The sequence below is a fragment of the Quercus lobata genome, chromosome 5 (assembly GCF_001633185.2).
Source record: "Quercus lobata isolate SW786 chromosome 5, ValleyOak3.0 Primary Assembly, whole genome shotgun sequence".
NCBI classification, from domain to species: Eukaryota; Viridiplantae; Streptophyta; class Magnoliopsida; order Fagales; family Fagaceae; genus Quercus; species Quercus lobata.
In genome coordinates, this window is record NC_044908.1 from 8,849,345 (window position 1) to 8,993,523 (window position 144,179).

The window sequence follows — 144,179 nt, forward strand, 5'->3', positions numbered from 1 at the left end:
TATTATTATATATTAGCTTATAACCTCATGCATATGCATGGATACACTTAAAGATAAATAATAAGATGCATAATATAATTCCTATATATATAATTTAGATACACTTACGATTCATTTATTCTAGACTTTTTGTACTTAATAACTCACTTAGATGAATATTTATGATGATGTGGTCCCACATTTGATTTTAAAATTAAGAAATAAAATTCTTTAAGAATAAATAATTTAGGACTCATGACGCAAAACTAGAACTCTAATTTGAGTTTCTTTTAGTTTTACCTATTATTATTATTATATATATATATATATATATATATATATAAATTATCTATGATATTGTTGTGTGGATATGAGTTGTTTTTATTTATTTATTAGGAATGTCGTTGCTTATAGTTACAAATATAGTTTCACAGGAAAGTAAATATTAGAAAGGCAAGAATGCACCCTTAGGCATTAGCGATTTGGTTAGTCTGTAAGTACAAGTTTTTGTGGGGATGTTAGGTGAGAGTAGAGATACGAGGTCAAAGGATGAGGTTTAAGTCAGATTTAGATTATGAAGAAAAATGATTTCTATCTTTAAAAAAGAATAAAAAAGAAAGACAGATCTATATAGTTTGGTTTGGAAGCAAGTCCACATAACTATGTAGCAAGCAAAAGGCCAAAAATAATAATAATAATAAAGGATTTACCGAAAAATAAATAAAATTAAAGGGGACTCCCGATTGCATAAGCAAAATGCTTCTAAAATTGTATAAAAATGTTTTGAAATTGTAAAATGGTAATTATTATTTTTTTAAAGAAAAAATATAGTGAGGTTTTGCATTTTTTCCTCCCACCTGTAAGAAGCCGCAAAATATAGATCAAATAAAAATCGAAATCAATTGAAACTATATACAAATTATTTAACAATGAAAAAAATTTATTATTATTATAAGTGTGCTGAATATTCCTTAACAATATTTTCCTAACAACAGGTGAAAGAAAGGTAAATAAAACTCAAATACAAAAATTTAATTAGCAATTTTAAATCTTAAAATACAAAAAACAATTTTAATACATAAATATGATTCATTGAAAATTCAACTGGCACTTTGACGTGTGAAAAGATTTTCAAAGGACACGCGGAAGCTAGTGATTTGTGAAGGGATGTTTAGTGCTTTTTTATTTGCTGCACCAAAAAATGAATAGTGGTCTGGCTCTCATATGTTTCCCATTTTTGAGTTTTGGTGAACGACCACGGGATGGCTGCTTTGCAAGCAATAGATGAGCATTTCAGCGAAAGTGAAAGGCATGTGAGGCGTGCAAATTACAACTCTTTGGGATGAGAAAAGTTCTGCCACTTTGGGATGAGAAAAAAGTCAGAAAAGAAAATTCAAGCAAGCTTTGGATACAACCGTGCATGATTAGCCATGAAGGTTGACAGCGGATGAACCATGGCTGCATCTGGTGCGACATTGCCGTCTATGGGAAATGGAGTCGCAGGTCTCCAGAAGCACGACCTGGACAGAAAGTGGCGTGAGCCTAGGACTAGGAGTGGGTTTGAATTTGATGGCCACGGTGAAGGTTCAATGGTGGACTTTTGAGTTTTGAATGGAGATATGTCGAAGGCAGTGGATTGAGGCCAAAGTAAAGTAGTTCTGATATCATGTTAAATAAATTGAAGTAATAGATGCAGAAGGAGAAGAAGCTAGAACACAAAGAAATATATGGTTTGGCTTGATGCTTAGTTTAATTTATGAGGCAAGTAGGCAACTTCCTAAGTTACCAAAATTTTTACCAATAGAGATAATCTTTGTATTAATTGGAGTATTAATTAAGTTTCAAGTATTCACCAATAAATAAAAAGTAATTATTTTATCAAAGAAATATTAGAATTTTTTTTTCAATTGTATGCGACAATAATTGTTCATTTTTCTCAAATTTAGAATGTAAAACTAAGGTCAGCTCAAGAAGTTGTGGGGCCTAAGACGACTATTTTAAATGGGGTCCATATTCTTATATTTTAAATATTAATAAAATATTTATTTCACTTTCGGTATTTTTTTTTCATTTAAAATCTACTTTTTTAGATGAAAAATTACAAATAAAAATGAATCAATTGTATTACTCAATGACTATACAAATAAAATATATACTATCTATTTAGTGAAGCAACCAAATACTAAAAAATTATCATTCCCAAAAATTATGATTGAAAATTTTAATAAAATTATATATTTGATATCTCCAAATAAAATTTGAATATAAATTTATTTACTAGTGGGAGATTAATGATTTCTTTTTGCATTTTTGTATGGGAGATTAATGAGTTCTAATGTAGATATATCTCTAGTTTATTGACAATAGTAGAGGTTGAGCCTCTTCAAACCTTTGCACTTTATAGTTCAAGCTTCTTGGAAATTTTCATATAGTAAAAGCGAGGGAAAAAGTCATGATGGGTTGTGCACTTGATATTCAAATTCAATCGCATGTATCAGAGAGAGAGAGAGAGAGAGAGAGAGAGAGAGAGAGAGAGAGAGAGAGAGAGAGAGAGAGAGAGAGAGAGAGAGAGAGAGAGAGAGAGAGAGATGCAAAATCCGAGTTAATAACTAATAAGTGAACGCCATGTTCAGAGCTTTCACATTGGGTGATGCAAAATCCTTCAGAATGAGAAATGCATAACAGTATTGACACAAATGCACAAAAAATCACCTCCATTTAATGATACATTTTGCATATAATTTCCATGTGTGCTGCAATATTATTTTTGTTTGCATAATTGTAATATCATTCTTTACCTAATTTATTGTTTTTATATTCTCTCTTCTCTCTTTGTCGTTCTCTTTATTGGATCATCGTCATCTATGCACACTTACACTTAAAAATAGTTTTAGTGATGAATTTTTTTCGTCACTATATGTACTCGAACATAGTTTTAGTGACAAAATTATTCGTCACTAAATATGATTTAGTAAACTAAAGTGTTTTTAGTGAGGAAAACATTTAGTGACGAAACGTTTTCGTCACTAAAAGTTTTTTTTTTTTTTTTTTAAATCAAATCGGACTTTTAGTGACGAAATTTTTCGTCACCAAGACTTTTAGTGATGGGGCTACAGTGACGAAATGGGTTTCGTCACTAAAAGTCCAATTTCGTCACTAAAGGTCCTTAGTGACGAAAAACTGGACTTTTAGTGACGAATTTTTTCATCACTGAAAATACATTTTGTTGTAATGAATAAAAGTTGAGGGGGTGCATGTAATGGCCACTATATTAAAATTCAAGGGGTGTATGAGTATTTTTTCCTATCTTTGTGGGTAGTCCAATTTTTATTTATATTTTACAGGTCTAGCTCCCATCCCATTCAATACCCTCGTGTTTTCTCCATTTTTTAGATGAAAGACATGTGCAAGTGAAGCAATCCAAAGGCTAAAAAAAACCACAAAAGCAACTTGTCTTTCATTCTCTCTCCATTACTCTCTCTCTCTTTTCTCTCTCTAGAACTCCAGAATTGAGTATTTCTTAGTAAATTGTCTTGCACCTTCCTTCATCTTCTATGCAAAGACTGTAAAAATCCATAAAGCAGTCACAAATCTCCATTACTGTAGCAACTACTAAACCCTCCACCACTCAATCATAAATGGTTATGGGTCTATCTCAAAAAATATTTAATTGGTTCCACAAGAACACTAAAACTGGAAAACCCTAGTCTATAGTTGTTTTGGGTTTCAAGAAATTACAAAAATTTGGCTTAAACTCATCTAAAAATAAATAAATAAATAAATAAATAAAAGAACAACAACAACTTACAAATGAAGGGGTTCCATTGTAAGTAATAATGCTCAAAAGCCCAAAAAACTGAATATAAGACTCAAACAAAAGGGAATTTGTCTTTGTGTAGAAGATGATGGAAGGAAGGAAGGAAGAAGACACAACTTACTGAAAAAGAGAAACAATTTTGATGCTCAGTTTTGGAGTTCTAGAGAGAGAGAAATGAAGAGAGATTGATGGAGAGAGAAAGAAAAGTTTTTTTTTTTTTTTTTTGGATTGCTTCACTTACACGTGTCCTTCATCTATTTATTTATTTATTTTTGAGAAGAGTCCTTTATCTATTTAAAAAATGGAGAAAACATGAGGGTATATATTGAACGGGAGGTGACCCAGTCCCATATTTTACATATAGTAGGTGTACTTGGTCAAGTTGATAACATGATATTGTCTATTTTTTGTTCTTTTGTTGTGATGATAAGATTAATGACAACTTTGGACTGAAAAATCTGCAGTGTAAAAGTAAAAAAAGAGGGGGGTGGGGGGAACACGCTCAACTAGTGTTGATGCCCTTCAAGAGAATCAAGACCACACAACCTATGTTTTATAAGAATAAGAATAAGAATAATAGTAATAAAAACCACACTGCCTATCTTGTCACTTTTAAAATAAAATTAAAAGTTCAAATTGTTTTGCCTAATTTTATACACAACCTAAAAAATAACTTAAATTGTGATTTGAAATCACGATCTTCAAGTGCAACAAATATTACCCTTACTTATAATTACAAATTGTACTACCAATGTTAGATCCGTGTTAGTCATCCGATGCCCTTTTACCAACTTTTTATAACCTTTACACAGGTAGGGATGAAATTTTTTACCTTTCTTACTAGCCAAGTGAGAAAGCAGACTGTGTGAATCTGAAAAATCAAAGAAACTATAGTATTCACAGAAACACCAGGTAATTTAATTCGGAACCGGCCATTCCGGCCTATTTGATTGTATTAATTCTGGGTAGATAAGATGGATTCATTAATGCCCCTATTAGGATTTTTTTTTTTTTTTTTTTTTTTTGCAATGAGAGTTTTGAAAACATAATACATTAAAAGATAATAAAATGAATGCAAATAGAATCAAAAACTAAATTGAGGAACTTAAATACTTGCATTAATAAAAGAACATGCAAAAAGCATCGAAAAATTGAAATACTTATTTTCTTTTTGTGGTACGAACACCCTCCTCTACCAACTATATTAGACTTTCCAAATTAATCACAGCCACCAAGAAAACAATTTTTGTTGAGATTTTTTTTTTTTTGGGGGCAAAAGTGGAGCACAAAATAGAAATGTTAGATATACACTTGTGAGTATAGTCTTACATTGAATAATAATAAAAAGAGTGAATGATTGTTTTTTAGTTAGTATATAAAAAATAAATAAATAAATGATCAAATAATGAAAATATCTTTTGAGAAACCAAAGCAAAATGATCTAGGAGATCAAGTTAATTTTTTTTTTTTTAATTCTTGGGTTAGAAACCAATCTCAATTATAAAATTAATATTAGTACAATTATAAAATTGATGAGTTATGATATCAGTAGGCCGTATGCTCCAAACACGAGGGTGAATCAACAACCTGAAAAAGAGAAGAAAAGAGTATCAGAGTGAACCGACACTACAACAAAATGTATTTTTAGTGACGAAAATTAGTGAGGAAATATTTTTCGTCGTTAAAAATACAGCTTTAGCGACGAAATATGAATTTCGTCACTAAAAATGAAAAAAAATATAACATTTAGTGACGAAAAATAAATTTCGTCGCTATTATGATCTAAAAAATGGGCGCCAATGGAGGGAAACTTTGGCGCGAGTTTAATTAATCTATAGCGACGAAATATTTCTCCGCTAAAAGTTGAAATCATTAGTGACAAAATATTTCGTCACTATAGGTCTTGCTGTGGATAATATTAGTGACGAAAATCATTTTGTCGCTATAAGGAAGAATTAGCGATAAAAAATATTCATCACTAAAAATAATAATAGTTTTGCACTTCCATGTTTTTAGCGACAATTCGTCACTAAAAGTATGCTTCAACGACGAAATATGAATTTCGTCTCTAAAAATATAGCGACGAAATCACAATTCATCACTAAAAGTATGCTTCAGCGATGAAATATGAATTTCGTCTCTAAAAATCTTAACAAAGCCTAGGTCTTTAGTGACGAAACTAAAATTAGTCGCTAAAAGCTTACTACCTTTTGCGATGAAGAGGTAGCAATAGCGACGGGCCAGTTCGTCGCTAAAGACCACTATAAATACCCATGTGTGTGTTGTTTTATTTTCTTCCTATTAATATATTGCCTTCACCTTCGTTCCCAAAAGAACGCAACCCACCTCGATCCCAAAAGAAACCAAGCCTATAAGAACCCAATCTGTCGCTGATAACCGTCGCCGATAAACCCCTGAACCATCGCCGATAAACCACCTGAACTGTCACTGATAAGAACGATTCGCAATGATTTGCAATGGTCTAAGCACAAACCTAAACGATTTGCAACCGTCGCCGATTGAGCACACCGCCGATCTGAGCACAACCCCAGCGAACCATTCGCAACGATTTGCAACCGATGTCGGTACGAACCATTCGCAATGATTCCTAAAGTTTTTACCGCCATAGACTTCGATTTCTCTACATCGGCGATGCTTCGATTTCTTCGCATCAGCGACGCTTCACCTTCCTCCGCGCTAGCAACGCTTCGCCTCCCCTTTGCACCGACAACCGTTCGCCTCCCCTTCGCGCCAGCGAGGCTTCGCCTCTTTCTCGACCTACTGATCTGTACGTCTCATTTCTCATCCCAACCTTATCAGACATTTCTCTCTCTCTTTTTTTTTTTTTTTAATGATAATTATTGATGTACTATCTGTTTTTGTGTTCTTGGAATTATTGTTTGCTTGTAAATCATGGGTGACATCTTACCTTAGCTTATTTTCTGGTTAAATTTGATTAGATTGTTAAAGCTATTTTCACTACAACAAAATGTATTTTTACAGACGAAAATTAGTGAGGAAATATTTTTCGTTGCTAAAAATACAGCTTTAGTGACTAAATATGAATTTCGTCACTAATAATGAAAAAAATTATAACATTCAGCGACGAAAAATAAATTTCGTCACTATTGTGATTTGAAAAATGGGCGCCAATGGAGGGAAACTCTGGCGCGTGTTTAATTAATCTATAGCGATGAAATATTTTGTCACTAAAAGTTAAAATTTTTAGTGACGAAATATTTCGTCACTATAGGTACTGCTGTGGATAGTATTAGTGACGAAAATCCTTTTGTCGCTATAAGGAAGAATTAGCGACGAAAAAAATTCGTCACTAAAAATAATAAGAGTTTTGCACTTATATGTTTTAAGTGACGGAATCACAATTCGTCACTAAAAGTATGATTTAGTGACGAAATATAAATTTAGTCTCTAAAAATCTTAACAAAATATGGTTTCTTTAGTGACGAAATTTGAATTTCGTCACTAAAAATCTTAACAAAATAGGGTTTTTTAACAAATTCTGGCTCCTTTTATGACGAAATTGAAATTCGTTGCTAGAAGTGGGCAATAGCGACGAAAACGTTTAGTCACTAAAGACCACTATAAATACCCCCAAACCCATTTCAATCTCTATCAGCCCCATTTCAGTACTCTAAAGACCACTATTAGCCTCATTTCAATACCTATCATCTCTCCCATAAAAAAAAATACCTATCACCATCGCCATTGAGCTCATCGGCAACGGTGGAGACGAAGCGTCGCTGTTGAGCTCATCGGCGATGCTGGGAGACGAAGCGTTGCCGATGAGCTCAACGGCGATGGTGGGATCGGCGACACTTCGTCTCCCAGCGTCGTCGTTGAGCTCAACGACGACGGTGGGATCGGTGACGCTTCGTCTCCCAGCGTCGCCGATGAGCTCAACGGCGACGCTTCGTCTCCACCATCGCCGATGAGCTCAACGATGATGCTACTGCTCGCCGATCGTTGGCGACGCTTCATCCGGCGACGACGACTGTGAGTTTCTTTGGTCTCTCTCTCTATCTGGTCTCTCTCTCTTTTGCTTTTTCATTATTGCCATGGCTGGATTTGTTATGATTTTTGTGTTTTCATTCATTTAATGGAAATGGATTTTTCTTTTCTGGTCTCTAATCCTTTTATGTTGTCCAAATTTATCTGCTTGATGTTTGACAAAATGCCTCAGAGTTGAGTTTGTTACATGTTGTGCTATATAGTTGACTAATTGAGTTTATGTTAAACAGAACCTAAGTCCTGCATTGCTCCTCGGACCACAAGCTTAGGGAAAATTAATTACTTTTGACATCTGTTCAAGTATTAAACAGAACCTAAGTCCTGCATGGCTCTTCGGACCACTAGCTTAGGGGAAATTAATTACTTTTGACATCTATTCAAGTATTAAACAGAACATAAGTCCTGCATAGCTCCTCGGATCACAGGCTTAGGGAAAATTAACTACTTTTGACATCTGTTCAAATATTAAACAAATCCTAAGATATGTCAGGTCTCTCGGACCACATATTTGGGTGAAATTAATACTCAAGGTCATGTACATAAGTGTTCAAATAGAACCTAAGGTCAAAACAGATCTAAGGCAAATTTAAACTTATATTTATTTACATAAGTGATGAGCAATATACAGATTATCTGCCTCTTTTATTTTCCTTCACATGATATAAATCTATCAATATCAATCTTTATTACATAAAATTCAATTCACAATACACACTCTTAATTTAGAACTTTGCTCCTGACACTTAATCAGATTACTTATATTATTAAGCAGCGTATTATTGTTGGCTTTTACTGAAGGCACAGTAACAACAGTTCAATGCTATGTATAAAAATAATAAAATTCAAATTACAAAAGGCAAAAGAACAAAGGATGAAATGAAGAGCATTCTCATTGAGTGATAAGAAAGTACATTGAACGCATTGACATAGTGTCATTTAAAAAAAATATATATATATATATATATATATATATATTAAATTACTACAAAAGGAATTAGAAAAGGAATCCTAAGGGCTAAGCTTTAGCAGGAGGATCTTCCTTTTGGCTTGGCTGAGAAGTAGGAGCATCCTTGGCCTTGGGGTCAACTTCCTGAGCCTCGGCCTCTGCTTCCTTCACCTTAGCAGCATCTTTGGCCTTGGCAGAGGGCTTTTTCCCCTTGTCTTTGCCTTTGCCTTTGCCTTTCTCCCCTTCAGCCCCCTGGCCTTGGTCACCAGCTTGGCTAGATCCCTTTAAAATTTCAGGAAGAGGGAGGGCATCTAGGATAGCCAAAGGCTGCTCGGAAGATTCTAGGGCTGGGGCAGGAGGAGAGGAGATAGCAGCCGGGACTTTGCAGATCTCCGAATGATAGTAGACACTTTCAGGCAGCCTCCAAACAGAGTCTGCAGGGACTCCTACAACGGTCAAGGCCCTATTCCATGTCATGTTGCAATAATCCCTGCACATCTCTAAAAGCTCCTCGGCAAGCCTTACCTGCGTCTCCTCCACACCAAGCTGATACAAGCCATCTTCTTAGCCTCGGCTGCTTCCTTAGCCAATTGAACTTCTTCTTGGCCTTCTGCAACTCAACCTTAAGATCTATGACCAATTGCTTTTGTGTGGCCAAATTTATTTCGGTCAAATGCAATTTTTGGTGCTGATCCTCAACCTGCATTTTAGCAATTTTCAAGCCGGCCTCAGCACTTGAACGAGCTTGGTCCGCCACTTTGAGTTTCTCGGACAGCTCAATTTGCTCTTACCTAGCAGCCCCTAATGATTTCTCAACATCGGCACAAGTGAGGGCCTCAGCATCGGCCTGTTTTCGAGCGTCACGATACCACTCCTCGGCCACAAAAACTTGTTGAGTAATCTGCCCAAAGACCACAAAAAATAATATGAGTTAAAAACAAAAATATGATTTAGCATTTAAGTTCATAAATGAATAAATTGTTTACCATAGCCAGGTCCCTCTTCAGGGATAGAAAGAGGTCATTCTGTGTAAAGTGCTTATAAGCATCCATATCCTTGGGAAGGAGTAGAGGCTACTCCAGAGCTTCAGCTATATATCTAGCTTGACCCCTTTGAAATTCCCAGACCGAGGCATTCCAAGGAATGGGAGCCCCGTCCACTTCCAACTGAGGACTCCATGTGCATTGCGTCATACGCACATCAGCTCTATTTCGTTCTTCTCAGCTATCCACGGATTGGGATCTCCTGTCCCGAGCATCTGGGATCACCTTTTGTTGTTTCGTCCCCTTCCGAGGACCCATCTCGCCTTCCTCAAGCGTCTCGAGTGGCCTTTTCTTCTTCAAGTCAGGATTAGACTTTAAGTCGAGGTCGATGGGGATCTGTGGAGGAGGAGGGGGAAGATTGGAGGGAACTTGGGACTTAGAGACTCCTTTTGATGTTGATTCCTTGACCCTGGAAGCCATGAGCTGCCTTAAACTCTTATTGCCCTTGTTCAGCGCCATATTGTCTTCCTCTTTTTGGGAGGAATTGTCTGGGTGGGCGATCACTAGAATGAGAGTATGAACACCAGAATTCCTATCTGATTCACCCTCGGCGTCCGAGATGTTGATTAGAGGAGCCCTCGGATTATTTCCTTCCTCACAATGAAATTTATCTATCTCCTCCTCTAGTGATAAACGAGATGAGGCAATCTCCTCTTCAGGTATTGCCGCTACTTCAGGAAGAATTTGTGGAAGTGGCAGTGCAACTGGTGGAAGGTTCTGTGGAACTGGTAACACAACCGGGGGAAGGTCCCTCCAAGCCAAAAATCCTGGCTTGGAGACATCAATCCAGGCCAATCTAAAACTTCTAGCCCTTATTGCTTGGCCTACCTCCTGGAAGATGCGAGACAGTGGCTCGTAGTCCAAGATTAGATGAGCGGCCCGCAGTTGTCCTTCTTCACTCACAAAAATCTTTGACCTCAGAAGATAGTTGAAAGCTTGAACGTTAGTAAAACTGATCCTTGGAGCAACGTGGTTTTTATCTGCAAAAACATCCGAGAAGAAGATCATGGTCAAATCGACAAAAATTATCACGAAACAAAGATGAAATGTCAAAAGTAAAAAGAATAAAGCTAAAGAGGCTAAATCCCCTTCCAAAGAGACTGATCCTAAAGGTACCCTACCTGGATCTCCTGCCCGAGTTGTACAATGAAGACCGTCGCTCCACTCCCCTGAGACAATTAGGTAGTCATCTTTCATACTCTTATTAGACTTGGGGAGACAGGATATCAGCCTGACGACCTCGGATCGGGACTTGAGGTAATATCCCGCACCGGCAAGCTTGTGGCACTCGTACATGTGAACCACATCGTGCCACGTGAGCCCTAAACCCTGCTGCTCGTTGAGAGTGTCTACACAGCCTAAGACCCTAGATAGGTTAGGGGCGCATTGGTAAGGGGTCAATCTGTGGTTAATCAAATAGTTCCTGGTTATCCTACCCATGGGAAGCGTCATTCCTTCCTCTATGAAAGCAATCATGGGAATGACAACTTGACCCACATCCCTGTCAGTCAGTACTCGGTCTGGGGGACAATATTCTAAAACTACCCCCTGTGGGATATGGTACTTAGCCCTAAAACCCTCCATACCGGCCAGTGAGTCTACTAAGTGCTTGGGCCTACCCATCTAAATAAACAGAAAAGTCGAGAAGAAAAAGGAGAATATAAAGAAATAAAGACTTACGGGAACACATATATTAATCTCTGAAACTTTCAAAAAATTTTCAAAGGCTTCTTACAAGAAATAGCTATGGAGACTCAAGAGTTTAAAGTGTTTTGTGAGACGAGGCACTGGAATTCTCTGAAGCTCTTGAAGATTTGTGAAGAAAAGAGGAAAATGGGTTCCCTCAAGGCTTTATATAGAGGGAGAAGATGAGTGGCAATATTCCCGCTCAAAATACTAGGAAAAATGTCAGCCATTGGATTGGCATCTCACCGTTGGATGCGGGGGACATAAAGCCGCCTGGAGTAATTAATAACTCCTCGTGGACTACGAAGTGTCAGTTACAATTATGAGGCATGTAAAACCGTATTCTCGCACGTGTAAATCAAAAAATCAGTTGATCTTATCTCTTAAAAATCAAAACTCCACTTTTTCTCTTCGGATGGGATGGAAAAACTGGAATTTTGAGAGGTTATTGTAGGGACGGGGGCCCAAAATAGTATATTGGGCATTGGGTCTTATCCGAGAACATTGATAGGTTCGAGAAGGAGCAAATAGTTGTTAATTGTTCCCAATTAAAGTCTCAAAGGTGGGGGAACAAGTGAAAGGTTGTCTGAGGAGGAATTTCTCCTCGGATATGATGAATATAGTTCACAATATGTACTCCATTAGTTAGCGTAATCCTCCAAGAAGCTCCAATGATAGAGACATGCCTTATGAACATACAAGAAGGAAGGAAACCTAAAAATATCTAAGGGAAAGCTGCCACCATTGCATTAAATGCACTGCAACTATTTTTCTGGCCGCATTTATGTGGAGAAGACCTCTGAACAATACTACCTTGGCTACCACAACTCACAGAAAATCAGAGGGGGTGTTTGACGGGACAGGTACTTAAGTAAGGGCTTGGATAATCAACAGGTGTATGGTGAAGATGGTCTAAAGGAGGATATATACGGGTGAAAGACTCTTCATGTAAGGGGGCGGAAAAAGAGAAAGAGAACACTATAGCAATCCAAATTGTCTTTGTATCTAACTGTGATCAATATATATAAGTGTGACCTTCTCGGACTGAAAGTCCATTGATATCAATATCTCTTATTTGTGCTTGATTGTCATTTAATTCAATACTTGCCGTTGTTCGACTCATTAGGACCTAATTCTTTGACCCACTCTCTACAAATTTATTGTATTGGGCTCATTGGGTCGAGATCCCATACACTTTGGGTTTGGGCCACAAATCGGGACCCTACATAGATAATTAATGTATGCCAAAAAAAAAAATAAGACTCCAAATATTTGTACTTTTTGTGAGTAAATTATTTTTTTGTCATATAAGTAATTAATTTTTCAAATACATTTTTTAATATAATTTTTTATTTTTTTCCATCTCATTTAAATACTATTTGTTTATTCTGTCTTTATTTATTTTTTATTCATTCTTAACAATTATATTTTTCAAATTTTCAATCACTATATTTTTTAAATCTAACAATTATAACATTTTTAAATTTCTTGAAGGTATGTTTTTTTAACAAATCTCGTAAAGTACTTGTAACAATGATATAGTAATATAGTAAGTAGTAAGATCATCCAATTTTAAATCATATATCGCATTATTTTTTACGTTAGTGTTTTTTATAATTTGAAATTTATCAATTGTAAGTGGTTATGGACAAGTCTTTTAAAAATTCTATATAATTGAAATTTAACCCTTTTTTTCTCTCTCTTTATTTTATCTTTGAGAAGTGTTATGTTTATAACATTTTCACAACAAGTAAGTTATTAATAGTTTTAATTTGAACCAATCACTTAAATTACTTTTTTTCCCACATATAACAACTAATAACAATCTACCACTTAAAATTTGTTTTGAAAATGTTGTAAAATATTATAAACATAATATTGCTCTTTATTTTTTTTTAATCCCTAAATTTCATTTCTAGAATCATCTCTATTTTCTTTTTTTCCCTTTTGTTTTTCTCCTTAATACAGGTACCCTACTCCTCTTCTCCTCCCTATAACTATCTTCCTTTTTGTTTAATACTAGTTTTGAAGCACGTGCAAGAGCACATGTTAGCCAGTAAAAAGATTACAATTAAGGTTAGAAATAGAATTTATTTATAATTATTTAATTATTAGATTGCTTAGAAATTATACTATTAAACGTTTCAAAATATTCAGATATATTATCAAATCTATGATTACTTTCAACATAGACACCAATACTTCAGCCTGTCTCCATCACTTTTCTCCCAAATGCTATTTTTAATATTTTACTGTGAAAGATCACGTACATAAAAAATTTGTTATTTGTTATATTAAGTAGATAATATAATTTTTTATGCTATATTTTTTGTCAAAATCTAAGTACGGGACCCTTTTTTATATATAAATTAACTATAATAATAATGTAGATCATATTAGAGTTTATACAAAAAGAGCTTCATTATGACAAGCGTAGTTTATAAAGATGAATATATATTGTGTACAAAAAGAGGACTAAAAGAACGAATTTCACGTAATTTACATTAATAGAACAGTTTTTTTCCTCAGCTCACATATATCAAAAAAAAAAAAAGGGAATGGGAAACCTCTAGAATTGATGACGAATATACCAAAAAGGGGTACACTTCTTTTTAGCAGCAACACAGTAATTTCAACATGACTACATATAACTTTACCAAAAAAAAGTGACTACATATAACAAATTAAAACAAATTAGCAAAACTTTCTCCCAAAAAAAAAAAAACAGCAAGAAAGAAAATAATAATCCACATGCAAGATGAATCCATATGGAGAAGCTACATCTAAATAAAATAAATATAATTTCATCAAATAAAAAAAAAAAAAGATGAAATGAATAAGCTAAACCAAAACAAAATCTTCATCTTTGTTAAAACAAACCACCAAGACTTTTTCAAAAAAATAAAAAAATAAAAAAAAAAGCAAGCAAGAAAGTAATAATTTACATGCAAGATGAACCCATGTGCAAAAACTACATCTAAATAGGATAAATATACTTTTATCAAATTAAAAAAAAAAATTAATGAGCTAAACTAAAACAAAATCTCCAACTTTCTTTCTCTCCAACTTTCTTCTTTTTCTTGTTTGGTCTCATTCTCTCTCTTGTGATGGAAGCAGTTGACACATGCGTCATGGCGAACCCCCCCTTTTTTTTTCTTTTTTCTTGTCTCTCCGTGACTCACTATTTCTCTCCCTTACCGTGTTGCTTCACTTTGTATCTATCAGTAAAGTAGTTGAGTGTCAAACACCTCAAGCAAAGGGATAAGATAAAAAATGTAGAGGGAAAATGATGAAACTATCCACGCTTGTTTACTCATCTAATTTAAAGTTTTAAAAAATAAAAAGGTTAAGGTACCTGTACATATCTGGCAGCCAGCACTATAAACATGACACAATAAGAAGACTAAAATAAAGGCTCATTTTTATTTAGCTCACAAACGAAGGTAGTGGCAATCAAATAAATTTAATCAAATGTTGATGTTTTTAGAGTTCCAAAAAATCTGCTGGCTTCAAACTTGGCTTGCCGTTTTAACAAAAGGTCACTTGAGAAGTCGTCTCAACTCACCTTTTTTATATATAGGTATAGAAATTTCTCTACCTCTTCGTCTAAAACTCATCTCCAGTTCTCACTTCACACACACACACACACGCGCGCGCATAGAGAGAGACACGGAAGAGAGATCATCCTCACTTCTCACTTCCTCTGCTCCACTGCAGCTGGTCCTCTCCACCTCCAAGGATATATGGCCTAGTCGCCAAGATGGTCAGATCGGAGTTCTTTATTTATTTTTTTCCTAATTAATTTGATTAGTTTTATATGAAAGATTGTGTTTTGTCTTTGTTTTGATTGTGTCTCCCTCTTCAATTTGGAGACGTTTGAGAGCGAAATGAGTACTTGGTTTGATTTGTAACCGGGTAAAATTTGAATATTTTAATGTGATGTGTTAATTTTTTATCTTCGGCCAAAGAGGTGTGGGTGTTCATTAGCGAAAAAAACTTTTTGAAATTTGGAGATACTGCTGGAGCATCATTTTGTGTTTAGACTCTAAATACAGAGAATTTTGTGTTTGCCTATACTGTTAGAGATACTGCTGGAGCATCATTTTCTGATCATTCTAGCCGGAATGGAACAGAATTAATAACTTTGCTACATTCATCTATTTATATGCTTCTTTCCTGTAATCACAGTTCACAAACACTGGAGAGAGGATGGAAATGACTCAAATGAGACGTGAAGGTGATGATGTGATAGATCTCTACAAGGCAACCGGAAGTGGATGTAGAGATGATACAACAATGGAAATAACAAATGAAGGAGGAGATGATATTGTTCATCTCTACAACGCATCAGCGAGTGGTTGTACAACCACATTGAAAAGCCTGATTGATAAAGACCCACGAATCCTCTATAAAATTTCTTTGACCTCTTTCAGTGAAACCCCATTACACATATCAGCTCTGCTTGGCCATCTTGATTTCACTAGAATTCTTTTAGCTCAAAATCCTCACCTTGCTGTTGAGTTGGACTCCCATAAACGTTGCTCTCTTCACTTGGCTTCTGCTGAGGGCCACATAGAGATTGTCAAAGAATTGTTACATGCAAATGAAGATACATGCTCGATTTATGATGAAGATGGCAAAATTCCTCTCCATTATGCAGCCATGAGAGGACGGATTGAGGTTGTGAAGGCGTTAATTGCAGTGCGGCCTGACTCAACTCGGGTTATGCTCAATTGGAAAGAGACTACTTTGCACTTATGTGTTAAATATAACCAATTGGAGGCTCTTAAACTATTGGTTGACTCTGTAAGTGATGAAGGAGAATTTCTCAATTTCAAAGATCATGAAGGCGGCAACACCATCTTGCATTTAGCTGTGATGCTAAGGCAAATTGAGGTACATTTAGTTTATATCTTGCATTATCTATATAAAATATATTTTATGTCAAGTAGCATAAATTGGAAGTCAAGTAGATTGCTCCATATACACTATTTTATATTTTTGGATCTCAGATGATTTTACAATATTTATGTGTGATATTGGAATGTATATGTGATTGGTTAATTTAATTGGTTGAGTTTCACATTAATTAGATATTGATATACGATTATTAGACGCATACCTATTAGCTTAAAATTTTTAGATTAAAGGTAGTGTCTGAATACTTTGTACTAGTGTAGATGCTAACTTTGGAGTTTTAAAACTCAAGATCCAAATAAGTAAAAAGAGTACAAAATGGAAATTCTAATAAATAAGGTAAAAATAAAATAGTGAAAATATTCTCTTTTTCCTTAAGAATAAATATAAGCCTTAAGGTCCATGTTCACTAATATATTGTGAGTTACATTTAGACTCTGACACAACTTAATTACCAATTTTAACTAATTGATCCAATTAATGATCAGGTAGTTAATTAAGCATAGTATTCAACAATACCACTGATAAAAGATAACAACAACCACAGCATGAACACAATTATACAAGAGATGAGAAAATTTTCAAGAAGTCAAATCACTTCAAGGCCTATTCCAGTCTTCTCAAGTCCACTATGAAATTGTTGCCATATAATCAAACTTATTAGACCTCCAATGCAAGTAATTTCCTTGTATCTAAGCTTCTAGCTATTACTGCAACCGCTTCTTCAACTCTTCCTTGTATCTAAGCTTCATAGTGATTTGATTTTGATAGCCAAATTGATCTCTCATTTACATATCTCATGACATCTAGTAATATAAGATAAGAAAGAAGAAAACCTAGTATTTTTATATAATTGTATAGACAAGAAAAATTAAAATTGATGGTATGATTTTATAATTATATTAATTGTACTTTTATAATTGAGATTGGTTTCTAATTGAAGATGTTTTTTTTTATACACATGATCTCGTAGTTCATTCTGCTTTGCTTTCGCCTACAATACCAACATTATAAAATCAGCTTTCTATGTCGCGCCCCTATATATTTTGCCAAAAAATCTTCACAAATTCTATTCTGTCTCTGATTAATTTGGAAATTCTATTTTTGGTTGTGGAGGAACTTGCAATAAAGTATAATATCATACAAATGATGAGATTCTAATCTAAAACGCCACATTTGGCTTTGATTCAGAAGTTGGACTAAAAATATTGTATCCGGTTTAATAACCATTTTCTTCATTTGTTGAATATCTTGCAACATCTACTTTTTGGCTAATAGATAAAATTTCTGGATACGATCATCTCCTATTAAATCCTCCATTTTGCTCTGTCTATTTAGCATTAATCATTTTAGCTTATGCTTCTCAAAAAACAAAAAATTTCAATATATATGTAACACTTGAGGTTTTTGCAGACAGTAAAATATTTGCTTTCAGTGTCTAAAGTGGGAGAAGAAGTAGATTCCCTAAACTACATGGGTTTTACAGCCTTACAAATGTTGGAGCAGAACTGTCCAAAAGATTTCAAAAGCTTCACCATTAGAAATATTTTAATGGATGTAGGTGCTAGAGTTGAAAGAGTGAATAATCTCTCACCATTATCGGCAGTTGCTGTTGGTCATCATGAATCAGTAGAACCAATACCGTTAAGGAAGAATTGGTTAAAGTATTTGAAATACCAGGGTGATTGGGTAGAAGATAATCGTGGCGCAATAATGGTGGTGGCTACTGTGATTACAACTATCGCTTTCCAAAATATAGCTAAACCCCCAGGCGGTGTTTGGCAAGCAAACACTACCGATTTTACTGATAGTAAAGGGAATCCTGTATGCACCCCACGTAATCCATGTTATGCTGGAAACTCAGTGTTTGCCTATGGGGGTACTACGAATATGAGATACCTTTATTTCTCAATTAGCAATACTATCTCTTTCGTTGCATCTCTCAGTGTCACCTTCTTGCTTATTAGTGGATTCCCAATCAAGAATAAAGTTTGTGTCCCTCCTGACATTTGCTCTATGTACAACTCTCATATCACTGGCTGTATCCTATTTAGTTGCATTCTACATGGTGACCCCGGACACACTGTTTGAAGAAGAGATGTCGACCTTTTTCGTACAAAGATGTGTTATGGGTAGTCTGATTGCTGTGATTTCTATGGTGATTCTGACTCATGCAATCCGTTTTCTCTCTTGGTTGGTTAAGCGATAAAAGTAAGGAAAACATCATTGGCCCAACATGGCATGAAGAAATTTGTGAACACAATTTTCGTTCTAAGATTTTTGTCAAAATTCTGATATGATAGACAGTCATTCACAATTTGTTACATAGTGTAAGTTTGGATCCAGAGTTATGCGTTTTGCGTTATGCGTTTTGCTTTCTTTTTTTTTTCTACACGCGTTTCAGGGGACAAGCGGAACAGTAGAGTACTGTTCAGTACTGTTTGGCCCCTTTTTTTTGACTTTTCTGTCAATCAGTGGGTCCGTGCACTGTTCATGGACCCACAAATTTCATTTTTTATCAATTTTTTCATTAAATATGGGTCTTACAGTACTATTTACACATTTAAAAATTATTTTGCTGCAGTGTTTTAAGTTTTCAGTTTCAGCAAAATAAGTTCTATCCAAACAGACCCATAGAATGGTAACAAAAATAATGGTGCTAGAAGAACTCATTCGCAATAGTGGTTGGAACACAAAGAAAAGTGACATATATAGCAGGTTGTGTCCTCTTCAATAAGCATCAATGCTGGATAAGTATAACTAGTTTTTTCTTTATTTATTTTTTTAATTTGCGTTTACTACTTTCTTTTTTGCGTCTTTTTGGGAGTCTTTTGGCACAATATTGTAAAAATTATAGTTTATTAGGTTTATGTATACTGTGCAAAGTTTTTTAGCTAAATGAGGAGAGATGCAATTTTCGGTATTGGTGATGCCGAAATACAAATAAAAGAAGAAAGAGAAACTGACAAATCTGATATAATTTTGGTATTTCGGTATCCATGTTGCCGAAATTCAAGAAAAATGTGGAGAGAGAAACTGACATGAATTTCGTCAGTTGGATTGCCGAAATTCAATTTCCGTTAGATTCTTTTTTTCGTTAGTTTTCCGTTAGGTTAGTTTATTTTTATTTTTAAAAAATGAGAAGCGCAGCCCAGGAGGATCGAACCCTTGCGCAAGGGTTGTTCCACATAAGAAGCAACCAGCAGACTACCGCGCAACTTGTATGGGAACTAAATTAATTTATTCTAAACCTGGTAGGTATTTCAAGTTTTCAAAAACACAAAAAAACACACATTTTTTTATATACTTTCCAAAAATTGATAGTTATGATAACAAGAATGGTAAATTAAAATTATAGTTCATCCACGATGATGTCAAAATTAATTAATATTAACTAAATAAAAATAACAATTGAAATTTTTTTTTTTGTCTGAAGGTTAATGATTTACATTCATCATAATTCGGAATTTCTACATTTTTCAATTACAAAAATACCCAGGATATGATGAGATTCAGGCATTTATGGGTGAAATAATTTTTTTCACATAATTCTCATCACACCCTAGTTATTTTTGTGATTGAAAAATGTAGAAATTCCAAATTATAATGAATGTAAATCATTAGCCTTTAGGAAAAAAAATAAAAGGGTTTCTAAGTACGCGCATGATAAGTATTAATAATCCCAACCATACAAAACTTGAGGATAGAACTGTAAAAATACCTAGAGTTGTGATAAAAAAAAAAATTATTTCACCCACAAACACACAATATTCATCATATGTATTTTATGATTACAAAATGTAGTAATCTCTTAAAAAAACAGAAAGCTTCTAAGAAGCGCATGATAATTACGGAATACTAGCCTTTGAGCACGCACTCGTACGTGTGCTTAGAGACTTTTTTTTTTTTTTTGGGTAAATATTAATAATTTACATCCATTGTAATTTAGAATTACTATATATTTCGATCACAAAAATACCTAGGGTTGTGATAAAAACATTATTTCAACCACAAACGCATAACACTCATCATACCCCTAGGTATTTTTTGTGATTAGAAAATGTAGTAATTCCAAATTATAATAGATGTAAATTAATACATATTAAAAATTTTTTTTTTTTAATTTTTACTCTTGAAATAAAATATTATTTTCCAAAAATTTAAACTATATTACCAATTTTAATCTATTTATAACGAGCCATACGAATTTTCAAAAGAAAAAAAAAAGTCATGGAAAAATTATGCTATACAACTCAAGCCACATCATGCAAGTATGACTTGTATTGCCAACTTTGATTACTAAAAAAATTATTATGATATACTATTAAAATAATATTGTAAGGACACGATTCGGGGCGGACCGTAACAGTGTCGGGTTCGCACGTGAAAAGGCCCTAACAATATCATTTGTAGAGCGTGGGTTTGGAAGGCTAGGCCTTGATCGACAGGCGGTGGGTTTTTCGCGGTGTTCATACAAGGTTAAGTTTTCCTTCACCCCTGGAGTCTTTCTCCTGGAGGTGGGCTGGGAGGCTCTGGTTTTTGGCCATTTTTCCCAACCCCCCTCCCTAGGTTCCTTACCTTTCCTTTTATACTCGCCTGCGTCCACTATCCTTCATCCACGTATAGGATCAACATTTCCAAGGCTGATACTTGTCCCGTCAGTCCATACCCAAAGTCGTTTGGGATGGTTGTAAAAGCCAAAGAATGCGGCTCTGTCAGGTTCAGAGCATTAAATGGCAGTAACAGCAGCTTTCCCTGGATATTTTAGATCTTTCTTCCAAGTTTCAGTCCTATACCGTTTTTACCCTTCTTTCTGGGGGTACTTTGGGTCTGCCGAGGACTGAACTGCCCTCGGCGGTATCCAAAGGCTATCTTGTCGAGTTTGGACCATAGCCCTCCTCGGCTTGGGCCTTTGGATTCTTCCCGGGTAGATGGGCCTGGCCCATAAATCATTTGGGCCCCACAAATATAAAATAAATAACAAAATTTATCTTAAATTTAAAAATATTAACAATATCATCTTCTTTTTTAATTCATTTAATATGTTTGTAAAATATTCAAATTTTTTTCAATAATTTTTTAATTAGACAAAATTTAGTTACAAAATTGGTTGTAGCCTTACTCAATAAAATAAAATATTACTGCATATTTTGATAATTTAACCGTTGAATTGTATGTCATTTATGCTTTTAATGCACATGTCAAATTTTGTGTCAATCGAATATTATTTACTATATGATTTATAAGCTTATATTTTATGCATAATTTTAAACTACAATAGTTTTCAATTTTAAACAATTTATTGATGATATAGTTATTGATCTTTAATTTTCTAAAATTTTTGCAAGTATAAAGGATATAAAAAGAAGATGTAATCTATTACTGAATTTGTCAAAATTCACCTCCAATAAAAATTTATTGAGTAAGGTTATAACCATAGGCTACAACCTATTTTATAACTAAATTTTGTCCTTTTTAATTAAGGTTACTACTTTTTACAAAATTGTTATTTTTATTTAGTTAATATTAATTAATTTTGACATCATCGTGGATGAACTATAATTTCAATTTACCATTTTTTTTTATCATAATTATCAATTTTTGGAAAGTATATAAAAAAATGTGTGTTTTTTTTGTGTTTTTGAAATACCAGGTTTAGAATAAATTAATTTAGTTCCCATATATGTTGAACAAGTTGCGCGGTAGTCTGCTGGTTGCTTCTAATGTGGAACAACCCTTGCGCAAGGGTTCAATCCTCTTGGGCTGCGCTTATCAATTTTTTTAAAATAAAAATAAACTAACCAAACGGAAAACTAACGAAAAGAAGAATCTAACGGAAATTGAATTTCGGCAATCCAACTGACGAAATTCATGTCAGTTTCTCTCTCCACATTTTTCTTGAATTTCGGCAACATGGATACCGAAATACCAAAATTATATCAGATTTGTCAGTTTCTCCCTCTTCTTTTACTTGTATTTCGGCATCACCAATACCGAAAATTGCATCTCTCCTCATTTAGCTATAAAACTTTGCACAGTATACATAAACCTAATAAACTCTAATTTTTATAATATTGTGCCAAAAGACTCTCTTTTTGGAGTGAAAATTCAAATAACATCATATGTATCTGGATGTAGTTTACAACAGGTATACGTGATGAAGTATATAATGATATTATATTGTCGTTAATGGATGTCTGATAGCATTCCTCTCTCTCTCTCTCTCTCTCTCAAATAATTACATCTTTATTCGCTTGTAAGCCAAATAAAAGTCATCTCTAAAATCATGCACCATTGTCTTTGGCATCAGATCGCGGTACCATGAACGACCTCCAAGCTGGCTTGTTGCATACTTGCACCTCTGTATGGCTTCATAAAATTTGGCAAACTAACTCAAAATTGTCCCAGCAAGATTCATACTCAGTCCGAAGAGATCACTCCTTTCTCAGAGAGATTAACTTTTGTTGGAATAATCCCCCGACATGCTCTCCATAAGGATGCGCTCCAAAAAGCATTAGTATTTTTTTATCAAATAAGAAAAAAAAAAGTGAAAAATGTTATGTTCACAACATCTTTTAAATACTTCTACACTAGATTCTAAGTGATAGCTTGTTATTAGCAATTCTTGTTGGGAAAAAAAATAATTGAGTAAAATGATCTACGATTCTTTAGAATATGTTTGGCTTGAAAGAGGAGAGGGGAGTAGAGTGTCTAATTAACTTTGTTTAGATGTTTTTATTTTTTTATTTTTTTAATAGGGGGCGGAAGAGTTTTGAAGAGACTTTGGAGGGTAAGATAAATCACATAACCCTTATTTATTTATTTTTAAAAAATGAATGGATTTGCAGGGAAAAGGGAGGGAAGAAGTTCCACTTATACTAAAAAAAATCTCCAAATGCTTATTGCAAGCTTGGTACAGGAAGTCATACCTTTAGGCTCATCGAATGGACCCCTATTGATAGATGGCAATTTATGTGCGGGTCCGGGGTCCACTCAATCGAAAAATAGTGAATGGGCTGTTCTTGGGTTGAACTGATCCATGAATCTTTACAAATAATTATTAATTTCAAATATGTAATTAAATATTTTTAGGTTTGGTATCACATTAGCTAATATGTTAGAAATTTGTATTGGGCTAAATCATTAAATTAATATGAGAAAAAATGGGTCTTATCTTGGTATTGGTCATTTTCCCCATGTAAAAACACTGTTATTTTTAATTTTCATAGCAACATAAAGAAAGATTTCTGCAACAATAAGCTTAGGAAACATTTTTTTCACAATTACTAATGTAACAAAATAATAGTGTGATGATGCATAATCAAAGTGGTGATAGATTCCACAACAATAATGTTTTCTAGTATCGTTGCCTAGGTTGTTTTAAATTTATTTAATGCTTAAAAAAAGTGAAGAGGTTTTTCCAAAAAAAAAAAAAAAAAAAAAAAAACCCAAAAGGAGTGAATAGGTGTAAATTATAATCCAAGGTCGTCTTCATGAGTGAGAACCTCGCCTAGGCCCAGCTTCACTTTGGGAAGTCCAACCTACTAGATTAACCAAGATTGCCTCTCGATTGCTAGTGAAGCGGTGCAGTCAAGTACATGTTTTGACGCACCTCAACTCTTCAAGTATGAGAGGCCTGAATTCAAGCTCAAGTGAAGTGGCTTTCCAAGATTGTCCCTAAAAAAATATAAAAAATAAGTGGCTTTCCAAGACTACCTAACAATTAAGTTAAGTTGGACTCCCATTACATTGGATCCGGATCCTCTCCATTTCCCTCTGAAATGGAGAGGCTCCAGTACACGGTGAGGATTTCCCATGGAGAGCATCAATGGTAAAAATCGTGCCACGTCATTTAAAACCCAAACCACACACTTAACTGGGGTTAGACACTTAACCCATCTGAATATTTCAAACTTAACCCATCTGAGATCAAACCCATCTCAATATTTCAAACTCTCTTTCTCACTCTCTTCTCAATATTTCAAACCCATTTCTCTCTCGCCTCGCCGTCATGGTTCGAAACACAAACAAAAGAAACCCACTTCTCTCTCGCCTCGCCGTCACGGTGAGGATATCTACGATTTGATCAAGCTTTTAACTCAGCTCCTCGCTCAGTTCCTCGCTCACCACACAGATTGAAATCCCTAACCCACGAACTCAGCTCCTTGCTCTCATGGATTCAAGCTCGTGGGTCATGACTCATGAGGCATACAGGATTCAAGCACGATCCCTTACCCACGAACGCAGCTCCTCGCTCACCTCAGACTATGGGTTTCCAAATTTCTAGGTAAGTTTCTGGGTTTTTAAATTTCTTTGTAAACTGCCAATCTTCTTTTCTCGCCTCAAATTCGTTTTTAGGGTTAGGGTTTCAAATGGGTCTATTTAATTTTTATAAAGGTTTTTCATTATTTTCTTGTTCTTAATTTTTGTCGGAATCAAAAGCCTCTGTTCTGTTTTAAAAGAAATGAGAGACAGTTTGTATGTCTCTGCGTTGAATCCCTCTGCGTTGTGGAGAACACCGAGGTAGAACAAAATCAACGGCCGAGATATTGTTTCAGTCGTCATTTTTTGGATTGGTGGTCTGATTCTTGCTCGTCCACATTTATTTATTTATATTTTTATCTATCAAAAAAAAAAAATTTCTTTGTAAAGTTTTTAAATTTCTTTTCAGTTTCTGGGTACTTTTGTTCTTCACTTGAAAGCTTATCAAGTTTACTAAAATTGTCTCCTACAATTGCTGGGTTACTCTGCTTTCTCTTGGCAATGGTGCTTCTTTTGTAATGTGTGTTGTGGTTGGAATCATAAGCATTTCAAGGGGCCGAAGAGTGGTTCGAGTACACAAGTCTGCCTTTATTAGAGATGTTTGTTTTTTACTTTTGGTTCTTGTGTTTTTGCTTGTTATATTGATTCAAGAGGAAATTGATCCGTGGAGTGCAATTGGTTTTTCTTCAGTGTATGTTGTTTATGTGATAGCACAAGGGTGCAAATGCTTTTTAGTTTTGGAAGATCAAGAGCACAAGGGTTTTTATTTTATAGCTATTTTCTTTAGTGGGTCTTTTTTAGTTTCAAGGATTTTAGTATTTTGCTAATACAAGTGTTGGATTGGCTGTAACCAGATTTTGCTAATACTATTTGTTGTTGTTTTTCATGATTTTGGTTGAAGAGGAAACGGAGCAGAGGCTACAGGAAGAGAGAGAAGATGTTGCTCATTTGCCTGGGGCAGTCTCTGGTGATAAGTGGGATGCTACTCTGCTTGATGCTTCTTTTGTTGGCTAAATAGGTGGGGGGAAAATGGGTCATTAGGTGGGTAGGAATTAGTGGGAAAATGCCATAATTTTGGTGTATGTTGGTAGGTTTTGGCAGAATGCTTGTGTTGGTATGTGTTGGCTTGAATTTGTGTTGGTATGTATTAGTGGGAAAAGGCCTGAATTTTGGTGTAATTCTCACTGTAATCTGAGACTTCAGCAATAGAACATGGTCTTTTTAATTAATCTATGACTTGTATACCAATTTATTGCATTGTTGTGAAGTGTTTGTGCCTTGTGTGCACTCAACATCAAAGCAGTTTGAATAGCACCTTAAAAGGCTTGTTTGTGATATTATTGGGAACCATAAGAAAGAAGCAGATTAACTCCTCAGCTGAATATGCAGGTTGACTATATAATAACTAATGCACCAAGATGCAATCATGACAACCATTCACCATTATTATTTGTCACATTCACAGCAGCAGTTCTTAAAAATTAAAAGTTATTAACAACCGTTCACCAATGCACCAGTTTTTAAAGTTAACAACCATTCACCAAGATGCAATCATAACAACCATTCACCAATGCACCAGTTTTTAAATAGTGTAGAAACACAAACACAAGCAATGCAGAACACAAACAGTGCAGAAACAGAAACAGTAATTATGCAGAAACAGAAACACAAACGGTGCAGAAACACAAACACAAGCAGTGCAGAAACACAAACAGGTAATTATGCAGAAACACAAACAGTGCAGAAACACAACTATGCAGAAACACAAACAGTGCAGAAAACAACTATTGGCCTTGAAGTTCAATGTATCTTGCCAGAAAAATGTTTTGAAGCATTCCATGAAGCATTGAAGCCATGTATCTTGCTGTCAATAGGCTAATTTTCAGTATAAATGAAACACTGAATGAATTCTTTAGTTTTGACACTTAGTTTTCATGTTCATTTACAAAAATGTTCATTTACAAAAACTTTTACATAGATTTAGAGTACAAACCAAGAAGAATGTAATAAAATATAGTTATTCTTTTATTGATATTGGTTTGAGAATGTAATAAAATGTAATTGATTGTGTGCCTTTTATTTCTAATTTCTTGTAATGCTTCAAATTGAACAATTTTGATGATGCCTGTATGGTCATAAATTGATGGAAGAGTTTGATCCAAAAATAAACAAAGCTTTGTTAAAATATACACTTTGATTACAAGGCTATTATTTCACTCAAAAAGAACCTAAAAATATGCACATTCATGGAACCTAAAAATTACATTCACAAATTCTACAAGGATGCAAGTTGAAGCCGAAGTGTAATGAATAAGATTATGCCTAAGCAAAATACTTCCATTCAAAACAATTTTTGAATCATACAAGTGGCTACTAAAGGTAAAGTGTTGAAGTTTGTTAAGAGCTTGATTGTTCAAGAAAGTAATGGCAAGAATTGGAGAATGGAAAGAATGAGATGTTGGTTACTTTGAGGGTAACCACCTCCAACAGAGTAAGAACAAGAAAGAGAAAGGAGAGTAACTGAATTGATTCCAAACTTGTTTATTATCATCCCAAAATTGGGGGCTATATACAATTACAATCTCAGTAATACCAAATGTAACTACCACTAACAACTGCCTAACTAACTCTCACTATTTGATCACTTACTAAGCTTCACATCATGCACCTGCACCGCACATGCCTCAATATAGCCAAGTACACACACCCTTTATCACCCCAACAGGCACACCTCATCACACTACTAGGCACCACCCACACACTACCAAGCACAGCACACAGTACCTTAACAAAGTTTCTACATATATCCAAAACATATATTTTTCTACAAGATTTCACCAGAATGGTAGAACTTGTATAAAGAACTTATACAAGAGTGAGAACATGTGGTCTACACTAACAAACAATCTAAAATTTAGCACTAATCCCCCTCCACCTCCAGCAGCTGCCTTTTCTCGCTCTTGGTGGTAGAACAATTAGCTCATAAGGACCACCATTGTATAACCATTCATCAACGGCAGCAGCTTCCCATATTGGGTATAGCATCCATTTAATCATGCCATTCAACCTAACAAAATAACAAAGAGTGATTTTAATGATAAGCTGATAAACATATATCAAAATTTCAAACTAACAGCAGGCACAGGTGAAGCTATAAGATCACTATGACTACTAAATATGTAAATTTGTTGAGGGTTTAGCTTAGGAACTTCCATATTAAGAACTCAGCTAAAGGACCAAAATTAAAAGTGAAACTGTGAAATACAAAGCAGATCATATAGTCTGAATGTTCAAGAGATACTTTTAATTTCTTTGTAATCAATGACAAAATATAATAGCTGCATAGCCCAAATTTGATGGGGGCAATCAGACAATGCCAAATGCATTTTGCATTAAGGAGAAGCAAAGATAAGATATTCACCTACTAAAAAAAAAAAAGGTGCTGAAGCAAAATTACACCCCAATAACTGAAAAGGGGACCAAGGCAAGCTCCAAGGTATTTAGTGGCAAATGCAGGTGAAATTTTTTTGGCACGATTTTGATTTCAAGACAAGCCAATTAAATTCACAGTATGCTTAACTATTTAAAGCTTCTGTGCTGGACAAAAACAAGAAATCAAGGAAAGAAAAAAATTCAAAAAATTACACAAGAAATTATTTATAGCAAAAAACGAAAAAAAAATTAAAGGAGGAAATCTTTGACAAAGAAATCAAGAAAGGAGGGAAAAAAACTTTTTGATAAGCAAATAAGAGTGTGAGTAGCAATATAGCTTAGAAAACCAGTTGTGCATAACAAATCAAGAATTCTAAGCTCACAAACACTGTACCTCATTACCTATCAAGAGCCACAGTTTATATCTTTAAAATGGACAACAAGAAACAAAATATATTATCCACTGGCAAAATACCCATCTGCATAGTCAATCCAAATTTAGAAAAGGAACAGATACCTAAAAAAATTTGGAAAAAAAAGGAGAAATTTCATAATGATTTTTAGCATACATCATGCCCTAATTTTTCAAACCCAAAGCAGATCATCAAGCTTTGTACTCAAAAGGAAACCAGTCACTAAACAAAACTCTAAGGGATTCAGTCACTTCTAAAAGGCAAATAAAAAGAGAAACAAAAAGAAAAATAAAAGAGAAAAGACAATAGAGAGAAAGAGAGGAGGACCCGGCGGCCACCAGTGGTGGTGGCACCGACGATAGCACCTCCAGCGGCCGAAGGAGAGAGATAGGAACGTACCGGAACTCCGCCGGTAGTGGAGGTGTGGGACGCAGTGGCTGCTAGCTGTAGCCATGGGGAGATTGAGCAATGGTGTGAGAGAGTTTTTGAATTTTGGGTGGAGAAAGATCTGAAGAGGGAGTTTTTTGTTTTTTTGGGTAGCTGAAGGATCCGGTTGAGTTAAAAGAGCCTCTAGTTCAAGTGTAGTTAAGTGTGGTTTGGGATAAATGGGTTAAGGTATGACGTGGCATGTTTTTGAGCGTGGATCATTTAAAATAAAATCCCTACCGTGAACTGGAGTCTCTCCATTTCAAAGGAAAATGGAGAGGATCCAGATCCCATTACATTACCCTCTTCACGCTGCTACATTTGGTCCTTCACTTGGTATTTTTGTGTTTGATTTATTTATTTTCTTATTGGTTTGAGATATTGATTATTTAATTATAATAGGAATTTTTTTTTTGAAGTGATATATATATATATATTTACATATATAATAGCAGAAGCTGAGAGAAAGTAGATTAGGAGATATTGACAAATACGATAATTGTCTATCTTAAATTCAGACATATGTGCAATTTAAAGTTACAAAACAGCGTATGTTGCACCGTTTGAGCGCCTTAAATTTTACCCATTTACCGTGCACACAGTTTAAAAACAGAAACACCATTAAATTGAAAGAGACTGAGAGAGACTCTGATAAACAGAGAGCGAGAGCCCATAGTTTCCGATCAAAAAAAAAAAAAAAAAAAAACCCGCTTCCCAGTTCCTTTCAAAAACACTTTGTTTCCAGTTACGCTAAAACGATCTTTTTGCTTTTCGATTTTTCCAGAAAAAGAAGCAGAAGAAGAAGGAAGATGAAAAACAAAATCCAAAACTTAGATGAGAAAGAAGTAAGCGATCAGAGGTGCCATCTCCGATTCTCTCACACATTGGCCACCGATTCATTAGACCAACTCAATCTCAACCCTACTACTACTACAGACGAAAACCCTAAACAAACCCTAGACGATGACACTACTACTGCTGTCACGCCCATCAGAGCGCCTCGAAGAAGAAGAAAAGGAAGAACCAACCGATGAGGCTTCCGATCAGCCTTCTGTAACCACTGTCGATTCCGATGCGAAGTACGGCGAGGATTCAAAGAGCACTATAGCCGCTGCCTATAGCAGGGGATGTTGTTGATGTGGATCTGGCTTCCAATCGTTTCACTCCGCACTCCAAGTACAAATTTAGGTTTTTGTTTTAACTCTCTCTTGGATTCAGTTGTAGATTTCATTTGTCATTGATTGATTTCAATTCCGATCTGTGTAATAAAAAAGTAATGGGTTTTTCTTTAGCTTTTCTTTTTTTGGGTTTGTAGATGGAAAGGCAAATCATTGGAAATTCTGTTCTTAATTTTAATTTCTTGGGTTTTGTTTTGTTGATTATTGTTTTTTGATTAGAACTTTTTTTCCCCTGTTTGGTAGATTTTTGTTAGGTTTAGTTCTTGTTTGCACCTGAAATTTGAATTCATTAAATTGTAGCATAACAAAGGTTAAGAGTTATGCACCAATTTCTTTTCTTCATACCCTTTTCTTATTTACTTAATTTTCTGTTTTATTTCAGATTATGAGAGATTTAATTTTTCTGTATATAGGTTATGGTTTTATAATCTCTGAGCATCCTAAGACTCTTATATCAACATGAATTGCAAGTGTTGTAATATATGTGATTCTAAATTTGAACTCGATTGTAAATGTAGATTGCAATTCATTTGCCTTAGATTGCCGTTCTGTTCAGTGCAGCCTTATTTTGGGAATACAAGATTGATGAAAATTGAGAATGCTATGAGTGTAATATCTGTTGAATTCTATTTACAGGGGACTGAGTGTAATATTTGTTGCTGTTTCTGTGATGTATGTCCATGGGCTGTATTTTTGTTGCTACATATTTTGTTTTCTGCAGAACAGGTTTAGGATTTTCTGCATAATCTGTGCTTACAGGGGGTAATTCTAATATCTATTGCTGTTTTTGTATTGTATGTCCATGGACTGTATTTATTTTGTTGCATATTTTGTTTTCTGCAGAATAGGTCTTTGTTCCCCTGTATTTATGCTTACAAGGTTGTTATGTGTTTTTACATGGATTTCCCTTTTATCAAAAAAAATTTCTATCTTTATCTTAAAAAAAAAAAAAAAACTTTGTAAATACTGCAGACTGCAATTCGTTGGCATCGTTTGGTTTTGTTGAACGCCTCATGGGTAGTTAGCATATCTTCTCAAACTTTCAAATGTCATTTATCTAAATCACTAATTTAAATTTTTTTCCCTGCCAGAAAAGTTACTGGATTCTCTAATAGGAGAATTACTGTTGGGTTCTCTACAATAAAATGAAAGGTATGATAGCCTAAATTTTCCACCTTATTTCATTGTTCAATGAAATCTCTTTTCCGTTTGCAATTGCTTTGATTTAGGACAAAGATTTCCTTAACAGCAACACAAATAAGACTATAAGTGCAAATGTTTTCTGGGAAAAGAAAATCTTAGAAGAGGAGATTTTAAGAACTTAATTGGAACTTAAAATAGATGGGTACATTTAAGGTTTTTATGTTAAGGTAGAAAACGTTGGAGGAACTATTGTCAGGAGAAAGGAAGGAATTGATCAAATGGGAAGTAAAACAAAACATCAAAACATAGATTTATGACAAAGAACAAAAAATTCAAAAACAAAAACAAAATAAAGATTATCAAATTAACACAGGTCAGACTATTATTTTCAAATTAAGCATATGGGCCAACATCCAAATGAAGATTATTTATTATGTGACTAATTAGTTAAGGTGAGGGAAGAGTACAAAAAATTAAAATGAAAACTTACTAGGAAATGAAAGAGCAGCCAGTTGTTGGCATGATAGCCCTTTTCTTTTTCTTATGTTTTTTGCACATATTTTCTTTCTGTATTTCTTGCTTACTTTTCCCTTATTTCTTATAGGTGTTTTTATTTTTTTTTTATTTTTTTTTTATTTTTAATTTTTAATTTTATTTATTTATTTATAGGATCTAACAATAGATTGGTCATGAATAAATGTGCCATATTATTGGGTTTGGGATGGTATATAATCTGTTAGAAATTGACATGTCACATATATGTCTATTTTATAGAAAGGATTTAATAATCAATATATTGCTTGGCTTTAGGTTTGCTATTTATAAATAATGTCATGTTACATTATTGGATGACATTTTCCAAAAAAAAGTAGGTGAAGTATATTGAGCTAAGTGTAAATTTCTTTGAAAATATTTAAAAGACAAACAACTATATAAGTTTTGATTGTCGTCTAATATGTGAATGACCAATAATGTTATATAGTCTCAACCTTTAGATGAATCAAAGGACTTTTTTAGAGAGTGAAGACAAATAAATGTACCAAATATTATGTAAAGGTTGCTTTAGTCATCTGGCTTAAATAGTAGAATTATTATTAAAAAAAAAATTCAGATAGTAAGGCAATGTGCGAACTTTGGCAATCATGCGTTGTCAAAGATTGGTTTGAAAATGTTGCTGATAAAAGGGGTTGGTATGTTACTAGGGATAGAGTTTAAAATTTCATTGATAGTATTCATCCTCCCCCCTAGTACTAAGTCCATTTTTTAAGGCTTTTGCCACTGGAATAAGCATTAAGTTATGTTTTTATATTAAGGTATATTTTTATACTTTTTGGTATCATTTTGTTATTTAGCATTGGAGTATTTTTTGTTAAGATAGAAATGGGATTACTTTATGATTGTGTACGAAATTTGTGAGGACTTTCTTAGTGACTTCTCCTCCACTATAGAGTTATGTACATTTTTTGTATGTACCCTTGGTCTGTCTGATTGGAAGCCTTTTATTCTGGTTTTTCTTGGGTTTGAAAGGTGATTTGGTTAGGTAACAGACACATTGTTAATTGGCTTATAGTATGCATCTTAGAGTTTGATAGGTTTCGTATTTTGGATGATGTATGTTAGATTGTTGGGCTCTTCTACTTTAATGAAGATTTGGAATTTTCTTGAGGAGAATACTAAAAAAAATTAAGTATCTGCAATATTTCATTATGTAGCACTGATGCTTGATGTGGTAGATAATTTGCAGTTGGTTCATTATGATAACTTTTTTTTCTCTCTCCAATCTTTCTCTTATCTATATATTTTTTTTCTTCCTCAGGTCAAAGCTGATTGGTTGTGTTATGTGAAATCTACAACTGTATAGGAACCTTGCTCTTTTATAGTTTTAGAGTTAAGATAAGGACAAGAGTCATGTGCTTTTCCATCTTGCAAGTTCCTAGATGTAGAATTCCCATCTTAGCTACTGTTTGGAGGGAAAGCTTCCACAGTTTGAGTAGGACTGACAAAAATAGTTTAGCTTTAGGCTACTTGGTTCTAATATCTATGGGCTTGAGAGAGGTTACAATAGAAAATGGACACGAAGTCCTGTATTTACAAAAAGTGATACATTTAGTGTAAATAAGACAGAGATTAGTCAATTCCACAATAATGAATATTGTGAATCATAAGATTCACTTCCTATAGATTATTGAAATAAAACAAAAAATATATGTGGCTACCTTCAAAAGAATAATCTACGGTATGATTGTTTTTATTGTGTATGTCTTAGTGTTTTGGATTTGAGTACTTATAGATGATTTACTTTTATTTATTTATTTTATGAATAGATGATTACATAATAATGGGTGAAAAGTTTCATGAATTCCATAACTTGGGTGTGTGTATAATCTAATATATCTATTTTGTTTATCACTACGAGGTTTGTTGTTAACAAATTTTCTCTGTATCATTGCAGCTTTTTCGGGATTGTGATTTTTTATTTATTTATTTATTTTTTTTTTTTGCAATTGAAATTTAGGGTCAAGATTATGATTCAATGTTGTTTTTATGGGTTATGACTTATGAATTGGTTTGGTTTTAGAATTTGAGATTCCCATCTACTATTGATTATGCATTTTATTTGTTGTAGGTGGAATTTTGTTTTGTTTATATATTGTGGCTTGATTATGCACTACAACTTTTTTTTTCTTTTGCAATGTCCCTTTTAAGGGTTATATATTGGTTTGGTTTTAGAATTTGATATTCCAATGTATTATTGATTATGCATTATTATTTGACTAATATTTTTCTGACTTTTTGTTTCACAAACCAGTAGCCATTTTTCTCTTTTAAACTTTTTGGTTGTAAAATTCTCTAACCTCATGGTTTATTTCATTGTGGTTCCTAGGAATAGCAGACTTGCTATTTGAAATTTTCATGTAAGTTTTAATTGCTTATAATCAGATTCTTTTTTTTTTTTTAATCTCTCATAACAGGGAAGTACACACGAGTGATTTGAAGAAACTAATTTCTAAAAATTTAGGGGATATTGGATACTATATGCTTAAATATACTACGTTATTTAATATGTAAAAAAATCCTGCGCATTGCGCGGGTTAAACACTAGTATATATAATGTTGAAAACTGAGATTTTTTCTAACTATTGGATTTTTTTTTCCTGAATCAGTACCCTCTGTTGGTCTGTTTGTGCATGTTCCTATTGTTGCAATCAAACAAATGAACATTATTTTATATTATTTTTTACAGCCCCTACTCTTTGGATATAATATAACTTTACTCACAGCAAATAAAATTTTCAGTCTCTGAGAAACAGATTCACAAACACAATCACACCACGAGATAGATCACATACTCAAACCACAACCCACCATTGTACCAAACCCAGCAACCAATGCAACCACGAGACACCGATCTGCCATATCTCCACCACCCCACGCAGGTCGATCTCAACACCATGATCTACCAAACGCCCACATCCCACACCGGTAGACCCACTCTGGTGAAGAGTTCTGAAAATTGAGAGGGAGTTTGACTGAGAAGAGGAAAGAAAGAATGAGATAAAAAGTTTGTGTTAAGGATACAGCTGTAGCTATAGCTGTAATTGCCGAGGATAGTAGCTGATGTATATTTGAATTTGTAAATCATATTTTGAATAAGATATGATAAGATAGAATTAGGCTTGTGATGAGATAGGATTAGGATACGGTAGAATCACTTTTGAATTTGTATCTTAGTGATGAGCTAGAAGTATATCCATCCGGATTGGTATATTTGATTGTATTTAAAATTTGAATTGTAACAAACTCTTATATATATGAAAATGCCTTGAACCGTGAAGGTAAGGCTTGGAAATCAATTTCAATTATTTGTTTTTACATGGTATTAGAGCTATTGTGACGTACATCTTTTTTTTTTAATGGCTTCCTCGTCTTCATCAACTTCTGCTATCACCACTACCACTTCTCCTTCTCCCACTTCACTTACTGCAATACACCATCTCATTACCATCAAACTTACCCGTGACAACTACCTACTGTGGAAAGCTCAAATTGTTCCTTATCTTAAGGGACAACATCTCTATGGATATCTTGATGGAAGTACTCCTGCTGCACTTCAATCTCTCACTGTTGAAGTCAATGGAGACGTACAAGTCATCCAAAATTCGGACTTCGGTCACTGGTATTTACAAGACCAGATGATTCTCAGTTCCATAATATCCTTCCTCTCTGAGCGTATTCTTGCTCATGTAGTCAAATTCAACACATCAAGGGATGTGTGGCAAGCCTTAGAGAGGATGTTTACCTCAGTCAAGGGCTCGAACAATACAAATCCACTATTAGCTCGCCACTTTGAAGAAAGGCAATTCCTCAATTGCTGATTATTTTCACCAGTTTACAACGTTGGTTGATACACTTGCTGCTACTACTCATGCCTTGAATGATTTTGAAATCATCTCATTTCTTCTAGCTGGTCTGGGATCTGAATATGATTCCTTTGTTACATTTGTGACCACGAGAGTTGATCCTCTCTCTATTGATGACTTAAATAGGCATTTGTTAGCTCATGAATTGCGGCTTGAGCACCAACAACCAACCGTGGACCTCTCACTTGCAGGGACCAATTTTGCGGGGAGAGGGCCTTCACGTGGTGGTAGCTCCTCTCCTTCAATAGGCCGTGACTCTTCCTCTAAGAATCAATAGAATTTTCGAGGACAGGGGCGTGGTCATTCTTCCTCCCAAAACCGTCCCATTTGTCAGGTCTACCACAAGACAGGACACACGGCCTTGAAGTGCTATCACAGGTTTGATAATTCCTTCTTTGGTTGTGCATGTTGGCCTAATTTACGGCCTTATAATTCCCACAAACTTCAACTATGCTCCACTCAATGTGTCTTCCTTGGTTACAACTTACTTCATAAGGGATATAAATGTTTACATCTTTCTTCAGGTCGTGTCTATTTCTCCAGAGATGTGCTCTTCAATGAAGATATTTTTCCCTTTGTTAGGCCTTGTTTCCCAAATTCCGAGTCATGTTTACACTCTTCTCAGGTACAGTCCTCCACTGGGCTTCACACAATAGCCCCTCTCTCAGTTGGACCGACTTCTGCCATATTATCTTCTTCAGCCCAAACTGTTTCACACCAAGCCCATTATGACACTCTTCCTAGCCCACCCATGTTGAGTCGTACCCCATCTTATTTTTCCTAGTCTAACCTCATACCCTCAGATACATCACCATCTCCCTCAAATCTCCATCTCCCTTCCTTTAACGTCGCTCACCCTACGAACCATCAACCCACACACATCGGCCCTCAACCCACACCCACTGGACCTCAATCCACACCCTCCGCCTCTCAACCCACTCACACCGACCCACAACCCATACACATCGACACTCACCTCCCACCCACACACACCAACACTCACCTCCCATCCACTGACCCTCAACTCCCAACCACCGATCCTCCCCTCCAGTCCACTGACCCTCAACCCACCCATCCCATGATCACCTGCTCCAAAAACTCCATCACCAAACCCAAAACCTTCACCGACGGTACTGTGCAATATCCGGTTCCCAGTGCGCTCCTTACCGATGGTAATCCTTCCATCGTTGAACCCACATGCTTCACCAATGCTGTGAAAGACTCTAATTGGTGTGCTGCCATGAATGTTGAGTTCGATGCCTTACTCAAGAATCAGACGTGGGTCCTTGTTCCTTCTCATACTGCTCGTAATGTCATTGGATGAAAATGGGTGTTTCGGGTTAAGCATCATGCCGATGGTTCCATTGAATGCTATAAAGCTCGCTTGGTGGCCAAAGGATTTCATCAACTGCCTGGCATTGATTTCGGAGAAACCTTCAGTCCTGTAATCAAATCCACCACTATTAGAAAAGTTCTCTCTATTGCTGTTTCAAGAGGCTGGGTTCATCGCCAATTCAATGTTTAGAATGCCTTCTTACATGGCCATCTATTTGAAGATGTTTATATGTCTTAGCCCCCTGGGTTTGTTCACCCCCAATTTCCCAATCATGTGTGCAAGTTGAAGAAAGCTCTGTGTGGATTGAAGCAGTCCCTTTAAGCTTGGTTCTCAAGGCTTTCTTCTTACTTACTTGCTTTGGGCTTCAGAGGATCAAGGTCTGATTCTTCTTTATTTATTTATCATAGTGCCACTGTTACTATATATTTTCTCATTTATGTGGATGATCTTATTGTTATTGCCTCCAAACCTTCTGCAATTTAAAGACTCATTTTGCTATTAAGGATTTGGGTAATCTCAATTTTTTCCTTGGCATTGAAGTTCTGCCAAACTCCTCGGGTCTTGTCTTGTCTTAGAAACGTTACATCATTGATCTTTTAAGGAAGACAAATATGCTTGAGGCAAAACCAGTTTGCTTTCCCATGGCTCAATCGACAAGTTTATCTACTTTTGAGGGGGATCTGATTTTTGATGTCACTCTGTATAGGAGTACCGTTACGGCTTTGCAATATCTCTCCATCACCCGTCGTGACATTTCTTTCACAGTCAAACCTCCCTCATCCGGAATTGCAAAAGTAAAGAATTGTAAATTTTTTTACAATCTTGCTACAGTGCCATTCTACATGTAGAATGACACTGTAGCACTATTGTAAAAAAAATATTAATATTTTATTCTACTTTTTAATTCCCGAAATTTCTCTCTCCTCTCTCTCATTATTTCTCTTCTCTCTTTCTCATCTGCTCTCTCCTCTCTTTAGACCCAAACACCATCCTCCTCCCAAATCCAAATTCACACATCAATGATCAAACCTAAACAAAACCACATCAGAGACACCATCCTTCTCCTCTCTCGTGTTTTTTGTTTTGGGTTTTGGAGTTCCGGGTTCTGGGTCCTATGTTTTTTTTTTTTTTTCCTCTGTTGTGACCATTGCCTATAGAAGAGGTGAGTATGACTGAGATTGGTTCATTTTTTCTGGTGGGTTACAATTCGCTCTCATTTTTTTTTTTTTTTTTTTTTTTTTTCCTTTCTGTTGTGACCGATGTCTATAGAAGAGGTGGGTATGGCTGAGATTGGTTCATTTTTCTGTTGGGTTGCGATCCGGGTCGTGTTTTGGGTTTTGGAGTTCTGGGTGCTTCTTGGTTCTTGGTTCTTTTTTTCTTTTCTTTTTTCCCTATTATGACCGACTCCTAAAGGAAGAGGTGGGTATGGCTAAGATTGGTGGGTTTGGATCGGTGGAAATTGGTGGGTTTCTCGGTGGAGATTGGTGGGTTTCTAGGTTTGATCAGTGCTGTGTTGGGGTTTCTGGGTTTGATCGATGCTGTATGTTGAATTGTTTTGGTTTTATTTGTTGTGGTTGGTGCTAGAGGTTGAGGGAGAAAGAAAGGAAAAGGAAGAGAAAAAGAGAAATAGTATAAAAAGAATAAAATAGAAAATTTAAATAAAATGGGAAAATAAATAAAGTTTTGGGATGTTGGCTGAATTGTAAAATGGTATGATATAATTGATAAAGTAACTTTTTGGGATGGTAAAATAGGATAGAGTAGCATTCCCGGATGTGAATGCTCTAATGCATCATTTTTACACCTCGTAATATTTGTATGTCATGCATAGCTATTTAAATCAAAGTATATTCAAGGTATATTTTTCAACCAACACTAATCAACAAAAAAGGCAAAAGCACAGTACAATCCTTTTTAAAAATTGATCATCTCACTTTCAAATGAAATGGAGATGATCCAATTTTATGGTTGTTAGGCTATGAGCAGGGCAAAGAACAATACAATCCTCATTCAAAAAGGATCATCATACTTTCAAATGAAACATAGAAGATCCAATTTTATGGTTGTTAGGCTACGAGAAATCTATAGTTTTTTATAGTATGTCAGATTCTCACATTACCAACTTTATTTGGGCCTCAAACTTTATTTGGGCCTCAAACTTTATTTGGGCCTCAAGTAGAGGTTTTACCCATTTTTTCAAGTGTAATGAAATAATTTCCACTAAACATAATTATATTAATTAAAAAGATAATGATTATCACACACTTGTTATTGTACACTCACTGCACAACCACATGGGTTGAAATCATGTGTTTTGAAAACGCAATTTCAAAGAAAGTGTGTATGGAGTGTGTGAGAACAAGTGTGTAACAAAAGCCAACTATTTAGCTTCAAGCTTTCATTGATATTTCAACAAGTGAACTACATACAGGTATGCTAACAACTACTTCAACATCTTTATGATTTGCAATATCTAGCTAGCTCATCCCATGTAAATGAAGTTGTTATCCAACAATATTATATTGTTTAATTAAATTCACCAAAAAAGAGTTGCTTTCAAAAAAAAAAAAAAGTAGCCAAACAATTGGACACAACAAGCCATTACGTAGGACAAAATTGGCCTTTGCCCCTTTTCTATCAAACAATCCAGCATTTTGCCCCCTTTCCCAAACTAATTAGGGAAATACCCTTCTTTTGAAACTCGATTTTCTCAAAATTGAGTTAAGTCCTATAGTGGCGTTTTAAGAAGCCTATAGTGACGTTTTAGGAAGCCTATAGTGGTATTTTGGAACTCGAGCTCCATGAACTCGAGTTATAGGTAGAAAAAAAAAAAAAAATTGCATGGAACTCGAGTTCATGGAGCTTGAGTTCCAAAATACCACTATAGGTCCTTAAAACGTCATTATAGGCTCCTTAAAACGCCACTATAGGGCTCTAGATTTTTTTTTTTTTTAAACTCGATTTTGAGAAAATCGAGTTTCAAAAGATGAGCATTTCCGTAATTAGTTTGGGAAAGGAGGCAAAATGTTGGATTGTTTGATAGAAAGGGGTAAAGGCCAATTTTGTCCCCATTACGTATGATAACGTAATTTTGTTATATATTATTTGAGATACAAACAACTGTACTTACCATCTAAACTTATAGGAAGTTGCGAACTACATAGATGAAATCAATTATATATATATATATATATATATTTATAATTTAAAGCATAATATTTATTAGAACAAAGTTTGGCTACAAACTTAGTTGTAGCCTATGGCTTTACCAAAAAAAAAAAAAAAAAAAAATTATAGCCTAATACTACAACTTCACTCAATATCTTTCTATTGGATGTAAATTTTGAAAAATTTACAATTTGATTACATTTACTTCTTATATCTTTCATGCTTGCAAAATTCTTAGAAGATTAAAAATTAATAGCTATATCATCAATTAATTGTTGAAATTGCAAATTAATTTTTGTAGTCTAAAATTATTCATAAAAAATAAGTTTATAGATCATATAGTAAATAATATCCGATTAACACAAAATTTGACCTATATGTTAAGAGCTTAAAAAAAATGCAATCTAATAATTAGATTTTCAATATATGTAGTCATGTTAAAATTTTTAAAGATTCATATTTTTTTAGAAACAAATGTATTTTTTACTCGATGTTTTTAATAAAATAAAACACAAAATAAGCTACATCAAATAATTTTTTAGAAATACCTCACACTAATTATAACATCTACTTCATAGAAGCATTAAATTAATAATTGAGGTCGAAGACATATCAGGTCGTGTTGAAATTCAGGTTAATCTTGATAGGCCTAAGGCACTAAGGGCATTACCTTTTCATGCTGTAAAATTTCCAAGCAAAAGCATGAAAGGCTATAGTTCCGTTCAATCAATAAAATTCCTAGGAAGTGTTCGTGGCATGCCACCATTAGTCATAACTTGAAATTTTTTACTTAAAAAACCATATTTTAAAATTTTAAAAATATCGAAAGTATTTAAAAAAAAAAAAACTAAAAAGAATGAAATTTTGTTTTTTCAAAAAGGTTTAAGATAAAATGAATAATTTTTTAAAATTTATTAGGGAAATTTTGTATAAATTTGAAGTCTTATTGAGAGAGAGAGGGAATTTGAAAGAAAAATTGTAATTGTGAAGGAATTTTATTTTCATTTCATGTCATCAAATTTGTGTAAAAAGAAATGCTCATTATGTATCGATTGAATATAAACCTTTGATTTGGATATGAGATGAAGAAATATTACTCATTTGAGGGGTCCATCTACCATGGAAATGACATTAAAAATCATCCCCTAATCTATTTCATTTCTTTACCAAAAATAAGGATGAATGATTGAGGTCCTTTATAAACCAATTTAAGCAAGCAGAGGAGGCCATCCGTAATGCCTCACTTTGACAAAACAGGGTGGATCATCCAAGAGAGGAGGATTGTGGACATCAGAGGATTGGCTTCGGCTTACATGGGGAACCATCCTATGTTGAAGTTGATTGAGATTCTAGTCCCGATCAAGAGATGCGATCTATTGATTTGTTGCAAAGAGGATACAATGGGGATTCTCAAGTATTTGATGATATGGAAGCCAGAGTGGAATTCATCCAAGGATCTTCTGAGGAGACTCGGTTGGTCCATGATGGATGTTGCAATGATGAATCCTAATCCGGTGGAAGTTCCGTTGGGTCAGTTTGCACAAATGAATATCCTTATGTGGAATTGTAGGGGTGCATTAAACCGTGATTTTGAAAGACGGATTTTTGAAATGACCATTAACCATGATCTTGCAATTATGGTGATTACGGAAACTAGAGTGGGTGGAGACAGGGTTGACAGGATTATAGCTGACCTTCCGTTTGATGGTTATGCTGGGGGCCTTTGGGTGCTTTGGAAAAAGGATGAAGTAGATATTGATCTTGCAACTACGAAACAGGAAATTCATGCTACTGTTAAGGTACGTTGTTCTAATTTGACTTGGTTTATTTTGACTATTTATGCTAGTCCTCGTCTGGCTGAGAGAAGACTTGTATGGTCTAACCTTTCAGAAATAGCTAAGCTCCACAATCAACCCTGGTTGATGCTTGGTGATTTTAATGAAGTTCTGAGCAGTGAGGATAAATATGGAGGGAACCAAATAAATTTAAATAGGGCTATGGAGTTTAAGGATTGTTTAAATAACTGTAACTTTTTGGATTTGGGCTTTGGTGGCCCAAAGTTTACTTAGACTAATAGGGCCATGATAAATTTTAGTTGTACCGAAATAAATTAGAAAAATATAACGAATAATAACAACAGCTAGAAGAATATGGACTACTTCAAAAAAGAATAACATAAATCAAAAACACTAAAATTGATAAAATTATATATTTGTAGAAATAGAGAGATAGAAATTGATTGTATATGAGTTTGACTACTAATTTATAATATTGGCTTAATAAACTAATTAACTCTATATAATCTTCACACTTATTTATGGGAGGAACAAGTGAAAGTCAGGTGCTGTTGTACAAAAATACCAAGAACTCCAGTAATATCGTGGTTTGATTGAGAAAGAAAATCGTTGATTCGATCCTCTCTCTCCTAGGTTTCTCTCTTTCTCTCAAAATTGAAGATAGAGATTTTCTCTCTCTATGACAGTAGGTTGCAATTGGAATTTGGAAAATTTTTGTCTATACTCTTGTGAGTAGGAGCGCAGGATATTAATCCATTTAAGTTTAGATTTAATTAAAGTAGGAAGTTGGCACCTATGAAGTTTAGGTACTATACTGGCTAAAATGGGTTGTAATTGTCGCTACCCTAAAGTTTGAGGAGTGTCTAGACATTTTTCCCTCAAAATTGTGGTAACAAAATTCCTAGAAGATTTCTTAATAGAACTCAAGGTGAAATTTTAGCCTATCAATTCCATTGTTTAGATTTAAGTAGATGTCACCTAAACTATGAAAAACACAGAAGTTTGATTGAGATGATCATGGTGTTTAAGCTTTAAGGGCTATCCTATGGCAGGCTCTCGTGTGGGTTCTTTCAAAGACTAAAACCCAAAAAATTGGTATTAAGTTTTCTGTTCTCGAACCACAGTGATTTGGGGCTTATTTATTTGTCATAAATTTCGGCCTTTCGACGTTGGTAGAACAATTTTGTAGATTTGGATTGGACTAAACATTTGGGTTTGTGTAGAGGCCGAAAGCCCAATTGAGATGGCCTGATGTTTAAGGGAACAAAAGGATGGATGTGGGCTTCTCATGCTATGATTTAGTTTATTGGGCTGAGCCGAAAGGGTTAGGCTTACACGAAGTAGAGCTTCTGGTCGACTCTTAGGTTACTCGAATTAGACCTTTACAAATGTTGTATATTAGGCATATAATTTATTTTTTTATTTTATCACCATACCAAAATACTAATCGATTTTTGGTGTTGGCAAGAATTGATCCCTAGATCTCTTATTCAACAATCAGAGACTGTTTGTTTTTAGACCCCTTAAAACACAACTGAATTAACATAGTAAATTAGCAAAGTGATTACTTAGTCCAAATTTCAGATCTAGGTTAACACAATCATATAATCATATCAGTGTAAAATGCGGAATATAAAGAACACAAAGATATGATGACCTAAGAAACCACACTGGTAAAAACCTAGGGAGGATTTAATCTCGCTATCCTCAAGGTAAACCTGAATCCACTATGAAATAATCGAAATTTTACAATAGCGACTTAGATCACTAACATCCTATTGCTACCCATTAGTAGAAACTTACTGACACGACCACGTGCAAGTTTCGAGATCACAAACTCCTTCTTTCTTGGATTCTCCAGCAGATACAAGTACACCCGCTTGTGTATCTTTAAACTCTTTAGTGCAACAACTGAATGATCATCAAGCTCTCAATAAAATCTCCTTCTTGATAATCCTAAACATGTGTAAAGACAATCACCACTAGATCTCACAAAAGATTCACACACAGCAAATAGAGCAACCACAAAAACGTGGCTAGGGTTTCCCTTTTATACCTAGGGCAAAACATAAAACCCTACATGTCATATGGGCTTAGGGCTGAGTTGGAAAATTCTGCAGAAAAATATTCTGCCCGACTTTCGATCGATCGAGTCTAATTCTTGATCGATCGAGCCAGACCAAATTGCACAATGAATTCTACAACAGCTTGATTCTAACTTTAAACAAAAGACCTATACTTTGAGCAAGTCTAAATAAGACTAAAAACCTGTTTTGATCATGATTTGCCAACAATACAAATTAGAGTTCTAATACATAAGTTCCTAAGTACTTAAAACCTAACAGAGACTTTAAAGCAAGATTAAATTATGGGCAACCCTTGACCATTGATGCATATTTTAAAAGGAAAAGTATTTGAAAATTTGGACCTCAATAACTTCCTTGGGTATGAGTTTGTCCAAGCGTTAAATCTCTTAAAAGGACTCTTAAGATTTGAAATTGTTCTCAACTTACTACAACCAAATACGTATGATGATAGCTTTCATTTTCACTCCAAAATGATGCACAGAGGAAAGAAATAGTAAACGAAAAGAAAATGAAGAAATAACTTGAAGAGTAGACAATACATTATTATTATAAACATTATCTGGGATTGTTTGTAACGTCCTACTCAGTCAACAACAACGAAAAAAAAATGAAAGTCAGTTTTTTTTAATGGACCACACGTGCCCCCCACCTAACACCCTTCCCCACCACTCATTTTCACTCCTCTCCTTATCTCTTTGACCGGTCCTCACTTCTCCTCACTTCTCTTTTCTTTCTTTTTCTTCTTTTTCATTTCTGTCTAGCACTTCTCTTCACTCCCTCATCCTCTCCCACGGTACTCACTCCAAATCAACATCTCCACCACCATTTTTCTGGCAAGATCACCGGAAAATTCTTGTGAACCCATAAACACCTTCACATCTTTTTTTTGAGGTAAAAATTTCTAATATTTTTTGTGGGTTTTATACTTTTGCTTGAGGTTATTTTTATCTAAACTTTAATAATGATACCCATGTGATTTATGAGCATTGGAAGTGATATTTATTTGTTTTTATGAATGGGTTTTGTATTGGTGGAATTATTTGTTGAGTGGGTATATAATTTGTGCTAATGATGACTACTTAAGGTTTATGTATGGTGGGAAATTTAGGGGTTTTAAGTTATAACATATGATGATTGGTAAATCTAATTTTTCATTGTCATTGGGTTTATTTGGAGTTAGTTGAAGTTCTAAATTTCTTGTCTTAGAGAATATTTTGATTTTGCTTTCATGAGTCTCTTAATGATATAGTATAAATTTTATGGAAGCTAGTCATGATGTTGGAGATGATATTGAATGGGTTAAATTTATAAATTGGAGTCTATGCCTTGTGAATTAATTTGTTGAGAAACTTTGGAAGAGGAATGTGTTATTGATGAGGTTAAATATCAGGCTTTCCTAATTAAGTGCTTATTTGACAATTCCTAAATTGTAGCTAGATACAATTTTAAGCTTTATGCTTATTGTGTTAGGTTTGCTTGATGTTGTTGAGGTTCTAGCTAATCTCCTTTGGAGCTTGGAGAATTAGGTTTTTGCGTTTGCGAGGTAAGTAGCTTTTTAATGGGATTTTTGGAAAAATAAACATGTTGCATAAATGATGTTTTTGGGTTAGACACACTTTTGGAAACTACCTATGGAAATTATATTTTCCTAAAAACTATTGTGTCGTAACCTTAATATATATATGATTATATATGAAAGTGCATCATATTTGATATTACATTTGGGGAAATGCATGAATTTGTTGATATGGATAAATGAGCATCTTTTATTTAATCTTTGATAAGGAAATCTTGGATTTTATGGTATATTAGAAAATTTAAAGATGTTTATTTTGTCTTGTTATGTGGGAAATTGATAGAAAATATTTTTGACAAGAATGAAGTTGAAAATCTTACAAACTTTGTGGAAGTTAGATTATTTAAAGTTTTTCTGAAACTACCTAGATATGAACTATGTGTTTCAAAATAATGTAACCTGTGAGTTTATGTGGTTTTAACACCATGCCATGTGTGATTTCCCGGTGATCACCCAATTTGGTTTCCGTAGTCTTTGTGACAATGGAATTAAATCCAGGTCAGTGCTCTTTCACTTTGGATGACGCATTCTTCCCTGCTGCCTATGGAGGGAAGAGGTTTCTTAATTGTGTGTGGGTAAGGCTACTGCCCATGGGGCCAAGAGACCACATGCAAGAGAGGTCCTGTTTGACGCGCTCTCTCTGCTGCCCATGGGGGGAGAGAAAAACCTTAAGGGTATGGGTGAGGCTGCTGTCCATGGGGCCAAGAGTCTGCATACTAGAGAGGACAATATCATGCCAGTTGTGAATGGTGGATCCCTTGACCGGTTTATGTGATAGTGTGGTATATTTATGATAATTTACCCTATGTTAGATATTATGGCTTTGGAAATTATTTTGTTGGTACTGACAGATTATAGTATATAGTTTCAAGGTATTTACTTTGAGAAACTTTGTGTTTTATTATTCAATCATTCTTGTCATTTCATATTATTATTATTGAAGATAAACTTGCATTTCCCCCACCTCATTAATTATGCTACTTACTGGGTTTTAGCTCATCCCAATCTTTCATAGTCTTACAAATTAATTAGCTATATCATGGGAATGGAGCTTGCCTTATTAGTAGTGATTGAAGTTTTATGCTGAATAGGAAGACTTACATTACTAATGGTTGGTGATTCGATCTAGCTGTTTTTAAGGGTGCTTGCAGTAGTTAATTTTATTAGAAGTTGGGCTCTTAAGGCTTGTTAGCCCAAGAGTTTTGTTGGGATTGCATATTTTGGAGAGCTTTGGGACTTTCCGTTTAAATCATCAGAGTTTTGTAATATATTCATGTATTATGTGGAGACACATGATTTTTAGTTATTGTTCGTAAATGTGTTATAGAGCTCTGACTTACTTTGAGAGTATATTCAATGAAATTATTATGATAATTCTTAATGTTGGCATTTGATATGATTTATGTGGATTGGATTGTCAAAAATGAAAAATCTACAGGTACTTTGAGACGTCTTTCTCATGTTTTGGACCCTTTGGGGTTTGGGGTGTGACATTGTTGCTCATTGAAAAGTCCACACAACCTGCCATGCATGTCTATTTTCATTGAAAGAAAATTAAAAGTTCCAACTGCTAACAAATTGCACCGCCAATCTTAGATACGAGATGGTCCAGAGCCTTTTTTCAGATTTTTTATCACTCTTACCAACCAAGCGAGAAAGCGAATTAAGTGAACAAGAAGAACCATAGAAACCACAATAATCACACTACCCAGAACGCAAACGTCCATGAAAAATGTATGCTTAGGCGAATCATTCATCAGGAATCCTGGGGTCACCATGTAGAATGCGATTAAATAGGTAGCGGCCAGGAATGTGAGAGTCGAGCATAGAGAAATTGTCAAGAGGCACATAGAAACTCTATGCTTGATTGGGAATCCACTGATGAGCAAGAAGGTGACACCGAGTGATGCAACAAAAGAGTGTGTTGCAAATCATGAAATTCAAGTAGCTACGGTAATCAACAGCATCGGCTAACACCACCTTTCCAGCTAGACATGGTGTGTTTGAGCTGCATCTAAAACCTTGCATAGTATCAATTACATTTTCTTGCCAAAGACCTCCTGGGGGGCTGATTGTCTGTTGGAAAGTGATAGTTGTAATAACAGTAGACACCACCATTATTGAACCATGATTTTCTTCGACCCAATCACCCTTGTATTTCAAGTACTCTAACCAATTCTTCCTCCCTTTCTTGCTTGACTGTTCTAGTTCCACTGATTCACTGTGACCAACAGCAATTCCCAATGGTGGTGAGGGATTATTCACTCTTTTAATACTAGCACCAGCATCCATTAAAATGTTTCGAATGGTGAAACTTTTGAAATCTTTTGGACAGTTCTCCAACATTTCTAAGGCTGTAAAACCCATGTTGTTCAGGATATCCACTGCTTCTTTAACTGTAGGCACCAAAAGCAAGTATTTTATTGTCTGCAAAAACCTAAAGCGTTTTAGTTTTGATAATTAATTTATATTTAGAGGCATTAGCCAAAAAGATCGATGCTACATAGACTGATAGACGTAAAATCTATGCCTTATTAACAAGAAATGGATATTAGACCAGATGCAGCATTTGTAGGTTAATTTCTGACTCAAAAGTCATTGTGCGGTTTTAGAATCTAGCCGACACCCAAAAAAAAAAAAAAAAAGTCAAATATGAACTTCACTCTTAAATCGCAACTATCACTTTTCAATCCCAGAAAAAAGGTTGGTAAGTGATAGTTGTGATCACAATAGCCACCACCATTAACGAACCATGTGTCTCTTCAAACCAATCACCTTTATATCTCAAGTACTTTTTAAGTCTTTAACTATTTGGTCAACCTACTCTAACTTGACTGTGTTGGTGTTGCTAATTCATGGTGACCAATCGTGATTGCTGATGGTGGTGGAAGAATACTTTGGTTCTTTGCTCTCTCAACACCGGCATCCATTAAAATGTTTTGAATGGTGAAACTTTTGAATTCTTTTGGATAGTGATCAAATACTTCTAAGGCTGTAAAACCCATATGATTCAAGACATCTGCTTTTTCTTTCACTTTAGACATTGAAGGCAAGAATTTTACTGTCTGCAAAAACTTATAGCATTATAATTTTGAACAATTTGTTTATGAGAAGCACAACTAAAATGATGCCCAAATTTTTTTTTCCCCAATATCGTATAAACTCGCTATATAAATACTAAGATATCGTTGATGAAAACTAGTAATGTTATGAAATATACCATAGTGTAATTAGACTATAAAAACTAGACTTTGTTAACATAATTTTTCCCTAACAAGAAAGTCTCGTGTCTATTGACATTATCCCACGTTTTTAAGGAGAGAGTTGGCAGAGTACTAGTTTGGGGTGGGCTTGGCTCTTATATATTGAGAAAATCTTTTTTTTTTTTTTTTCACAAAGTAAACTCAAACATTGAGTGCTTTTTTTTTCCCGCGCCTCTCACTCCAGGTATTTAAATTTCCATTTTGTATTCTTCTTATTTGTCGGGATCTTAAATTTGAAAGAGATTACTTTAGTTATTTAACACCATGACTTGGCACATCTCATGTTAGACACTAACTGAAAAGTTAAAAAAACATAGTAGCGTTGCATCAAATAATGTTACACCTCGACGTTGTCTTTATTGAATGAAATTCCACCAGTTAACTAGCAACATGAATATTCTAAAACCATTAGTAATCTAGAAAGAAATAAGATTCATAAGGAACAATCTACTCAGATATGCAGTGAAAAAAAAAAAATCAACTCAAATATATGCAGGAAATAAACTAAAACATACCTCAACTTGCTTTAGCATCACAGCTAATTGCAAGATTGTGTTGCCAGCATCATGGTCTTTTGAATTGAGAAAGCCCCCTTCATCACTCACAGATTTTACCAACAGTTTCAAAGCCTCCAATTGGTTGTGTTTGACACATAAGTGTAAAACAGTCTATCCCCCATCAAGCATAACTTATGTTGAATCAGGCCGTGTAATAATTAACTCCTTCACAGCCTCAACCCGCCCTCTTATGACTGCGTAGTGGAGAGGAATTCTCCCATCTTGATCACGAATTAGGCATGCATTGCTATTTGCATGTAATAGTGCTCGAACGATGTCTACATGGCCCTCAGCAGAAGCCAAGTGGAGGGGGCATCGTTTGTGAGAGTCCAACTCGACAGCGAGCTGGGGTTTTTGAAGTAAAAGAGCTTTACTAAAATCAAGCTGCCCAACTAAAGCTGATATGTGTAATGGAGTTTCACTGAAAGAAGTCAGTGAAATTTTACTAAGCAAGTGTGGGTCGTTATGGATCAACCTATACAACGTGGTTGTAGACCCACTCATTGATGCATTGTAAAGTTCTATTATATCATCTTCTTCGCGCCTTACTTCCATTTCTCTCACACTTTCTCTCTCTGTCTCTTGCTCTTGCTCTCTATGTGTGTGTGGTTTGTGATTCCGAAAATTAGCATATAAATAGATGGATGCGGTCCACATACCAATATTAACCATTGCTTGAGCAATCCACTATGACAGGAAAAAAGTTGAGAGTGACAATCGGTACTGTAGGTGTTGGACGAATCAGAAATTTCATGCTCAATCACACACACTCACAGGCCAGTTCGAAATATCATGAATATTATTTTACGTGATTATATTATAGTTATTGCATGGTCTCTTGAGGGCCAGTTTTAATTTCTTGTTGCAACCTAACCTGAACTTTTGTTTCAAGTGGTTTACAAAATAATATATCCCATGTAAAATTGGAAAGAGGCTTTAGGCTCAATCTCTGGCCTACAAAAGGAAATTATAGTTAGAAGATATTGTTCTCGATTAGTTTGGCTTTTTATTTAATTATTTATGTTATTTGTTCATGCATAGTTTTTCTTTTTTAAAGCTTCAACTTTTTTAAAGATACAACTGTATTTTATTTGATTTTTTAATAAAATAAAACATCTACTTTCATAGGAGCATTAAATTAATAATTCAAGTCGAAGACATATTAGGTTGTTGATGATGCCGTAAAATCACCAGTGAGCTACACGATTCTCGTACGCTTGAACTAATAACCTGCAAGAAGAAAGAAGTGATCTAACAGAGGGCACCGATGTGATGCCGGCCAAATACCCTCCAAATGTCAAATTAGAACTATTCTCAACTCTAGAGTGCTAGAGAGGGGTATATTATGCGTACCTTGATTTGTGAGGGTATTGGAGTTTTTATTGTAGCAGAAGGTTGATCTCTCTTCCTTGATGTAGAAGTCTTTTCCTTATAGGAATCCTCTTGAGTAATCCCAAACGTGATGGACAAGACATTTCCTTGTAGAGAGGGTCTTTCATTAACGCGCGTATCTTCCAGAATGCTTCTTGCACTAGGTTTCTGATTTCCTTTGGGATTCTACCAGATTTCAAACGTGTGTAACAAGTATTTTAAATCATGCTAGGCCTTGGGCTCACCTATTGCCGGCCCATGGGCTAGGATCCGTCAGGCCCAACATGGTGAAGGTTCGTCATGCTAATTTTTGCCCCTTCAGTTGCCCCTTTCACTCTATGGTCCGACATGATTTAGATGGACGGACTCGTAGGGTGATGGTTCAATATTATTTAGGGTTGACGGTCCAAGATTATTTAGGTCTGCTGGTTTAAGATTCCTGAAGTTGACGGTTCTCCAAGAGGACACGAATTGCGACCATTTGTTGACAGGTTGTCAAGTATTTATGAGGCATGCCACGTGTCACTTTTTGATTGGATTTTGTATCGGCTCGAAGCGTTGCTTCGTTTTCCGTGCATTTCAGGTATATATAACACACTTCTCCACCCTCATTTCTACACTTTTCAGCTAGAACATATTGTCAGAGCGCCATTGTCAACCTTGTCAGAGCACTTCGTCGTACATCCGTACCCGTCAGCTATACAACCGTCGACCTTCAGTTACTTAGAGAGCAGTGAGTATTGTTATTATTATTTTTTATAAGTCTTGCATTTGTGCTTAGATTTAGCTAGACCTACACACCCATCAACACTCTTAGATCCGTCAATCTTAGGTTTTATCGTCAATTGTAGGCAATGCCTAGTGCGTCAAGTAATCAGTCAGTAGTTCGTGACGAGGCGGAATACGAGGAAGTATACCCGTCTGGTCATAAAGACCCAGAGAGTCCCGGTGAAGAGAAGAGTCTGTCTGCCTCTTCCTCGTCCTCAACAAATGAGGATATGGAAATGGTTGAGCTAGAAGATACTTCTGATGATGGTGAGGATCAAGCATTGGGATCCGTCATCGGTGCTGATGGACTTAGGGAGTTCATCATGCTACCAGAGTGGATGTTGCATAAATTCACATCCGTCATCAAGGAGAAACATTTCAGCACTTTTAGGGCTAATTTTCAAATTCTAGGCTACATTCCAATCCGTCTACCCTACGTATCAAAGAAATGTTATTATGAGGGGGTAGAAGGTGTCGGAGTGTACGAGCAGATGCTGAAGGCGGGACTTAGGTTTCCGCTAAGTACCCTACATAGAGAACTTTTAAAATATTTGGGTCTGTCCGTCACCCAGATATCCCCAAACGCCTGGAGGGTCTTCATAGCAATGGAGATTCTCTATGGTGCTATGACAGACAGCGCTAGGAGGATGACGGTGCGTGAATTCCTTCATTGCTACCGTCTAGACGAAATAGACAGGTCAAGAGGAATGTATAGTTTTGCCAGTAGGAGCCCCTTGTTGAAGGTCATTTTTGAAACACCTGACTCAAATAGAGACTGGAAGAGTCGTTACTTCTTCCTAGAGGGTGACGAATGGATGAACCGTCCAGGGGAGACGGAGTATATGCCCATAGACACAACTTGGGGAGTATTACATTCATCTCATATGCATTTGTCCTAATTTGTAATTCTTTTCATATTTGTCAGTTATGATTCTTTCTTCTAACCGTCCATTGCCTCTGTAGGTAGACGGCGCCCACAAGTTAGTATTGAGGAGTTTAGTTTCCTCGAGAAGATTTTTCAAAAGACCAAGCTGGAAGAAAGGACTTGGGCGAAGTTGGTAAATCCAAACACCATCCACTGGTATTATGACAGTCCTGAACCTACTCCTGAAGCCGTCAGATACGATGAAAGAATTCACAGATGTAAGTCCGTCAACCTTTACTTTGCATAAATTGTTTCAACTATATGTAAATAACTTCATCCGTCCGTCTTTACAGAGATGGACGACGCTAAGAGGAGGGCGCTGATAAAATCACAGGTCGTCAAGAAAAAAGAGTTTGGCGAGGTGGTTCCTAAGGGGACAGCTCCGTCGACAAAAAGGATACCTTCGTCCAAATCTGACCGTCCACATAAGCAGCAAAAAGTCTCTCTGGAACCCGTCACAGGGTTGATGGCTGAGGGTGTGAAGACCGTCACCCCAGTAAAGTATGGGTCCGGCAAGGGCTTAATGAAGGCCCCATCCACAAGCCAAGAGAAGCCTCCTCCTCTCCTCCGTGACGACTCCAAATTTGCCTTGGAGAAGCTTTCATCTATTATCTCATCAGAGGACTACAAGGATTTGGGCAATCACTTGACGAAGGCACTTGGGGAGACAGGTCTCTTTGCTGTTGCACAGGTAATTTTTGTCCGTCGATTTAAGCCCGTCCACTCTACTAAGTTTTGTCTAACACTGTTTAACTTGTTTGTTCCAGTCCTTGGTCATGATGAAGGGCCTAATGGATCGGTGTCTTAACCGTGAGGCGGCTCTTAAATGTGTGCGGGCAAAGGTAGAGCAGACGGAGGATAAGCTAGTTCAACTTCACAAGTGGAAGTCCACTATGGAGAAGAAGTTTGACCTTTTAGAGCAGGCAAGGAAGGAGCTTGAGTAGAAGACGGATGAGGCGGGGAAGGCCTTGGAGGTCAAAGAAAAGGAAATCCAAGACTTGAAGGAAAAGCTTCGTCAGGCTAAGGAGGTAGCGGTCCGAGAATACCGTGATTCCGACGCTTTATTGGGCGAGCTGGCAGATTCATTCCTCCAAGGTTTTGATGACGCGCTCCATCAAATTAAGAGAGCCTACCCTGAACTGGACGTGTCAATGATAAAAGTTGATGACCAAGGCCAGACGTCTGTTTTGCCCGCCGCTTCTGAGAACACAAACGACCTCTTTGCTGAGGAGGCAGTTCAGGGTGATGGAGAATCAGCTCCAGCAAAAAATGTTCAAGATGCCGACCCAAAAATGTAGATTGTTTTTTTTTCTATCTTTTTGTTTTTTTTTTTTTTTTTTTTTTTTTTTTTTTTTTTTTTTTGTTGGTTGAGAACGATCTATTCTTAAGTTTGTGTATTAAACAATTAACCTCTAAGGGTTTTATTCGTCATTATTGCATAATTTTACAATTTTATGCTTGCTATATCAATCTTTATTATTTGGAATTTGCATAAATATCCATCCTCTTAAGCTAGAAAGGAGAACTAGCCATCTTTATGGACTTGCATAGTTTTAGTTTTTTGGACGAACCGTCCATGTAATTTTCACGTAGCGAGGTGATTCGTGCAGTTGACGGTCTGGTATCCGTCCATTTCGAACTAGTTGTTACCCGTCCGTTTTATGGGCTGATCGTCACCCGTGTATTTATGGACTTTATTTTTCTTTCGTCTATTTTGTGGACTACAAATATTTCCAGCCTATGCGTGATCCGTCCAGTTTGTGGAGTTTGTAAACATTTTCACCATGAGAGTGATCCGTCCACTTTGTGGACTTTGAAAATATTCTCACCCTGTGGGTGATCCGTCCACTTTGTGGACTTTGAAATTATTCTCACCCTTTCGGTGATCCATCCACTTTGTGGATTTTGTAAATATTCTCACCTTACGGGTGATCCGTCCACTTTGTGGACTAAATATTCTCACCTTGTGGGTGATCCGTTCACTTTGTGGACTTTGTAAATATTCTCACCCTGTAGGTGATCCGTCCACTTTGTGGACTTTGTAAATATTCTCTCCATGTGGGTTATCCGTCCACTTTGTGGACTTTGAAATTGTTCTCACCCTTTCGGTGATCTGTCCACTTTGTGGATTTTGTAAATATTCTCACCCTATGGGTGATCCGTCCACTTTGTGGATTTTGTAAATATTCTCACCCTGTGGGTGATCCGTCCACTTTGTGGATGTTGAAATTATTCTCACCTTTTCGGTGATCCATCCACCTTGTGGACTGTAAATATTCTCACCCTGTGGGTGATCCGTCCACTTTGTGGACTTTGGTAGTCATTTGCACCTACGGTTATCCGTCCTTTTTTGAGAATTTAAGTATAAAAACACAGTTGTGTCTGAATAATTTTTTTAAAAAAAAAGAAAATGCGTTTGTAGGAAAAGTACTTGCCCCCTTGGGCTTAAAAAGACACAAAATATTGTAGCAAAAATTATTAAAGGAAAACTAGTAACTATAGCTAAAATTAAATAAACTGGGAAATTGGGGATCATCGCTGTTTTTCATATTATCTTTACTGGTAGTATTTCCGTAGATGCTCCGTGTTCCATGGGTGCTGCAGCTTTTGTCCATCCATTGTCTCGAGGTGATAGGTGCCCTTCCTCTGCCATGATACGATTCTTTAAGGTCCTTCCCAGTTGGGGCCGAGCTTTCCTTGCGAAGGATCTCTAGCGGTACCCATTACTTTCCGCAGTACAAGATCACCGACCTGAAAGTCCCTACGCCTCACTTTGGTGTTGTAGTGTTTTGCCATGAGTTTCTGATAACACGCCAATGTCTGCTTTGTTGCCGCTCTGACTTCATCCACTAGGTCAAGCTGGAGGCGCATGGCCTCTTCATTCTTGTCTTTGTTGTAGCTCTCCACCCGGTAGCTCGTGAGCCCCACTTCTGCGGGAATGACAGCTTCAGTTCCATATGCAAGTCGAAATGGTGTTTCTCCAGTGGGTGTTCTTGCCGTGGTCCGGTATGCCCATAGGACGCTTGGTAGTTCGTCCGGCCAGACACCCTTTTCCCCCTCGAGCCGGGTCTTGATTATCTTGAGTAAGGACCGGTTCGTGACTTCGACTTGCCCATTTACCTGTGGGTGTACGGGCGACGAGTAGTGGTTCTTGATCCCTAGCTCCGAGCAGAAGTCTCTGAACGCGATGTTGTCGAATTGCTTACCATTGTCAGAGACCAGTACTCTGGGTATCCCGTACCTGCATATGATATTCCTCCAGACAAAATTTCGGATGTTCTTCTCCGTGATGGTAGCTAAGGCTTCCGCTTCTACCCACATAGTGAAGTAGTCTATGCCAACTATCAGGAATTTTAGCTGCCTAATCGTCGTTGGGAATGGGCCCATGATATCAAGTCCCCATTGTGCGAACGGCCAGGGTGCCGTCATAGGGGTCAGTTCTTCGGAGGGTTGTCTGATGAAATTGTTGAACCTTTGGCACTTGTCGCAGGACTGGACATAAGCTTGCATGTCCTTCAGCGTTGTAGGCTAGTAGTATCCTGCTCGGATCAACTTGTGTACTAACGATCGCGCGCCTGAGTGGTTTCCGCAGATACCCTCGTGCACTTTTCTCATTACGTAATTTGCTTCCTCTTGGCCTAAACACCTCAGGTACAGTCGAGAGAACCCTTTTTTATATAAGACGTCCTTTATTATCACAAACAGTGATGCCTGTACTTTCAACTTTCTTGCGGTGCCCTTCTCATCTGACAATACGCCGGTTTTTAGGTAGGATATCAATGGCGTAGTCCAATTGCATTCAGAGTCTACTTCCTGCATACTTATTCCGTCATCGATAAGTGAGAAGGGTTGGACGAATAATAATACATGTTCAGGGACAAGCATAAACTCGGCTGATGCAACTTTTGCTAGATGGTCGGCACATTCGTTTTCTTCCCTTGGGATCTGAATGAATTTGAGTTCGAGGTCGCTAATTCAGTGTTTCACTTCCTCTAAATACCTCTTCATCCTATCGTTCTTGCACTCGTAGTCGCCTTTGATCTGACTCGTTACCACCTGTGAATTGCAGTGTACAACTATGTTTTCTGCACCCGCAGCTTTTACAAGGTCTATCCTTGCCACCAAGGCTTCATATTTTACCTCGTTGTTAGTTGTGGGGAAGTCCAGTCGGATCATACATTGGATCTTATCTTCCTCCGGAGTTTGGATTACTACGCCAGCTCCTCAGGCTAGTTTATTCGAAGATCCGTCTGTATAGATATTCCATTGTCCTTTCTCCTCCATCACCTGGCCACCTCCGAGAGTAAACTAGGCGATGAAGTTAGCTACTACCTGCCTTTTTACGGCCATCCGCGAGTGGTATTGGATGTCAAACTCGCTCAGCTCTACTGCCCACAAAGCCATTCTTCCTGCTACTTCTGGACTACTCATAACTTTTCTCAACGGCTTGTTAGTTAAGACAACGATGGTATACGCTTGGAAGTATGGCTTAAGTCTTTACACTGCGATTATCAACGCGAAAGCCAACTTCTCCATCTGAGGGTACCTCTCTTCTGCCCTTCGGAGTGCTCGGCTAGTAAAATAGACTGGCTTTTGTGATCTATCCTCCTCTCATACCAAAGTTGCGCTTACAGCAGTTTGTGAAACAACTAAATATAGGTAAAGCTCTTCTCCCGGCATGGATGGACTAAGCAACAGTGGAGATGAGAGATATGCCTTTAGGTCATTGAATGCCATCTGGCATTCATCGTCCACTCAAATGACTTCCTTAGAGTGCGGAAGAAGGGTAGACACCTGTCCGTCGCTCTTGAGACAAACCTGTTTAGGACTGCAATCTTTCCGTTCAAACTTTGGACCTCCTTAACCGTCCTTGGTGGCTCCAACTCCATTATGGCCCGTACCTTTTCTGGGTTGACCTCTATTTCTCTTTGGGACACCATGAAACCCAAGAATTTCCCGGCTGTCACTCCAAACGCGCACTTATTTGGATTTAGCTTCATGTTGAATGATTGGAGTGTGTCAAATGTCTCCCTGAGGTCGTCTAGGTGGTCAACTTCATGCAGGCTTTTTACCAACATGTCGTCAACATAAACCTGTACGTTTCTGCCAATCTGGTGCACAAACATCTTGTTCATTAGCCTTTGGTAGGTTGCCCCAGCATTTTTGAGTCCGAAAGGCATCACCTTGTAGCAGAATAATCCCTGACTTGTAATGAAGGAGGTCTTCTCTTGGTCAGATTCGTCCATCCTGATTTGGTTGTAGCCTGAGAAAGCGTCCATAAAACTTAGGAGCTAGTGTCTCGCAGTCGAATCTACCAAGGTATATATACGTGGGAGCGGGTAGCTATCTTTAGGCTAAGCCTTGTTGAGGTCCGTGAAATCTACGCACATCCTCTAGTTTCCGTTGGCCTTTTTAACCATGACGACATTTGCCAACCAGTCGGGGTAATATACTTCCCGAATGAAACCTGCCTCTAGTAACTTTCGAACTTCCTCAGCTATGGCCTTGTCCCGCTCCTGGGCGAAGACTCGTTTCTTTTGTCGGATTGGAGGGAATGAGGGCGACACATTTAACTTGTGGACCATGACTAAGGGGTCAATCCCTGGCATGTCTTCATAACTCCAGGCGAACACGTCTTGGTTATTTCTGAGGAAAGTCGTCAGCGTTTGGCGCACCGGCCAACTAGCTAGTGTGCCAATTCTGGTCGTCTGCTCTGGTCGTGTGTCATCAAGTCTCACCTTTTCCAGCTCTTCAACAGGATCCGCTAGTGTTCGTTGCTATCCGATACACATCGCTTGCTGTTGATCCTCCATTTCTAACATGGCAATATAGCATTCCCATGCTGTTATTTGATTTCCTCGCAGTTCTCCCACCCCATACTCCGCCGGGAATTTAATCATCAAGTGATATGTTGAAGTTACTGCCTTCCAGGAATTGAGAGTGGGCCGTCCGAGAATGGCATTGTAGGCGGACGAGCAGTCGACTACGAGAAACGTGACTTCCTTAGTGATCTGCTGAGGATAGTTACCTGCTTTCACAGATAGTGTTATTGCACCCAAGGGGAACACCTTCGTTCCCCCAAATCCCACGAGTGGGGCATTCATTGGGGTTAACCATTCCCTGTCAATCCTCATTTGCTGGAATGCTGGGTAGTACAGGATGTCCGCTGAGCTGCCGTTGTCGACGAGGACCCGATGCAAATTATAATCCCCTATTTGCAAGCCGACCACAAGTGCGTCGTCATGAGGATGGTGAAGTCTCCGAGCATCATCCTCTGAAAATCTGATAACGGGTTATCTATTCGCGGCATCTTGGGTACGGATCCTGTAAGTTGGATGCTATGGACCATTCTAAGGTAGGTTTTGCTGGCTTTCTTGGAAGATCCAACTGCAGTTGTGCCCCCTATGATCATTCTTATGTCCCCTATAGATGGTCTAGGGCGCTCATTCTTCCGTCGTGGGGTCTGTTCCTGGGGCGAATCGGTTCTTTCCTTATTGACGAACCTCTGTAGCTTCCCTTGTCTAATAAGGGCCTTAACCTGCTGTTTCAGATCGTAGCAGTTGGCTGTGTCGTGCCCGTGGTCTCGGTGAAAGCGACAATACTTGTCCCTTGACCTCTTGTTGGGATCTCCCTTTAGTTTACCAAGGAACGTCAGTGCTCCTTCATCTTTGATCTGCATCAAGGCTTGATCTATCAGGGTGGTTAATGGGGTGAAATTGGTGAACTTTCCAGGGGGGGGTCTAGGGCGCCTTTCATCTCATTGATCCCCGGTTCTAGCAACCTTTCACCCCCTATCTTGTCGTGTGTCCTCCTGTTTCTCCCTCTTCCTGGGCTTCTCTTCGTGGGCTAGCAATGCATCTTCTGCGTTCATGTATTTGGTGGCTCTGTAGAGTACGTCCGTCATGGTCTTTGGGTCATTCTTGTATAAGGAAAACAAAAACTTACCCTTTCGCAGCCCATTAGTGAATGCAGCTACAAGTATCTTATCATCAACTTCGTCAATTGAAAAGGCCTCCTTGTTGAAACGAGTTATGTAGGACAGTAGTGTCTCGTCTTCTCGCTACTTGATGCTCATTAAGCATGCGTGGACCTTTTAAAGTGCGAGGTGAACTGGGCGCTCAACTCCTTGAAAGTATTGATGGAGCTTGGTGTCAATCTACTGAACCAAACCCTTACAGGGCCTTTCAGCGTCGTCGGAAATGCCCTACACATAATCTCGTCTGGTACCCCTTGAAGGTGCATTAGGGTCTTGAAAGTCTCTAGATGATGACCCCGTCATAGCTTTCGATCTGGGGCATGCGGAATTTCGGTGGCAAGGGGAATGAGTTGACGGAGGTAGTGAATGGTAAGTCAGTTCTATTTACTAGGTCATCAAGATCAGTGGACACCCGTCCCTTGAGGGCATTCATCATGACCTCCATCTACTCCTTCATCGCCTACATCTCTGCGGTAATAGGTGGAGGGGCCAAATCCATGAGAGATGGAAGGCTCATGTTTTGCCGTTTTGGTCTGCTTGTGGCGTTGCTGCCCTCTGGCTTCTCTTGGTCCATTCGTTCGGCACTGTTACCATCTTGATTTTCCTCCTGAACGTTAGGTCCTGCATCCCTTTGGCGTAGCTGCTTCTCCAGATCATGGTTCTGTTTTATGAGTCGTTCTACTGCTGCCATGAGAGTCTGGACCTGTCTCTCTAATGCAGTAGATCTTGGTGACTCGTCTTCTTGAACATTGTTGGTGGTAGCCATCGAGCGAGTGAGTACCATGCGACTCTTATATCCGGGAGGCGATAGTCTGGCTAAACTCTTCGTTTCCCACAGACGGCGCCAACTGATGATGCCGTAAAATCACCAGTGAGCTACACGATTCTCGCACGCTTGAACTAATAACCTGCAAGAAGAAAGAAGTGATCTAACAGAGGGCACCGGTGTGGTACCGGCCGAATACCCTCCGAAGGTCAAGTTAGAACTATTCTCAACTCTAGAGTGCTAGAGAGGGGTAAATTATGCGTACCTTGATTTGTGTGGGTATTGGGGCTTTTATAGTAGCAGAAGGTTGGCCTCTCTTCCTTAATGTAGAAGTCTTTTCCTTATAGGAATCCTCTTGAGTAATCCCAAACGTGATGGACAAGACATTTCCTTGTAGAGAGGGTCTTTCATTAACGCGCGTATCTTCTGGAATGCTCCTTGCACTAGGTTTCTGATTTGCTTTAAGATTCTACCGGATTTCAAACGTGTGTAACAAGTATTTTAAATCATGCTAGGCCCTGGGCTCACCTATTGTTGGCCCATGGGCTAGGATCTGTCAGGCCCAACATGGTGAAGGTTCGTCATGCTAATTTTTGCCCCTTCAGTTGTGTTGATATTTAGGTTAATCTTTATAGGCCCACTAAGGCACTAAGGGCATTACCTTTTCATTCTGTAAATTTTCCAAGCAAAAGCATGAAAGGCTATAGTTCCGATCAATCAATAAAATTCCTAGTAAGTGTTTGTGGCATGCCACCATTAGTCTTAACTCGTAATTTTGTATTAAAAAAAAATTATATTTTAAAATTTTGAAAAGTTTGAAAGTATTTTCAAAAAATAAATAGAAGGAAACTGAAATCTTGATTTTTCAAAAAGGTTAGAGATAAAATGATTATATATATATAGGGAAATTTTGTATAAATTTAAGGCCTTCTTAAGAGAGAGAGAGAGAATTTGAAAAAAATTGTAATTATGAAGGCATTTTATTTTCATTTCTTGTCATTAAATTTGTGCAAAAAGACATGCCCATTATGTCTAAGTCGAATATGGACCATTGATTTGGATGTGTGATGAGAAAGTATTATTCATTCGTCTACCATGGAAACAACATGGAAAAACATTCTCTATTTTGTTCTATTTCTTTACCAAGAGATAAGGATGAATGATTGAGGTTCTACATATACCAATTTAAAAAATTCTCATGTGAGGAACACAAGGACCCTAGGGTTGGGAGATCAAGGGGCCATAGACCTTAGTTTTTAACTAAAAGTCTTCCTATATATATATTTTTTAAATTGTATTACATTAAAATAAATAATCATGTACAATGAATTTTATTTATTTTTAAATATTTTTAAAGCAATTATATGTTTCATATTAATTTTTTAGGTCTATTAGTATACTTTAATTATGTAATTTATAAATTTTTTAACCTAAAATTTTTAAAATATAATAAAAATAGGACAAAGTTTAGTTGTAAAATTGGTTGTAGCCTTAAGCTACAACCTTACTCAATATTTTTTTATTAAAAGTTAATTTTGACAAATCTACCATTGAATTATATATTCTTCTTATACACTCCATACTTGCAAAATTTCTAAAAAACTGAAAATCAATATATCATCAATAAATTGTTTAAATTGCAAGTTTTTGTAATTTAAAATTTTGTATAAAATATAAGTTTATAGATCATATGGTAAATAATATCTGATTGACACAAAATTTGATATGTGTATTAAGAGTGTAAAGAACATGCAATTCAATAGTTATATTTTCAAATTATATAATTTTTTTTTCTTTTGAGTAAGGTTGTAGTCTTAATTAGGCTGCAACCAATTTTGTAATTAAACTTGTTCTTAAAAATATTAATTATGATAAATATGATGATGTTAAAAATAGTTCAAATTTACAAACTAACTAGATGAAAAAAAAAAAAAAAAAGGCGCAATTGAGTTACGTGAGTTCTAACATAGTCTGTTATATATGAAAAATATATTATATGTTGAATCATGGTATAAACTTACTTCATTTCTTTATATGTATATATATTTAATCATTGCTTTTTAAATTTTTTATGGATAAAGTTTAACTACAAAATGGGTTAGTCTAAAACTGCAACCTAACTCAATAAAATAAATATTACTAATATTTTAGAAATCTAACCGTTGAATTTCATGGTCTTTATGCTTTCAATGCACATGTCAAATTTTGTGTTAATTGAATATTATTTACTATATGATCTACAGGTTTATTTTTCATGCATAATTTTAAACAACAAAAACTTGAAATTTAAAGAATTTATTGATGATATAGCTATTGGTCTTTAATTTTCTAGAATTTTGCAAGAATGGAGAATAGAAGAAGAAGATGTCATCCAATAGTGTATTTGTCAAAATTCTCCTCTAATAAAAAGATATTAAGTAAGGTTATAGTCTTAGGTTATAACTAATTTTATAGCTAAACTTTGTCCATTTTTTATAAACATTTAACTTGGCACTTTAGAAAAATGCTTAGCTTTACTCCATGCTCATCCAAAAGAACAAATGTGTTGGATATTTTCAAAATAAGAGAACTTTGAAAAACAACAGGTAAATTTTTTCCTTGAATAGGTTTTGTTTTTTTTGATAATTTAATAATTACAACGAGAGAATAAGGATTTGAATCCTAAGTTTCTTTAGTAAAAAGCTAATTCATTTCGTATTTTATTTTTATTATATTTTTAAGTTACAACTATACTTACCATGAATAGAAAATACTAATATAACAAACAAAATTCATATAATCATGGTTAATTTGATGACATTGAATTTAAGATGAGACATGAATTCCATATATCACGTAAGCAAAACAATTTAAGGTATAAAGACAAAATTAAAACATGCCTTGTAATATATAAGAACAAATTTCAAAAAATAATACAAACGTTAAAACTAAATATTCAATTTAACCAAATACATCTATTAAGTACATTTCATAAACTATTTGCATATTAAAAAATTTTGAAGATCAAAATATTAGGGAATTTAAAATAAAGGTCTAGTGTATAAACTCCTATAAGTCTGATTGATTTTAATTATAAGAAATCACAATATTCATAATAAATACTTCTCTGTTAAGATTCTAATTACTAAAATGTTTCACCTACAATATCAACTTTGCATTTTATAACGATTTGGAATTGCCAAAAACAATAGAATAACATGAAAGAGGCCGAAGAAGGTGTATGATTGAGTGATTGATGAAAGGAGTAGGTAAACAATAGAAGACATGGATGCGCTTTCCCTGGTATTTATTGGATGATGCTTATACCTTTAGTAGCACCAAAACCAACTAATGAAAAAGACAAATGCACAACACAATCCTCGTTCAAAAAGGATCATCCCACTTTCAAGTGAAATGGAGAATATAATGGATGGTAGGTAATGAGAAATCTATTTTCTTTGTGCAGTTGGGACATGTAAGTGTCATATTATCAACTTTATTTTTACACTTTCTTCCATGGAAATTCACCTTAGAATGGTGGGCCTCAAGCATATATAGGTCCTACCCATTTCTCCAAATATAAAAATAAAGTTGATAATTATTCGCTCATTTTCACAGAAAATTTGTTCCTTTCAAGGCCCCTCCACTTTTGTTTTTAAAAAAATTCATAGCATGACTTATGTCTTGGCTGGATATAGACTTTTAACTTAGATATGACATAAGGAAGTATTACAAATTTGAAAGGGCCCATTTACCATGGAAACAACATGGAAAAGTATCCTCAAATTTGTTTAATTTCTTTACTAAAAGATAAGAATGAATGATCGAGGTCTCATGTATATTAGTTAAAATGCGTTTCATGTGGTTTTGACAGGTGCCTGAGGAGTGGCGATAGTTGGGCTATGGACATTAGGGTTTTAAAATTCTCTCTCTCTCTCTCTATATATATATATGTATAATTTAACTAAGGAACTCCCTATATTTTTAAAAAATTGTACAAAATTTATATTAAATGATTACTGCATCATTTTTATGTCACGCTCATAGCTCATTAAAGCAAAATGTATTCAAGATATATTAGTACATAATTTTTTCCTCATATTACTCTTATACCACGTGTAATCTATTTTCTAGGAATAGATCAGTAAGTCTATTTCATAGAAGCCTTCTCTATTTTCAAAAACAAAAGATATTTTTATTTTGCATTTGGAGACGTAGGCCCTACCTAGGGGAAACTGGAGCGTCCCACTTCCCAGTGAACATCATCTTGAGGCTGAGTTTGAACCATGCTGAAATTGGTATTGTGTATTTAATTTGCTGTGATTGGGCTGATTTTGTTGTTTGTCTATGCCTACTATTGGTAATTTTCTAATCATGTACACAGTTGGTCTATAAATTGGTAGATTAGCTTAAAATTTGAATTAGAGCTTAGGATCAAAATCATTACCATATTTAAATTTGATAAACTCAATATTTATGAGGGAATTTGACTGCAAACGTCATACAAAATGGAAAGAATATGTAGAGGATCCAACAACAATATGAAAATCCATTCTAGTCCGGCCAAATCCCATACATCATTTCTAGTCTTTATTAAAAACATAGAATTTTTAAATAACAATCTTTCTGTGTTTGTTCGTTAAGCGGCAACGATTGGTTTTTTAGTACAAAGGAGTGTCATGGTGACTAGGGTAGGCGATGGTGATTTTAGTGTGGATGAGTGTGATAGTGGCTGGTTTAGGAGAATTAAGGATGGAGGAGTGTGAGGAGAAAGGAAAATAATATTTTAATAAAATAGATAAATAAATATTGAGTCTGATATAGAAGTATCTACAAATAAGTTAGTTAAAATAGCTTTTTAGACAAAATTGGGCAAAAATGGCGTTGAGGTTAATTTAAATACTCTTACTCTTACAGGTCCAATTAATCTAAAGTGATTGAATCCCTTGCACTCTCCATCACCAACCTTTGTTAAATGAGAAATTTTACGAACTAATAACTCTACACTGTTACATATAATATTTGAAAAGTACAACCAAATACATATGGTCATAGTTTGAACTTTTATTCCAACAAGAAGAACAAAAGATTGAAATAAAACGAAAAGACCTTTAGGACTTGGAAAGTAGTCAATACATTGTGATACCAATCTGTTATTGTTATTGATAGCAAGTTGAACACTAAATAACTTGCCACGTCACTTACAACCCAAAAGACGATTAAATTTCATCTAGTAATAGAAATTGCAGTCTCCGATATTATATTCAAGTCGGTCCAATCCTAATTGTCCAACTTAATTATTAGCGTCTTTGCATGTATAAGGTGAACTTTCGTATCTTGACAACCATCCAGGTGAGAAAGCGCATTGTGTGAATCAGAAGAACGATACCAACCACAGCCATCAAACTTAACTGAACACAATTTGGTAGGATGAACATTGGCTCAGATCTATAATTATCATAAAAAGAAGGTTGATCAGGTATCAGCAGGATGAATGCATATATATAGGCAAAAGCTAGGAAAGTGAGAGTGATACACATGGAAAATGTCAAGAGCCCCATGCAAAGCTTATTCCTGAGAGGAAATCCACTAATAAGCAAAAAGGTGACACACAAAGATGCAGTGAAAGAGATAGTATTGCAAATCAAGAAAAATGAGTATAAGTACTGATCAGAATAACAGGCTAAGACCGAGGTTCCGGCTGGACATGTAATATTGTATCTCTTTCCATTACTCTCAATACTTATGGTTCATTTGTTTGCGAAACTCCACCTGGGGGATTAAGTACAGGTTGGAAAGTTATAGTTGTGATAACAGTAGCCACCACCATTAATGCACCACGCATCTCTCCTAACCAATCACCCTGGTAGCTCAAGTATTCTATCCATTTCAACCACCAATTCTTGCTTGGCTGCACTGGTTTTGCTGGTTCATGGTGACCAATAACAACTGCTAATGGTGGTTGAAGATTAGTTTGGTTCCTTGCTCTTTCAATCCCAGCATCTAATAAAATTTTTCGAATGGTGACACTTTTCAAGCCTTCTGCACAGTGATCTAAGACTTCTAAGGCTGTAAAACCCATCTGGTTCAATGAATACGCTCCATCTTTCACTTTAGACACTGAAAGCAAGTATTTAACTATCCGCAAAAACTTATAGCATTATAGTTTTGAACAATTTTTTTTTTGGAGAAATTATATATAAGTAGATGCAAAGGAAAAAAACCTACCTTGGTTTGCTTTAGCATCACAGCTAAATGCAATATAGTATTGCCACCATCATGGTCATTGGAATTGAGAAAATCCCCTTCGTCACTCAAAGATTCCACCAGTAATTTAAGAGCCTCTATTTGGTTGTATTTGACACATACATGCAAAACAGTCTCACCCACATCAAGCACAATTTGAGATGAGTCAGGCTGCGCAGTGATCAACTCCCTCACAACATCAATTCGTCCCCTCATGACTGCATAGTGGAGAGGAATTCTCTCATCTTGATCACGAATTAAGCATGCATTGTTGTTTGCACGTAATAATATTTGGACAATCTCAATGTGGCCCTCAGCAGAAGCCATGTGAAGGGGGCAACGTTTATGGGAGTCCAACTCGATAGCAAGTTGGGGTTTTAGAAGTAGAAGAGCTCTACTGAAATCAAGGTGACCAACTAAAGTAGATATGTGTAATGGAGTTTCACTCATAGAAGTGAGGGAAATTCTGTTAAGGATGTTTGGCTCTTTATGGATCAACCTAGATAATGTGGTTGTACATCCACTCATGGATGCGTTGTAGAGCTCTATTATAGCATCTTCTTCATGCCTTATTTCCATTCTCTCTGTGGGGAAAGGGGGATTGTTAGGTTTCGTATTGTATGATTGTATCTGACATTCCAAAATAGAAGCACATATATATATAGATGAATGTAGTTCACCGATCAATATTATTATCTATTGCTTAGGACATTTCTTTTATCGTTCAAGCAAATTGACAAAGCAGACATTAATGAAATTTCTACTGAATTTCCTGGTAAGCAAAACAAAAGTTGTGGATTATATATATTTACATTGCCAACGAATATGAGAAAGACTAGATGAATTGTTTATTTGCTTCCGATGACGACAATCACATATGTTGTGTTTTCTTGTTACCAGCTAGTAGGGCCAGCTCTATACTCTATAGGTGAATGAGTCATTCACCTAAAGCCTCCAAATTCTAACCAATAGAGTTATTTCTTATATTATAGTAGTATTAATTAAATCCAAACATTAGTCAATAAATAAAATAATATTTTTTATCAAATAGAAAACAAGAAAATAAAAATAAAGAAAAAGAGAAATGCTACATCCATAACATATTTTGCAATCTTAAATGTCAGGTTTTTACTGGCTGTTATTAGTGAGGAAAAAAAAAAGTAATTTCAATGGTGAGTTCAAATCAAAACTAGTAATGACTTAACACCTTAAATTTATTGTGAAAATGTTGTCAATATAACACTTCTAAAAAAAAAAAGCAATACACAAAAAATTTCACAAAATAGTTGAGTTAACAAATTTTTATTAGTTCTCATCTAGGTGTCCATCACTAATATCACATTTTTACTTATTACTATTAAGCTGCCACACCAACTGGTGTGAAAAGTATGTCAAATTTTTTGTTTCTATAAGCTTTCTCAACAATATATACACACACAAATGGCTAATTAGTAATTTTGCATCTAAAACAAGATAATAGAATTTGAGTAACATTTAATTTTTTTCAAGTCATATTTAAATATATAAAATACCTCAATTTAGTTTTAGCCTAAATCCTCCAAATGCATCAAGCCACCCTTCCAACTAACTTTAAATTTTGTTTCAAGTGATCACTAAAATATATAGGGCCTGTTTGGCAAGAAATTTCTAATAACATTGTTTTTATTTTTGAAAAATACGTTAGAATGAAAAAGTATATGAAAATACGTGTAATATTGTTTAAATACTGAAAACTGTTATTTAATCAACAATAACAAACGGGCCCATAATATCTGAAGTGAAATTGAATAAAGAGCTACAATTTTTTTTTTCAAGGGCTAGCTATCAACCCCATCAACTTCTCTCTGTCTAACATATATGAGTAAACCTCATCTGAAGCAGGAAAACAATCTATCAATCTTCTTCTTCTTCTTTTTTAATTTTTTATGGAAAGCCCAAAAAATGGAAAGCAATCCATCAATTCTCTCATAATACATGTAAAATATGATTAAATTTAAAAGTTGTCAAACCTCCATCGGTTGTCAACACTAATACATATAATCTACTTGTGATTTTTTTATTTTTGTTTTTGTTTTTTTGGGTTACTGAGAGCAAATAGATGTTACCCTCAGAGATCAATTTCACGGATATGGAAGTCTCAATAAGTTGTAAGGAAAAAATTGAAAATCAATAAGATCCATTTGTAGTTGACCCAAACCCATGAGGGAAAGAGAGAGAAGCAAAACTGACAGAAAATAAATGAGGCACGCATGAGACAAATATAAATGTATCATTTTATTATAACATTAAGCTATATGAGCTGTTAGTTGAGTGTCAAAATTTTTAATGTAGTAAGTATTTTTGTGCGTTGGTTGTTAAATTGGCTTTTAGTATTTTTAACATCTTTTTGGCTTCATAACCCATAAACAACGTAATATATTAAACTAATAAATAGTATTAATTTCAGGCCTCAATAAAATAAAATAAAATAAGGGTTAAAAGATAAAAATAGGAAGTACTCTCATGTGTCAAAAGTCTACAAGGAGAAGACTTTATTAGTACTAATTAAAGCAAAATTGCAGCATAACACAGCAGAAATTTAATTTTTTTTTATTTTTTATAATATAAGATAGAAATTCTACTCTAACCTAATCAAAATATATATGTATGTGACGCTCACTAACTTGAACTCTGATCTTTGCTCCCCCATCACTCCACAAGAATTTTGTACTTGTAGAATAATTATCACACCATGGTATACAGTAGTAGCAAAATACTATTATAAAAAAAAATGCATTTATCTGTACTACTTAATGAAAGAACTTGAGGTGTTTTTAGCTAGTTAATATCAAAGGAACATTTTTTTTTTTTTTTTTTCTTTTGAGGGAAAGCTTCAAAGGAACTTCGGATGGCCAGGACCAAATCAGCGGTTTGGACAGTGGAGGTTGGACCACGAGTTTTAAGATTGATAATATTTTACATGGTTTCTTTGCTCTAAACATGGGAAAGACTTTATGGACTATTTATTTGTTAATCTAATTCAGATGAAATTCAATCTCGTATTTTCTGGAGAGTTTTTCTTGTTACATGGCTAGGTTTAATTTGAAGCAATCAATAAAATAATATCTGAAAGTGAAATTGGAAAATGGCTATCAACTTCTCACTCTCTCAAATGACACTGAACGTCATGGGAACTTGGGAAGCAAGTAAATAATCCATCAAGTCTCTCCTATATTATATGTAGGCAAATAATCCAATCAAATTTAAAAGTCATTCAACCTCCACTGATTGTGGACAACACATTTCACCCTAAAAGGAGGCATTTCATTTTACGTATAAATAAATCAAATTAACTTAGATAAAAATTATTCATTTTTATTCATTTCCAATAGCTCGCAATTATATTTTATAGCCCACAAATTTTCCTATGCATGATAATAGAAAATTTCGCTAACGGGATACTCAGTACAAAATTTCCTCAATTGCTTGTATGTTAAAGAATTGTCATATACTACCGCGAAAATCCATATATCTCAATATGTAAAAAAATGTCATAGTAAATTCATATATAGTGGGAAAATAAAAATTAATTTAAATTAATTTTTTTCCTAATCTCAAAATGTTGGGATCACTATCTCAACATAAACTTCATAGTTATGAACATATCAAAAAATTAATTAATTTCTTTGTGTAAGTGGTATTCAAGCCCATACCTCAAATCAATAATATATATCAACCAAGTGCAAAAACACCAAACCCTATTATTTCTCAAGGTTTGTGTCTCCAGGAAGGCTTGATAGCCGCCTATACCCTTTTCGAACGAAATAAGCTTCAATAGTTAAGGATACAAATAGGAAGAACTTACTATGTCAAAAGTCTAGAAGACAACGACTTTATTAGTACAACCCAAAGTGAAATTGCAGCACGTAAGTTTAGTTAAGAGCACTCTCATAAGTTTAAGAGTTTAATTAAGAGCACTTGCATGAATAGGAACCTTGGTGTTTACTAGCCCATATTTTATAAATGGCCATGACAGACCAAGCCAGTTATAGCAATGTTAATGTTCCCTCCCATTGCTGTGTCAAAAATTTATCTTAGAATTCGGTGGAGGTGAATATTATATTGGGTCCAAACTCAAAGGATTCCTTCCATCACCAAAAAAATATAACAATGTAAATGACATTGAAATAGCCAAGCAATTTGACACAATAAATAACCTTTATTATTGATAACATAATTTTGTTACGCAGCATTTGAGATACTGTATATGCCATCTAAAATTATAACATCAATTTTTTTTTTCCTGGTTTTGAACACTACATTATGTCAAAGCTTGGATAAAAGCATTACTGAGAACAAGAAAAAGAAGACAGATGCAAGCACTGATGAGAAGGGTGTTTGAAGGATCAGCTCAGGCAAAAGGATCAGCTCAGGCAGAGAGGCAGAGCAATGAAACAGGGCATTGGAAGAATCTGTACCAGACTTGCTAAACCGACTGAATTGATTAAGTCTTTTGATATACGACTTGTAGTTTACTTTAAATGAGTTAGCAGTTGTATATGTGGACACGTGTACTATTAGAATTGGATGGTTAGGTAGTTAAAATAGATCCGGATATTGCGGAGTTAGTTAAGAGTTAATGGTTGAGCTCTAATGTGTGAATCGTAGTATATATATATACACTGTATAGATAGTTCTGTAATTCATTCAATACATTTTACAGAAATTCCCAATCTTCAATCTTTTCTCTCTAGCTTCTATTCTCTCCTCCATAGCTCTCTGTTTTTTTTATATGGTATCAGAGCCTGTTTCTTTGTCAATGGCTAATCAAGATCAAACTTCTCAAACTTCATCTTCTCCATCTGTTGCTCATCGTGAGCTCTCTCCAATGGAGGACCCGAGGAGTCCATTTTTTCTGCACCATGGAGAATCACCAGGTGCAATTCTTGTCACTCAGCCCTTGACAGAACACAATTATCCGAATTGGTCTAGAGCTATGCGTATGGCATTAGATGCGAAGAGTAAGCTAGGTTTTGTGGATGGCTCTATAACAGCTTCCATGGCCATCACTCCTCTAGAAAAGATTGCTTGGTCAAAGAACAATTCTATGATTTCTTCATGGATATTGAATTCAGTTTCACCTCACATTTCTGGTAGTGTGATTTACAGAAACACTGCAATGGAGGTTTGGAATTCACTGAGGAATCGTTTCTTGCAAGCAAATGGTCCACGGATTTCACAACTTCAAAAACAGATTTCAGCAATCATGCAAGGAGATGCAACAGTGACTACTTTCTTCACTGATCTTCAAACTTCTTGGGATCAATTGCTCAATCTCAGGCCTCTACCATGCTGCTCTTGTGGCAAATGTATCTGTGGTGTGAATGACAAAATCACACTGTTTCATCATCAAGATTCTTTGATGCAGTTCCTTAATGGCCTAAATGAGGTTTATTCACAAGTCCGAACTCAGATTTTAATGATGGAGCCAAGTCCCTCTATTGACAAGGCTTTCTCTTTGGTAATACAAGAGGAAAGACAGAGGGCATTAGGTTTCAATGGAGGATATTCAGTTGATTCAACTGCTCTTGCAGTCAAGACTCAAGCATTTAATCAAGCTGGGAAGAACACAAGTGGAAAGGGTAGGCCTATGTGCAGTCACTGTGGCAAACCTGGTCATTTCAAGGAGAAGTGCTATAAATTGATTGGCTTTCCACCAGGTTATAAGCAAAAGGGAAAAGTTTCCATGGCTAATCAAGTTAGTCTCAATGGTGATTCTGGTCAGTATGAGAATGCATCACAACCAGGACCTTTTCCCTTCACATCTGAACAATGCCAGCAGCTGCTATCTTTGCTGAATTCTCAAGCATCATCTTCTGCTACTCCTGATGCTATTCACTCAGCAAACTCAGCATTATCAGGTATTTCTTGTGCTTCTTTCCATGATCCTACTTGCCTAAGTTTGAAGAATTCGATTTTTAATGAAAATCCTTTAAACAAGACAGCCTATAGTGATGAAACTTGGGTTCTTGATATAGGGGCTACTGATCACATTATTCACTCCCTTTCATTGTTTACTAAAATCACTAGTTCTATATCCTCATTTGTCCATTTGCCTAATGGTGAAAAAGTCCTTGCCACACACATAGGCACAGTTCAGGTCACTGCATCCTTAATTCTTGAGGATGTCATTTGTGTTCCAGCCTTTTCCTTCAATCTAATTTCAGTAAGCAAATTAACCAAATCATTATCATGTTGTTTGGTTTTTCTTTCCAATTATTGCTGTATACAGGACCTTACTTGCTGGAAAATGATTGGATTGGGTAAGCTTCATAACAATTTGTACCTGCTGCAAGCTTCAAATAATTGCACATCCATTTCAGAGGCATCTACTATCCTAGAGTCAGTTTTGAAGTCTTTTGTTAGTTCTGTCTCTCATGATTCCATTGTAACCAAGCCTTACTTATGGCATCTTAGACTAGGACATGCTTCTGATGAAAAACTTCAACATTGTATATCTGATATGCCTTCTTCTTTTCATTCAAATAAAGATTGTGTTGTATGTCCAATTGCAAAGCATAAACGTTTACCTTTTCCCAATTCCAATCACTTATCTGCCCATGCCTTTGACTTGATTCATCTTGATGTATGGGGACCTTTTGCCAAAGCAACTCATGATGGTTTTAAATATTTTCTCACCATTGTAGATGATGCTACAAGGTCAACATGGGTTTATCTTATGCAATCTAAATCAGAAACTAGGCCCTTATTGATTTCATTTTACAAAATGATACAAACTCAATTTCAAACTAATATCAAAGTGTTTAGAACTGACAATGCTCAAGAATTTTTCCTTAAAGATTTTTATGCTCAACATGGGATTGTTCATCAACATTCTTGTGTTGCAACTCCACAACAAAATTCAATAGTGGAAAGGAAGCATCAACATATCTTAAACATTGCAAGAGCATTGAAATTTCAGTCTAACATACCACTTTGCTATTGGGGAGACTGTGTTTTAACAGCAGTTTACATCATCAATAGGCTGCCTAGTGTTGTTTTGAATCATAAAACACCTTTTGAGAAGCTTTATGGCAAAGTTCCTCCTTATCATCATTTAAAAGTCTTTGGCAGCCTTTGTTTTGCTTCTACATTGGCTCACAATAGGTCTAAGTTCTCACCTAGATCTATTCCTTGTGTTTTTCTTGGATATCCATTTGGTGTTAAAGGCTACAAGTTATTAAACTCGCTAACAAAACAAATTTTCATTTCAAGGGATGTTTCCTTTCATGAAACTGTTTTCCCATTCATTTCTCCAAATTATTCTTCACATACTTCTATTTCCCTTCCTCATATTTGTCCAAATGTGGCTACTCCACATGATCCTATGTTTTCAGAACCTCTTACACCTGCTTTACAAGTTCCTTTCCCTAATTCTAGTCCAAATGTCTCTGATTCTACCTCAAGTCCTACTGTTCCTGCTATATCAGATTCCAGCATACCAGAATCCTTCATTCCACCTTTTGATGCTTCTAATCAGGTCTCAGCAGGCTCTCCAGCTCCTGAACCTTTACCTCTTCCTCAAGAACCAAATATAGTTCAACCTAATAATGTCCCTTCCCTAAGAAGATCATCTAGGACTATCAAACCTCCTCCCTACTTACAAAATTACACATGTAGCAGTACCATGTCCACTGAACTTTCCCAATCCGATCCACTCAGCAAGTCAGGTACTTCCTTGGTCACTCCTAAATATCCCCTTTCTGATTATATTGATAATTCCCTTCTCTCCCCTTCATATGCCCATTTTTGTTCTGTCATTACCTCCATTCCTAACCCAAGGTTCTATCATGAGGCTGTCAAGGATCCTAAATGGCAAGAAGCCATGAATTCTGAAATTGATGCTTTGGTTTCAAACAATACTTGGACTCTTACCCCTTTGCCTTCAAATAAAAAGGCAATTGGATGTAAATGGGTTTATAGGGTCAAATACAAAGCTGATGGTTCTGTGGAACGGTATAAAGCAAGGTTAGTTGCTAAGGGATTCACTCAACAAGAAGGGCTGGATTTTACTGACACTTTCTCCCCAGTTGCTAAGTTGAGTACTGTGAAGACACTTCTGGCCATATCTGCTGTGAAAGGTTGGCATTTGGTTCAATTAGATGTCAATAATGCCTTTTTGAATGGTGATCTAAATGAGGAGGTATACATGCAACTCCCTCAAGGCTTTCACAGCAAAGGGGGGAATGTTGTTTGCAAATTGAACAAGTCTTTATATGGGCTTAAACAAGCTTCAAGGCAATGGAATGCAAAATTTTGTTTTGTCATTAAGCAACATGGTTTCAAACAATCCAAAGCTGACTACTCTTTGTTCACAAAGAAATTTAATGATTCCTTCATAGCTTTGCTAGTTTATGTTGATGATATCCTCATAGCTAGCAACAATGTCCAAGCAGTTGAGGAGCTTAAGATTTCTCTGAATTAGCACTTCAAACTTAAAGATCTTGGAGGCTTGAAGTATTTTCTTGGACTTGAAATAGCTAGATCAAACAAAGGTATCACTTTGTGTCAAAGAAAATATGCTTTGGAAGTCTTGAAGGATGCTGGAATGTCAGCTTGTAAGCCTAGCAAGGTGCCCATGGAGCAGAATTTAAAGCTAAGCAAGAATCAAGGAAAATTGCTAGCTGATACGGGAGAGTACAGAAGGTTGGTGGGCAGGTTGCTTTATCTGACTATCACCAGGCCAGATATTGCTTATCCTGTTCATAAACTTAGTCAATTCATGTCAAAGCCCAGGAAACCTCACTTAGATGCTGCATATAAAGTGTTACAATACATCAAAAGTTCTCCTGGTCAGGGTGTTTTCTTGTCAATTGCATCAGAATTTCATTTGAAGGCCTACACAGATGCTGATTGGGCCTCTTGCATTGATACCAGGAGATCAACCACGGGTTACTGCATTTTCTTGGGTAATTCTCTCATATCATGGAAGTCCAAGAAGCAATCCATAATATTTAGATCTTCTGCTGAAGCAGAGTACAGGGCCATGGCTGTTACCGTTTGTGAGATGACTTGGCTATTAGCATTATTAAAGGATTTGGAGATTCATCATCCTCAACCTGGTTTACTATTCTGTGATAACCAAGCTGCAATTTATATTGGGGAAAATCCGGTGTTTCATGAGAGGACCAAACACATAGAAGTAGACTGCCATGTAGTAAGAGATAAAGTGCAAGACAATGTTGTTAGGCTTCTTTTTACTCCTTCATATTCTCAATTGGCTGATCTACTTACAAAAGCTCTCAACAGTCAACAATTGAGGAACTTATTAAGCAAGATGAGTATAGTGAACATACATAGTTCAGCTTCTCATCTTGAGGGGGAATGTCAAAGCTTGGATAAAAGCATTACTGAGAACAAGAAAAAGAAGATAGATGCAAGCACTGATGAGAAGGGTGTTTGAAGGATCAGCTCAGGCAAAAGGATCAGCTCAGGCAGAGAGGCAGAGCAATGAAACAGGGCATTGGAAGAATCTGTACCAAACTTGCTAAAACGACTGAATTGATTAAGTCTTTTGATATACGACTTGTAGTTTACTTTAAATGAGTTAGCAGTTGTATATATGGACACGTGTACTATTAGAATTGGATGGTTAGGTAGTTAAAATAGATCTGGATATTGCGGAGTTAGTTAAGAGTTAATGGTTGAGCTCTAATGTGTGAATCGTAGTATATATATATACACTGTATAGATAGTTCTGTAATTCATTCAATACATTTTACAGAAATTCCCAATCTTCAATCTTTTCTCTCTAGCTTCTATTCTCTCCTCCATAGCTCTCTGTTTTTCTTATACATTATACCGCACCTAGTGCCCGTCAAACTTTGCACATTTACAAGTCAATTGTGCCACACTGAACTCTTCAATCCAACAAATTTATTCCCTCCAATACTGCATAAGCTCAAACCACTGTCTCAGTAAGTCAGAAAGGGTTCTAGGAAGTGCTTCAATGTTCCTTAGCACAATGTAATATGGGAAGGGAAAGGAATCCATATACTTTGAAAATTTAATGCTTCCACCCTCAAAGGATGCTTCCATCAGGTCCATGATCGACTCTTGCGGATTATTTAGAAGTAGAAATGCAACCATACACTTCCGACTCAATGCATCTCTAACACAGCGCTACAAGTTTTCCTTCTCATGGAACCGACCATCTGTGCAATGATCAAGACAAGCTGTTGCATGTAGTGGGTTCTGTCCAGATGGAAGTCGTGCCTTGGCCACAGCTACGTCCAACTTCTTGTTCAAATACGTCAACAGATCAACCACCGGTTCATCTGCAATGGAATTCTCTTATTTCAATGTCAAGTTGAGATCATCTTGATATTTTAATAAAATATAATGTAAAATAAATAATTTGATATACTTTATTTTCAAATATAAGCAACCAAAAAAAAATAATAATAATAAAAAAAAAAAATAAGAAAAGAAAAGAAGAAGAAGAAGAGTAGATTCTTATACTAAACTAAACAAAAAAACAAATTACACTAAAACGAATAATCTAACAAAATAAAAGAGGGAACTAATTTGAAATAAAGTACAAGCTTCAAAATTTTTTATATAATTTCCCTAAGGCCTTAATAGGAACTAAGAACAAGCAATGACAAGATCATTGGCAACACATTTGGTTTTCCGTCGAGCGATCAATTATGGGTCCATTAGCCTAGTCTACACTAATTCGATTCTTTTGGTACAAAAAAGAACACACGATTTTTTTTTTTTTTTTTTTTAAATTTATAGGCTTTGAATCTTTTGATTCTTTAATTTTTTTTCATTTAGAAGTTTTAACATTTATATTTTTGAGTTCATTTTTTTGTAATATTTGAAACTATTTGGCAAATTTCAATTGTTATAGCTGTGGATTATTATTATTTTTTTAAAAACAACACATTTTTTTTCTAATATTTCTCTATTGTGTAGTCACATAAACACACATACGTGTATAAATATTTTTTTCAATAATTTCTAGGCAGTGATTTTTTTTAATCTTTAATATTTTTTGGCGTTTCAAAAGTTTTAATATCTGAATTTTTTAGTTTTTTTTTTCTTTGCAATATCTAAAAACATCTAGTAGATTTTTGCAAGCCCATTGTACGTTTAAACAATGGTTTCTTTATCAATTTGTAACGTAAAAACCTGAAGTAATTTTTGCAATGGTAAAATTTAATAATTAATTTAAAATTTTATAAAATTTACTTTAATTTACCATACAAACAGGTAGGTTCCCAAGCATAGCATAGAATTGTGACAAGAAAATAAAAGAAGTCCATGTAAGGCTATAATATTCATCTCATTCAAAATTACAATAACTAGTTTTACATTCAACAATTGATATCACAAGCATGCGGCATATATATATATATATCCATAATTTTTTTTAAAATTTTTTTCTTCCTAGAGAAACAAAGCAACCACTATCCATAAAAAATAAAAATAAAAAGATTATGAAAAATTGAAAATTGATATAACAAATACATGTTGTTGCTAGGTTAATAGTTTTGAGGGGAATTCACAAAAGCGTAATATAGGCAAACCATAATACAGAAACCTAAAAAGATTTAAAGACCCAAGCTAGCTAGCAAGCAGCAGAATAGATGGGCGGCCTTCACTAACAGGAAGGGAGAAGAATGAATGGGAGTTGGCCAACAAGGGAGCTCAAAGTTGAAGACATTGTAGCTAGGGTGATGATCTGGAAAATCGCGAACCACTTCCAGTGTTTTTCTCCGCAAGTTGCATAATACAACCTTAAAACCAATCACCAAATACATGATATCCCTGTCATTTAGATGATAGGCTAGGACTAGTAAATAAGGATTTTTCTCCATAACGTATTTTGAGAGCCAAGGAGACTTTTCAGAAACAATTTGGTTAAAATACAGTTGGTGCTCTAAGCACCATTTGCCTCCTCCTCTTTCATCTTTATCACAGTCATTGAGCTCCCATAATTTTAAAACATGATTAGAGATGCAGCGTGGGCGTGTAGAAGCAGAATCTGTAACACACAATTACTACAACTCTTCCACAAAACCTAAGTTCCACAAGAACACTAGGCTAGTAGGCAAAATAATAGAGAAAACATCTCTAACAAACTTTTATTAATCAATGCATAACAACCATAATCAACCCCTCTATAAAGAGTATTTATAGGAATAGAATTTCTCCTACTTCTTTTAGGAAAAGAAATAATAAACCTACATCTACTTGAAAAAGGAAAAACAATTTAACTTGGAAAAGAAATACAATTAAAACCCTAATTCAACTATGAAAGAAGAAAACAACATAAAATATTAAAATATTTTATTCTTCCTTAATGTATTTGCATCATTCTCTCGGGGTTGGGGAAAACTCGTCCTCGAGTTTTGTGGCAATCTTCCACGTCAATTGGAACCTCGAATAATCCTCTCCATCCTATTCTTCTGCGCAAGACAAGATGAATCAATATGCTACTTATTAATCTTTTCTCACTCATAATAAATCTTGATGTACGAATTTTTATTCTTGACCTCTTTTGCTATGACAGGATATATGAAGCAAGTACTAAAAAAGAATCCATGCACACATCCAAAAACTTCATATTTCCTCCTCGACAAAGATTACTTAAAATCACTCGTTCACACCTCTTGTTGACCTCTATCAATTCTTGTTCAATAAAATCCTCCCAGAAGGGATCAATAACGTTTTCCATTAATCTTTCCAAATTGATGTTAACTGTATTACCAAAGAAATTTGAGAGAAGCTCATCAACCCCAATGAAATCATAGCGTCTAATGTGTTCAAGTTCAAGCTTTAATAGATTGAAACTTTGTTCATCAATTGAGAACTCGTCTACTATTGAACAAACTGATTGTACCAACCTATGATTGTAATCAGTAAAATCAATAACCTTTTGTCTTTGAACGTCGAAAGTCTCATCAATGGTGTGAGTTATGGGCTCACTTTGTATGTATATGACTTTATTTTTATCAAGCTCAATCTTGTCTTCTTGACTAAAATCTTCAGGATAGTCATCATAAATTGGTGGAGAATCCCAATTTATTACACAGACTTTTTCAATGTATTCATCCTCCTTTTTGATATCGTAGTCCTCCTCCTCAACATCAAAATACTCCTCCTCCTCCACATAACATGGATTTGGATGACAGTTTTGAGGTTGGTTTTCAACGGCTAAGGCGGCGAACTGCTTTGAAAGCGCATCAAACCACTCCTCTGTTCGTTGAAAGAACGCCTCTAATTGCGCATCGTGTGCAACCTCATTGCATTCATACACGTCATCTATGGCAACAAGTCTTCCCCCACATGCTCCTCTTTGTGCCATGGTAGGAACCTAGCCTTGCTCTGATACCAACTGATGCAGCGTAGGCGTGTAGAAGCAGAATCTGTAACACACAAATACTACAATTCTTTCACGAAACCTAAGTTCTACAAGAACACTAGGCTAGTAGGCAAAATAATAGAGAAAACATCTCTAACAAACTTTTATTAATCAATGCATAACAACCATAATCAACCTCTCTATAAAGAGTATTTATAGGAATAGAATTTCTCTTACTTCTTTTAGGAAAAGAAATAATAAACCTACATCTACTTGAAAAAGGAAAAACAATTTAACTTGGAAAAGAAAAACAATTAAAACCCTAATTCAACTATGAAAGAAGAAAACAACATAAAATATTAAAATATTTTATTCTTCCTTAATGTATCTGCATCAAGTTGTCACAAGGGAAGTGTGAAATCTGGAATGCAACCGGTAATAGGATTAATGCCATAGTCATGACACGACGCTTGAAGGTTGACCTCATTTACGTATTGTTGATATATTGGTGGAATGTAAGGAAGAGATTAACAATAAGGTTCCTCCTCCAATGGCAAGAGGACATGTCCGTTCTTCGACAATATATCCTCCTCTAATGGTAAGCAAATTCATGCGATGCATGCCAATAAATAATTATTTTGTAATTGTAATATAATTAATAATTTTTTTTCTAAAATTTATTAAAGATAATTTGTTCTATTTAAAAATTAAATTGTTTCTAAATTTTTTATTTTTTATTTTTTTATCTTTCTATCTCTATCAATACATCATTATTTTATTTTGAGTGTGTTTCAATAATATTATTATTCCTTTATGGGGTGCTATATACTCTATATTCTTCGAAATTAAGTTTCTATGTTTTTTTTGTTTTTTATTATTATTTTTTTTGGGTAAAACCAAACTTTTTAAGTTTTAAATAAATAATTAAAAATTTTCATTCTTTTAAAGGAGATTATTATCATGATAATCAAATCTCATAACAAAATCACACTTAAATATTACTCAATAATTGATAAACACATTCAAATGCATAATCATGATTATGATATATATATATATATATATATATATATATCAAATTTTCATTTCCAAAATAACTAAGTATCAATTTAAATAAAAATCAAATTAAAGCAATAAGAGAGACAAGAACCACTGGTGATGGGAAACTAAAAAATAATAAGAAATTTATAGAAAATAAGATGAGAAGAAAAAGAGTAAAAATAAAAAAATGTATTAATAAATGCCAAATTATTGAAGTCATGATATGTAATAAAATAACAAACGTGTAAACCAAAAACTCACAAACCTTACGCAATCAAAAGTCTTTCATTAGTAGAAAAGGTCATAAAAAAAAAATTAAAAAAAACTTATAGTATGTGAAAGAAACATGAAATATATATATATTTATATATATTGTGTTTTTTCTATAATTTGTAGGCTTTGAATCTTTTGATTCTTTAATTTCTTGTCATTTTGGAAGTTTTAACATCTTAATTTTTTAGTTCTTTTTTTTTTTTTTTTCAATATTTGAAACTATTTGGCAAATTTCAAGGGCTATAGCTATGAATTAATTTTTTTTTTTTTATAAGATAACACTTATTTCTTTTATGTTTCTCTATTATGTAGTCACACACACACAGGTGTGTGTATATTTTTTTCAATAATTTTTAGGCAGTGATTTTTCTTATTCTTTGATATTTTTGGCATTTCAAAAGTTTGAATGTTTGAATGTCTAAATTTTTTATTTTTTATTTTTTATTTTTTTCTTTGCAATATCTTAAAACATTTGGCAGATTTTTGCAAGCCCATTGTACATTCAAACAATGGTTTTTTTATTTTTTTAATCAAATTTTAACATGAAAAACTGGAGTAATTTTTGTAATGATATAATTTCATAATCAATTTAAGATTTTAAAAAAATTATTTTAGTTTACTATACATACAGGTTTGTTTTCATGCGTAGCATGTCCAGTTTACAACTAGTTACTAATAACAATAGCTAGGCAAACAAAAGAAGTCCATGTAATAAGGCTACAAAATCCATGGAAGTCCATGTAATAAGGCTACAAAATCCATCTCATTCCAAATTACAATAACTTGTTCTACATTCAACAATTGATATCACAGGCATATGGCATAATTTTTTTTTTCTTAGTAGAGAAACAAGGCAACCACTATCCATAATTTTTTTTTCTTTCTTTCTTTAAGTTTTTTCTTTGTAGAGAAACAAAGCAACCACTATCCATAAAAAATAGATTATGAAAATTTGAAAATTAATATAACAAATAATACATGCTTTTGCCGCGTTGAAAGTTTTGAGGGGAATTCACAAAAGCCTAATTTAGGCAATCGTTAATTAATTTTCTTGAGATTCCTGTAGTGATAGATTTGGGCCGTTTGGCCGCTGGTAACAAAAAATCATATATAGTTAATACAAGGGAGTTGCCACAATCTTTAAATAATAGATCATAAATGCAATTTATACAATTAGATATTTCATAAAGATTCTAAAAAAAAAAGATATTTCATAAAAATTTTCTTAGTTGTTTTGTACTTTTTCAACAATGATTAGCTTCAATTTGATTTATTAAAATTGTAAAAGGGGTCATCCTACCGTACCCCCCAAAAAAAGGGGGGGGGGGGGGGTACGATACCCTCTTAAATCAGAACCATTCATTTAATATTGTTTTAATCTTGTCTGTTGATGTAATTTTAATGGGTTTTGGTTACCGGCTAAACAGGTTTTATATATAAACCAAAAATTATAACATTAATCATACTTTTCTCCTCTCACGTTTGCTTCTTCCTCTGCCTGTCTCAGTTTGCCTCTCTAAACAAAACCCTCAAAATAGCTAAAACCATACAGAACTAGACAGCCGCATACCCACAACCTCAAATCGGCGACACTTCTTCTCATCCAATCCAACTCGTCGGCGCCGCTCTCTAATTTCGTCTCTTCCAATCCATCCTCAAATCGGCGGCTCACTTATATCCAATCCAACTCGGCGGCGCTTCAACTCTTCCCGTACGACTCAGTGGCACTTCTTTTCTGCCATTCTAAATCGGTGGAACCACCCACAATCTTCAGGTTCTCTCTTCACATATGATTAACGCTGATATGGGTTTATATTATTTCTCTAAACTTTGTGGGTTTATGCTATTATTGTTTTGTTTGAGTTTCGGTTCTTATATATTTGACAAATTAATATTTACACCGAAGGGCTTGATAGTCCACCACTGATTGCCTGGATCACTACTGCCATGTGAAACGAAATTGTAATAAGGTTGCCAATGCTTTGGCAAAGAAATCTTGGGTTGGGCTAGAACTTCAGGTTTGGGTTGAAGACTTACCTGGGGACATTATCCCCCTTACTTTGTTTGATGTTCATAGTTTTCTTATGTTTTAATAAAAGCATCGGTCTGTCTCACAGACTGGTTTCTCAAAAAAAAAAAAAAAAAATCTTTACACTTTTGAGTTTGGGATGCGAAACATGAAACTTGAGTGAGACGTGGGAACCCTTATCCATAAGTTGCGACAAGATTAGATTTGGTTGGGAGTGTGGGGAGGACACGATACTATGAACCTATGGACTTGGGAGATTTTTTTTTTTTCAACCACCTTGGCAGTAAGAACACCAATTTTAGTGTTGGTTTGTGCTAAATTTTAGAGTTGGTTTCTCTAAAATTTAGAATTTGAAAGAAGCCTGGTGAGTTTGCTCAGAGTTTTAGGAGCAGATATTTTATCTGGATGATGTTCACCATAAATTGAAGTTGTAATAAAAACAGCCTTCCTAATTAGATCATCTCCTGTATCAAAATTGTGCCCCTCTTTTAGCATTAGTTTCTACTTTCTACTTTCTAGCAGTGTGGCTCTGCATAGAGCCAGTTGGTGCCAAAGGCAAGGATTCAACTGGGAATTAGTCAGTAACAAAGCGATCTCTCAACTTGAGTAACAAATAGTTGGTCCCCCGACTCCCAAAGCATTTGTACATTACCGCAGAAGTTGTAGAGCAGCACTGCACCTAGGGAAAGAGAATGTAGCAAGAGACAAAAACCAAAACCCACTTGTTTGTTTGACAAAGATATAGCAACCCTGACATCTTTACCTCAACAACAATTACAGAGTACAGGGTAAGGTCATCTCCAATTCTGAATAGCAACAACAGACGTTGCACAGATAGTTTCAGGTTCAACCCAGTGATTACTTTCAAATTAGGATTAGCTAACTATTTTTCTTTTTTCTTTTTTAGTCCAGTTACTGTGAAAAATCAGGTTAACATTATTTCTCATTGAGAGTTTATTTTAGCTTTGGTTTTTCCAAAGTGAGGTGAGATACTCTGAATCAAGATGAAACCGAATAAATGACTAACCATCATGACTGGAAATATTACTTTGTGAATTTAGGTCAATGTCATTTTAAGGTGTGGTCTCACCTATAAAAAGGATAAGTGCATAATTACCACCAAAAAAGAAACTACCCTATAGTAAGCACATTTATCAATGCTTTCACTTGCTAGATTAAGGTGAGTTTGGTTCAGCTTTTTGAAAAAGTGCATAATGAAAAAGTGGAGTTTTGTAAAAGTGCATAATGAAAAAGTGGAGTTTCAAAAAGCTGAGTGTTTGGTAAAAGCTGTTAAAAAGTGCATAATGAAAAAGCTGAGTGTTTGGTAAAAACTGTTAAAAGTGGCTTTTTGAGGGGTAAATGACCAAAAAGGACAATGTATATATAAGGGAATTTATTTCATACTTTTTTTTTTTATGTGAGTTTGTTTCATACTTAAATCAATTATTTCATCATACTTAAATTAATTTTTCTCTTTCTAAAAAAAATATTTTTTTCTCACCAATATTAGCTAATAATAACCTACCACTTAAGATTTATTATGAAAGTATTGTGAAAATATTGTGATAAAAATTGATACTAATTTTAATTTTAACATACTATTAAAATTATTTTTTTCTCTTTCTAAAAAAATTATTTTTTTCTCACCAATATTAGCTAATAATAACCTACCTTAAAATTTATTGTAAAAATATTGTGATATAATTTTTTTTCTCTCCCCACACACACACACACACACACACACACACACACACACACACACGGGGCTCTCCTTCCCTTCTTTTTTTTTTTTTTTTTTTCCCCTCTTTTTTTCTCCTCCACCCACGTACCCACACTCTTTTCTTTTGTTTTTTCCTTCATTCCTCTTTTATTCCTACCACACCAGCACTATCCAGAACATTCATTCCCCAGCTCTTTCATCTTTTTTTTTTCCTCTTAAGCACTTCAGTCCAGAATAGTCGCTCTCTTTCTTCTTTCTTTTTTTTTTTTTTTTTTTTTTTTTTTTTTTTCCTCTTAGCACTTCAGGCCAGAACAGTCCTCTCCTTTCTTTTTTTTTTTTTTTTTTTTTTTTTTTTTTTTTTTTTTTTTTGTTCTCTTAGCACTTCAAAACGAATGAAGGAACCAGCTCTCCTTCTTCTTTTTCTATTTTTTTTTTCTTGTTCTTGGATCATCGGGAAGATTGGATGATCGGGAAGATTGGATGGTCGGTAAATCTCTCCCTCCCCTTTTTTTTTCGTCAATCTTTTTGATCCGCCAGAGGGTCTTGATCTGCTGTTGTTCTAATTTTCTTGTTGTTGTTGTTGATCTGCTGTTGATCCGAAAGAGTTGTTGCTCTATTTTTTTTTTTTTTCTGTTCTTGATCTGCTGTTTCCGAAAGAGTTGTTCTAATTTTTTTTTTCTTTTTTTCTGTTCTTGATCTGCTGCTTCCGAAAGAGCTGTTCTATTTTTTTTTTTTTTTTTTTTTTCTGTTCTTGATCTACTGTTTCCGAAAGAGTTGATGTTCTAATTGAATGGGTATTTCCGTAATTCTACCGTAGCAACGGTAACCATCCAAAACGCGCACTGCGCGTTTTCATTTATGGACCCTCAGAGGTCCATAAAATTTTTCGCGTTTGTCCGCGTTTTTGCTCTATGCCCAAAACGCAACTTTTTGATAAAAGTTGCGTTTTGGGCTTAACCAAACGCAAATTTAGGACTGGCTTTTTTCAAAAAGCGCTTTTTGAGCTGAAAATGTGGAACCAAACGGGCCCTAAGATTGGGAATTGGACTGCTATGGTTGAGGATGTCTCATAGTGATATATATTTTGAATAAAATTGCATTGTTTATGATTTTCCATTCAGGATAAATATTTATTGAGGTTAACCTGCTTCTTTTTTCTATTTTTGAATCAGGCTTACAAACACATGTTTTAATAAGTGCGTTGAGAAAAGGTACAAAACTTTGTGTTAATTTCTTTCCTGCAATTTGCATGAACTTTTCTAAGTTGATTTTGAATTCACCTTTGTAGAATCCAGTTAACTTTTTTTACAAAGTTCAGTAATTTTTTCTCTATATTAATTAATTGCAGAAAGTACTCATTTGACATCCTTGTGTAAAGAAAATGTATCAAATTGGTCATATTATCATTTATTATTTCAGGTACAAGGAGTCTGAACTAAATATGGGTGAAAATAGTTGCATTGATCGCTGCGTATCAAAATATTGGCATGTAAGTTGACAATCATATTCACATATGGTTTACACAGTACTTCCCACAGTATAAACTTTTGATTGATGTACTTTTTTTTTTGAGGGGGTAGATTAAATTTCTCATTATTATATTACTCTCTTGTCTCTTGTTATAATTTGATTGATATAAAGTCATATCCATGTTATAATTTGCTTGATAAGTTTGTAAATATTTTCAAGCTACTCATAGATATCCTATATAAGGAGCAATGCAGATGTTTAAAATGTGGACTGACTCTCATCTATTGTCATATTCTTTTGAACTGGATTTTGTTACAAAAAAGACAATATTTCAGTTTCTTCTACCTTCGACCCCTCCACACCAAAAGTTTCATTTTTCCCCTTGGCCTTTCTTTGAATTTTGTTGTCTTGATGTTTGATTGGATTCTCTCCATCATGTTTCTGGCTTAAGTTTAATTTTAGGGATAATTACAGTAAACCCACCTGAGGTTAGGCCCGAAAACACTATGCCTACCCGTGGTTCAAAACTTATCACTTTGCCCACCTGAGGTGCCTTCCGTTAGGGCTCTGTTACCCACCTCTCCGTTTGCCGTTAGAAAAACACATTTTTAAAGAAAAACGAACATAACAAAGATCAAAAAGTTAAGACTTTTTATTCCTTAAGAACTTCTTTGCAAACAAAACACAGGAATAGCACAGATCAAATGCTATTCCTGATTAAAAGTGATATCATTGAGCATTTGTTTTTTTATTTTTGTTTTTTTATAGATCTCTCCAACTTTTATTCAAACCAAACCAAACCCAAAAAAAAAAAAAATTCCAAATCCCAGAAAATTCAAACCAAACCAAACCCAAAAAAAAAAAAAAAAAAATTCCAAATCCCAGAAAACACAAGCCACAAATCCAGAAAAAAAATCACATCTCGCCGGTGCGATCTCGCCTAACGTCGCGATCTCGCGACGGCGCGATCTTGCCGGCGCGATCTCGCGAAGGCGAGATCGCGACGTCGATCGCGATCGCGCCGTCGCGAGATCGCGACGTCGATCGCGATCTCGCGAAGCGTCGATGGCGAGATCGCGATCGACGCTTCGCGAGATCGCGCCGTCGATCGCGATCTCGATCCGGCGCGATCTCGCCTTCGATCGCGATCTCGATCCGGCGCGATCTCGCCTTCGATCGCGATCTCGATCCGGCGCGATCTCGCGAAGGCGAGATCGCGCCGTCGCGAGATCGCGACGTTTTCTGGGATTTGGAATTTTTTTTTTTTTTTTTTGGGTTTGGTTTGGGGATTGAATAAATAAAAGTTGGAGAGATCTATAAAAAAAAACAAAAATAAAAAAACAAATGCTCAATGATATCACTTTTAATCAGGAATAGCATTTGATCTGTGCTATTCCTGTGTTTTGTTCCCAAAAAAGTTCTTAAGGAATAAAAAGTCATAACTTTTTGATCTTTGTTATGTTTGTTTTTCTTTAAAAATGTGTTTTTCTAACGGCAAACGGAGAGGTGGGTAACAGAGCCCTAACGGAAGGCACCTCAGGTGGGCAAAGTGATAAGTTTTGAACCACGGGTAGGCATAGTGTTTTCGGGCCTAACCTCAGGTGGGTTTACTGTAATTATCCCTTAATTTTATATCATCCATTACTTCCATGCTTCCTTCACATAATTTTATTTAGTTTATCAATGCGTATGTTATACTGATAATTCTGTGCACCATGCCATTAGCTTAGAAATATCTGTGTAAGTCTTGCAGCCTTGGTGTTGCTTTAGAAAGGCCTAACCTTATAGACATGTGATTTTCTGTGACATCAGTATTTGAATAGTGTGGGTTGCTTGCTGGTTCTATTTTGTTTTGTGGTAATTTAGTATAAGGAATTGGTATTTCATCACGTATGAATTATGATTTGCGTGCGATTACCATCATGTAATGGAAATAAAAGCAAGCTATTTTGTGTTTTTGCCAGGTGACTAATCTAATCGGCCAGCTGCTAGGTTCAGGTCGGCCCCCAATGTGAAATTAAGGCTATTCTGAAATTTGCTCTACATTAGTTACGTGTTTACTTGGCTGGTTGCCAAAGGTTGATACTGGAATGATTTTTGTTTGTACCAAACTTTATGAGGTGGTTCCATTTTGTTTTTTTTTTTTTTAAGAAGTATTGGCGGCAAGTTGAATTTATGCTGCTCCTAGATTTAAGTCATAAAATTGTTAGCTCTTCATAAATGAAATATTATTCTTGGAAAAATCATCAGTATTTGTGATGATTCTATAACATGTTGAATTGTTTTTGCTGCTGCTTGTTTCTTGGAAGTTTGCAAATGCTTGAAAGGAATGGAGATGTTAATGCACATTTAGGGCCCACTTCCTTTTAACAGCTAATTATGTTCAAATTACACGTTCCAATATTTTATAGGAACAAATACCAAATGGCTTTAGAATGATGAGTTTGTATAAATTTTGCGAAATCCAAAGAGAGAGAGAGAGAGAGAGAGAGATAAATGCTTTGTGGCACCGATAAGTCTTCAGCAATGAAAACATTCCATTGCTATTAGGGCTCTCTTGGACTTAGCTCGTGGAGGTTCTGCGGACTCAAATGAGGCTCACACTTATCATTGTGGTCGATATGCTAAACTCTCAATGACAAAATTATTTTGATAATTTTTTTAAAAAGGACTGGGTTGTTCGTTTTTGGTAAAATCAGTCAATTATGCTTAATTGTTTTTACCTTTTCTATTGGTAATTTTTGTTATTGTAGAAAATTTTTGGGATGTTTATTTTGTTTTAGATGGGTCTAAATATAATAATAATTTTATGAAACAAAATTGCATAGACACTTTAGTTGGGGTGATTATATTCATGTCAGACACAGTCATTTGACACTTCTGCACACGTGGATCTAATGAAAATGCCTAAAAAATATAAAACCTGGTGTAGTAGCCTTGATTGATGACTATTTCATACTAAATCTGTAGTTTCAATTCAAGTGTTTACTGAAAATTTTAAAATTATCAACAATCTTTGTATTGGATTTTTTGCATAACTTGCTAATTGTATAGTCACCTTATTTCCAACCTTAGACACCACAATAAACACACAACTGTGATTAAGTTGCAAATGTTGCATAAGAACAATTAGAGAGCACATAAGGTTATACATCTTCGGTTTTATAGTTGTAAGGACACGATTTCGTAACAAACCGCGACAGTGTTGGGTTCGCACGTAAAAGGCCCAAACAATATCATTTGTAGAGCATGAGTTTGAAAGGCTAGGCCTTGGTCACCAGGCGGTGGGTTTTTCGTGATATCCAGACATGGTTAAGTTGTCTTCGCCCCTGGAGTCTTTCTCCTGGAGGCGGGCTGGGAGGCTCTGGTTTTTGGCCATTTTTCCCCGCCTCTCTTTTGCACACTAACTTTTACATTATATAGTCCTTCTTGGTTGATCCTGACCCTCCACTTGTTGGTCAGGCAGGTGCTCACTTCTGTACTTGTCCCATCAGCTGTCCCCTCTTACTTTCTGTTAGTTGCGAGGATCGAAGTTACACCATCCAAGCGTCTTTTCTCATTAACATGATCAGGACGTTGGCCGGTGCATTTAATGCAGAGGGGACGTATTTTTCTTGAACCTATTTTGTACCGTACCTCCATGTGGGCCCTATTCCACTCACATCCCCTTCAGGGGACTATTTGGGGATGGCCTTCACTAAGACGTTGCGCTTCTCATCAAAGTCTTGGAGTGCCGAGGATAGGGTCGTCCTCAGCTGTTCCCCTTAACCCCTCAGCCTTTGATCATTCGTCCTCGGCACGGGCCCTAAGCCCGGATAGAGCGTGGGCCGGATCGTAAGCTCCCCGGCCCTACAATAGCCCCTCAAAATCCTGCTATCCGACTCCTCGGACGGATAGGAGGGTTTTGATGACATCATATATCTGCCAACGCCTGTCCATCCTTGTCACCTGTCGGTTCCCGAGACTTTTTATCTGCCCTAGATACGTTCCTAGAGCCCTTTGGAAGGCGAAACGTGGCCTTATTAAATACGGGTGGCTTTGTGTCTCCCACATTCTACGGCACGATGAAGATCGAATGGTCGTGATCCCTTGGTCTTTATGGGCGGGAAAATTTGTGCAGTTACCCTAGAAAGTATAAGAGATTTTTTGGAATGGATCTGCCTCTTCAGTTTTGCACTTAAGAGTTCTAACGCGTACATTCTGGGTTCATCTGAATTTTCGTCCCCTCTTACTTTCTGTTAGTTGCGAGGATCGAAGTTACACCGTCCAAGCGTCTTTTCTCATTAACATGATCAGGACGTTGGCCGGTGCATTTAATGCGGAGGGGACGTATTTTTCTTGAACCTATTTTGTACCGTACCTCCATGTGGGCCTTATTCCACTCACATCCCCTTCAGGGGACTATTTGGGGATGGCCTTCACTAAGACGTTGCGCTTCTCATCAAAGTCTTGGAGTGCCAAAGATAGGGTCGTCCTCAGCTGTTCCCCTTAACCCCTCAGCCTTTGATCATTCGTCCTCGGCACGGGTCCTGAGCCCGGATAGAGCGTGGGCCAGATCGTAAGCTCCCCGGCCCTACAATAGCCCCTCAAAATCCTACTATCCGACTCCTCGGACGGATAGGAGGGTTTTGATGACATCATATATCTGCCAACGCCTGTCCATCCTTGTCACCTGTCGGTTCCCGAGGCTTTTTATCTGCCCTAGATACGTTCCTAGAGCCCTTTGGAAGGCTAAACGTGGCCTCATTAAATACGGGTGGCTTTGTGTCTCCCACATTCTACGGCACGATGAAGATCGAATGGTCGTGATCCCTTGGTCTTTATGGGCGGGAAAATTTGTGCAGTTACCCTAGAAGTATAAGAGATTTTTTGGAACGGATCTGCCTCTTCAGTTTTGCACTTAAGAGTTCTAACGCGTACATTCTGGGTTCATCTGAATTTTCGTCCCCTCTTACTTTCTGTTAGTTGCGAGGATCGAAGTTACACCGTCCAAGCGTCTTTTCTCATTAACATGATCAGGACGTTGGCCGGTGCATTTAATGCGGAGGGGACATATTTTTCTTGAACCTATTTTGTACCGTACCTCCATGTGGGCCTTATTCCACTCACATCCCCTTCAGGGGACTATTTGGGGATGGCCTTCACTAAGACGTTGCGCTTCTCATCAAAGTCTTGGAGTGCCGAAGATAGGGTCGTCCTCAGCTGTTCCCCTTAACCCCTCAGCCTTTGATCATTCGTCCTCGGCACGGGCCCTGAGCCCGGATAGAGCGTGGGCCGGATCGTAAGCTCCCCGACCCTACAATAGCCCCTCAAAATCCTGCTATCCGACTCCTCGGACGGATAGGAGGATTTTGATGACATCATATATCTGCCAACGCCTGTCCATCCTTGTCACCTGTCGGTTCCCGAGACTTTTTATCTGCCCTAGATACGTTCCTAGAGCCCTTTGGAAGGCGAAACGTGGCCTCATTAAATACGAGTGGCTTTGTGTCTCCCACATTCTACGGCACGATGAAGATCGAACGGTCGTGATCCCTTGGTCTTTATGGGCGGGAAAATTTGTGCAGTTACCCTAGAAAGTATAAGAGATTTTTTGGAACGGATCTGCCTCTTCAGTTTTGCACTTAAGAGTTCTAACGCGTACATTCTGGGTTCATCTGAATTTTCGTCCAAATTCGAGTCTATCTCCAGCACAAAAAGCCTATCCGAAGCGCTTTTCCTCTTTTATGTAAGTTCCCTACCTCTATTAACTCGTGCTTTTTCTTTTCTGGGTTTGTTTTGCGTTGATTCCCTTTTTTCTCCCGTCACGGTGTTGGCTTCGTTTGGTAAATCATAGAGATGACTAAATTGAGATTGAGGAAATTAGTAGATTCTGAAGAGGCGATGAATAAGTTCATCGTCGATTATAGAATTCCTCCTAACGTAAGTTTGAGGCATTGTAAGATGGGGGAGTGGCATTATAAGAGGGAAACGGGTGCGGTAGTAATTCCCGTCCTCGCCTTCGTAGAGGGGGGCATGAGAATCCCTATGGGGCCGGTAACGAGGGGTTACCTCAGGCACTTCCGATTAGCCCCCACCCAGTGCACCGGCAACGTTTTTAGGATTCTGGGTTGCGTGGACGCTTTAAACGAGAAGATGGGGTTAAGACTGACCCACCATGATGTGAATTGGTGCTATAATCTCCAAAAGTTGAAGGGGAAAACCTTTTACATGAAGTCAAGGGACGAAAGGGTTCGATTAATCCAATGCCTCCCTGACTCCAACAAGGGATTAAACAAGGATTTCCTTATCGTCTCTGGTGAATGGCACGATGGCAATCCATGCCCCATAGCAGAAGGAGAACCAAGTGGGGTACTGGGAATGGAAGGGCGATGAGCCTTAACGCCATTCTAATCTGACGTTGTTTAGTAACTAACCATGCATGCATGTTTTTCTTTTTGTAGATCCAAACGCCTACCAACGACATTTTCATTTAGTCAACCGGGCGGACTTGGAGACCGTCTTACAAGCGGCAGTTTTCGTAAATGACGGAGATGGTCAAGTCCGAGCAGCCCACAAAATACTAGGGTATCCTCCTGTTCAGAAGTCATTTGGGGACGCAAGGCACGTGATCAGCGCCAGCCGTCCTTGGCTTCCAAAAATTACCGTGGTTGAGACAGGATTTTTGATCTCCCAGGAACCGTCTGTCCCCGGGAACATCCCACAGGCGGGCCCCTCCTCGTCTCATCAAGTAGCAAAGGACGAAGGCGAGCTAGCTCGGCCCGAGGAAGGTTTTGGAGTATTTGACCTAGCCCTCCAATCCGAGGATCCTTCTGGTGACATAGGTGACCCAACCTTGTCCGAGGCGGAATTGTCGTCAGTAGGCACCTCTTCTCAAGCCGAGATGAGACTCAAGAGAAAGCCCCTGACCCCCCTCCTCCAACTCCTCGAGGGCCAACCTGGGAAGGATACGCAGGGAACGCCACAACCCAATGCTCCTTTCCCGCCACCCCGGCCTCAGATTGTCCAGACCAGGTCATCTTCCACCTAGCCACAGCCACAATCCCCCCGCCCCGAACATCCTGCTTCCTCCCAACCAGCTCGGTCTCCTCGACCTGAAGGCACTGATTCAAAGAGAAAGAGGAGCCCCAAGGGCAAAGATGTCATGGACGGGGGAAAATCCCAATCTTCTAAGGAAAAGGAGGAGGTTCCGTGCACTAAACAACTGAAGATTGGACACCAGAGCAAGGGTAAAGAAACTGAAGTCCAATCCTCTCAAGGCAAAGGAAAGGGGATTGAGGCCCAGTCCTTGCCGAGTGTCTGGCTTCCTGCCCCAATGCTTCACGGGGGTCCGCTATTGGAAACTGCATCCATGAGGGACCCTGGAGACGGCGAGGGTGGCTACGTGGCAGATGCACTAGGGAGAACCATGTTACTCCCTACTGACATGGATGGTCTGAGAAAAATGAGGATGCAGGAGGTCTTCCTCAGTACTAAGAGGTATTTGGGCATGGTAAGGTTTCTTGAAACCTAAAACTTTGTTAATTCTCACTCCTGGTTCGTTATTAACTATGTGTCCATTTCCCTTGCCAGGCTCTCCAGGCCACCTATAGGATGGAGGAAGAGGTAAACAATAAGAGTAAGGTGGCCGAGAATGAACGCACCAAGCGTATAACGACCTCGAAGACTCTTCAAGCCTCTGAGGATGAACTCACCAAGGTCAAGGCTGACCTAACAGCTGCTATTCGCGAAAGGGATAGCGTCTCGGCGGGCCTAGCTAGCGCTCAAAAACAGGTCGAGGACAAAAAAAAACGTCTACTGGAAGCCGAGGATCAGTTGCAAATAGCCAAAGATCTGATCAAGGGTTTAAATAAGAAGCTCGCCGCGGCCGAGCATGAGAAAGGCGTGGCAGAATATGCCCGTGATGAAGCCCTAAGGGCCAAGCAGGAGGCCGAGTTTGACAGAAATGAGGCAAAGGTTGCCAAGGAAACGGCCGAGGATGACGGTTATAATGCAGGGGTGGCTGAAACCCAAGCCATCCTTAAAGCCCAGATTCCTGGAGTATGCAGGTTTTATTGCTCCCAAGTTTGGGAAGAGGCATTGAAGCGAGCTGGGGTGGACGCTTCATCTGATCTGTGGAAGGCGGAGAACATATTCTACCCTACGGCCATCCGCGAAGCCACTTCCTCCAGCTCCGCCGTTATGGGTGACCAACCCGAGGAAGGGGTCACTCAGTCGGAGGACTTACAGATCAGCGGCTCTTCTGGCAAGATGCTCAAAGAGGGAGAACTTCAGGATGTGATAGAAATATCTCAGCATACGGATCCTGGAGCATCAAAAGAGGTTACTAAACCCGTGGTTGGCACTCAGGTGACTAGTGCTGAGGAGCCAGCCACACTTGCCCAGCCTCCACAGGCAATTCCCCTTGCTGTGGTCTCCAAGAGTACCGATACTAACCCTGTTCAGCCTTCCCCAGAAGGGGCTATCCTCCAGGGCGCCAAAGCTGATTCCGTTCCGCCTTCCCAGGACGTGGCCGACGCAGAACTAAAGAAATAGAAACCCTGGCTAGGTTCCGTATTTATTTTCAGTTTAACGATTAACTTTTTTTTTTTTTTTTTTTTTTTTTTAAACTTTGTAATCTACTGGTAGTTTGAACCTGTTGAATATGTATATATGCAATCTTTTTCTTCCTCTTTCCCTTTAGTTACTTGTCAGTTGCCCTTGTCAATACTTACTATTGTTTATGAATTTTGAACTAATTTATCTTCACATGTTTGAATATTTGTGCGTGTGATACATTTTAACACCATGTTTCAAAACCCTAGCTTACCTGTACCCGCAGAGCCTCGGACTCATTTCTAACCTTTATTCAACGAAGATATAGGCACCATTTTAGATGTCATGCGTAGTAGCAAAGTCCTGCCTAGAGCCCAGGTTTCTTTAAAGTAATTGGTTTCCGCATAGGCTTGAGTCCGAGGACCATGCAATACCTTGGTTCTGTCCAAAACTCGGTTTTGGTATTGATAAGTAGTTAGTTTTCCGATAGGCTTGAGTTCGAGGACCATGCAATGCCTTGGTTCTGTCCAAAACTCGGTTTTGGTATTGATAAGTAGTTGGTTTTCCCATAAGCTTGAGTCCGAGGACCATGCAATGCCTTGGTTCTGTCCAAAACTCGGTTTTCGTATTGATAAGTAGTTGGTTTTCCCATAGGCTTGAGTCCGAGGACCATGCAATGCCTTGGTTCAGTCCAAAACTCAGTTTTCTCATCTAAGTAGTTGGTTTCCCCATAGGTTTGAGTCCGAGGACCATACAATACCTTGGTTCTGTCCAAAACTCAGTTTTCTCATCTAAGTAGTTGGTTTCCCCATAGGTTTGAGTCCGAGGACCATACAATACCTTGGTTCTGTCCAAAACTCAGTTTTCTCATCTACGTAGTTGGTTTCCCCATAGGTTTGAGTTCGAGGACCATACAATATCTTGGTTCAGTCCAAAACTCGGTTTTGGTATTGATAAGTAGTTAGTTTTCCGATAGGCTTGAGTTCGAGGACCATGCAATGCCTTGGTTCTGTCCAAAACTCGGTTTTGGTATTGATAAGTAGTTGGTTTTCCCATAGGCTTGAGTCCGAGGACCATGCAATGCCTTGGTTCAGTCCAAAACTCAGTTTTCTCATCTAAGTAGTTGGTTTCCCCATAGGTTTGAGTCCGAGGACCATACAATACCTTGGTTCTGTCCAAAACTCAGTTTCTCATCTAAGTAGTTGGTTTCCCCATAGGTTTGAGTCCGAGGACCATACAATACCTTGGTTCTGTCCAAAACTCAGTTTTCTCATCTAAGTAGTTGGTTTCCCCATAGGTTTGAGTTCGAGGACCATACAATATCTTGGTTCAGTCCAAAACTCAGTTTTCTCATCCAAGTAGTTGGTTTCCCCATAGGTTTGAGTCCGAGGACCATACAATACCTTGGTTCTATCCAAAACTCAGTTTTCTCATCCAAGTAGTTGGTTTCCCCATAGGTTTGAGTCCGAGGACCATACAATACCTTGGTTCTGTCCAAAACTCAGTTTTTTGGCGTGGGACCTTGGCTTTAGGGGAATTAGCTCCTCGGCCAAGCCCCTAGAACCATCCATGCGATTGACGCTACCAAGCGTAGCCCCTAGTCAAGAATCATAGCCCCTAGCGGAACTTTACGCTAGAACTCTATAACCAGCTGTTAGAAACGACAAATGAACTCTCTCGACCTACCGCCTATGCCAACACACAAGCCTTTCCCACAGACGGCGCCAATTGTAAGGACACGATTTCGTAACGAACCGCAATAGTGTTGGGTTCGCACGTAAAAGGCCCAAACAATATCATTTGTAGAGCATGGGTTTGAAAGGCTAGGCTTTGGTCACCAGGCGGTGGGTTTTTCGTGATATCCAGACATGGTTAAGTTGTCTTCGCCCCTGGAGTCTTTCTCCTGGAGGCGGGCTGGGAGGCTCTGGTTTTTGGCCATTTTTCCCCGCCTCTCTTTTGCACACTAACTTTTACATTATATAGTCCTTCTTGGTTGATCCTGGCCCTCCACTTGTTGGTCAGGCAGGTGCTCACTTCTGTACTTGTCCCATCAGCTGTCCCTTCTTACTTTCTGTTAGTTGCGAGGATCGAAGTTACACCGTCTAAGCGTCTTTTCTCATTAACATGATCAGGACGTTGGCCGGTGCATTTAATGCGGAGGGGACGTATTTTTCTTGAACCTATATTGTACTGTACCTCCATGTGGGCCCTATTCCACTCACATCCCCTTCAGGGGACTATTTGGGGATGGCCTTCACTAAGACGTTGTGCTTCTCATCAAAGTCTTGGAGTGCCGAGGATAGGGTCGTCCTCAGCTGTTCCCCTTAACCCCTCAGCCTTTGATCATTCGTCCTCGGCACATTACCTCCTCGGCACGGGCCCTAAGCCCGGATAGAGCGTGGGCCGGATCGTAAACTCCCCAGCCCTACAATAGTATATATTGATGATGCATAGAAAATCAGTAGGCTGAATGGAAAAGTGGGAGGATAGAAAAGATTTGGTTTTCCCTCATGTGTGTTTGGTTGGAGGGGTGGAAAAGTGGGAGGGTGTAAAACTTTTTTGTTTAGTTGGAGAGAAAAATGAGAGGATGAAAAATGTAATTTATATAAATTGACTATTATGTCCTTGTAATATAATAGTGGGAAAGTGAGAGGAGTAGGTGAAGGTAACAAAGTGAGGGTATTTGTGTAAATTACATCATCAGCATCTTTTCCTCCCAAATAGGGAGGTAAAAGTGTGGGCCCGAAGGGATTATTTTCCTCCCCATTTTCTGTCTCTCTTTTTTTCTCTCCCGAACCAAACGGTGGAAAATGCCATTTTCCACCCTGTTATCCGTCAAATATGAGAAAAAAAAGTAAGGGAACTACTAAATGTGAAAAAAGAACTGTCACATGTAATGTTGGAATGACACAATTTGAAGATGGAAACGTCAAATGTGAGAAAAAAGTAACGAAATCACCAAATGTGAGAAAAGAACTGTCACATGTAATGTTAGAACTGCAAAATGTGAAAATGGAACCATCATGTGTTAGAAAAAAGTAACGGAACCACCCAATGTGACAAAAGAAGTGTCATATGTGACGTTGGAACTGCAAAATGTGAGGATGAAACCGTCAAATGTAAAAAAAAAGAAGTAAGGGAACCACTAAATGTGAGAAAAGAATTGTCACATGTGATGTTCGAACTACACAATGTGAGGATGGAACCGTCAAATGTGAGAAAAAAATAAGGGAACCAACCAATAACAAAAGAACTATCATATGTTATGTTGGAACCACAATGTGAGGATAGAACCGTCAAATGTGAGAAAAAAGTAAGGGAACCACCAAATGTGAGAAAAGAACTGTCACATGTGATGTTGGAACTGCAAAATGTGAAAATGGATCTGTCAAGTGTGAGAAAATAGTAAAGGAACCATCCAATGTGACAAAAGAATTGTCACATGTGATGTTGGAACTGCACAATATGAGGATGAAACCGTCAAATGTGAAAAAAAAAAAAAAAGGGAACCATCAAATGTGATAAAAGAACTGTCACATGTTATATTGGAACTGCACAATGTGAGGAATGAACCGTCAAATGTGAGAAAAAAGTAAGGGAACCACCAAATGTGAGAAAAGAACTGTCACATGTGATGTTAGAACTACACAATGTGAAGATGACATCGTCAAGTGTGAGAAAAAAGTAAGGGAACCACCCAATGTGACAAAAAAACTGTCATATGTGATGTTAGAACCGCACAATGTGAGGATGGAACCGTCAAATGGGAGAAAAAAAAAGTAAGAGAACCTCCAAATGTGAGAAAAAAATGTCACATGTGATATTAGAACTGCACAATGTGAGGATGGAACCGTCAAATGTGATAAAAAAGTAAAAGAACCACTAAATGTGACAAAAGAACTGTCACTTGTGATGTTGGAATTGCACAATGTGAGGATGAAACCGTCAAATGTGAGAAAAAAGTAAGGAAACCACCCAATGTGACAAAAGAACTGTCATATGTGATGTTGGAACCACACAATGTGAGGATGGAACTGTCAAATGTGAAAAAAAAAAAAAAGAAAGTAAGGGAACCACCAAATGTGAGAAAAGAACTATCACATATGATATTGGAACTGCACAATGTGAGGATGGAACCGTCAAGTGTGAGAAAAAAGTAAGGGAACCACCTAATATGACAAAAGAACTGTCATTTGTGATATTGGAATCGCACAATGTGAGAATGAAATCGTCAGATGTGAGAAAAAAGTAAGGGAACCACCAAATGTGAGAAAAGATCTGTCACATGTGATATTAGAACTGCACAATGTGAGGATGGAACCGTCAAATGTGAGAAAAAAGTAACCTGGTGTAGCAGGTTACCTACTAGTGGGTATCGTACCCCCCACTTTTTTTTGGGGGTATCATAGAATTACTCTTGTAAAAGCTCTATATTCATTTTATATTTGGAAAAATTTTAGGGCTTATATATTTTCATTTATTTATTTTTCACAGTTTAAAATGACAGAAGTAACAAATGAAAAGAAACTTTTTCATATAAGTAATAGATGAAAAGGAAGAGCTTAATCGAAAACTAAAAAACCCTAAAACCTAGAAAACAAACGTGTAAACCAAAAACTCACAAACTCTATGCAAATCAAAAGTCTTTGATTAGTATAAAAAAAAAACAATAAAAAAACAAAACAAAACAAATTTTAGTATATGAAAGAAACACTTTTTTTTTTTTTTTTGGTTGTTTCTTTAATTTGTAGGCTTTGAATCTTTTGATTTTTAAATTTCTTGTCATTTTGGATGTTTTAACATCTACATTTTTTAGTTCATTTTTTTTGGGGGGGGGGGGGCAATATTTAAAACTATTTGACAAATTTCAACAATTATATATATATATATATATATATTTTCAATAATTTCTAGGCTGTGAATTTTTTTACTCTCTAATGTTTTCGGCATTTCAAAAGTTTGAATGTTTGAATGTCTAAATTTTTTAGGTTTATTTTTTCTTTGCAATATTTAAAAACATCTTACAGATTTTTGCAAACCCATTGTACATTAAACAATGGGTTTTTTTATTATCAAACTATAACATAAAAAACTGGAGTAATTTTCATAATGGTATAGTTTCATAATTAATTTAAAGTTTTAAAATTTTATTTTAGTTTACTATACAAGTAGCTTTGCTCCCATGCGTACCACAGCCGGTTTACAACTAGTTTTCACAGTAACTAGGCAAACCAAAGAAGTCCATGTAATAAGGCTATAAAATCCATCTCATTCCAAATTACAATAACTTTTTTACATTCAATAATTGATATCACTAGCATGAGGCATAATTTTTTTTTTTTTTCGTAGTAGAGAAACAAGGCAACCACTATCCATAATATATATATATATATATATATATATATATATATATATTTTGAAGTTTGTTTTTAGTAGAGAAACAAAGCTACCACTATTCATAAAAAAATAGATTATGAAAGTTTGAAAATTAATATAACTAATACATGTTGCTAGGTTAAAAGTTTTGAGGGGAATTCACAAAAGCCTAATTTAGGCAAACCATAATACAGAAACCTAAAAAGCTTTAAAGACCCAAGCTAGCAAGCAGCAGAATAGATAGGCGGCCTTCACTAACAGGAAGGGAGAAGAATGAATGGGAGTTGGCCAACAAAGGAGCACAAAGTTGAAGACATTGTAGCTAGGTTGATGATCTGGAAAATCACGAACCACTTCCAGTGTTTTTCTCCTCAAGTTGCATAATACAACCTTAAAATCAATCATCAAATACACGATATCCCTGTCATTTAGATGATAGGCTAGGACTAGCAAATAAGGATTTTTCTTTAAAACGTATTTTGAGAGCCAAGGAGACTTTTCAGTAACAATTTGGTTAAAATACAGTTGCTCCTCTAAGCACCATTTGCCTCCTCCTCTTTCATCTTTATCACTGTCATTGAGCTCCCAAATGTGTAAAACATGATTAGAGAAGTTGTCACAAGGGAAGCGCGAAATCTGGAATATAACCCGTAATAGGATTAATGACATAGTAAACGGTACCCCTATTATAACCGGCAACAACTGTACACGTAGCATAAGAACAAGTCATGACACGAAGCATGAATGTTGACCGCATTTACGTATTGTTGATATATTGGTGGATTGTAAAGCAAAGATTAATAATAAGGTTCCTCCTCCAATGGCAAGAGGAAATGTCCATTCTTCAACCATATATTCTCCTTTAATGGTAAGCAGATTTACGCAATGCATAAGAATAAATAATTATTTTATAATTATGATATAATTTATTGTTTCTTTTTCTAAAATTTGTTTAGATAATTTGTTCTCTTTAAAAAATTAAATTATTTCTAAAATTATTTTTTCATCTTTCTGTCTCTATCAATACATCATTATTCTATTTTGAGTGTGTTTCATCAATATTATTATTCCTTTATGGGGTGGTTGATACTTCATATTCTTCGAAATTACATTTCTATGGGTTTTTTTTTTTTTTTTTTTTTTGGTAAACCTAAATTTTTTAAGTTTTATATAAATAATTCAAAATTTTCATTCTCTTAAAGGAGATTATCATAATAATCAAATCTCATAACAAAATTACACTTAATATTACTCAAATAATTGATAAATACATTCAAATGCATAATCATGATTATGATATATACATATATAATTTTCATTTCCAAAATAAATATCAATTTAAATAAAAATCAAACTAAATCTATAAGAGAGATAGGGACCACTAGTGATGGGAAACTAAAAAATACAACACTAAAACAATATTAACCTAAAATAAAGTTTTAAAAATCATAATGATTCATCAACCAAAAGTAGAAGTGCTTGAAAAAATAAAATAAAATAAAATAATAAAAAATCAAGAGAGAGAAAGAGAGAGTAACCACTTTTTCAAAAGAGAATAATAAAAAATTTATAGAAAATAAGATGAGAAGAAAAAGAGTAAAAATAAAAAATGTATTAATAAATACCAAATTATTCAAGTCATGCTACGTAATAAAATAATATTATTTTTTGTATACTATCTTTATAATGCAATAGGATAACTCTACACGGGTACATATAATTTTTGGAAAAGTACAACCAAATACATATGATCAAGGTTTCAACTTGCATTCCAACAGCAAGAACAAAATATTGGAAAAAAAAGAAAAAAAGACCTTCAAGACTTGGAAAGTATTAAATACATTGTGATACCAATATGGTATTGATGGCAAGTTGAACACTATATATAGTGGATTTAGATCCTCTAGATTTTTTAGGGTACTCTACCAATAGATTTCCTTAAATCTTAACCACTTTTTACTGATTTAATGGTCTAGATTTTGTCATATCAACATTCCATTAATAATATTCATAAAATAATAAAATAATTTTGGAAACAAAACAATTAAGATTATTGTTAGTGGAATGCTGATGTGGTAGAATTTAGACCATTAAATCATTAAAGAATTGTTAAGATTTAAGGAAATCTATTTGGTAGAATACCCTCAGAAATCTAAAGGATCTGAATCTAATATAGCTTGCCACGTTACTTAAAATCCAAAAGACCAATTAAAATTTCAACTTGGAATAGAAATTGCCGGCAGTCTCCAATCTTAGATTCAAGTCGGTCCAATACTTATTGTCCAAATTATTAGCGCCTTCGCATGTACAAGGTGAACTTTCGTATCTTGAGAACAATCCAGATGAGAAGGGGAACTGTGTGAATCAGAAGAACGATACCAAGCACAGCTATCAAACTTAACAGAACATAACTTGGTAGGATGAACTTTGGGTCAGATGCATTGTAATCATAAAAATAAAGTTGATAAGGTATCAGCAGGTTGAATGCACATACATAGGCCAAGGCTAAGAAAGTGAGAGTGATCCACATGGAAAATGTCAAGAGCCCCATGCAAAGCTTATTCCTAGGAAATCCACTAATAAGCAAAAAGGTGACGCACAAAGATGCAGTGAAAGAGATAGTATTGCTAGTCAAGAAAGCTGAGTACCAGTAGGTCCAGTACTGATCAGCATTACAGGCGAAGACTGCGGTTCCGACTGGACATGTAATATTATATTCATTTCCAATTCTTAAGGGTTCATTTGTTTGCCAAACTCCGCCAGGGGGATTGAGTATAGGTTGGAAAGTTATAGTTGTGATAACAGTAGCCACCACCATTAACGAACCACGCATCTCTCCTAACCAATCACCCTGATAGCTCAAGTATTTTAACCATCTCAACCATATGTTCTTGCTTGGCTGCACTAGATTTGTTGGTTCATGGTGACCAACAACAACTGCTAATGGTGGTAATTGAAGATTAGTTTGGTTCCTTGCTCTTTCAATCCCAGCGTCTAAAAAAATGTTTCGAATGGTGACATTTTTCAAGTCTTCTGGATAGTGATCTAAGACTTCTAAGGCTGTAAAACCCATCTGGTTCAATGAATATGCTCCATCTTTCACTTTAGACACTGAAAGCAAGTATTTAGCTATCTGCAAAAATTTATAGCATTATAGTTTTGAACAATATTTTTTTAAGAAATTATATATAAGTAGATGCAAAGAAAAAAAACCTACCTCTGTTAGCTTTAGCATCACAGCTAAATGCAAGATAGTATTGCCACCATCATGGTCTTTGGAATTGAGAAAATCCCCTTCGTCACTCAAAGATTCCACCAGCAATTTAAGAGCCTCTATTTGGTTGTATTTAACACATACATGCAAAACAGTCTCACCCCCATCAAGCACAATTTGAGATGAGTCAGGCTGCGCAGTGATCAACTCCCTCACAACATCAATTCGTCCCCTCATGACTGCATAGTGGAGAGGAATTCTCTCATCTTGATTACGAATTAAGCATGCATTGTTGTTTGCACGTAACAATAGTTGGACAATCTCAATGTGGCCCTCAGCAGAAGCCATGTGAAGGGGGCAACGTTTATGGGAGTCCAACTCGACAGCAAGTTGGGGTTTTAGAAGTAGAAGAGCTCTACTGAAATCAAGGTGGCCAGCTAAAGTAGATATGTGTAATGGAGTTTCACTCATAGAAGTGAGTGAAATTTTGTTAAGGATGTTTGGCTCTTTATGGATCAACCTGTACAATGTGGTTGTACATCCGCTCATGGATGCGTTGTAGAGCTCCATTATAGCATCTTCTTCATGCTTTATTTCCATTCTCTCTGTGGGGGAAGGGGGATTGTTAGGTTTTGTATTGTATGATTGTATCTGACATTCCAAAATAGAAGCATATATATAAATAGATGAATGTAGTTCACAGATCAATATTATAATCTATTGCTTAGGACATTTCCTTTTTATCATACAAGCAAATTGACAAAGCAGACATTATTGAAAGTTCTACTGAATTTCCTGGTACGTAGCAAAACAAAAGTTGTGGTTTATATATATTTACATTGCCAACGAATACGAGAATGACTAGATGAATTGTTTATTTGCTTCCGATGACGACAGTCACATATGTTGTGTTTCATGTTACCAGCTAGTAGGGCCAGCACTATACTCTATAGGGAATCAGTCCCCTAGAGCCAGTTATTTCTTATATTATAATAGCATTAATTAAATTCAAATATCAATCAATAAATAAAATAATATTTTTTATCAATTAAAAAATAAAAATAAAGAAGATGAGAAATGCAACATTAGGTCAGGGTGCAAGACTTTTCTAGCCAGGCTTCCTCAGGTCAGGGTGACTCACGTGGTTAGGGAAGTAAAGAGAGGATGCTCCATGCAGGAAGACTTTGTCATTTTTTAGGGAAGTCCATGCAGGAAGACTTTGTCATTTCTTAGGGAAGTAAACAAATGTGTTGACTTTTTGGCAAAGAGAGGATGCTCCATGCAGGAAGACTTTGTCATTTTTTAGGGAAGTAAACAAATGTGTTGACTTTGTCATTTTTTATTACCCCCCCCCCCCCCCTCTTCCTTGCTTCGGATATGCATGGTGTGTATTATTGCAGGCTTGCAGCCGCGACTTTGATTTTTTGTGACTAGCTGGTTTGTTTGTTTGTTATATTATCTCCTTTTAACAAAAAAAGAAAAAAAAGAAAGAAAAGAAGCTATATCTATAATATATTTCACAACAAATCTTAAATCTCAGGTTGTTACTAACTTTTATTGATAGGAAAAAAATGTAATTCTAGTGATGAATTCAAATGAGAACTAGTAACAACTTAACACCTTGGATTGTGAAAATATTGTGAATGTAACACTTCTAAAAAAAATGAAATACACAAAAAATTTCAAAACATTTTTCACAAAACAGTTGAGTTAACAAGTTTTTACTAGTTCTCATTTAAATCCATCATTAATATCATATTTTTACTTATCACTATCAAGCTGCCAGATCAACTAGTGCTAAAAATTTGTCATTTTTTTTTTTTTTTTTTTTTTTATCTATAACTCTCAAAAATATATATATACACAGACACATGGCTAATTAGTAATTTTGCATATAAAACAAGATAATAAAATTTAAGTAATATTTTTTTTTAAGTCATATTTAAATATATAAAATGTCTCAATTTTGTTTTCACCTAAAGCCTCCAAATGTATTAAGCTACCCGTCAACTAACTTTAAATTTTGTTTCAAGTGGTCACTAAAATAATATCTGCAGTGAAATTGAATAAAGGGCTACAATTTTTTTTTTTCAAGGGCCTACTATGTATCATCCCCATCAACTTCTTTGTCTAACATATGTGAGTAAACCCTCATCTGAAGCAGGTAAACAATCTGTCAATTCTCTCTTCTTCTTCTTCTTCTTCTTTATTTTTTATTTATTTTATTTTTTTTTATGAAAAGCCTACATGTAAAATAATCCATCAATTCTCTCATAATACATGTAAAATATGATCAAATTTAAAAGTTGTCCAGACCTCCACTGGTTGTCAACACTAATACATCATCTGATCGTGATTTTCTTTATGGTTACCGAGAGAAAATAGATGTTACTCTCACAGATCAATTTCACGGATACGGAAGTCTTAATAAGTTATAAGGAAAAAATTGAAAATCAACAAGATCCGGATCTTGTTGATTTTCAATTGACCAAAACACATGTATAGACTTTATAAATTTTGACCTCAAAAAGGCTATTCTATATTCAATGTTATGAGTTCCAATGATTTAGAGACCGTTTGGTAACGTTGTTCTAGTAATGTTGTTTGTATTTTTTGGAAATACGTGTAGGTGAAAAAGTGTGTGAAAATACGTATAATATTGTTTAAAAATTGAAAACATGTGTTTAAACACATGTACCAAACGAGCTCTAATAGTATTCAATATATAACTTTGTACTAGCAGTTAACTCTGTATTTGTTGATCTTGGTTATGTATCCCTTAATTGGGTTTTTTGCAAGGACGAAACCACCCTGGGACTAGGGGGCCAGATTAAAAAAAAAAATTATTATTATTATATATATGTACTAATTTTAGTAATTTTGTTTTATAAAATTATATTTTGTTTTTCTTTAACAATATTATTGATTCTTTTAAGAATAATGTTATACTTACAAATTTTTTTATAACATTTTTACAAAATGTTTTGGTAGCAAATTCTTATTGGTTTACATATGGGCACACCACTCACATCATTTTTTTACTTACTAGTAACTACTTATCACATCAATAATTTATAATAAAAAAATTAAAAAAAAAAAAACTTGTAGTGTGCTCTAGCATTTTCCTCATTTTAGTGACCATTAAAACATTTATAGATCTAAAATCTAAAACAAAATATGCAAGCCAAAAAAAAAAAAAAAAAAAAAAAAAAAAAAAAAAAACCCCACCAACAAAAATTACCAATAAAACGAAAAACAAAATTAAGCTCAATTAACTAATTTTATCCAAAATAAATGACACTGCCCTTTAAAAAATTCTACACATAGCCAACAGTAAAACCATCCCCACTAACTCAAACTTTTAACTCCCTCCTTGATTTTTGGCGAATTTAACAGTTTATAAACTAGCTAAATGTTCTCGTAGTCAATTTTATTTTAGTAGTTTTGGTCTTAGTTACTACCCACCTAGCGATGAAGGTGTGATTGTAAAAAAGACTAACCTTTTTGTGTAATTTTTCTTTTTCTCCTTCAAAAATGTCTTATTATTAATCAACGAAATATGCTATCGTTTTCCTTTACTCTGCTAGATCATTCATATCAAAGGTTCTTAATCTTTTAGTTTTTAACTTAAAAAAGCTACTTTATCTATTTTAACACATAACTCTATAATATACCCAACATCAAAGATTTTTTTTTTTACCACTTTATTAAAATATTTTTTTTAATTCTTTTATATTAAAATTTGCATCTCTTTCTCACTTTCTCGGTGTCCCTCTTCTCCCAAGTAAAAGCAAAAACAACCAACAAACCCACCACTCATCACTCACGTCCACCACTAACCCCACCACCACCATACCACCACTGCCACCCACATGCCACAACCCCCACATCACAACCACCTATCCACTACACAGCTACCACAGCCACCACTCACTAGTCACCACCCACTACACATCCCATAAAAACGAAACCCACTCACTGCACAATCACCATCCACCACAGCCGAACTAGCCACAGCCACCACACACGGCACAAATCGAAACCCACCTTTCAAATCCAAACCCAAATCAAACCCACATGATCACAACCGGAGAGCCATTAGCCACAATTGAAACCACTGAGACCCACAATCACAACCAGAACCACCGCAGGCCAAACCACTCAAAGGAAGTTAGTTAGTGGAAGATGACTTCATAATGAAAGAACTTGAGTTTTTGATACAATGCTGATATGTGGGGGGCACGTGAGATGCACTGGTAGTGTGGGAGTTGCTGCAGAGGGGTGCGTGATTTGCTGAGGCAGGGTGCGTGGGTTATTACTGAGAGGGGCAAGTCAAGGCTGCTGATGTGGGACCTCAAGAGGCAATTATTCAGTTAGGTAGTTACAAGGAAGCCGTTGTGAGTGGTTAGTAGTTAGTTATGCCATTTACTGATTAATCAATGTTTAGTACGTTGTAATGATAGATTAGGGAATTAGTTAGTTACGTGAAAAGGAGTTTAAAACAGAGATTGAATTGTACTGTGAGGGGAATGAATGAATTAGCTGAGTCCATTGTTTCTTTGAGTACCTGTTCTTCTATTCCTTTCTAACTCTCTCTCTCTCTCTCTCTCTCTCTCTATTGTTCTTGGAGGTTAACTGTCCTCGAATTCAGTTAGATCATCTCGGGTACTTATCAGTTTTTTAGCTAGTTCGCATCAAAGGAACTTGGGATGGCCTGGACCAAATCAACGTGGACAGGCTCTTACAAATCTTATATATTCATTGATTTAGATACCTTTTATTCCATTCACAGGTAATAAGATAGAGCCGGCCTTTCCCTTTCAAAGGGTGTAGATTTGTAATCTTCTTCTAATAAAGGATTTTGTTATATGATGAAGACCACAAATGCATTATGTGATATAACAAAGTTTATCTTAGACACTAATTAGCTCGTCCTCCGCATCTCTCATTCGCTTAAGCGCTGGTGCAATGATGTTAAGATTACTAAATTTTCACTACACTAGTCATATAATTGTTTTGTCAGTTTTTAAACACAAAAAAATAAGAAATAAGAAATTAATGTCCCTTGATGTTATTCTAGATAGTAACCAAGTAGAGAAAAGAGAGAACCATTGATTAAACTAGATGTCATGAAATATGCGATAGCCATGGAAATTACAGTTTAAAAAACCTACGTATTGTTAATATATATATATATATATATATATATATATATATATATATTTTCTCTCTTCCAAGCAAGAAAGTTATTACCGCATATTATGAAAGAGAAAACTGGAAGATAACTCTATTACTTAACACCCTACAAGGTGTAGCCTAGTTGTTGGAGACTTGTGATTAGCTATGGACCCAGAAATCTTGGGTTCGATCATCACTAAGAGTTTCTTGGATTACCTAATACACAATTCTAGCAAGTGAGTCGTTTATTTGTAGTTTGCTCCCCAAAGGTAGATCTAAGGACCCTACCTTCGTGTAGTTCCACATCATTAAAAAAGTGATAAACTATTTTAGCAGACATCAACCTAAAGAAATTTATTCTTCTATACAAGGAAATTTTTCACTTTTTTTTTAAGTTTATGTATTTGAATTTCCGTTTTGTTTTCTTCTCACTAATTATAATATTGATTTTTTAAGACTCCATAGTTATATAGTTAGTTGGTTAGTTTTTTTTTTTTTTTTTTTTTTTTTTTTTTTTTTTTTTTTTTTTTCTTAAGACTCCACAATTGACATATAGACTTTGTACAAAATGTAGAGACACCACCTTGAATCTAAAATTTTTTAAGTTAATAGGTTTGCATCTAATAATCTCATATCAATCACTCATTCTTGTAATTGCTACCTAATATGAAACATGTTCAATTAACCTTTTGAGCAAAAAAAAAAAAAAAAAAAAAAAAACAAAAAACAAAAAACAAAAAAGAAAAAGAAAAAAAGAAACATGTTCAATTTGCTTTAGCGTCACAGTTAAATGCAAGATGGTGTTGCTACTGTCATGGTCTTTGATATTAAGAAATTCTCCTTCATCACTTAAAGATTCAACCAACAGCTTTAAAGCCTCAAGTTGGTGGTATTTAACACCTAAGTGCAAAATAGTTTCCCATTGAGCATGACTCGAGTTGAGTCAGGCCGCACAATGATCAACTCCTTCACAACCTCAACTCTTCTTCTCATGGCTTCATAGTGAAGAGGAATTCTCCCACATATCCCTATCACAACTTAAGAATGCATTTTCATTGGTTAGAATTATTTTTAAGTACTGATTAGATTCATAATTTTCTAACAGCTTAAATTTTTGTTATAGATCCTAGTATATATCCTACGTGTTGTCCACAATCAGTGAAGGATGAACGACTTTTAAATTTGATCATATTTTACACGGATTATTTGCCAATATATAACATAGGAGAGACTTGATGGATTGTTTACTTGCTTCTCAAGTTCCCATGACATTCAATCTCATATTTTAGAGAGTGAGAAGTTGACAACTAGTGGAGGTCAGACCACGAGTTTTAAGATTGATAATATTTTAGATGGTTGCTTTGAGCTAAACATTGGAAAGACTAGTGGATTGTTTATTTGTTAATCTAATTCAGATGACATTCAATCACATATTTTTAGGAAATGTTTTCTTGTTACATGGCTAGGTTTAATTTGAAGCGGTCAAAAAAATAATATCTGAAAGTGAAATTGGAAAATGGCTATCAACTTCTCACTCTCTAAAATATGAGACTATACGTCATGGAAACTTGGGAAGCAAGTAAACAATCCATCAAGTCTCTCCTATATTATATATAGGCAAATAATCTTATCAAATTTAGAAGTCATATATTCAACCTCCACTGATTGTGGACAACACGTAGGATCCTCCCAATTTCACTCTAAATGGACACATTTCATTTTACGATTAAGTTTTTATTTCATGAATCTAATATTATACAAAATGTTCATGATTCACATCATTTTAAATTTCAAATTACATAACATTGAATACATCTTTAGATTTATAATATTTAATTTAAGTCATAAAATAAATCAAATTAGCTCAAATAAAAATGATTCATTTCCAATAGCACGTAATTATATTTTACAGCCCACAAATTTTCCTATGATAATAGAAAATTTTGCTAATGGGAGACTTAGTATACAATTTCGTCAATTGCTTGTATGTTAAAGAATTGTAATATACCACCGTATATCCTTGTCGTGATGGTCATACCATAGGTACAAAGTTCTTGTGAGGGGGAGGGGTGCAAGGGTCGAGATTTGAGTCTCTAAGAGAGAGCTACACACACATATACACTTAGAGTCAGAGTAGAATTTCTATCTAGTAAAAAAAATATCATAGTAAATAAAATGATAAAAATACAAAGCATCTAGTTCATATGAACATTAAAATATTAATTAAATTCTAACGGTTATACTTCTCAGTACTATTCATGAAACAACTTCTCAATACTATTCATGAAGTTTTGTAGAGAACATAAATAAATCAATTTTTTAAAGTTTGAGAAAAGAAGTAAATTCATATATAGTGGAAAAATATTGATGATGCCAAGATCGTCAGGGGTTAGGGTCGTCCAGATGGCTCCGATGTGGCCTGCAAGACAATTGAGAAAAGTAACAGATAGGTCACCAGCATGGTGCCAGCCGATGAGCCTCCGATGGTAAAGTTAGAGAGAGAGAGAAAGATAATGGAAAATTTTGGTTGATAGGGGTATATTTCTAATTATATCCTTTACCTTTGGCAGGATGTGCCTTATATAGGCTTCTGCTCTCCTAGCCATTAGAAACGTAATTAATGGTGGTTTAATTCCTTGTCTGGGTAATGCCTCTGGCACTATAATACTGAGATATGGAGACCTTTGAGCCGTTACCTTCTTTACTTCATCCAATCCCGTAACGGCTCAGTCAATAAAGGTTTCATTTATGGTGTGCTCCTCATCCATCACTATGCTTGGACAAACAATAGCTTCAGGCTCATCAGTTGCCCCTCATTCCTTGGTTGTCAGCATTCTTGATGATCTAAGAAATGTGAAGGGTCGTCGTACACTAAGTGAGGCTTTGGGGATTTCGTTTTTATTGCATTTATGGCGACATGACGGTGTTGCGTGCTAGTGGGCCATATGTCACGTTTTGATTGGCAGGACATGGGCATGTTCCTCGTCAAAGTGTTTAGGTTTCCCGCGTCTCAATTTTTTAGGAAAGGCTTTAAATGTGTTTCTCTTTCTTCTTCCTCCCTTGTTTTTGTTTTCTTCCCCATTTCTGCACTTTCTCCATTTCTGAGTCCTCTACTTTCTCTGAGTTTTAGGCCGTTTCGCTTCTTCTTTTCTCAGGTATGATCTTCTCCCTTTTCCTTGCCTGATTTCCCTTTACTTTGTTTCAATTGGGGATTCCTACTTTTCTTTTCTTACCTTGATGTGTGATCATTCCGAGGTTAGGTGTCTTTGTCCTTCTGTCTCTTTCCTCTTTGCCCGTTTAGCGGCACTTCTTGGGTCAGTTAGTGGTTGTCCAGAGGTTGGACCTTTTTTCCCCAGGGATAGTGCTTTAGGGGTAGTGTTGGCTGACCTTTCTCCATTGTTGCTTCAATCTTTAGATTGGTTTCGGTCCTTTCGAGGGATGTTGGTGGAGGTAAGGTCCAGTGAGTTAGATACGGATCTGTCATCTAGTGATAAAGCTATGGAAGTTGATACTGCCATTTCGGCACCTTCACCCTTAAACTCCACATCTTTTTCTCCAACTGTGTTGAGAGCCTTTCACGCTCTCAAGGAAGTGTGTTCCCTAGATGAGGACACTCTCTTTAGGTTTAAAGATAGGTTCCAGCTTCCTGACAAAGCTAGACTTCGCCTTCCCCGTTTAGGCGAGAAAGCTTGTGCCTTCAACCTTGGGGAGGTATGCTTTTATAAAGCTACCTTCTTCAATGGCCTCAGATTCCTCGTCCACCCTTTTATAATGGAGCTTCTCCATCATCTAGGCATTGCACCTGGGCAACTCATACCAAATTCCAGGTGAATCGTCATTAGTTGCATGGAGATTTGGATGATAGTAACTGAGGGTGGTGTGATCCGGGTGGACGAGCTTCTGTATTTATATTGTCTGAAAGAGTTGAAAGAGTTTGGGTATTACAAGCTAGTACCTTGGGATAGGAAAGCCAGGCTCATTGGCAGTCTCCCTTCGTCATTCTGTTACTGGAAATCTAGATACTTTTTTTGTGTCTGGTGATGGTTGGAGACTCTCTCAGATGACTTTTGGGGCGATATCCCCAGATTACAACGTAGGTGGGGGACACCCAAACTTGGTGTGTTTTTCTTCATCATTTTTCTCTTCTTTGGGAAGTTCTTCTTTGTTTCATCCAGCCCTTACACTTGCTTTTTCTTCTTTTCTTTCGGTTAGGGTTCGTCCTAAGTTAAAGAGTAGGTATAAAGGTCGCATTAAGGACGCTTCGGACTACGCGAAGATCATTGATGATTTTGACGAGCTGATCGACCCTTAAACTTTCGCTTGTCATTTTCAAGGTCCTGATCCTTCTCCTTATGTCTTACAAGCAATAGCCAGAGAAGAAAAAAGTAAGTTAATCTACTTATTCCTTTTTTTTTTTTTTTCTTTTTCTGAGTCTTGTGCTGACATCTTGTTTATGTTGTTCCTTATAGAAATGACCACTAAATTTAATCAAGAAATGTATGCCAAATGGAGGGCCAAGAAGAATGAGCCCTTGTCCAACATCGACCAAAAGCGTCCCTGAGTGATGAAGGAGGTCGTTAAGACAATAACATCCACTCCTATTGCTTCTGACCCCAAGGCAGCCTCTCTTGCTGTTTCCCTCGAGGAGATCACTCCTCGCCCCAAGAAAGCCTGAGGTAGTGACAAGGGAAAGAGTAAGATGGTCTCTAATGTCTGGGATGACGCTACCACCGTCATGGGGAGAGCCCACAACGTTGTTACCCCTGACGAGTTGAAAGGTTTGAGTGTCATACCTTCCCACGAGTTGGTGAGTCGTCACATTCATAAGCTCATCCAGGCACATCCTTTGCTCGAGCTTATTTTCGTCTTAGTTTTTTTTGTCTCTCGAAACAGTCTTTAACTTCTTCTTCTTCTTCATTTTTTTTTTTTTTTTTTTTTTTTTTTTTTTTTTTTTTTAGGTTTTAGGAGAGACGCTCCACATTACCACTGAGTATCGTACCGCCGAGAAGAGGGTCGTCATGGCCAACTCTAAGGTGGATGCATTGGAGGTCGAAAATTCTATGCTAAGGGAGGAACTAATAATGGCAATGGACAGTGAGAACTGGATGAAGGAGTAGATTAAGGCCTTAATTGACGATCTTAAGGCGGAGAGGTTATTGGCAGAGCAAAAAGACAAGCAACTCCAGGCGGCCAAGCATGAGGCTTCTGTGGCTGGAAATGACAAGATGCAAGCTTTCCAGCTCATTGACGAGTACAACGACATCCTTCTCAGCTGGTACTTTAAGGGTTTTGAGTTACTGAAAAGTATCTAGAAAAGCGTAACCTTGGAATGGATCTGGACAACCTGGACTTTGAGGCCATGGACAAGGAAATGGAAGTCGAGGAAGCCAATGCTGCTAGAGATGCTGCGGACGAGGGGGCCGGTAATGGTGATGACGATCCTGTTGCTTGAATTTTTCCTATCAGAAAAAGTTTTCTCTTCCTTTTTTTTTTTTTTTTTTTTGGTTGCCCCGTCTGTTTTGGGGCTTTATGCATTTATTTTTGAACACTTTATGTTTTGGGTGCCTTATTTGTTTTTGGGCTTTTTTACTCCTAAACACTATCTTCATACATGCTTTTTATTTTGAACATTGCATTTTATCTATTCAAGCAACTAAATGATGGCATATTTTTTTTCTTTTTGGCTTTGCAAAATTCATTTTGTCTCTTACAGAGATTCTGCCTCATCCCACTAACCTTTTTCTTTTGAGAAGAGAGTTTGAGAGGCCGTCAGGCTCATCATCTACTTCGTAATTTATGTCCTTGTCACTATTTGACTTTAGTTCATCATTGGATTTTTAATGTAATTTATGTCCTTTAACGGCACGGCCTTGTCACACTGGCCTCGTCATGTGACTTGTATCCATGAAAGGATATATGTCACTGGCCTCGTCATGTGACTTATACCCTCTGAAGGATTTATGTCACTGGCTTCATCATTTGACTTATATCATGTGAAGGATTTATGTCATTAGCCTCGTCATTTGACTTATATCCTTTGAAGGATTTATGTCATTGGCCCCTTCATTTGATTTATATCCTTTGAAAGATTTATTTCATTGGCCTGTCATTTGAATTATATCCTTTGAAGAATTTATGTCATTGGCCCCGTCATTTGACTTATATCCTTTGAAGGATTTATGTCACTTGGCATCGTCTTCTGACTTATATCTGATGATTCTCTCTTTATCAGTGGGTTGATAGGACTCGAACGTTGATCTTTAGGCTATTTCCTGTAATACAAAGGACACAGAATCAGAGGGGACCGGTGGGGGACCGGCCAAAAATCCTCCGATGATCAAGTCAGTTACTTCGAACTCTCTGTAACGAAGAAATGTTCTCTCAAAAGTAAAAGTGTCTGAATCCCTTTACCTTTCATCGAAGAAGCCTTATATAATGTGTGTGTGGAACGGTTTATCTGTTTACGAACCGTTCCCAATGTCGAGGAGTCCGGCGAATTGGGAGTAACTTCCATAACCGCTGTGGAAGTTACCTAGGTCGGACGGGCCGATGAACTCGTCCATCCATAATCAGGATGGACAACACCTCCAGGATGATCTCGTCCATCTTTAGTGGAAGATGAACGAGATCATCTTGGAAGGCTTGACGTTCATAAATGATAAATAGATCTCACAAGGTATTGCTCGTCCATGTATGGACGAGGTTCGCCAGTACGCTCGCAATTTTCACCGCCTATTGTAGCTTCTTTCGTTGGACGAGACACGTGGACGAGTTATGGACTTGGGGATTATTTATGACACCATCAATATCCTTTGAAGGATTTACGTCAATTGGCATCGTCATGGGTTAGTGCTTTTGTGGAAGCTTATGACTTGAATAATTCCTGAATAATTCCTTTATTGAACTGCTTTAGAGTAAAACAAGAATTTTATCAATGATTACAAATGATTATATCCCTACTGATGATAACCCTTCAGGTGTTCAACATTCCAAGGATGGGGTAACTTGCTACCGTCCAAGGACACCAAGTGGTCGCTTCCTTGTCTTGAGTAGTAAGTGAATTTGTAAAGGCCTTCCCAGGTTAGTCCAATTTTCCATAAGCTGGGTCCTTTGTTGCAAGCGTAACCTTCCATAGGACGAGGTCTCCTATGTTGAACCTCCTGAGCTTTACTCTTTGGTCATAGTATCCAGACATCTTCTGTTAGTACCTTGGCATTCTTTTGGATGCTTCATCTCTTGTCTCGTCCAAGCAATCTAGATTTGTCCCTAGTTGGTTGTTGTTGGTTTCTTCATTGAAAAACTCCCTCCTTATGTTGTTGATTCCAACTTCAACAGGGATTACAGCTTTCGTACCATAGGTAAGGTTGAATGGCGTCTCTCCTGTTAGTGTTCTGGTCGTGGTTCTGTAGGCCCAAAGGACAATTGGTACTTTTTTAGGCCATGCACACTTTGCCCCCTCCAATAGAACTTTGATGGCCTTAAGCAAGGTTTGATTGGTTACCTCCGTCTGTTCGTTAGCCTAGGGGTGCCCTGGCGGCGAGAAGTGGAATCTGATTCTGAGTCCTGAGCAGAAAGAACAGAACGCTTGGTTGTCAAACTGCCTGCCATTGTCTGATATGATCATCCTTGGTATGCCGAACCTACAAACAATGTTCTTCCACACGAAGTTTTGTATTTTTGCCTCCGTGATCATTGCTAGAGCCTCTGCTTCTACCCACATTGTAAAGTAATTAATTGCTACGAGTAAAAATTTTACCTGCTTTTTACCTTGGGGCAGGGGACCCATTATGTTGATCCCCCATTGTGCAAATGGCCATGGAGAGGTTATGATTTTCATCTTCTCTCCTAGTGTTCTTTGGACGTTCTCATACTTCTGGCATTTGTCATAGCTTTTAATGAAGTCATTTACTTCTTTTAACATTGTTGGCCAGAAATAGCCTACTCTAGTGATCTTTGATATCAAATACCTCTACCCCGAGTGATCTCCGCAAATGCCTTCGTGAACTTCTTCTAAGATATATCTCGCTTTGTCTTGTTCTACACATCTTAAGTAAGGGAGAGAAAATCCCCTTTTGTAAAGTATGTCATTTAAGAGTGTGAATCTAGTAGCTCGCTTCTTTATCTTTCTTGCCTCGTCTGGATCTGAAGGCAAGCAACCATCCTTTAGGTAGGACATAATGGGTGTCGTCCAGCTCGTGTCCCCTTGTATTGCAAACGTATGGAACTCCTCAATGCTGGGGAATTTCTATACCTCCAATCGTATCCCCAGTGGATTGTCTTCCGCTTCTGAAGATGCTTGTCTCACTACTTCGTCCGCTTTCATGTTCAAACTTCGTGGGACTTGTACAAATTCTACCTATTCCAGGTCTCTGGCTAGCTGGTTTGTCAACTTCAAGTACTTTTGCATTCTTTGTTCCTTTACTTCACAATCCCCTTTGATTTGCCCGATTACTAGCTTGGAGTCACTTTTCAAGAGTACCTTTTTGGCTTCCATGGACTTGGCTAACCTGAGCCCGTCAATATGGCTTCGTACTCTGCCTTGTTGTTGGTGGCTGCAAATTAGAGCTAGACCCCGTACTTCAAGATGTCCCCTTCCAGTGAGGTTATGACGACTCCAACTCTGCCCTTTCCTTTTGCCGAAGATCCATCAGTTTGCACCGTTCATGACTCTGTTGTGTTCATCGGGCTATCTTTGGGCATGTTGAACTTGGCAATGAAGTCTGCTAGTACCTGGGTCTTTATCACTGTTCGAGGTCTGTACACGATCTCAAATTGGCTCAACTCGACTGCCCACTGTACCATTCGGCCTGCGGCGTCTGGTTTGTTCATCACTTTCTTGATTGGTTGGTCCATCATGACGAGGATTGGGTTTGCTTGAAAGTAAGGACGTAGCTTCGGAGAAGCAACAATCAAAGAAAAAGTGATCTTCTCGATGCGTGGGTATTTTGCCTCTGTTCCCTAAAAAGCTTGGCTTACATAGTATACAGGGTGCTGGATCCTTAATTCCTCTCGAATTAGGGTTGCGCTTACTACCATGGCAAAGACAGCTAAATATAGGAACAAGTCTTCGCCCTCTTTTGACAAGCTCAACAATGGCGGGTTACTCAAATAGCATTTTAGCTCCTAGAATTCTGCTTCGCATTCGTCAGTCTATGTGAAGGCCCATTTGAAAGTTTGGAAGAAGGGGAGGCATTTGTCTGTCGCCCTTGAGACGAAACGATTAAGCTCTGCCACCTTTCCAATCAACTTCTATTCCTCCTTGACGTGCCTTGGTGAGGTCATTTCTACTATGGCTTTCACTTTCTTTGGATTGGCTTCTATTCCTCATTGTGACACCATAAAATCGAGGAACTTTCCCGAGGAGACTCTGACCACGCACTTCATTGGGTTCAACTTCTTCTGGTATCGTCTTAATGTTTTGAAGGTTTCCTCGAGGTCGTCCAAATGACTTTCTACCTCTTTGCTCTTGACGAGCATATCGTCCACGTATACCTCCATGTTTCTCCCGATTTGCTCACTAAACATTTGGTTCACTAACCTTTGATAAGTAGCTCCTGCATTCTTCAATCCGAATGACATGACCTTGTAACAGAAGAGTCCTTGACTGGTGATGAAGGTCATCTTTTCTTGATCTTCTTCTAACATCTAGATCTGGTTGTATCCTGAGAACGTGTCCATAAATTTCAGGAACTTGTGTCCTGCCATAGAATCAACAAGCTAGTCAATTCGTGGTAAGGGGAAACCATCCTTTGAGCAGGCCTAGTTCAGATCCGCGAAATCGACACACATCCTTCATTTCCTGTTTGCTTTCTTCACCATGACGACGTTAGCCAACCACTTCGAGTAGTACACCTCTCAGATGAACTTGGCAGCCAAGAGCTTATTAACTTCGTCCATGATGGCCTTGTTCCTCTTGGGCATAAAGACTCTTCTTCTTTGCTGGATGGGCTTTTTCCCTAGATCCATGTTTAGCCGATGTTGAATGACGTTCTCTGAAATTTCGGGCATGTCCTCATGGCTTCACGTTAACACATCTAGGTTCCTTTTCAGGAACTCCACTATACCTTTTTTCATATCAAGACCAAGATTTGCTGTTATGTTCATCACCTTCACAGGCTCCCCTTCCACCAGTTCCATCGTCTCTAGTGTTTCCATCGTCTTAAGGCTTTTTTCCTCAATCATCCACGTGTGGTTCTCTTTCAATGCCAATATTGCTTGATAACACTCACGAGCCAAAACTTGGTCCCCCTTGATCACTCCCACTCAATTTTCTGTAGGGAATTTTACCTTTAAACAGTATGTTGAGGTCGTAGCTTTCCAACGGTTAAGAATTAGTCATCCAATGATGACATTGTAGGACGAGGGACAATCTACCACTAGGAAATTGAGTTGCCTCGTTATTTGCTGGGGTTATGTGCCTGCTGTAACCGTCAGGGTTACTATTCCCCTTGGATAAACCTTATTCCTACTAAAGCTGACTAGGAGGGATTCAAATGGACAAAGCCTGCTCGGGTTTACTTTCAATTGTTGGAAGGCGGAGAGGTAAATGATATTGGCAGAGCTTCCATTGTCTACTAAAATTCTTCTAGTGTTGAACCTTTTTATCATTAGCATGAAGACCAGGGGTCATCATGTGGTTGTTTCACCCCTCTGGCGTCTTCCTCTGAGAAGATCATGTCTGCTGCTTCTCTTTTCCAGTGTTTCGTTGGCGGTATCATGTGGACACTGTTGACCTGTCTTTGCTGTGACTTCTTGAGGGATTTGAAAGAGCCCCCCGTTGTCGGACCACCGTTGATCATCCTTATCTCTTCTATAGCACTTTTTGGCTGCTCTCGTGACTTATCATCATCTTTAGGCTTCTCTTCTGACCTGGTTTGGTCTTCCTGCTTCGGCCATCGATATGTGTTTTTCTTGACAAACTTCTACAATTTTCCTTTCTAGATTAACTCTTCTATCTATTCTTTGAGGTCTCTACACTCGTCAGTGTAATGGCCGTGGTCTCGGTGAAAGCGGCAATACTTTTTTTTTGTTTCGTGCATTAGGTGAACCGCTCAATGGCTTCAGCCACCTAAGCTGATGGTCGTCCTTAGTCTGCATCAAGATTTGGTTAATGGGCATTACCAGGGGTGTGAAGTTTACCATTTTTCGAGCCTTGTCGTCCCTTCACTTGCCCCTGTCATTGTTGGGCGGGTGATCTCTCCTTTCTCTCTTCTGCCCATTTGGTCGTCTTGAGAGCCTATCTTCGATGTTCGAGGTCCACCCACCTCTATCACTGCCAAAGCGTCCTCCACATTCATGTACTTCTGAGCCTTTATAAGCAAATCCATCATTGATGCTAAAGGGCTCTTAGCAAGTGCCATGACGAACTCTTTAGATCTTAGCCCAGCCTTGAACGTCGTTAATTGTACCTGGTCCTCGGCTTCATCCACTTCCAGCACTTCTCTGTTAAACTACTTCACGTATGATCTTAAGGATTCTCTTTCTCCCTGTCTAATCGTCAATATATGATCTGCTGGTCTTTTGTGACGCTGCCCCCCTACGAAATGACGCACAACTAGGCTACTAAGCTAATCAAAATTGTCAATTGAAGATCATGCCAACTTGTTGAACCACACTCAAGCTGTTCCCTTGAGGGTGGTTGTGAAGGATCAACACACTATCTCATCTGGGGTTTGTTATAAGCTCAAGGTCATCTTAAAGGTGGTAATGTGATCCAGTGGGTCCTTCAACCTATCATATGATTCCAGTTGTGGAAGTTAGAATTTTAGGGGGAGGGGGTACTCAAGAACTTTATGTATGAATGGGAAATTTGTACTTCTCACCATCCCATCCAAATTCTTTGTCGTTTTCTCTTTCATTGCATTCTCTAGCTCGTCCATCTCTTTCCTAATGCTCCTCAGGAGGTCATTGCTTGCCTCGTCGGACCGCCCCGTTCTCCTCGAGCCGTCTCTCCCTTGGCTTCCTTCTAGGTCTTGCACTTTATCTTCGTACTTGTTTTTTTCGATTCTCCTTAGTGAGCGGTTTTCTTCCTACTGCAACAGCTGCCTCATCTCCTGGTTTTGTTTATTTAGTTCTTCTACACTGTATATAAGAGCTTGGACTTGTAGTGCCAGGGCAACTGAGTCTGGTTGCGCACTAGACTCCATTTGGATGACAACTGATGATGCCGAAAAAATCACCAGTGAGCCACACGGTTCCAACACATTCGATACCAGACCTGCCCAACACAGAAAAAGATCTTACAGAGAGTACCGGTGTGATACCGGCCAAAGACCCTCCGAAGGTTAAGTCAGAAGAGAGCTCCAACAATGTTAGAGAGTATGAGCTTTAGAGAAATTATGCGTACCTTTTTTTTTAGGGTCTTTGGGTTTTTATAGTCACGTAGGGCCAGACTCCTTTGCTTGCGGAACAAGTCTTTTCCTTATGGGAAAGATACTCATTAATGCGTGTATATTCTAGAATTCTACTCATGTTGGGATTCTATAAACCAAGGCTAATCATGTGTCGCAAGTATTTTCCTTTTAAGGTTCCTTGGAGACCACATAATAATGGGCTGGATGCCACATGGCCGTTCGGTCTGTAAATGCCACGTCTGTCCGTGCCACCTCCGTCCAGATAGCTCCATCATGCATAATTTTTCCTCTTCAACAACAAAGGTAGGGCAACGTTTTTGTCCTTACGATTAGGAAAAAGAAAGCCTCCCCGTAGATGGTGCCAAACTAATGATGCCAAGATCGTCAGGGGTTAGGGTCGTCCAGATGGCTCCAATACGGCCTGTAAGACAATAGAGAAAAGTAACAGATAGGTCACCGACATGGTGCTAGCCGATAAGCCTCCAATGGTAAAGTTAGAAAGAGAGAGTTAATGGAAAATTCTGGTTAATAGGGGTATATTTCTGATTATATCCTTTACCTTTGGTTGGATGTGCCTTATATAGGCTTCTGCTTTCCTAGCCGTTGGAAACACAATTAATGGTGGTTTAATTCCCTATCTGGGTAATGCCTCTGGCACTTTAATGTTGAGATATGGAGACCTCTGAGCTGTTACCCTCTTTACTTCGTTCAATCGTAACGGCTCAGTCAATAAAGGCTTCATTTATGGTGTGCTCCACGTCCATCACTATGCTTGGATGAACAATATCTTCGGGCTCATCAATTATAAATTAAATTAAATTAAATTTTGTCCTAATCTCAAAGTGTTGGGATCACTATCTCAACATAAACTTCATAATGATTATTCCTTATCAACATATCAAAACCTCAATTGATTTTTTGTGTAAGTGGTATTCAAACCTAGCTAAGTTGTTTATTCAACCCTAAGAGATTTTAACTTTTAATAGTTGAGCTAAATGGATACTACAGTGTCTTATATTTTACATGGATTATTTGCCTATAAATAACATAGGAGAGACTTGATGGATTATTTACTTGCTTCCCAAGTTCCCATGACGTTCAATCCCATATTTTAGAGAATAAGAAGTTGACAACTAGTGGAGGTTGGACCACGAGTTTTAAGATTGATAATATTTTACATGGTTTCATTGTCCTAAACATTGGAAAGACTGATGGATTGTCTATTTGTTAATCTAATTCAGATGACATTCAATCACATATTTTCAAGAAAGGTTTTCTTATTACATGGCTAGGTCTAATTTGAAGCGGTCAATAAAATAATATCTGAAAGTGAAATTGGAAAAATGACTATCAACTTCTCACCCTCTAAAATATGAGACTGAACGTCATGGAAACTTGGGAAGCAAGTAAACAATCCATCAAGTCTCATCTTTATTTTATATAGGCAAATAATCCGATCAAATTTAAAAGTTATTCAACCTCCACTGATTGTGGACAACACGTAGGTCCTCCCCATTTCACTTTAAATGGAGACATTTCATTTTACGATTAAGTTTTTAATTCTTGAATCTAATATTATACAAAATGTTCATGATTCACATCATTTTAAATTTCAAATTACATAACATTGGATACATATTTAGATTTATAATATTTAATCTAAGTCATAAAATAAATCAAATTAACTCAGATAAAAATGATTCATTTCCAATATCACGCAATTATATTTTATAGCCCACAAATTTTCCTATGATAACAGAAAATTTTGCTTCAATGTTCCTTAGCACAATGTAATATGGGAAGGGAAAGGAATCCACATATACTTTGAAAATTTAATGCATCCACCCTCAAAGGATGTTTCCATGAGGTCCATGATCGACTCTTGCGGACCATCCAGAACTAGAAATGCAACCATACGCTTCCGACTCAATGCATCTCTAACACAGCGCTCCAAGTTTTCCTTCTCATGGAACCGACCATCTGTGCAATGATCAAGACAAGCTGTTGTAATGGGTTCTGTCCAGATGGAAGTCGTGCCTTGGCCACAGCTACGTCCAACATGTTGTTCAAATATGTCAACAGATCAACCACCAGTTCATCCGCAATGGTATTCTCTTGTTTGAATGTCAAGCTAGAGATCATCTTGATATTTTAATAAAATATAGTGTAAAATAGATAATTTGATATACTTTATTTTCAAAAGTATGAAAAAAAAAAAAAAAAAAAAAAAAAAGTATGCTCTTATACTAAAAAGACCCAAAAAAAAAAAAAAGTATGCCCTTATACTAAAATAGACCCAAAAAAAAAAAAAAAAAAAATTACACTGGTGTGAATACTCTAACAAAATAAAAGAGGGAACTAATTTGAAATAAAGTATAAAGTTTAAAACTTTTTATATAATTTCCCTAAGGCCTTAATAGGAAATAAGAACGAGCAATGACAAGATCATTAGCAACACATTTGGTTTTACATCGGGCGATCAATTATGGGTCTATTAGCCCAATCTACACTAATCCGATTCTTTTGGTACAAAAAAGAAACACGTTTTGTTTTGTTTTTTTTTTTTTTTTTTAGGCTTTAAATCTTTTGATTCTTTAATTATTTGGCAAATTTCAATAGTCATAGCTATGGATTTTTTTTTTTTTTTTGGAAAATAACACATCTTTCTCTAATGTTTCTCTATTGTGTAGTCACACACACACGTGTGTATAAATATTTTTTTTCAATAATTTCTAGGTGGTGAATTTTTTTAATCTTTAATTTTTTTGGCATTTCAAAAGTTTTAATATTTGAATATTTGAGTTTTTTTTTTTCTTTGCAATATCTAAAAACATCTGGTACATTTTTGCAAGCCCATTGTACATTCAAACAACGGTTTCTTTATCAGTTTGTAACATAAAAAACTGAAGTAATTTTTGCAATTGTATAATTTCATAATCAATTTAAAATTTTATAAAATTTATTTTAATTTACTATACAAACAGGTAGGTTCTCAAGCGTAGCACGGATTTGCGACTAGTTATTACAATAACCAAGAAAACAAAAGAAGTCCATGTAAGGCTATAATATTCATCTCATTCAAAATTACAATAACTAGTTTTACATTCAACAATTGATATCACAAGCATGCGGCATATATATATATATATATATATATATATCCATAATTTTTTTTTTTTTTTTTAAGTTTTTTCTTCTAGAGAAACAAAGCAACCACTGTCCATAAAAAAACAGATTATGAAAAATTGAAAATTGATATAACAAATACATGTTGTTGCTAGGTTAAAAGTTTTGAGGGGAATTCACAAAAGCCTAATTTAGGCAAACCACAAAACAGAAACCTAAAAGGATTTAAAGACCCCAGCTTGCAAGCAGCAGCATAGATAGGCGGCCTTCACTTACAGGAAGAGAGAGGAATGAATGGGAGTTGGCCAACAAGGGAGCACAAAGTTGAAGACATTGTAGCTAGGGTGATAATCTGGAAAATCGCAAACAACTTCCAGTGTTTTTCTCCGCAAGTTGCATAATGCAACCTTAAAATCAATCATCAAATACGTGATATCCCTGTCATTTGGATGATAGGCTAGGACTAGCAAATAAGGATTTTTCTCCATAACGTATTTTGAGAGCCAAGGAGACCTTTCAGAAACAATTTGGTTAAAATACAGCTGGTTCTCTAAGCACCATTTGCCTCCTCCTCCTCTTTCATCTTTATCACAGTCATTGAGCTACCAAACGCATAAAACATGAGCAGAGAAGTTGTCACAAGGGAAGCGTGAAATCTGGGATATCCTCAAGGCACCGTGACATACTCCAAGGGGCCTAATTCTGTGGTAAGGGTCCAATTCTTGGGGCTCCTGAAAGAATCGACTGCAAATACTGTTGTAGGGATCGAACCCAACAAGGAATGAACTCACACTAAAACTAAGCTGCTGCCGCTGCTGCTTATTATGAAGAATGTTAATAGTTACATATGAACCCAACCCGAGGCCTTACTGAGGTGGTGTATACCGTGCATTGATCTGGAAGTGGAGGAAGGGTGGTCCATTGCGCAGTAATAGGATTAATGACATGGTAAACGGTACCCCTATTATAACCGGCAAGAACAGTACGTGCAGCGTAAGAACAAGTCATGACACGAAGCTTGAATGTTGACCTCATTTACGTATTGTTGATATATTGGTGGAATGTAAGGCAGAGATTAATAATAAGGTTCCTCCTCCAATGGCAAGAGGACATGTCCGTTGTTCGCCCATATATCCTCCTCCATGGGCAGTTAGATCCAAGTGATGCATGGCAATAAATAATTATTTTGTAATTATGATATAATTTATAACTTATTCTCTTTAAAAATTAAATAATTTCTAAAATTATTTTTTCATCTTTCTATCTCTATCAATACATCATTATCTTATTTTGAGTGTGTTTCCTTAATATTATTAATCCTTTATGGGGTGGTCGATACTCCATATTCTTCGAAATTATGTTTCTATGTTTTTTTTTTATTTAATAAAACTAAAATTTTTAAGTTTCAAATAAATAATTCAAAATTTTCATTCTCTTAAAAGAGATTGTCATGATAATCAAATCTCATAACAAAATTACACTTAATATTACTCAAATAATTGACAAACATATTCAAATGCATAACCATGATTGTGATATATATCAAATTCTCTTTTCCAAAATAACTAAGTATCAATTTAAACAAAAATCAAACTAAAGCTATAAGAGAGACAAGGACCACTAGTGATGGGAACCTAAAAAATATAACACAAAACTGTATTAACCTAAAATAGAGTTTTAAAAATCACAATGATTCATCAACCAAAAGTAGAATTGCTTGAAAAAATAAAATAAAAATAAAAATCAAGAGAGAGAGAGATAGACCACCTTTTCAAGAGAGAATAATAAGAAATTTATAGAAAATAAGATGAGAATAAAAAGAGTGAAAATAAAAAATGTAGTAATAAATACCAAATTATCCAAATCATGCTATATATGTAATAAAATAACATTATATTCTATATATTATTTTTATAATGCAATAGAATAACATCTATGAAATCAAAAAATTGTTGATAAAGGTTACAATGAATTTGAATGACAAAGATTAGGTGGTAAAGATAGAATCAATACAAAAGTATTCTTATCAGGCTAGTTTGACTATCCCGATGTTAAAAATATAACTAAACACTCATAAAATCTCATGCATCAAGCTTAACAATCTAACAAAAAAAATTTAGGTACGAATAATTATTTAATACTAGTAACGAGAGACAATATTCCTCCCCAAGGCTAGATAATTTTTATTTTTTTATTTCATCTCTCTCTCTCTCTCTCTCTCTGACCTCCATGGCTTCGACTTTGAGAAAGAAATCGAGGTTTGTTTTGGGTTTAGCTTCTGGGTTTAAGATGGTGAGCTTGTGAAATTTCTTTGTATTTTTTGGTCTTGGCTTTGTGATTTTTGAATCGTGTGGATTGCACTTGAGTGTGTTTTTGAGAACATGAAACAAGGTCTAAATATGGTGGAATTTCTATGTGGGTTTTTTGAGTGATGGTGATTTACTGATTTTAGCATGGAGGGGTGTCACTGTGGCTGGGGTAGCCTATGGTGATTTAGTATGGAGGAGTGTGATAGTGGCTGGGTCTGGAGAACAAAGATGATTTTGTCGTGATTTCAACAGTGTTTGGCCAAAATGGGTTACGAATGAAGGATGGAGGAGTGTGATGAGGTGAGAGAAAAATAATAAATTTTTTTAATAGAGAAGATAATTTTTTTTTTGGATGAATAGTAGATAAATAAATACTATTAAGTTTGATATAAGAGCATCTATAAATGAGTTAATCTAAATATATATATATATATATATATATATATATATCTAAAAGCTAAAGCGTAGCATTTATTGTTGCTACTCTCCAATTGAGCTAGATTTGCTTCCATGTTATTATTTTTTTTCTTTCTAATTTTCCTATAACTATTTCTAATATATATATATTTTTTAATATTTACACTTCTCTAACCTTTCTCCCTCCCTTATCTTTTCATCTCCCTACTACCCTCTACATTAATATCATTCTTCCTCTTTCCTTTCACTTCCTTTATTTTTGTCTCTTCTTATTTACACCCTCTTATTATAATTTTGTCACTATCTCTACCATTCTATGCACAGTTTTTCCTCACAAAAAAATGTTTCTCTCTCTCTCTCTCTCTCTCTCTCTCTCTCTCTCTCTCAATTTTTTGATGAATTTTTTATTTTTCTTGCATCTCTGCTTTAGGTTGATAATTTTTTTATATTTTTTAAAACTCTACTTTGGGTTAATGTGATTTAGTTTAGCTTTTGCAATTTTATTTTTATTATTATTATTTTATAACAATGCATATATAGCAATTTAATTCTTAGATTTTGCTAATAATTGTTTATTTGATGATATGTTTTAGGTAGACAAAATTACAATTTCTGCAAAGAAAATAACCTTAATAGATTGTCAACAACAAATTTTTTTTCCTAATTGGTCCAATTAATCATCGTTAAGTTTTATTAATTTTTTTAGTTACATTTTATGATGTTTTGGATTGTAGGCAAAAAAAGTAAGGTTTAAGTAAGTTTGTTTAAAACTAAAAGAATAATTTCCAAATTTTATATTCTTTTTAATGATTCACAAAATGTTACAAATAACTTTTATTAAAAAATGAATATTTTCGTTAACTTGCCTTTTGAATTTTTGAGAAAAATTGTATTGTTTTTATTTTGATACTGCAAAATTTATATTTATGATTTATAATTGTTCCTGTAGGGGCAAGATTTGGAACCTAGGCCCAAAGTGTATGGAGTCTTGGTCTAATGAGCCTAATATATATTATTTTGAGTTAAAAGTATTTTTTCAATTTGAATTTATCTATTGTTAGTGAGGTTAAATAGGAAAGAATTTTTAAGAAACTAAAATTTAGGATTTAAAATGGAGTAAACTGCTGAATTCTTTTATGTAGCGTTTAGTACGGGGGAATTCACATTACTCCTGGCATCCAGATTCCTAATAATGTGATTCCTTACAATCTGGATGCCTAAAAGCATTCCCATCAAGAATGCTATAGCACTTAACATCTCAAAACACCACTTTATTTATTTTAACACCACATTTTATAATACACTTAACATCAAAAGTTTTATATTTTTTACCACTTCAATAAAATATATTATTTTTTATTTTTAAAAATTATTTTTATTCTTACTCTCATTTCATTTTTTCCACTCCCCACAAACCCGCTGCAAAATCCAACCCACTGCTACTGCCACTAGCCACCACCGCCCACACCCACACCCACACCCACCACCACCATCACCACAACCTCAACCCACAACCACCAAAATCACTGATAAAAACAAATTCAAAACCAAAACACAAACCCATCTCTCTCTCTCTCTTCTCTGAACCAAAATCATCAACAAAAGTCACAGTTTTTCTTCTCAGCCTAGCAAACCCATGATTGCCATCCACCATCACCCACCCACCTAGCACAACTGTAAATCCCAACCCAAAATCAACCCACCACTAGCCACCACCACTACAAACCATACCCAACCACCATAAACCAAACCCACTCACCCACCCTCCTGCCATCACCTAAAACCCCAACCCAAAATCAACCCACCATTAGCCACCACCACCACAAACCATACCCACCCACCATCAACCACCATAACCCAAAACCCACTCACCCACCCAACACTTGCCACCACCATGAACTCCATCCACCACCACCACCACCATAAATCAACCCACTAAAAAAAAAACATAACCACCACCGTGACTATAACCCATCCACCACCGCCATAGTGCCCACAAGCCAAAATCAAACTAATAACCACCACAAAATCCAACCTTTCAAACCCAAATCAACCAAAATCATACACACAATAGGAAAAGAGAGATATTTTCAGCCATTGCAAAAGAAGAAAAAAAAAATAGAAGAAAGGGAAAGGAAGAAGATGATACAGAGGAGAATAGATAAAGAGAAGATGAGAGGGAGAAGTGAAGTGTGACTCAGAGACACAGAGATGGAGAAAAGTAAAAGAAAGATATCTAAAAAAAATAAAAAATAAAAAAAAGATGGATTTACTTAATTATTTCATTATAGCAGTTAGCTACAGTGAGCTGTTAGAGATAACAGCTCATTGTAGCTAAGTGTCAAAATATTTTAAGCATGAAATATTTGATGTAATTGGTGTTTTTGTGTGTTGGTGCTAAATTTAGCTTTATAGCGTCTTTAGCATCCTTAATGAGAATGCTCTAAGAATGTAGTTATTCCTATGTTTGGTTTTATTGGAAATCTCTTAAGATTCCTAGGAATGTGAGATAATAATATTTGGTTTATTCCTAGAAATTTTAAATGAATTATTTATTTTTCCCATTCTATCCTTAGATTTAAATGTGAACTGTCCTTCCAAAAAAAAAAAAATCCTCTAAATAAATAATGAAAAACAAAATGTACAAATTTATTAAAACTGTAGTCTAACATTTTAAAATGACAAGTACAATACAAAAATAACTATTTAAATTCTCAAATGCTTTATTCTTAATAATAATTTTTAAAAGAGCTTAATCCATAACAAAACAATCTGACAACGTTTAGGTTTATAAGGCAAGAGAAAAGATATTGATGATTCTATCCTTACATTCAAATGTGAACTACCAAGTCCTTTAAAAAAAAAAAAAAAAAAATCTTCCTCTAAATAAATAATGAAAAACAAAATATAAACTATTAATTATGACAAATTCATTAAAACTGTAGTATAACATTTTAAAATGACAAGTACAATACAAAAATAATTATTTAAATTCTCAAATACTTTATTCTTAATAATAATTTTTAAAAGAGCATAATCAATAACAAAACAACTTTACAATGTTTAGGTCTATAAGACAAGAGAAAATATATTAATGATTTGTTTTATATTTTATCTTAATTGCTAAATGATGAGGAAAAATGTTAAAATTATCAATTTATAAAAAATACAATTTCTTTTAAATTTGGGAATCTGGATATCCACCTGTTTTAAATGGAATCCACATTCCTACTGAGAGGGGTTTAAAGGGGGAATCCAGATTCCCCTGGCATCTGATTCCCTAATGTGATTTGCAACAAAACATGAGAATCTTTAAACATTCTTGAGAATTTTAAAACATTACCCCGTACCAAACACTACATTAATATATAGATATATATATATATATCTATATATATATATATATATATATATTTATATTTTCAAAATGTGAGTGATTGAAGGAATATAGGAGAGTTGGAGCAATTCAATTTTTTAAATATTGAGTTTGAAAATCAACAGGAGAGTTGTCCTATTTTGTAGACTATGTTTTAGATGAGAGTTAATGTTGCATTTTTACTGTATTATCTTCAAATTTTGTCTCAACTTAAATAGTAGTATAGATAACCTGCGATTGTGAGAAAGTGGTAGTTTTATCCAAAATTTTAGCATTTTGAATATTAGTATTTTACTTGAGTATCTTTTTTATTTTATTGAAAAGTTTTTAAACGTGTAGTTATCCACAAATTTGAAAAAAAAAGGGTGGCCAGTGTAGGTTTTTTTATGGATAAAAAGTGGGATAGGTTTTTTTTTTTTTTTTTTTTTTTTTTTTTTTTCAATAGGAACATGGGTAGATAACTTTTCTGATAGAACATGGTTTTTTTTTTTTTTTTCATTAGGCATTTTATTTTTAATTTTTGTCAATTTACATTTTTAACCCCATTTTTATGTTTTAGAGATAAAGATAAGCTAATAAGCTTATTAAATTAGAAGTATTTTTAGAAATAAAAATTGTAATAACTAAATTTTTGAATCCTCTTATTATATAGATATAACATTTTGAATACTTTTAATATACAGAGATAATGTGCTTGCGAAACTAGAAATAATAGTATTTTACTATGGGAAGAGAACGAATAAGACCAATTTTTCCATATTAATAAGGGGAAAATTAAATTTCAAATCTTATAATTTAGGATCTATAGAATTAAATGCTTAATTTTAAAAGTAAAAAAAAATTAAATTTTGAATTTATAAATAGTAATAAATTAAAACCATGCACGTCTCCATTTGAGAATCGATTATAAACTAGCTTTTTATTTAAATTATTTACTATTTTTTGGTCTCAAACTACTTTTTGTCTCAGTTTTATTTTAAATAATATAATTTTTAAATTTTCAAAATAAGTCAGTTTTTTGTCTCACATTATGAAAATTAGCGTGTAATCCATGTAAATGCATGGATGCATTTAAAATTAAACACAATTTTAATTATAAAAATTTAAATAATTAGTCAAATTATTAAAAAAATAAGTAGCATGTAACACATGCATACGTATAGATACATTTAAAATTAAACACAATTTTTATCCTAATTAGTCAAATTATATATTTTTTTAAAGTAACAGTAATTAGCCACAGATTAAAATTGTTACCTAAATTTAATACTACTTATGATCATTTTTTTCTTTTTTAATAAGATAGAACATGTAGTGATCTTTGTTGTGTGGTGATTTTTATTGAATATATGTGATTAGTTTTTTTTTTTTTTAATTTTACAGTTCATTAATATTATATTCTTAGTATTTTTCATTCATTAACTCACTTAGTACAAAGCTTAAAAAACTTAAGTGAATAATTATAATATGGTCTCCACTTAAATTTAGACACATGGCACAAAATTGAATTCTAATTTCAAATTCTAATTGAACTTTCTTTAAATTTTACCTATTAATATATATATATATATAAAAGCTATGGAACACTAATACAAATTACACCATGTGGTTTGGTTTTATTACACCCCTTAAACTATATGCTTTAAAATATAGTTTTTCATATTAATTAATTGCTATGATCATATATATACACTAGCTTGTAACCCCATGCATATGCATGAATACACTTAAAAATATATAATAATATGCATAATATAATTCATATATATATATATATATAATTTAAATACTATTGATAGTCATTTTTATATTTTGTTAACTCTTTAAAAAAATTTGTAAGGATATTATTAGGTATAAAATGTAAATTATCAATATAGGGACACGATTTTTAACGACCCAAGGATGACATTGGGCTCGTATATAAAGGGCCCGAACAATATGATTTGTAGAGAGTGGATTTGGAAAGGCTGGACCTTGGTCGTTGGGCAACGGTTTAGTCAGGATTTTCATGGAAGCCCATACGAAGGTGGGTTTGGCCTGTAGGGCTAAGCCTTACACGGATGGGGTTTGAAAAGTTTATCTCCTCGGACTTAGTCCGAGGAGCGTCTCATCCTCGCCATTCTTCTTTTTTATGGGTTCGTTCCCCCCCTCTCTCTAGTTCCTGGGAAGACCCCCTCCCTTTTATACTAGTATTTCCTTCCCATTCTTCACCTACGTGTCCGTTTCTCCTTGTTCGGGGTGGTTACTCGTCTTGTCAATCCTCACGTCAGAGTGGTTGGGAAAAACTGGATAGCATGATATGAGTATGGGTTTGTCAGGCGCTGGACTCCACATTAAGGTGCTGGCAGCCTTCTCCCTCGTGCTACTCTTGTACTGAATCTGTCCTTTTCTTCAGGCGTTTTTGTGAGATGTTGGACGTAAAGTCGTCCTCGGCCACATCCTTGGGCCTTCAAGGAGCTTTTGTTGCGCGTCCTTGGCAGTAGGGCTCCTCGGCCTGGGCTTTGGGCCCTTAATAAAAAGTGGGCTGGGACCCCAGATTTCGGGCCCCACAATCAATTTTTTAAAAAAATTATTGTGAAGCACTTTTTTTTTTTTTTTTTGAATTCATTTATTTTAGACTCTTTAGTTTTTGTACTTAATAACTCATTTGGATGAATATTTATAATGTGGTTTTACATTTTATTCTAAAATTAAGAAATAAAACTCTTTGAGAATAAATATTTTAGGACACATGGCGCAAAATTGAAACTTTAATTTGGAATTCTAATTTAAGTTTCTCTCAGCTTCACCTATTATTATTACTAGGTTGTAACCCCATGCGTATGTATGGATACACTTAAAGATATACAATAAGATACATAATATAATTCCTATATATATAATTTAAATACTATTGATAGTCATTTTTATATTTTGTTAACTTTTTTAAAAATTTTGTAAGGATCTTATTAAGTATAAAATGTAAATTGTCTTCTTCTTTTTTTAATTATTGTGAAGCACTTTTTTTTTCAATTAATTTATTTTAGACTCTTTGGTTTTTATACTTAATAACTTATTTGGATGGATATTTATGATATGATCCCACATTTGATTCTAAAATTAAGAAATAAAACTCTTTAAGAATAAATAATTTAGGACACATGGCACAAAATTAGAACTCTAATTTGGAATTCTAATTTGAGTTTCTTTCAACTTCACCTATTATTATTATTATTATTATTATTATTATTATTATTATTATTATTATTATTATCGAACTCTAATATAAATTACACCATGTGGTTTGGTTTTATTACACCCCTTAAACTATATGCTTTAAAATATAATTTTTCATATTAATTAATTGCTTTGATCATAAATATATACTAGCTTGTAACCTCATACATATGCATGGTTACACTTAAAGATATATAATAAGATGCATAATATAATTCATATATATATATATATATATATAATTTAAACACTATTAATAGTCATGTTTATATTTTGTTAACTTTTTAAAAATTTTTGTAAGGATATTATTAGGTATAAAATGTAAATTATCCATATTTAAAAAAAAAAAATTATTGTGAAACACTTTTTTTTTTTTTTTAGGATTCATTTATTTTAGACTCTTTGGTTTTTGTATTTAATAACTCACTTGGATGAATATTTATGATGTGATCTTACATTTGATTCTAAAATTAAGAAATAAAACTCTTTGAGAATAAATATTTTATGACACATGGCGCAAAATTGAAACTCTAATTTGGAATTTTAATTTGAGTTTCTCTCAGTTTTACCTATTATTATATGCTAGCTTATAATTTTATGCATATGCATGAACACACTTAAAGATATACAATATGATGTATAATATAATTCATATATATAATTTAAATACTATTGGTAGTCATTTTTAAATTTTGTTAACTCTTTTAAAAATTTGTAATTATGTATAAAATGTAAATTGTCCATATTATTATTATTATTATTATTGTGAAGCACTTTTTTTTTTATGATTTATTTATTCTAAACTCTTTGGTTTTTGTACTTAATAACTCACTTGGATGAATATTTATGATGTGGTCCACATTTGATTCTAAAATTAAGAAATAAAACTCTTTAAGAATAAATAATTTAGGACATATAGCGCAAAATTGGAATTCTAATTCAGAATTCAAATTTGAACTCAACTTCATCTATTATTATATATATAGATGGGCAAGACTTAGGTACAATACTTAGGTACTGTTCCATAGGTTTACCTTTTAAGATTTAGACATGTGGATTTTTTTTTTATAAGATGGATGTATATTTTTTAATTAAGTAGTCACATGGTTGAATCTTAAAAAGAGAATTTAAGGAACAATACCTAAGGTACTGTACCTAAGTTTTGTCTATATTATATATATATATATTCCTAACATATTAGCTAACATGATATCACCAAAAAAAAGTGTAATAAGGTCTTAATAAACCTCACGTAATTACAAAATATTGAAAATAATAATAATATGAAAAGCTTCAAGGTATAGCTGAGGCCCATTCACTATCTTTAACTCTGGTGGGCTACGACCCACACTTGAATTGCCATCTAGCAACAGTGGTCCATTTGGTGAGTCCAACGGTCATATTTCCCATAACACCCATGGTATAGATGTTGGACTTAGGTCTAGTAAAATTGGGACTTGGACTTGCTCCAACGAAGAAAAGAAAAAGTGTTTGGGTCGGAGTTTTTTGGATCCGTGGAAAGATAAAGTCAACCGATACCCAAATCCGAGAAAGTCCAAGTCGGAGGTCACATGGCCTACTGTTCACGTAGGTCAACCCATTTTTAAAGCATGAACTTCTAAGTTTGAATTTCTTTTTGCTCTTTCTTCTCACTATCCAAAGCAGTTAAGTTCTCTAAACTTTTCCTCCATGGTTATAAAATTTTAGTTCTTTTTTACTCATTTTAATTGTATACTAAATTTATATTTTAGTCGAAAATATTAATAAAATTACTCGCCAATTGAGGTGCAATTCTCAAATATGAATATTTTCATTTTTAGATCTATCATTAACATTGATTAAAATTGAGATGTAATTTTTTTTATTTACTTAATTATGTAATTTTTTAATTTACTTAATTTTCTTTACCTAACAAGGTAAATAATTTAATTCTTAAAATTTTATATATTTGTTTATATATCTTTGGGAAAAATACCCATACACCCCTTGAACTTTAGGGTGTGTTTGGATAGAACTTATTTTGCTGAAACTGAAAACTGAAAACTGAAAACACTGTAGCAAAGTAATTTTTAAATGTGTGAATAGTACCGTGGGACCCATTTTTAATGAAAAAGTTGATAAAAAGTGTAATTTGTGGGTCCGTGAACAGTGCATATATGCACTGTTCACTGCAGAAAGTCAACATTTGCGGTTACTGTTCAATGAACAGTAACCGCATTACTCTAAAACAAAACGCGTGAAAAAAAAAAAAAAAAAAAAAAAAAAAAAAAAAACGCAGCTTCAGCAAACGCAACGCGGAACCAAACAAACACTTAATATAGTGGTCATTACACCCTCTCAACTTTTATTTTAGTCAATTTACTCCTTAAACTTCACATATTTACCAAATTAAGACTTCGGTTAGTTTGCTATTAATTTACTAATAGAAAATGCACGTGAATCTCACATGTGAAGCTTAAAAACACCAAATCAATTATATGACAGGATTAAGGTTAGTTCAATGTGGGAACTACATTCAATCATTCAAATATGCAACTTCTACACTAGGCTCAGCCATACCACAATGCTCTTGGGTTTGGTCACCTCCAGTTGCTTTGGTGTTTAAAGTAAATGTCGTTGGGGCAGTCTTCTCGCAACAAAGGCAGTCAGGAGTAGATGTTGTGATATGCAAGTGTGAGGGATTGGTGGCTTTATTAATGAACCTAAATTAGTAGCTCGGTTCCTTGGAGGCCGAAGCCAAAGCTTATGAATTGAGTACTTTGTTTGCTAAAGATATGGGCTTTCATGAGATTGCCCTTTGGAGATTCTCTTATTATTTCAAATGCTATTGCTGGCATTTCTCCTCCTCCATCTTTGATAGCATCGATAGTGTATGGAATTATTTCTTGTTCAAATGTTTTTCATAGTTTTTCTATTTCAAATGTAGGTAGGAATGGTAATCAAATAGCTCACTTGTTAGCAAAACATGCTCAGGGTGTTGAGCAATTTGTTACTTGAATTGAGGAGAGCTCTTATTTCTTAGAACATGTTTCTCAGCTGATGTAATTTCTTTTTGTTCTTGTTAATGAATTTTTAGTTTCCTATCCAAAAAAAAAATCTGAAGTTTGAACTCGGTGGAAAAAAAGAGACCTTCCTCTAGCGTCGGAGTTCTTTGTTCTACCATAGATCTCATTGTTCATGATCCCACCGGCATTCAACTACATATCAGGATCCACCATTCGATATCTACTATTATTACCGCCGTTCCAATTTAACAACCCAACAAAGAAAACTAACCAAAACCCACCAATCCAACTCCAAATCCCGACTACCAAAGAATCAAATTTCATTGAATTCGTCATACATCCAGAAAGTTTTTGTAAAAGAATAAACAAATAAATGTAAAGCTACTAACCATATGGGTCTATGGCAAGGCAAAGGACAAAGGAATGGGTTTGTGACGGTGAAAGAAAATAACAAAGCTACTCTTAATAAGAAAACCGTAAAAAAAATAAATAAATAAATAAAGAAAAAGAGAGAGAAAGAAAATTGATTCCATATTCATGATTAGCAGTGGGGTTGAGAAAACTTTACTTTAAATTTTCTGAGCCCGAGTTAGTGGTTTTGGGCTTCACCTTCTTCAGCTTGTGTCTCTCTCAACATTTCTCTCTCTTCTTTCTATCACATTCTTTTTTTCTTTTTTTAAACTACATGGTTGGTCCTTCAAATTTACTATGTGTACGCAATTGGTTTATAAGTCATTCTATTAACTTTTGTTAGTAGTATTATTTACGTGGCTAACAGAATAATGACCTGTTTTTTTTTTTTTTAAATGATGTGGCATTTCTTTTTGTTAAAAAATTACAAAAATGAGTTTACACGTTAAAAATAAAAATATGAACTGTTCCAATCCAAGTAATTTCAATGGAAACAAATAGGAAATTGGTTTGGGTCCTTTGGGAGTTGACTTATGAGGACACGGAAAAAGAGTTTGGAAGCAGAGGAGACGGAGTTGAAGGCATTGAAGTTGCAGAATTTGCAGAGACAAGTGGGATCGTAAAAGGCTCCTACAAAAAAATATACAATTACCCTCCCAAAAAATAATCATCAGACTAGGGGTGGCAAATGGGTGGGTTTGAGGTAGGCATAATTGGGTTGAGTATATAAAACTCATTTACCCATTAAAACTCATACCCCCGAAACCAAAAAAATGACCAAAGTACCCCCGAAATCTAGAAAATAACCAAAGTACCCCCGAAGCCTAAAAAATTACCTAAATACCCCCGAAACCCAAAAAAATGACCAAAATGCCCCCAAACCCAAAAAATGACCAAAATACCCCCGAAGCCTAAAAATTACCAAATTACCCCCTGAAACCCAAAAAATTACCAAAATACCTCCGAAACCTAAAAAATTACCAAAATACTCCCAAAACCTAAAAATTACCAAAATACCCCCAAAACCTTAAACAAACCCTCTTATATTGCACCTCAAACCGAAAACATAATAAACCAGCCAGACTCAACCCCAAGCAAGAGAAAAGGTTCTTGCACTTTTTGTTTCAATTATGTGCTTCATTAAGTAATAAAACTTCATTTAATAAAAATAATAACTTGTATACGCATATGTAATGCTACCAATCAAAAGCATATTTATTACTTTACATTTGATTATTCATCAATGAGATGGCATGTATAATTATTTGTAGTTGACTGCTATACCTACAAAGATACTATTGGAAATGAGCCTAGAAGGTGGGTTAAATTGGTATTGTCTGAAGAACGTTATTGAACAATTTCTTATTCAGAGCTCCACTAGCTTGAATTTTCAAGACATAAAACATCGAGGCAAGTAGAAATTTTTTCATGAAAAAATTTATGAAAAATAAATAACTTAAACATCACATCAAACTCATAAGGACAGTCAGCAAAATAGTCTCCAAGAACTGAAATACTTTCAGTCAAGCGGTCCCCCATTAGCTCATAAGGTTTTGCCGGAAATACATAGAGGTGAACAATGGAAGCAATGGCAATCTGCATTCAAAATTCACAAAATCACACATAATGGACAACACAATACATTTCAATAATTAGCTTCTAATAAATAGAAAGTAGAATGTTGCATAAGAGACAGTACAATAAGCCAAAATATTCATATATATCCTCCATGTAGTAAAACGACCAGTCAACACATTTGGACCTATATTTAAGAAATCTCATCCATGGCAACTCTCACTACAAAAGTTATATCATCCCAGCAAGACCCAGTAAATATAACATTCTCTATAAAATGGATATATCCCATGAACTAGCAATTTATGAAAAGGTATACTGAAGTAATAAATGTGCCAGAAGGCATAATAATTAAAACAAGAACAATTACAAATCAAGGATAAACTTTAAATACTCAACTCAAATTAGCTTATCTACTACTCTGAAATTCCATTTAAATTTCCATTCAAGTTATGAGTATATAGTCTCCTATAAAACCATAAGAAATGTGGGTTGTTGATCCAGTAAAGAAATGGACCAAACTCTTGGTTTTTCTTACAAACACTTGTTTTGCAGTTTGTTCTGCTACTTCTATTTTTGTTTATTTGTTATAAAATTTGTTGGGGTTCTTTATGTTGGGTAAAGTTTACATTTTTAGTAGGTTAGCTTAGCACAAAGACGGGTTTTCAAAACTCTTTCTTTATTAGTAAATTACACACATACCCAGTTATAGTTTTGATCCAAGAACCTCACCCCTCTACTTCTTAGTATATAGTATTATCTAAAATTTGATCATACATTCAACCATGGAATGCTCAAAATTTCAAACAGGCAACAAGGTCCCAACTAATTTCAACCATGTGGCTGAATTAATCAATGCATCACATCTTCTTAAAAGCTCAATCAAAGCAACTTATTCACAGAAATATACCTCATGAGAAACTAAAACAATAATACCAACAAGAAGAAAGATTAATTTGCAATTGAATCTCAAACAAGCAAACTCATACCTTGTAATGCATTTACATATCTATAAAATTTGGAAATGTGAAAGAAATTTGACATCTACTAACTACTTTCACAGATTTAAATTACCAAAAAAAAGTTCAGGCAATCGAAATTAATACAAAACCCACCATTGTTCTGGATCTTAAAAAAAAATGAAAAGCCTCGAAAAGCAAGCTATATTTCTATTCTTAACACATACAAAAACGAAAGAGGGCAAAGATGAAGAGGAACCTAGATCAAGAATCATAGTAATAGACACAAAAACATGAATAAACTAGGGAATTGAGGAAGGTTAGAAAGGTACCACCAGAAATCTTCGACGGTGTCGAAGGTGTAGACCTTGCGGAGAGAGGTGCCCCACGCCACACCTTGTTTGAGTTTGGACTAGTTGTCGAACTAGAAGGTCCAAATCCGAGATTCGAAGCTTACGGATGAGTGATTGGAGGCCGAGAAAGTGATTGGAGGCCGAGAAAGTAAGGGGGAAAATGAAAACCTAACCCTAAAACGTCTGAGGTGAAGGCTGGGTTTTTTTTTTTTTTTTTGTGGGGGGGGGGTGGGGAAGGGCTGAGTTGAGTTTGGGTATATTGTTATTGGGTTAAATGGGATTCAATAGGCTTTTAGTTAAAACCCAATTATCACTGGGTCTAATTGGATTGATGCCCATTTAACCCAACTAATAATTGGGTAGGTTTGGATTTAATTAGAATGGGTGGGTTTAGGCGGGCAAATGGGTTTGGGCTTATTTTGCCACCCCTACATCAGACCCAGAATCAAAATTAATTAACTGTACATAGAATCCCATCTAGAAATGTCCTCTAATTTCATAACTGGAGCATTGCTTTTACTTAGATATTTGTTGATTATAAAATAAAGAAGACGAAGTCTCATCACATTGCCAATGCCATGGTAAAGTAAATAAGTAGAGAAAAGAAAAAGGCAAAAAAGGGAAACCTGGTTGAATTGAAGAACATCGAAATTGAAGCGAAGTCGATCTCCTTTATCACAACAAATATCAAGAGGAACAGCAAGAATGGTGGGGCTTGCAGGAATGAGAATGTCTCTGTTGTTAAACTCATCCACCACTACCAACCTTTGAGTCCCTTAGGAAAACTTCAGCCTAAAATCACTCGTTAAATTGAACCCTTTACCACATACAGAGCAGACCTTGTAGCATAAATTGGTGTGGTTTATGGGTAACACTGTGCACACTAGTGTTGTCGGTTTCTCACCTTCCATTGCTTCTTTTACCCAATTGCATTTGCCATGGTTAAATATTTTTTTATGTGTAAAATCATTTTTGTAATTAAAAAAAAATGCCACATCATTTAAAAAAAATGACAGGTAATTATTCTGTTAGCCACATAAGCAATACTACTAATGAAAGTTAATAGAATGACTTATATTGCTCATTCTGAAAACTTAAGGGACCAAATGCGCTTACTTGAAATTTGAGGGACTAATTGCTCACACATGGTAAACTTGAGAGACCAACAATATAGTTTTGCCTTCCTTTTTTTTTTTTTTGAAGGATGTCAAATTCAAACTTCAAAGTTTAGAGTATTGATTTTGGTATTTTACTATTTTTAAGTTTAACGTGTGTTTTCCATTAGTAAATTAACAGCACACCAACTAATTTATTAATTTGACATAGGTGTAAAGTTTAAGTAGTAAATTGGTTTAAATAAAAATTGAGGGGGTTGTAATGGCCACTATATTAAAATTCAAGGGGTGTGCGAGTATTATTCCCTATCTTTGTGGGTAGTTCAATTTTTATTTATATTTTACGGGTCCAGCTCCCATCTTGTACTTTTAAAATAAAATTAAAAATACAAATTGTTTTACATAATTTTATACACAACCTAAAAAATAACTTAAAATCGTGATTTGAAGTCACAATCTTCAAGTGCAATAAGTTTTACCCTTACTTATTATTACAAATTGTACGACCAATGTTAGATAGGTCTTAGTCATCCAATGCCCTTTTTCCAACTTTCTATTACCTTTGCACAGGTAGGGATGAAATTTTTTACTTTCTTACTAGCCAAGTGAGAAAGCGGACTGTGTGAATCTGAAGAATCAAAGAAACTACAGTAATCACAGAAACACCAGGTAATTTCGGAAGCTACCGGCCATTCCGGCCTATTTGATTGTATTAATTCCGGGTAGATCAGATGGATTCATTAATGCTTCTATTAGATTTTTTTTTTCGGCAATGAGAGGTTTGAAAACATAATATAATATATTAAAAGATAATAAAATGATTGCAAATAGAATCAAAAACTAAATTGAGGAACTAAATACTCGCATTAATAAAAGAATGTACAAAAAGCATCGCAAAATTGAAATACTTATTTTCTTTTTGTGGTACAAACACCCTCCTCTACCAACTATATATAGACTTTCCAAATTAATCACAAAAGAATTTTTGTTGAGATTTTTTTTTTTTTTTTTTTTTGGGGGTGGGCAAAAGTGGAGCACAAAACAGAAATGTTGGGTGTATACTTGTGAGTAATGTCTTACATTGAATAATAATGAAAATAGTGAATGATTTTTTTTTCTTAGTTAGTATAACAAAAAAAAAAAAAAAAAGTGATCAAATAATGAAAATATCTTTTGAGAAACCAAAGCAAAATGAACTAGGAGATCAAATTAATTTATTTTAAAAAAAAAAATCTTTGGTTAGAAACCAATCTCAGTTATAAGATTAATATTAGTACAATTATAAAATTGATGAGGTACAATATCAGTAGGCCGTTTGCTCCAAACATGATAGTGAATCAACAACCTGAAAAGAGAAAAAAAGACTATCAGAGTAAACCGGTGTGTTGTTGGCTAAGGACCCTCCAACGGTGAAGTCAGTATTTCTCTCAAGAACTCAAGTATGAGAAGTGGTTAAATAGTTGTGCATACCCTTATTTGGTGAGGTTTGGTCCTTTATATAGAGAACTTGGAGTTAGTCTACTTGTTAGGTTCCACTAATTTAGTGAGAGATGTGAGGACTTAGTGAGAAGAGTGAAACAAATTTTGGGGAATTCACCCCATGTCTTGGAATAATTGATCATGGTATAACTGTCTCTTTGGCTTGTAAAAACATTAAGAATTTACAAGTGTTTATCCACCGTCCATGAGCTCGTCTTAGACAACATGTCTTCTTCCTGGACGAACCCGTTTCTTTTGTTGCTTCTGCTTTGTTTCTCTCTGGATGATTCTAACCTTGGACGACCTTTTTGTTTTTGGACGACTCCTATGAACGATGATTCTCGTTTTGGTTGCCCATCAACAATCATACCATATATCAATCATAATTTGAATTCTCTAATTAATTAATTATATAAAATTGCTGAAAACTAATATAGCTATAGTTAAATTTTAAGTTTTTAACTATAATTAGAATATATTAGTTAAGCATGGCTAATTTAAAGTCCAACAAGTCCATGCAACTCAGGAGTTAATTTTTCACAGAAAAATCAGCCCTGGAAATTTAAATATTTTTTAGACTTTTTATTAATATTAAACCGACCCAAAACGTTTAATAAATTCCAAAGAGAGAGAGAGAGAGAGAAATGTTTTTCGGAAAAAAAAAAAAAAAAATCCAAGAGATCAGAAATTTACCCCAAGGCACAAATTGAAATCGGATAGTAAAATAGTCAAAATACAAACAAAAATCAAACTAGACTACGTACACACGAATTTAGGTGATTCAATAATTAACCTACAGATGCTCACCAACATTGGTAAAATGGAATTCTAGACAATTCAGTCTTTGATCTAGACCCACTAAGATGAGACTTAAGAAGATTGTATATTGTTAAAGTTGTTGTGTGATTATGCGTGATGATTAAATGATAAGTGAAAGCATGTAAGAAAATATTAAGCACTTGTGTAACAAAGAACCCAATGGAGAGTTTATATACTAGAGAATACTTGACTAATTCTTTGCTAACCATAAACTAATCTAAAGTTAATATATTTGTTTTCTAAGTACGTATGGTTACAATTAATTTGGGTTACTTGGGCCATAATATATCTACCATATATTATGGGTTGGTGTTGGAGTTTTGTGGGTTTTGGTTTGGATCGTTGGTACTAGGTTTGTTGTGGGGGTGGTTGGTGGCGTATGGACACAAAGAAGAGATGTTATGAAGATGTTGCTGTGGGTTTAACATGTTTGTGAGTTTTCTGATACCGGTGGTTGCTCGTTGCTGGTTATGGGTTTGTAGGTTTTGCTGATGGTCAGTGGTTAGTGGTCGGTGGATTCCATTCAATTAATCTTTTTTTTTTCCCCTGTTTATTTACTAGAAAGTTTGTGTTCTTCAATGTTTTCTTCTTCTTTGAATCAGAGAAAGAGAAGAAAGAAACTCAGGGAAAGGGATTAGAGAGAAAAGAGAGGTCTGAAAGATAGAGTCTAGAACTAAAATAAGTAACAATGTTACAAGACGTTTGGGTTTAGGGACTGAGATGGTCAGTTTTTAAATATTCTAGACTTGATTGACCCTAGCCCAAATTTCATGGTATGTTAGCGAAATTTAACTTAAAAAATAAATTAAAACTTTGATATGTGATTGACTAATTTAGGTGTTTTGGATGAAGAATCCAATATATGAAACATGTACAACCAAAGAAAAAAATTTCAATTTCAATCCAAGGGAAGCCTGAACTCTAATAGAACAAAATTTCGAAGTCTTATAATTTCCACTGATCGTCAAGTACA

The 144,179-nt window shown here is 35.7% G+C and overlaps 4 protein-coding genes, 2 long non-coding RNA genes and 2 other non-coding genes across 9 annotated transcripts; 6 read left to right on the top strand and 2 right to left on the bottom strand.

Moving 5' to 3' along the window:
* Positions 1 to 15,124: 15,124 nt before the first annotated feature.
* LOC115992641 (ankyrin repeat-containing protein BDA1-like) lies at positions 15,125 to 18,740 on the top strand. Its single transcript, XM_031116861.1, has 3 exons — positions 15,125 to 15,263; positions 15,689 to 16,396; positions 17,831 to 18,740. Exons 1-3 carry the CDS (start codon positions 15,261 to 15,263, stop codon positions 18,506 to 18,508), a joined length of 1,389 nt encoding a protein of 462 aa, XP_030972721.1. The 5' UTR covers positions 15,125 to 15,260; the 3' UTR covers positions 18,509 to 18,740.
* Positions 18,741 to 24,873: 6,133 nt separating this feature from the next.
* Positions 24,874 to 25,019, top strand: LOC115993441. Its single transcript, XR_004092977.1, has one exon. It is a non-coding gene; the product is annotated as a small nucleolar RNA snoR111 (small nucleolar RNA).
* A 4,601-nt stretch (positions 25,020 to 29,620) lies between these two features.
* LOC115988875 lies at positions 29,621 to 33,522 on the top strand. Its single transcript, XR_004091689.1, has 3 exons — positions 29,621 to 30,138; positions 31,220 to 31,280; positions 33,088 to 33,522. It is a non-coding gene; the product is annotated as an uncharacterized LOC115988875 (long non-coding RNA).
* A 2,177-nt stretch (positions 33,523 to 35,699) lies between these two features.
* Positions 35,700 to 35,838, top strand: LOC115993429. Its single transcript, XR_004092969.1, has one exon. It is a non-coding gene; the product is annotated as a small nucleolar RNA Z247 (small nucleolar RNA).
* Positions 35,839 to 44,781: 8,943 nt separating this feature from the next.
* On the top strand, positions 44,782 to 46,306 carry LOC115992560. 2 transcript variants are annotated; one of them, XR_004092556.1, is made up of 3 exons: positions 44,782 to 44,970; positions 45,550 to 45,622; positions 46,127 to 46,306. It is a non-coding gene; the product is annotated as an uncharacterized LOC115992560 (long non-coding RNA). The 2 variants fall into 2 exon arrangements; XR_004092557.1 differs by having other exon boundaries at positions 46,154 to 46,306.
* Positions 46,307 to 65,456: 19,150 nt separating this feature from the next.
* Positions 65,457 to 67,085, bottom strand: LOC115989895 (ankyrin repeat-containing protein BDA1-like). Its single transcript, XM_031113769.1, has 2 exons — positions 66,485 to 67,085; positions 65,457 to 66,398 (listed from the first exon to the last, which is right to left on the bottom strand). The coding sequence occupies exons 1-2, from the start codon at positions 67,083 to 67,085 to the stop codon at positions 66,004 to 66,006; spliced, it is 996 nt and encodes a 331-aa protein (XP_030969629.1). The 3' UTR covers positions 65,457 to 66,003.
* A 15,487-nt stretch (positions 67,086 to 82,572) lies between these two features.
* Positions 82,573 to 88,680, top strand: LOC115989897. Its single transcript, XM_031113770.1, has 5 exons — positions 82,573 to 82,598; positions 82,724 to 82,945; positions 86,093 to 86,131; positions 86,340 to 86,409; positions 88,355 to 88,680. The coding sequence occupies exons 1-5, from the start codon at positions 82,573 to 82,575 to the stop codon at positions 88,403 to 88,405; spliced, it is 408 nt and encodes a 135-aa protein (XP_030969630.1). The 3' UTR covers positions 88,406 to 88,680.
* A 13,911-nt stretch (positions 88,681 to 102,591) lies between these two features.
* Positions 102,592 to 104,115, bottom strand: LOC115989898 (ankyrin repeat-containing protein BDA1-like). Its single transcript, XM_031113772.1, has 2 exons — positions 103,519 to 104,115; positions 102,592 to 103,434 (listed from the first exon to the last, which is right to left on the bottom strand). The coding sequence occupies exons 1-2, from the start codon at positions 104,113 to 104,115 to the stop codon at positions 102,592 to 102,594; spliced, it is 1,440 nt and encodes a 479-aa protein (XP_030969632.1).
* Positions 104,116 to 144,179: the final 40,064 nt, after the last annotated feature.

Bases quoted from the DNA above. Each gene is read 5' to 3' on its own strand.
- LOC115992641 (XM_031116861.1), top strand. The intron at 16,397-17,830 runs GTACATTTAGTT...AGGTTTTTGCAG, and splicing joins TGATGCTAAGGCAAATTGAG to ACAGTAAAATATTTGCTTTC.
- LOC115989895 (XM_031113769.1), bottom strand. From the start codon at position 67,085: ATGGAAATAAGGCATGAAGAAGATGCTATAATAGAGCTCTACAACGCA. The intron at 66,399-66,484 runs GTTTTTTTCCTT...TTTTGCGGATAG, and splicing joins GCTAAAGCAAACCAAGGTAG to TTAAATACTTGCTTTCAGTG.
- LOC115989897 (XM_031113770.1), top strand. From the start codon at position 82,573: ATGGGTTTTGGTTACCGGCTAAACAG. The intron at 82,599-82,723 runs GTTTTATATATA...AAAACCATACAG, and splicing joins TTTGGTTACCGGCTAAACAG to AACTAGACAGCCGCATACCC. The intron at 86,410-88,354 runs GTAAGTTGACAA...TGTTTTTGCCAG, and splicing joins GCGTATCAAAATATTGGCAT to GTGACTAATCTAATCGGCCA.
- LOC115989898 (XM_031113772.1), bottom strand. From the start codon at position 104,115: ATGGAAATAAAGCATGAAGAAGATGCTATAATGGAGCTCTACAACGCA. The intron at 103,435-103,518 runs GTAGGTTTTTTT...AAATTTTTGCAG, and splicing joins TGATGCTAAAGCTAACAGAG to ATAGCTAAATACTTGCTTTC.